The sequence below is a fragment of the Xiphophorus hellerii genome, chromosome 10, assembly GCF_003331165.1.
Source record: "Xiphophorus hellerii strain 12219 chromosome 10, Xiphophorus_hellerii-4.1, whole genome shotgun sequence".
NCBI classification, from domain to species: domain Eukaryota; kingdom Metazoa; phylum Chordata; class Actinopteri; order Cyprinodontiformes; family Poeciliidae; genus Xiphophorus; species Xiphophorus hellerii.
In genome coordinates, this window is record NC_045681.1 from 6,378,222 (window position 1) to 6,514,340 (window position 136,119).

General features: G+C 36.3%; 5 protein-coding genes and 1 long non-coding RNA gene across 9 annotated transcripts in view; 3 read left to right on the forward strand and 3 right to left on the reverse strand.

Annotated features, from left to right (window-relative positions):
- The first annotated feature begins 894 nt into the window (after positions 1–894).
- LOC116726722 (serine/threonine-protein kinase tousled-like 2) lies at positions 895–15,900 on the forward strand. Of its 2 annotated transcripts, XM_032573568.1 has the most exons (21): positions 895–1,478; positions 3,604–3,698; positions 5,667–5,738; positions 6,318–6,387; positions 7,253–7,290; positions 7,454–7,546; positions 8,272–8,373; positions 9,104–9,196; positions 9,346–9,456; positions 9,544–9,680; positions 10,743–10,892; positions 11,426–11,492; positions 11,585–11,682; positions 11,889–11,970; positions 12,155–12,246; positions 12,328–12,417; positions 12,585–12,754; positions 13,728–13,860; positions 13,959–14,070; positions 14,152–14,259; positions 14,991–15,900. In XM_032573568.1, the coding sequence occupies exons 2-21, from the start codon at positions 3,606–3,608 to the stop codon at positions 15,168–15,170; spliced, it is 2,091 nt and encodes a 696-aa protein (XP_032429459.1). In that variant the 5' UTR covers positions 895–1,478; positions 3,604–3,605; the 3' UTR covers positions 15,171–15,900. The 2 variants fall into 2 exon arrangements, with proteins under 2 accessions (XP_032429459.1, XP_032429460.1); XM_032573569.1 differs by lacking the exon at positions 7,454–7,546 and having other exon boundaries at positions 897–1,478.
- Positions 14,749–14,984, reverse strand: LOC116726740 (uncharacterized). The gene is made up of 2 exons (XR_004340654.1): positions 14,878–14,984; positions 14,749–14,841 (listed from the first exon to the last, which is right to left on the reverse strand). It is a non-coding gene; the product is annotated as an uncharacterized LOC116726740 (long non-coding RNA).
- A 1,045-nt stretch (positions 15,901–16,945) lies between the features above and the next one.
- On the reverse strand, positions 16,946–24,639 carry becn1 (beclin 1, autophagy related). Of its 2 annotated transcripts, none has more exons than XM_032573585.1 (12): positions 24,410–24,639; positions 24,191–24,324; positions 24,035–24,102; positions 22,669–22,724; positions 22,042–22,132; positions 21,416–21,552; positions 21,133–21,327; positions 19,522–19,668; positions 19,295–19,444; positions 19,160–19,220; positions 18,931–19,073; positions 16,946–17,562 (listed from the first exon to the last, which is right to left on the reverse strand). In XM_032573585.1, exons 2-12 carry the CDS (start codon positions 24,315–24,317, stop codon positions 17,394–17,396), a joined length of 1,344 nt encoding a protein of 447 aa, XP_032429476.1. In that variant the 5' UTR covers positions 24,318–24,324; positions 24,410–24,639; the 3' UTR covers positions 16,946–17,393. The 2 variants fall into 2 exon arrangements, with proteins under 2 accessions (XP_032429476.1, XP_032429475.1); XM_032573584.1 differs by having other exon boundaries at positions 22,669–22,727.
- On the forward strand, positions 24,279–70,095 carry LOC116726713 (breast cancer type 1 susceptibility protein homolog). Of its 2 annotated transcripts, XM_032573545.1 has the most exons (22): positions 24,279–24,388; positions 25,608–25,722; positions 27,417–27,505; positions 27,595–27,648; positions 27,732–27,812; positions 27,893–27,981; positions 28,057–28,093; positions 28,175–28,299; positions 28,823–31,219; positions 49,168–49,241; positions 49,905–50,028; positions 50,630–50,672; positions 53,798–53,871; positions 54,792–54,988; positions 55,072–55,159; positions 56,419–56,496; positions 57,318–57,358; positions 57,822–57,905; positions 62,639–62,696; positions 63,826–63,899; positions 65,149–65,212; positions 69,868–70,095. In XM_032573545.1, exons 2-22 carry the CDS (start codon positions 25,657–25,659, stop codon positions 69,960–69,962), a joined length of 4,032 nt encoding a protein of 1,343 aa, XP_032429436.1. In that variant the 5' UTR covers positions 24,279–24,388; positions 25,608–25,656; the 3' UTR covers positions 69,963–70,095. The 2 variants fall into 2 exon arrangements, with proteins under 2 accessions (XP_032429436.1, XP_032429435.1); XM_032573544.1 differs by lacking the exon at positions 69,868–70,095 and having other exon boundaries at positions 65,149–65,691.
- An 11,936-nt stretch (positions 70,096–82,031) lies between these two features.
- LOC116726737 (rho-related GTP-binding protein RhoN) lies at positions 82,032–116,718 on the reverse strand. Its single transcript, XM_032573591.1, has 5 exons — positions 116,418–116,718; positions 115,218–115,305; positions 91,996–92,105; positions 86,518–86,652; positions 82,032–82,973 (listed from the first exon to the last, which is right to left on the reverse strand). Exons 1-5 carry the CDS (start codon positions 116,520–116,522, stop codon positions 82,719–82,721), a joined length of 693 nt encoding a protein of 230 aa, XP_032429482.1. The 5' UTR covers positions 116,523–116,718; the 3' UTR covers positions 82,032–82,718.
- A 5,645-nt stretch (positions 116,719–122,363) lies between these two features.
- Positions 122,364–136,119, forward strand: part of LOC116726733 (synaptic vesicle membrane protein VAT-1 homolog) — an 18,212-nt gene continuing 4,456 nt past the window's right edge. The window contains exons 1-2 of the mRNA XM_032573586.1: positions 122,364–123,000; positions 133,609–133,816. Of these exons, the coding sequence (XP_032429477.1) occupies positions 122,581–123,000; positions 133,609–133,816 (628 nt within the window). The 5' untranslated portion in view covers positions 122,364–122,580. The remainder of the gene's footprint in view (positions 123,001–133,608; positions 133,817–136,119) is intronic.

A 136,119-nucleotide genomic window follows, 5' to 3' on the forward strand; every position in this document is an offset into this window, starting at 1 on the left:
CATACCAACACTGAAACATGGCAGTTGCAGCATCATGCTGAGGGGATTCTTTCCGTTAGTAAAGTAAACTGAAGACTGTGACTGTATGAAAAAATGTGGAAGAGTTCAAAATGTACAAATAATTTTGAAAGTATTGTAGATATATTGTAGATGATGATTTTTCAGACAGGGTTAGTCTTGTGTCTGAAAAAGACACAAGACTTTTTCTTGGACTTAAAGTTTATCACAATATTTTGTGGTATTATTGTGATAATGATAAATGACGATAAGAACTATTTATTACCTCCATTTTAGCTAAGCGATCAAAGCCCTGCAAACACAAATATTGCTCTAGAAAAATGTTCCCATTAGTAAAATGCTTCTTTATAACACTGGTTACGCACCAAAAAGTGTGATTTATATCACTAAACTGCACACAGTGACTGCATTTAATCATATTGTCAAATATTTATTGATATTTTCATTGAACAAACAGAGGAGAAAATAGTAAAACTAACAATCCCAATAATACGGACAGTTTTGAGAGCTCTTCAACATCAATAATTGGAATAAATCAGAATTATCATACCAGGAAATTTATCACAATAAATGATAAACGATACGATAAAAGACCATCACAGTCAGGTCTGTGCATCTAAAATCAGTTCACTGAATTCCACACAAAAAGAAAAATTACCTTAAACGTCTGAACTGAAAATATGCCATTTAATGTTTGCCATGTTAAATTAAAGAAATGCAAAACAAATGCATTTTCATTTTTAGCTGGGTCAGAAATAACTCTGCGCAAAAACAATGTGACCAGAGAGAGATAATGTCATTAAAGTGATTTGATGCATCCTAAATGATAAGGTTTGCTTGCACAAACCCCCTGGAGGTCTGGGTCCTTGTAAAGGTTTCTTATCCTCCCAGTTTCAGCCTTGATCACCGTGTGCATTGTAAATCGGGGTGGAGGTTACATCAAACCAGCACTCGGCTTGGGAAACATCAGTGTCAGTTTCCTCTGGAGCTCCTGTGCGGCCTTGGTGATACTGAAGGTTGTGATCTTTAGTCATTAGGAAAAAACGATGGATTTAAACACACCGACTCTTGCCGCTTTAGACGCTCGATGATGCCAAAAGATTAGATCAACCGAGGCAGAAATGTGACAACACTTGTTTAAGGGGATTCAGAGCACTGACAGCTCCCGGCCTGCCCACGCAGGGCCACCGACTCAGACGAGGAAAACCCGAGGATCACGGCCTTCCGTCCGGATGACACCGGCAGGAGCGAGCCGCACCGCTTTGTGTAGCTAGCATTAGCTAAGCTAACAAGTGTCTCCTCAAATTTGACTTAATTATAAATGGATATCCCAGTTCAAACAGAGTTATATCGGGTGCTTGGACCGGGGAGCTGTTGATGAGTTTGCTGTCTCTGAAATGGACGGACCACATCTTTTATAGGACCGTATCTGACTGTGAAAACTGCTAAAGGTTTTCCAGGTGAGACCTTCGTCCTAGCTAATATTAACCTTAGCTCGCTAGATAACTTCGCTATCCTTGCTAATCACTCTCATTTTGTGCTGCTATTGCTATTTGTTTCTGGTGTTTATTCCATTATGACAGCCCTTTTGGTGAGCTACAGTTTTGTTTTTGGTAAATAAACTGTAGGGTAAAATGTTCATTAGCACGGCCAACATTGGACGGGTTAGGTAATCTCAATCCGGTGGTTGGTCAGGGACGTCGACCGTTTTTAATCTGACTTCTTTTGAGTAGATTTCCGTGAAACTGGTTAAATATTTTAATAAGTATTTACGTTAAACACGGTTTAACGCCCCAAACTGTCATAAATCATATTGTTAAAAATTCTTTCTAAAAGTAAGAATTTATTTCAATGCAGTTTGAATCATTACAGGTATTTTCTTCCGTTTATTCAATAAACATATTGATTTAATGTAATATCTATTGGTATTTTTGCTAACATTTATTTTGCAATGTCCTGTCTGATAGTAGGTCTTTCGATGCTTTTTATAGAACATTTTATTAATTTTGGATTTTAATATTAACAATATAAAATACAAACACATTTTCAAGGATGTAAATGTAAAAAAAAAATCCTCTGTTGCTTTTTGTTATCCAGGTTAATCTAAATAAATTAGAAAATGACTGAAAAGTTTTATTTTAATAATTACAATTAAATTAAAATGTTTAATTTTATTTAAAAAGCAATTGCTAATTGGTGTAGGCTGTATTAATAAACTCATTAATTGTATGTGTTTTATTTATTCTATTGCTTACAACTACAATAATTAAAATGTAGAATTATGTTTTTCAGGAAACTAAAATATAACATAAGACCAATAATCATTAAAACAGAAATCTCTGCCTATAGAAAACTATCTCCATGTGTTATTTAGTGTATGCACTATAGATAGTCGGTTTGTTTGAACATGTTTTCATGAGAAAATTTACAAAATAAAGTCTATTCAATCAAATACATTCCAATTAAGTTCAGTTCATGATATAGTTACCTGAAGTTTTCTGTCAGCAGATTGCCTCGAGTCACTGACTTGCATTTTAGCAACGTTGCTTGCGTTGCTGACTTTGCAGCAATCCCTCATACCAAGAATGCAAGTAGCGACAGTAGAGAGGAAAAACTCCCCTTTAACCGGAACAAACCTCCATCAGAACCAGAACCAGGCTCAGAATGAGCACGACATACTGGGGTTTGAGAAGACAGAGCAGTACAACTGTCAAGTCAAAAGTCTTAATTATTTTTGGGAAGGACATTGCTTGGCCATTACTAACATTTCTACACTGAAAATCTTTTTTTGTTGTCTTCTTGTTGAGCTCTTATTTGGACTTGTCACAATAAGGAATACATTTTTAATTGCATGATAAATTAAAATGAGTTAAACAATTTTCTTTTGCATAATTAATTTTTTTCTTTTCAGTCTTTCTTTTTTTGCTTTTTTCTTTCTTCCTTTCTACCAAAAACAGTGTCAAAAGTCTTCAGTCTGGTGCTGAACTAACCCTATTTTTGAAGGACAATTTTATTTACAGAAATTTTATAATCCATTTTATTTATTTCTATTGTTTGTTTAAGTTGGTTATTTAAAATGTTTTCCAGTTCCACTGTTAAATATTCATGAGAATTTAAGGTTTATTTGTCTTTAAGAATGTATTCTTACATTATTATGTCATTACCATGATAGTACTTGAAAATGGTCTCAAAACAACCATATTATCATGTATCACAATAACTTCTGGGCTAATTTATCATCCAGCCAAACTCATAATTGTGACAGGTCTACTCTGATTACCTAACAAACTGAATTTTGGGCTTTAATTAGCTGTAATCCATAATTATCCGTGCCAAAAAACTCCACAGGAGTCGCCGATCTTCCAAGATGTTTTTTTTATTAGAAATTTTCCATGTAGTAATAAAACAATCATGCTTTAACTACCTGTGATATTTGCTAATCTAATTTAGCCCCAGGTGAACCATTTGACTGTAAGGAATTTTATCTTTTGTTGCTCGAGTGGGACAGAATGTCTTTGTTGGTTCTTGTGACACCAACCCAACCCGGCTAAGTTGTAATTTTTCCTCACTGGTTTTGTTCTCTAGGCATGATGGAAGGACTTCAGGGCCAGAGTCTCAGCCTCGACCCACGTCGGCAGGAACTTCTCGAGGCTCGATTCACCGGAGTTGGTGTTGCCAAGGTTGGTATACACTGTTGCCCCTTCAAGATTTTTGTCTCACTTAAATATTTCAGATCAATAAATTAATTTTAATGTCACATAAAGACAACCTAATCAATTTAAAATTATTTCTTTTATTAAGGGAACAAAACTTATCAAACCAACTGCTAGCCCTACCAACAGATTTTGGTTGGGGTTTTACTACCCTAAAATTAGATACCCCAAAAAATAGAACCTGTCTGACAATACAAAGTTGCCCTTTTCTGCCAGTTGTAACATCCGGCTGTTGATCATGTGACTCGTGCGATCTGAAAAAGTGTTTCCATTTGCAGTTTTGTGAAATACTCTAATTTTGAGACAGCTGAAAACCACCTTGTCCTAACTTTCCTTCTTTTTTCTTTTTAATTGGGGTATTTCCATTTAACAAACTTATTTTTGTAATTCCAGTTTGTGCAATTAAGTGGTCAATGGAAAAACAGCTACAGTCAGTTAACACAAATTGTTGATGAAAGTTGTTGTTGCCAAGGATGTCAAACTTGGTTAAAGGGTTTAGGGGCCAATTAGTTTTTTGTACAGGACCAGATTGGTTATAATAGATTTTACCCCATTAATAGATTAAATATTCATGTGAAAACTGAATCTTTATCCAACAAAACCAACCAACCTAACAAAACAAAACCCAAGCAGCCAACCAACCCGCCCAATAAAATCAAACAGCCGCAACAAAACCAATCCATCCAACCAACTCAACAAAACCAACCAACCAACTCAACCAAACCAACCAACCAACTCAACCAAACCCAACCAACTCAACCAAACCAAACCAACCAACTCAACCAAACCAACCAACCAACCAACTCAACAAAACCAAACCAAATCTACCAACTCAACAAAACCAAACCAACCAACCAACTCATCAAAACCAAACCAAATCTACCAACTCAATGAAACAAACCAACCAACTAGCCCAGAAAAACCAGACCAACCACCCAACCAACTCAACGAAACAAACTAACCCAACACAACCAAACCAACCAGGCTTCTAGAAAAGTTGAAGAAGTGTTACTCTTCATACTTGAGTACCATTTGTGGTTACTCTCCTCACCTCTTGTCCAAAACGGAAATTCTCTTTGGAAAGACGTCTTAACATTTGACTTAAATTCAAAATGAACTTGGAAATACAGCTGCTTTTTAAAAAATTTACAACGAAGGTAAATTTATTCATCAGTTTTTCACCCAGCATGTATGGCATAGTCTTGAAGTAGACAGTAATCCTAAAGTGTAACAGAATGATGTTTCTGTTCGAGTTTAGAAAGGTTTGAAAGTCCTCTCTGTTCTGCGTTCAGGGATTCCTCTTGAGCAGAACGGTCTGTTTTACTGGGCTAAAGGTAAAACAAGAAGAGCTTTGTGTTGGCTGACATGGACGCCGGCCAGCAGCTCTTTGTTTCTCTAGACACAAGTGACACTGAAATGGTACCACAGCTCAAGCCGGGTGCATGATATGATGCAAATGTTGGCTATTATGGCTCGAGACTACTTCTATTTCCACTCTTCGGGAAACAAAAAGCAACCATTATTTGATTCAGCTAATCCTGAGATGTATTTGTGGAAAAACTCAGGGTTTCAAGTTGAGAAATGAGTGAATGAATTTAGTCATACTTGTGCCTTGTGACAAGGCTAATTGGTTCAAGAATTTGCACTAGCTTCTCTACCTACACGAAAACAAAATTTTTGACTCCATGGCACTGAAATTTCACTGGAATTTCCTAAAACATTAGTTTTAGTTTCTGACTAAAACGTCCAAAAATGTTTTTTATTACTGTTTTGAGGAATGAATTGAATCTGAGTCAATTTTCCAAATAATCTTGTCAGGAAAAGGTCTCCAATCATCTCTAAGATGTATTTTAACCTCTCAGATTTCAATATTTAGATTTATTTATAGCATATGTCAAAGCAGGAGATCATGTCTTTTGTTTCTGTTTGTTGCAGACTTCTGCCAACAGCGAATCATCAAACCAGTCTCAGTGCAGCACTGGGTCTCTGAGTGACAAGGAACCAGAGGTTGGTTGGGAAAAAATTATTTAATGCTTTTTTTATTGTCTTTTTAAGTTGTAACTAGCTTTTTTTCTATAAGAATATATTTATTACAGTTATATGTTTGCATTAAGTCGGTGGTTTCCAAAGACTTTCTCCTGGGCCTCCCTATGGATCACAATAAAATCCCCCCCAAAAAAGAAAAAGAAATCAACTGGGCACACAGATCGTTCAACCAGACTTAAATCTATACACATATTTTGTTTTCAAGCTCCACTGAAGTTTATTTCACACTTCAGGTTGCAACAAAACACACTACAAACCATCTTTACAGTGAAACACTTTTGTGTAACTGTTTTTTTTTTTCATTCATCCATACCGCTTTCCTCACCCCCCTGTAATGGCACTGCGCCCCACTAGGTGGCGCGCCCCACACTTTGGGAACCACTGCATTAAGTGAAGAACATGTTTAACTTTTTGTTTAAGTAAGTCAATCTCACTTTAATTTTTTGTTTTTCAAAGTGTTCGGATAGTTAGTGCAGGTATAAATTGGCTATTTATTTCTTAAAACACTTAAGAATAGAAGCTGGTTTTTGCTTGTTTCAGTCTCTGGAGAGAAAGGCCAATGGGAGAAGCAAGAAAAGAAAAGGCGACATCTTCGACAGCAGCAGCCAAGGTACGCCCAACCTGCTTCCTAACAAAACATCAAAATAATTTGAGATATTTAACTGAAATGAATCACATGTTTGCGTAACTTTAGACTTTAAATATAAAGTCAAAAACATCTCAAACCTGAGCTTTTCACTGCAGCTGTTAGATTTAATTATGTCAGCGTCAAGAAGTTGTTAAGCTTTCAAGGCCAAAGTTTCAAATTTCCACCTGAATATTTTTTGCTTATTTTAATTGTATAAAGTTCTTTAAATGTCCTGAGTAAATATTTTTGCCCATTTCTCCATAACAGCTGGAGCTTTCAGTTTCTAGCAATTATTTACAAATTACCGTCTATTAAAAGTGTATTTCATCAGAGTTAACCAAAGAAAAAGATGCTCCCTGCAATGACGGGAGTGAAATTACCGTAATAACCCGTTGTTGGCTGGAAAGCGTAACATCTCCCCTTTCAGAAATTGTTGGAATTTTTCAGATAGCACAAAGTTTCGCAGAGTTGCGGTACCACGAAGTTGGCTTGTAAAAAGGTGTCGTCGGCGACACCTTTTCGGCCAATAAGGGTAAAATGTTGTAGTAAATAATGTATGTATTTATTTAGACTTAAATATATTGCAGTATATGTCTATACTGTGTAAAATTCTTACTATTAATTTGTGTAACTTTTATTTTACATCTGAAAACGTAGTACGAGTTTATGGGGTAGGAGTTACTTGTTCCTGCTCCTCTTCAAACATGTTAAGATTACTATAACTACAAAAAATGTCTCTTGTATTTCTTGTTTATGTCTGTTATTTTATACTGCCATCATGTTCTAAATAAAAAAAATAATAATCGAATTGTTTAATTTTCTTTGTGCATTTTCTGATTGATTGTAGGAAAGGGAAAAGGGCAAAAGCTAAATGATTATTTTGAGGTGAGTCCAGTTATATCATGTGTAACTTACTTCAACTCTCCTTCAAGCTTTCCTGTCTGAACTTCATGCTTGTGTAGGGAAATTCTTTATTTGTCTTTTACTGAATTACTATTCTTCCCTTTCTCTTGATTTGGTTCCCTTCTCCAAATTGCCCCTCACCCAGTTTGCTGGTAGCAGCGGCTCTGGCGCCAGTCCTGCGCGAAGCGTCCATTTGCTGCTGCGCTCCTCTTCACAGTGCTCTCTGTCTTATCCTCCGGTGAGAACTGGCGTCCATCTTAAGTCTGCTCTGCTCCTCATCATCTCTTTTTAGCTTCGTCTTTCTCTGATTTCCTTTTTTCTTTTTTTGATGTCCAAACTGTTTCACTGGAAGTTGAAAGCACTAAGGTGCAAGGATTTCTTTTTTTCTTTTAGCTAAAAATGCAAAATTATTTTATTGTGGATTTCTTTCTTTTTACCTGCCAAGCAACAAATTATCATAGACATATAGGAGTGGGCATTTATTGTATTTATTGTGATAAATCTGTTATCATGGTAAGAATTTATATTTCTATTTTGTCAAGATAAATTTAATTTATCTTTAAATTCCCCCCCAAAACTGCCCTTATTGTCAAGCTGGATATTTTACTATTTTCGCTACTCTTTGTTCAAAAAAATTACCAATAAATACAAATAAATTAGAAAAAAATCCAATTACGATTCGCAGTTTAGTGATAAAAATCACTCCTTTTTTTATTGTGTATTACAAATGGGAATGTTTTTGAAATGCGTTGTTTGTGTTTGTGGGGCAGTAATTGCTGTGACACAATTATTGTCAGGCTTGTTACGATAATATTGCTGGACGATAAATTGTCCCAGAAATTATCGCGATAGACAATAATATTGTTGTTTTGAGACCATTTTCAAGTAATATGATAACAGTATAATAATTTGATAGTTAATAGTTTTATTTGATGGCACCTTTAATTGCTTCTGTGCTTTCAGAATGGCAGCCCTTCGTCCATTGGCTCCGCCCACACCGACTCCTCTTCCTGCAGCTCCTTTAAGACGGCTCCTACAACTTCCTGTTCACACAAAGCAATCCAGGTAAATAATTTTATTCACTCCCAAACTCAAACATTTGTCGTTTTCTTCTGTATTTTTATTTAGTGAACTTGTTATGGCCATTTATTCTCAGATTTTGTAAATATTTATGCAAGTTAGAATATACTTAATTTAGTTTGGAACCAGATTAACTAATTTTTGTATTTGAAATTGTTTTGATTAATTTGATAACTTTTCTACCCTTCAATTAATTTTGAAAAAAAAAAAAAAAATTCGGTGTGATGACTAGAGTTTTATTAAAATTATTTCTTAACCATTTTTGAAACTTTTAAGATCAGATTAAGTGAACTTTTGTTCACATCTATGTTGTAAGAAATTTTTAGCTATTATTTTGTTTATATTTTTGCTAACAATTAAGTTGCAAGAGACAAATGCACGGCCTTTTTCTGGAAAAAGTTTGGTTTTGAAGCAGAATTTATAACAGCATGTATTTTTCCTTTTCTTTTTTACAAAACTGCAAACAATGCAGAAAATAAAAGTAACATTTTAGCACCATATTTTTTCATTTTTGAATATTTTGATTGACGGAGTCAAAACATTATGTTGTAGTTTATTTTAAAATGATCATAGTGACGTATTTAATTGTCAGAACAGAGAAACCTCATCACTGCTACTCACATTTAATGTAAACGACATCCAGTTTTGTACTTTTATGATTTAAAGTGTAGCCTTATTATTTAGGAAGGAGATTTTTATGTGCTTACTTTTTCAGTCAAATCTGACGCTGCTGAAACTGAAAGCAATAGAAAAGGTCAAGAACTCTGACCTGAAGAGGACCGAAGGGAGGATAGACGACCTGGTGAGGGTGAGATATTTAAATACTTCCTGCTCTAAATACAACTTTACAAGTTTGAAGGATTTCTAGATTTACAAGAGTTTTGTACCAGGTTTTTTATGATAAATGATGCATCTCTTCGTAAAAATATATATTTTTTGTCTGGTTTGTCTTTGCAGTCTAACTGTGACCTGAGGCGTCAGGTCGATGAGCAGCAGAAGATTCTTGAGCGCTACAAGGAGCGGCTGAACAAATGTGTGAAAATAAGCCAGCAGCTGCTAATTGAGCAGGTTAGCGTGTGCTGAATTTTTAAATTCTACTACAAACATTTAATTACATTTTTAAGTTCTTCATCCTTTTGTTTACTGTTCCTAAAGTCAAAGAGGGAGAAAATGGCTTGCAGGGACAAGAGCATGCAGGATCGCCTGCGTTTGGGTCACTTCACCACCGTTCGCCACGGAGCGTCCTTCACGGAGCAATGGACCGACGGATACGCCTTCCAGAAACTCATCAAGTCAGTAAACATTTTACTGGATGATAACTTGCTCCTGTAATTACTGCAATAACAATAATAAATAATAATATTAAATAATATAATAAATAATAAATAATGTTGTTTTAGAACCATTTTCAACCATATTAATGCAAGTTTTATCTCTTAAGACGGATAAACACAACGCTGGGACTGGGACATATTTTAAATATTCAAAATTAAAGCAGAAATAAAACCCACACACAACTGAAGCTATAAATAAATTGGATTATGATGTCGCTCTAAATAAAATTGCGCTTCAAAAAATTTTAATTATTAGAATGGACATTATTTAACTCACTTTATCTTAACATTTATTTGATTATTTACAGGATTATGATGGTTTGGGGTTTTTCATTATAGTTTAGTTTTATTTCATTGTGACTTTTTGTTTGTCAGTTTTTATTAGTTAAATATTTGGTTTCTGTTTAGTTTTTATTAGTTAAATATTTGGTTTCTGTTTAGTTTTTATTAGTTAAATATTTGGTTTCTGTTTAGTTTTTATTAGTTACGGTAGCAGTTAAATTTTTTTACATACTTCGGTGAATTTTTAGATGCAGAATTCAAAAAGGTTTGATTATCAATTATCGTACACCAAAGGCACAATTCTCAAAAAATATAACCAGTTATTCTTCAACAACAATAATTGAATAATTTCTCCCAAATTTTGCTGCCGCTTTTCTGCTGTAATTTGCTGACAGCTGACACAAATTGGTTGAGTGGGGGGAAAAAAATCTAATTGAAAGGCTAAAAAATATATAAATAAACATGAAAACTAATATTATATCTATAATTTCAGTATGTTTTAGTTTGTTTGAATAACGCACAATATAGTTCCAGTTTGTTGTAATTTTCCCGTATTAAATTGCTGTTTTTATTTATGTCAGTTCACATAAATGTTTTCTCATTTTCAGTTTTTGTCATTTTGTTAGTCTTGGTTAACTGTAACAACCTAGATTATTTGCTTACAGACACGTAGCGTTTACCCTGCAGACAGAAGAGTAAAGGTGTTGACAGCATTTTGTTATTTTTTCTGTGTTTTAGGCAGCAGGAGCAAATCAACTCGCAGCGGGAGGACATCGAGAGGCAGAGGAAGCTGCTGGGAAAGAGGAAGCCTCCAGTGGTCCAGATGCCTCCACCAAACATGGAGCAGAACAAGCGGAAGAGCAGAAACAACGGCCAGGAGAATGAAACGTACGCACAAAAAACGACATTTCTCATTTCTTAAACAATTCTCAAATGAGTTCATGCGCCTTGCAGGGTTCATACTGGTGCTTGAAATCCTTGAAAATGCTTGAAAATTTTCCACATGTCATGACGGTAAAATCATAAACTACAATGTGTTTTATTCGGATTTTATGCGATTGACCGACATAAAATATATCTGAAAAGTGTGGCTTGCATTTGAATGAAGCAATAACTTGTCAAATCACATTTTTGTCAAGTGTTTAGAAGTTTTTATCTACCCGTTTTGTACATCTGGACACTCACGAGTTTGACTCTTTTCTGGAAAATGGTTCATGTTAGATGGAAAGCATCTAACTATAAACCTTTATAGTTGTGACATGTCAAAATGCAAAAATATAAGGGTGTAAATATGTCAACATGCTCCTTGTTTATTCAGTTTGTAATAAAATACAATATTAGTGCAACAAACTGTAACACAAAGCCTGAGGTTTTTATTTTTAATCCCTCTAATCTGAGTTTTCCGATCCTGTCTCATCCAGGTTGTCGCTGGCTGCGTATCGGGAACAAGAGGAGATTTTCAAACTTCGAATAGGCCGTTTAAAAAAGGTGCTTTTCTCTCACCTTCCTCCAGTTCGGTGTCAGAGCTGCAGGTTTCATTTGAGAAAAAGAGGAGAGATGTCTCTGTGATTGATTTGTAGGAAGAAGCAGAGATCCAAACAGAGCTGGAACAGCTGGAGAGGGTTAGAAATTTGCACATTCGGGAGCTCAAGAGAATCCACAATGAGGATAACTCGCAGTATGTATTATCCCAGTTTAATGATATTTAAATTATATTGTTTGTTTTTTTAAAAAAGCTGTGTCCGAAGTCTGTCTTAAAGAGCAAATCCATGCATTTTATTGCAAATTTAATGTAAATATTTCTAAAGAAGCACCAGAAAATTTTTGATTTTTATTGCAAAAAATCATAAAATGAATTGTGAAATTAATTTTTTCTCTCTGCAGATTTAGAGACCATCCCACACTGAATGATCGATACCTGCTTTTACGTTTATTAGGAAGAGGAGGTTTCAGTGAAGTTTTTAAAGTAAGCAGAAGCTCTTTGTGTTATTTCTCCATTTGCTCTGTGTCTCCATTTATATTATTGAGTAAGCTGGAGGAAAATCTAGAGGTCAGCTTAATGTTGGGCTAAAATGTAATCATTTAAACAGCTGTTGAATAATAATACGATCCTCTAATGTTGGTAAATAAGTAAAAGTTTTCGTTTTCAGGCGTTTGATTTAACAGAACAGAGATATGTAGCCATCAAAATCCATCAGCTCAACAAGAACTGGAGAGAGGAGAAGAAGCAAAACTACCACAGGTGAGTTTAAATCCATAAAAACATTTTTGATTCCAACTCAATGAAAATATTTCATTTTTAATAACCTTTATCTGTTTGCAGACACGCCTGTAGAGAATACAGGATCCACAAAGAACTCGACCATCCTAGAATAGTCAAACTCTATGACTATTTCTCAATCGACAGAGATTCGTAAGTTCCTAAAGAAATATTCTGCTGATAAACTTATTAAATGCTTCAGTTTTAAAAGATTTGCATAGCTACAACTAACAATGATTAACAGTTCTTCGTCCTTCTGCTAGTTTTGTCTGGAAATCATTAATTAGAACGAAAGTGCTTGTTGTTTTGAATGTTGCCAGGTTCTGCACGGTGCTGGAGTACTGCGGCGGCAACGATCTGGATTTCTACTTGAAGCAGAATAAGTCGATGACGGAGAAGGAGGGACGCTCCATCATCATGCAGCTCGTCAACGCCCTCAAGTATCTCAACCAGATTCGGCCTCCCATCATCCACTACGACCTCAAGCCTGGTATGTTTTCATTAAGCTCTGTTTGTTTTTAACCTTTATTTAACCAGGTTTGTCACATTGAGATTTAAAAATTAGAAACTTGGGCAAAAACGGCAACAGCAAATCATAAAACTACCGACATCAAAATGCAGTTATAATACAGCATGGATAATATGGTGCACACACACCCATAAAAAAAAGACTAAAACGAAACTTGATATCAGTCAAAGCATTTCCAACGAAGTTCCTTATTTACAAACTGATTAATAAAGGTCTTAAAAAACGTTCACAACATTTAAAAAAGGATATTGTTGCAACTTCGATTAGTTGACTTACTTGACTTCAGCAATTAGATTAAACTAAAAATGATTAAGAGAAATTTTACAAGTTGCCATAAACTACTTAAGATTTTTTTTACAAGTTGACCTAACATAGTTTTACATTTTTATAATTTTTTAAAACTCATTTCTAAGTTAAGCCATCTTTGTAATGTTCATTTTTTACAGCTTTAAAATGTTCCTTCTTTATTATAGATTATGTTAGTGAGGCTAAAATGGGAAACACAAAGTTTCACGTTTATTTTATTCAAGTGCAAAAAAATTTAATTTTACAAATTTCCACCAAAAAACAAAAACAAAAAATAATCTCAAACTTTTGGAAATTAATTCCTTGAAATATGTTTTAACTTTTAAAAAGCCCTTTTTACTGTTTTGGCAGCACAAAATAAGACACTGTCATCAGCATAAAAATGAGACCTTTCACTTGTGCACACACTGACCAGCCAGACAAATGGTTTTAAACCCTTCAACTGATTTTCATTTTATCTAAACTGTTAGTGTGTATTATATAAAGAAAGGGACCAAGATCAGAGCCTTGTGGAACACCATTGGATACTTGAAGACCTTCCAGCTGCACATAGTTTTTAAACCCGTCAGCTTATTTTCATTAAATGCTCAGATTTGTTTGTAATGACTAATTATTTTTGCGTTTTCAGGGAACATCCTGTTGGTTAACGGCACGGCGTGCGGGGAGATAAAGATCACCGACTTCGGCCTGTCTAAGATTGTGGACGACGACAGCTCTGCTGATGGCATGGATCTGACTTCACAAGGAGCAGGGACCTACTGGTAAACACTCAAACCAAAATTTAACAACTTAAAGAGTTAATTACTGTTTTATCTCTGACCACATTGCAGACAGTTGAAGTTGTGACTGAACCTTGCAGGTATTTACCACCTGAGTGCTTTGTAATGGGGGAAGACCCTCCAAAAATATCCAACAAGGTCGACGTTTGGTCAGTAGGCGTCATCTTCTACCAGATCTTATACGGACGGAAGGTAACCGCTGATCAGCGTCACCTGATGGATTAGTGAGGTTTCATTTCACCTTCTAACCGGCTGCGTTTTGCCTTTTCACAGCCGTTTGGTCACAACCAGTCCCAGCAGGACATCCTCCAAGAAAACACCATTCTGAAAGCTACTGAAGTGCAATTCCCCCCAAAGCCCGTCGTCACCACAGAAGCAAAGGTTTGACACGCTTTGGTTGGAGTTCATGGGTCAAAGCTCCGTCCAAACTCCATCCATCCCTCCATCCTTCCATCCATCCATCCGTCCATCCTTCTGTCCTTCCCTTCCCCATCTTTTGCTCCCTCTTTTCCCTCCTTTCCTTCCTTCCTGTCTCTGTCTGTCTTCCTATTGTCTACAGTCTTTTATTTAGTGTTTTTCCTTCCTCTTTTTCTTTTTTTCTACCCTTTCCATCTTTTCTGTCTTCTTTCTTTCCCTTTGTTTTCCATCTTTCTTTTTTGTTTCTTTTGTTTTTTTCTCCTTTCTTTGTTTCTCTTTTTTCTTTCTCTTCTTTCCTTTTCTTTCTTTTCCATCTACTTCATTTTTCTTCCTCTTTCTGTGTCTTTTTATTTGACTTTTTATTGATTTCTCTTTTTCTTTATTTTTCTGTCTCCTTTTTGGTTTCTTTCTTTTTCTATTCTTTCTTTATTCCCTTTTCTTTATCTTTTTTAACCTCTTTCAGTTTTTGCAAACTAATGCAATTTTTTTGCATTAGTCTAGTCTTTTTGCAATATTCTAGCTTTTTAGTGAAAAGCTAGAATATTTCTAGCTTTAGTGAAATAAAGCTGAGCTTTATTTCACTAAAGTCTAGCTTTCTGACAAAATGTGTAAAAATGTTGGCGTCTCTGTGGTACTGAAGCCACCAGATGAATGTTGGTGATCCTTGTATTTCCTCTCTATTGGCTCGTTTCTAGGCTTTTATTCGCCGTTGCTTGGCGTACCACAAGGAGGACCGCGTGGACGTGCTGCAGTTGGCCAGCGACCCCTTCCTGATGCCCAACATTCGTAAAGCCCTGGGCAGCAACACGACGTCGCTGCTGCCCAGTCCCTCCACCTCCAGCTGCTACAGCAGCAGTGCCTCCAACTCAAGTTAGCATGAAGAACGAAGCGGGAAACCCAGAGGACTACGGAGACGTTACACAGTCGTGTTTATGTGGAGCAGAGGAAAGAGGGGACCCCAAAACTATGAATGGAGCGGGACTGGAGGATGGGACCTCCAACTGGTCCAAACGTGCAGGACCCAAGCCTCCAGCTGTGGGCTCGGTAGAACCCAAAGATTTGCAGATATGCATGCACTAACATAAACCCTGTCTTACACAAAGGGACTTTGTTCATGCTAAAATAAAGAGCATTTGGAAAGTTTTGCACAATTGACTCACTTCGATGTATGACATGTGGGAAGTCACATGGTCATACTCAGGATAGTTTACAGAAGTTAATAATTTATAATGTCTTACCCCATACTGCTTGAAATCTATCAAACTGTCAATCATATCTTTAATGGTCAGTTTCAAATATACCTGTAAGGATGACTACTGAGAATTAAAGCAGTCTTGTTGACTTGAAATCGCTGAAGATTAATTCATGACTTGAAACAGAAGAGAGCTAATTCTGGAGAGAGTGATTAGTTTTGACCTATTTTCTGTAACTGTACTTGAAGTCAGCTTTTTATTTTAATGAAGTCCATATTTTTCCATTAGATTCCCCCTCCTAATGTTGCTAACCTTAAACTGGAGGGGCAGGTTGACTCTGGGTGAGTGTTGTGAGTTGCGACTCAACTGAAATAATTAATGAGATCATTAAAAAGTATTTGGTTATCATGTGGTTATGGTGTCTTATTTCACTCACCAAAAATGTTGACAGGAGTCAAATTCACCTAGCTGAAAGTGTTTGTTCCACAAAAACATGATTTAAAAAGATATTTAACACTAAACTAGATGCGATATTTTAGTCAAACATATAAAATAGGGATGAAAAACACTATTTACAATTGACTGTCGATTAGCGGTTTATTAGATTAATATTCCAATCGATTAAGTAACGTCCTAAACCTTATTTTAGTGTTGTAGTTTGGCCGCCATCCAGTAGAGGGCGCCGCTGCTCGTTCTTAAGCGGAGCTATTGAAAGAGAAACAAAGATGGCGGCGGGGTCATTCCAGAACGGGAAAGATGAGCGGTCCAAACAGAGCTCAATGAACTTTATGCGGTTCTGTTTCGATATATAAACACTCGACAAGCTCCTAAAGTTTCCCCTTAATCAAGCTGTATGACGTAGCAGCGACAACTTATTTTAAAAAATACTGATGTGCTACGAAAGATTGACAAAAAGGCGCAGGGGATGACAGAAGATTTGCAACCTGATAAGGTTCCCGCTTTGTTATATTTTATTAATGTCTATTTTCGGCATATTTGGTCAGTTTTTAGTACAATTTGTTTGTAATTCATATAAAAAATTAGCCCTCTAATGTTATAGAAATACGGTCGGTCCTCTTGATACAAGAGAAAACTCAAGTTTCGCTTATTAATAATTAAATTGATAAGATCAACTTTAGATTTAACTTATTAATATATATCTGGCATCCATAGTATTTTTAGGGCAAGAAATCTGTGAAAAGTTTAACCAACAAAATGTGGTTAATCACATTTAATTAATGATTTAACAACTGTGTTTTTCACTTTAAGCCGGGTTGGTCTGGATTACATTTCTCCCTTAATGAATGAAATACTTATTTTAATTCTTTGAGATTAATATTGGTTTGATATTAAATGTGTGTTACAAAGCACAAGAGGGCAAATACGTCCTCCAAAGCACTGTAATTTGTGTTTAGCTCTAACATAAATGCCATGAAAACGTTTGAAGAAAGCAGAAATTTGATTTCCAGAGGTTACGGATTTTATTAACCAATTCTCATAATGGAAAACTCAAACAGCAAATAATATACTAACATATTGTGATGAAATATAAGAACATTTAAAGCGATAATTCTTGAAATACCTCCTACTGATCTGAAAGTGGGATTGCAGTGGGTGGATTGTTGTTTATTCGTCTTGCTTCTTAGCGCAGTCTTATAAAGAAGCGAAACGTTTCTTCTGATGCAAAACGATCTTCTCAGAGAATGCCAAACATTTACTGGTGAAGGAAATATAACAAAAAACACACAAAATGGCATTTCTACAGATGTGCAAAGCTTAAATTACTCCACAGTGGACCAACAAGTTTGAACCAGAAATCCATGAAATTCTCAACTCAGGCTTTAACTGGTTAGAAATCCATCCCATTGGTAGCCTGTGGTTTGTGCAGAGTCAGTGTGAATTAGTTTATCTGTTGTAGAACTGCGATGTGACCCAGGCCAGGCCCCACTTCAGGTTGGTGAGCATAAACTTCAGCGCCTTGGTCCACTGCTCCTCAGAGTTAAACTGGGTTTTGATGGAGTAGGAGCCTCCGCTGCCGCCCGTGTCTTCAATCTTTCCCTTCTCCACATCCATCCTAAAAAAAAAAAAAAAAAAAAAACTAAATTTAGGCAAACATCTAGGACTCAAAACCACAAAACCGTTCCTAAATCAAACATTTGTGAGCAGAAATATAGAAGTTAGTTCCTGAAAAAAGACACTGGGCTTCAAAAATAGATTTGCGATTAGAAATTATAAATACTAATTTGTCAAAGGCTTTATATTCTCTGTAATTTAACAGTCAGGTCTCATTGGAAACCATTGAAAATTATAAAACACATATTTCAAACATATTCACATTCACAATTCAAATACTGTCCCAGTAATTATTGCAATAAATGATAATAATAATAATAATATTGTTGTTTTGAGACCGTTTTCAAGTAACATTGACAAAGGTATACTAATATTAATAGTTCTTTCAAAGACCAGTAACTTTTAATTTTGTAAGGAACACTACACTCTGGAAGTGGAAAATATTTTAAATATACAGAACAAAAATGCAATAACAAAAAAATGAAACAGAAGCATACATAAATAAAAATGTATTATGTCATCTCTAAACAAAATTGCCTTTCAAAAAATATTAATGTAAGTTATTGAGTTCATTTTATTTTATTATGCGATTATTAATTTATTAATTGTTCATTATGGAAGTCTTATAAGGCATTTCAATACAAATCTAAATTATCTTGTTGGCCTAAATACCATGAATCCATCAGATTTGGATTCTGGCTGCATATTGCATCAAAACAATAATAAATCAATTTATTCTGAAAGCTGCCTCCTTCTAAATATATACATAAAAATGGTTTAAATCAGAATTTAAACTTGAAGTACTTGCAGTTTTACTACAAATACACTCCATATTCAGAGATGGGCAGATTACCCAAAAATTGTAGTCAAGAAAAAGTAGCACTACTTAAATTTTTATTTTACTCACATAAAAGTAAAAAGTAGCCGTTCAAAAATAGTAAAAATCTATTTAGTAAAAGTTCTACACGAGTACTGAGTAACTGTATCATCAGATGGAGGAAAATATAAAGTTCAGTGGAAATTTTGGTATTTTAAAGACAAAAATAACAATAATTCATGTAAGTAATAAAAATGATCAAAATCAGGCATAATAAAATATTTCCAAATAAGTTTCTTTTAATAAAAAACTTATGAAACTTTAACAAAAACTGCAGGTGTGTCTGCATCTGGCGAATTTGGGGTTAAAACATGTTTGTTTTTCATCCAGTGGGTAGAAAACCCAGAAATTTTACTCAAGGGTAGAAATGCTTCATAATAAAGTTACTCAATAGTGCAGCATAATAAAAATACACCTAGAAGTAATTTTTTTTTTTAAAGTGACTCAAGTAAATGTAATTGAGTAAATGTAACTAGTTACTACCCGTCTGACCTGTACGGGAGGCAGAAGCCGGTGTCTCCCTTCTCCACCTCCTCTTTGAACTGCTGGACGCAGTCCAGGAAGGCCACCATGGCGTGATCAAACTTATTGTCCCAGAAGAACCTCAGGCCACCCGAGCAGTACAACGGGAGCTCCTGGACGCAAAACAACAGAAACCAATCAACAATTCAGATTAATTATTACAAATCAGCTTTATGAAGAGGACATCTTTACGCCTTACCTTTGACTTGTCAGTCAGTGACTCCAAGTACGAATGGTTTCCATACGGGACGAGTCGATATCTGGGGGATTATTTCATCTAAATTCAGCCAAACTTTAAAGCATATTTGAATTGAAGAGATCAAACTATGTTTACCTCTGGAATCTCAGCCCCATTTTGTTGGCCAGAGCGTGCAGCAGCAGCACCGTCTGCCCCCAGGCCGCGTTGATCTCGTTCCACTCCACAGGAACGCTGGGAAGCCGGCCCAGTCGGAAGTTGTTGATGGTGCCAAACTGGCCGCTGTGCCTGGGAACAATCAGGGCAGGTCTGTTATTTTCAGCCGGCACAGAAATATTTCTGGGTACAAACTGATCTGTGTGTACCAGATATGAAACGTTGCGTTGAAAACGTTTGTCTTCTTGAGTCGATCCAGCTGAATCTGGCAGTAACGCATCTGGTTGTCGACGCTCTTCAGCTCGTCGTCCAGCTCCAGCTGCTGCCGTTTGAACTCGCTGTACTCCTTTTGGTACCTGGTAGCATGGAGCACAGAGGGCTGTTAGACACTGAACTTCAGTGGATTTCATTGGGAGGTTCTGCCCCCTTTCACTCTGATACCCCTAAATCTGAGCAAAAGCCATTGAAATCTGTGGTTTAAATGTTGTGAAATGTGTAGAGCTGAAAGTATTGATTGGATTAATCATAATTAATTGATTATTTATATTATTGTTCACCAATTTAGTAAACCGATTAATCGTTAACTAACTGATTAATTGTTAAATAACTGATTAATCATTAACTAATTGTTACGTATGTAAATTCAAAAAATGGCAATTTGCTGAAAGAACAGTCAGATCAGTAATTAAATCATAACTGCACACACAAAAAAAGTATTTTAGAATTAAAAAAAAACTTCTTTATATGTCAATAGAGCTCTGAAAAAAACGAAGAACCCACTGCACTGAACTCCATTGAAAACCTGATTATTTCTCCAAATATTGATTTCTGAACTCTTCCTGAATTAAAACATTAATATTGGTGTTTCTACATAAACATGAACTTGTTTTCTCTGCATTATTTGAGCTCTGAAAGCTCTGCATCTTTCTTGTTATTTTGACCATTTCTCATTTTCTGCAAATAAATACTAAACTTTTGCTTGGAATTTCAGAGACATGTTGTCAGTAGTTCATAGAATAATAGAACAATGTTCATTTTAGTCTTAACAATTGTTAATTGCATCCCTAGAAACATGGACTATTTTTATTAAGTAATTAAAAGTGTTCTTGAAAAAGCAACAAAAAAGAGCTGAAACTAGTGCATTGTAATTTCTTATGCACTATTTCAGGGGTGTCAAACCCATTAAATAGTTAAAATACCAATACATAGTTGTTTCAGTATTCAGTGTTTCTTAAAATTAAATAATATTGAACATATTTTCCCACTGAACAGTCCAACCAGGATGTTGTGATTATTTTTTGTGTTTTTTGCAATCAAAATGATAGATTGCGATGATCAGTGATCATGATTTGCGGTCCTAATTTAAAAATATTTGTGAGGAATTTTTAGGATATTTGTGCTAATGTATGATGTTAAACATGACTTTTTTAATTAAATCGCCATATCGATCACACGCTATTACTTGACATCAAGGAAGGCTCAGGCAGCAGTCACTTAAACCCAAAGTTTGGGAGAAAAAATGTGTGAATTTGTAGATTAGTAGTTTTTTCAGATTTGTTGAAAACCTGGAGGGAGTTATTGGCGTAATTTGGAATCTGGAGGGCCACATAAAAAACTACAGCGGGCCACATTTGGCCCCCGGGCCTTGACACATATACTATTAAATCATAAAGTTAAATATTATAATATAAAGTTAAATATACTAATAGGTGTACACTTAGTCTGTGTGTAATAATTTATAATTTGCTTGATTGGCTCTGATAAAAATATTGGGAACAAAACTCATTCCTGCTATAAAAGCCCCGTCTGGGTCTCCTTACTGGAGCTCCTCGGTGTCCAGCTGCTGAGCCTGAATCCTGCTCTGCGCCAGATCTTTGGCCACAGCAGCCCGCTGCTCCTCCACGGCCTCTAGCTCCTGCACCAGCGTCTCCTCCTCGTTTTTCAGCTGCTGCAGCTCTGCCAGCAGGGTCTCCTCTTCCTCCACCTGCAGGTTGGACAGAAGCTCCAGACACTGCCTGGAGACGGATCGGCACTTTGTTAACGGGTCAAACCTCCCCCTCCGTACATCCTCTGAAAATGTCCTGCTGGCTTAAACCGGCTCACTTGTAGTTCTGGCACTCGTTCTCTGTGATGTTGAGCTGCGTGTCCAGGTGATCCAGCAGAGTGTCGGTGCATTCCTCACACAGGGGGTGATCCACATCCGTTTGGCCGGACATAATGTCGAACAGGTCGCTGGTCACCTGAGCAGGTCAGAAGCAAAAAGATGCCTTGATTTTTCTTTTTCAAATAGAATAAATAATATCAATAGAAATCAAATAACCAAACAAGGAGAACAAACTAACAAACAAACATGTAGGTATGCATTAAAAAGGGTACATTCAAAACAAAACAGAACATAGTCAATTGGTGTCTCAACAAAAATGTAGCTGATTAATATGTGAATTAGGATATGCTTTTTTCTTTTAATCTCAGCAGTTATTTTCTAATTTGAATTATTTTTCTATTCTCTAATTAATCTAGCGTCACAGATATTTTGGAAAAAAGCAGAGAGGGAGGGAAGAAAAAAAAAAGGAGGTAAGCAAACAAAGAATAAATAAATAAAAGTAGATGCCAGAATAAATGATAAATAAAGGATAAGAATGAAACACTATAAGTCATATTATTCCTTGATTTACACACAAACAGCATCTTTCTTGTCCCAGGAGAAGTAACCAAACTAAAAATATCACCTTCAATCTCCGACTGAGATTTTCCATGGTTCCACCGTCCGAAGCGTCCCCGATCAGCGTGAAACTGTTGGCGCTCTCCGTTGACATCATCCTGGAGAGGAGAAACTTCACTGATTTGTCGCCTTTCAGGACACCAGAGTGAGTACAGAAAGTATTCACACACCCTTTAAATCAGTGGTGCCCAAAGTCGGTCCTGGAGGGCCGGCATCCTGCACGTTTTAGTTCTCTCCCTGGTGGTACCAACAACCTTTAGGTCTTCTAACGAGCCATCATTTGAGGCAGGTACGTTAAACCAGGGAGAGAACTAAAACATGCAGGATGCCGGCCCTCCAGGACCGACTTTGGACACCCCTGCTTTAAATCTTTCACTCTTCGTTTCACTGCTGCCATTTGCTGAAATCAAAAAAGTTCATATTTCTCATGAATGTTCACTCAGCGTCCCATGTTGACAGAAAAAGACAGAAATGTAGAAATTTTTCCAAATGTATTAAAAAAGAAAAAGTGAAATATAAAATGCTGAGGGTACATTCATGAGAATTAATATAAACGTTTTTTGATTTTAGCGAAATTTAAAGGGGTCTGAATATTTTCCGTACTTTAAGCAGAGCTGGTTAAAAATCAACTCACCGTGCAGGAGGGATGTACTTTCTCGACACGCCATCTTGTTTGTTTTCCACAAACGTCTCCTTGAAGAAAACAACTCCAAATTAAACCAATTTAAAACAAAATCATGGCAGAATAGTTTAGTGATGGGTTATATTTTTGTTGTGTTATTAATCCATCTAAACAGAGAGACCCAGACATGCAAATAAAAATTCAGTGTTATAAATTCAGCATCTAAAAAAGAAAGTTTGATTCTAATAAGATTAGATTTCTTCTACAGAAATCCAAGCTTTTTATCCTCATGTAGAGCTGCAACCAAATATTATTTCAGTATTTAATTATTCTGATGATTAATCAATTAATCTGATAAAAAGGCACATTCTGCAGATTTTTCATTAAACCACTTCAGCATTTAATGCATTAAAAGGTGCAAATAAATAACTAATTCAATCACATTTTTAAATAAGAAACTTTTCATTTTATTGCTTGTGAATGCAATAACAGCATTTCTTTAGTGAAAAAATTACTTACAATATCGATGTGTGAAAAGCTCTTTCTGTAGTATACAGTGTAGGGCTGCTCTGTTGACTATGTTTTGGATTAACCAATTAATAATTGGACACCAAAAGGTATATAATAGAAAATTATTTTCTTTTACAGAATTTGAATGAGATGAAGTTCAAACCATCACTTGAGGAATTATGGGTAAATGTTTAGACAGGGGTTGTAATTTTTTTTTATCTTAAATTTAAAATGTATGTATATTTTTGTACAATTTAACTTAATCACTGCTCTGACTGTTGTTTTTTCAGCAATTGACCTTTTTCTGGATCTGTACACTCCTGTTAACGATTTATTAACTGCTAAATAAGTTGATAATTATTGAAATAAATCAGTTCATCATGATTCATCCAATTAATAATTTCAGCCTAGTGTGCTTTTTACCATTACCTTTCTTTTTTTATAATCTGCAGAAGGACCAGGTTTGAGGAATGCACTAATAATTGCCCACTCAGCAGATTCTCCCACCTGAGCAGTTGCACTACACAGCTCCCTCAGAGCTAATTAATACTCTCCCTGCACGGCCTGTCAATTTTGATGGCTGTAGGCCTGCAGTTGTGCAGTACTGTTCCCATTTTCAGCTGGTGGATTAAACAGAACTCCATGAAATGTTGAACATTTGGGATTTTGATTCATAATAAAATAAGATGTAGACGATGGGTGGATCGATAAATTACACACAAATGGGTTATATTTATTAATTATGCCGACTTCTGAAGGCAGTTTGATTGCACTGGGCTTTATTTTAATGTGCATTCAAAAGTTGCGGGCATCAGAGTAAAGGGGGATAAAATCAAACCCACACTTCCTTTTCCGAGCTGTAACCCACCTCAGGTGCCGCTTCCCCTCCGCCGCTGTCCGCCTGTTTGCTGCTGGGAGTCACCGTGACCACCGGAGCTGCGGGAGGAGAAATAGCTCCCACTGTGACTCCATCATAACCGAGCTGAATTACCTCGGATTAACAGTAAACTGCGCAGAATAATACCGATGAGCTCCTGGATGGTGACTCGGTCCAGCACGTTGAAGGAGGTGTCCAGCTTGAGCGGCTGGCTGCACCGCTGACACACGAAGCTCACCTGCATGGTGGTGCTGGAAGACTTGGAGGCCTCCATCACTGATCTAAAAGAGACGAGAAAATAAGAAGATGAGGAGGGGAAAAGCAGGACCCGTACCGAACCTAAACGTAAACATCAGAGATTGCTACCTGGGTTAGCTTTCCCGTTAGCTTCGACTCAGCAGGCAAGAAGGAGATATAATCACTATCAACTATGGAAAGTAGCAGCTGTTATCTTAATACTAATTCATCCTGTAAAGTATATATTGTAAAAGAAAACATAAAATCCCTGAAACATCAACTCTATATTAAGCACTTCCTTATTGTTGTTTACGGTGAATAAGATCTCTTCCTCTGTTTTCACAAGTTGGTTGTTCAGCGAAGTGCTGCCATCTACTGGTCACAATGTGGCATTACAGATTCCAATAACGTGTCACAATCCATTCAATATTTATTTTCTTTTTAATTTAATTGTCTTGCTGACGGAAGTGAGTAGAGTAGTCAAAATTTGTACTCAACTTTTAAACGTAGCAGGACTTAAATTTTTTTTATTCAAGTAAAAATAAAAAGTATTTGATGAAAAGATCACTCACCTGCTGAGTGACTAATCATAAAATCTGACTACATATTAAAATGTATGTACTCACAGTTAAAAATATATAACTATCTGCAAATTCAGCTATTTTTAAGACAAAAACAAAAAATAAATAATTTATCGACAAGAAACATGCTTCCAACATACAGTGAAACCAATAGAGTAGGTAATTACATGTGCTAGAATAGGGTATTGTGTTTCCTTTGACAATATCTACTTCAAAATATCTATTTATTCTTCTTAACCTTGAAATGGTTAACTTGAGTCAGCTGGTAGAAAATAACATTACGGATTGAAACTGGTGTAAAAACAAGAAGTCTCACTTAACCAGAAATTACAGGTGTGTCTGTGTAGCAGTATAATTTATATAATTTTTAAGATCAGTATATTTTTTTATCTTAAAAAAAGAACTTACAAAAAAAAAAATTGTCCAACTTTGCTCCCAGAATTTAGGCACGCTTGTCATTCACTTAATTTCTGAAAGAAGAATCAGAATTAGGATTTTAAATTAATTCTTTGTGTTGAAGACAAAAGAAACTGCTTAAATTTTACAATTAGATTTGAGGGTATTTGTCATATTATATAATAACAAAAGTAACACAGAACCCTGTATTTATTTTGTTTATTTCACTAGTTTTTTTATTTCAACAATAATTTCTCTTGACCTCTGGTGTTTAATCATTTTCCTGCTAATTGTGTTTTTTAAAATCCCGTTGCGTTGCTTCTTCTGTTTGTGTGTTGCTTTACCACCAGGGATCAGCAGGGGGCGCTGTGTTGCTGCAGTAAAACGCAGTAGAAGAAGATGAGTTGCGGGAAAACTGAAGCGGATGAGCTTTATGTTGACGCCTACAAACTGTCAGAAAACAAGGTAATTTTACCTATAAACACTATACTATATTTTACAGAATAACACAATCTGCTTCTTTCGTTAATTTCCCGCGACGCCGAAGCGTTTGCGTTGACAATGTAGCGTTTTAACGTCGATGTGTTTGAAAAATGCTAGTTGTGTAACTAAATCCCGTTAAAAACATCCACATTAGCGAGTAGCTAGTTTCATGGTTAGCTTTAATATGAGTACCTGTTACCTCACCTGTTCGCTCTTTGCTATGCTATGATGCTATCTTAGCAACTGATAAGTTATCTGATGTAATAATCTTCTAAACTTTATGTTTCTCTTTGGCAGCTGTGTTTTTCTTTCAGATTTAGTTACAAATTAGTTTACAAATTAGCATTTTCTTGTAAACAAAAGGCACAAAAGCAGTTTCATTATTAGCTAAGCTAACAAACAAGACCACTGGTTAAGCAATAGAAAGATACTAACCTTTGTTTTTTAAATAATAACACCACGCAATCACAACTACGGTATTGTTCCAGTCCTCAAGGGCCGGTGTCCTGCAACTTTTAGATGTGCCTCTGCTGCACCACACCTGAATAGAATAACTAGGTCATTAGCAAAGCTCTGGAGAACTGATCTACACAAGGAGGAGGTAATTAAACCATTTCTTTCCAGTGTTTTGTACCTGTGGCACATCTAAAACCTGCAGGACAGTGGCCCTCGAGGACTGGAGTTTGACACCTGTGCAGGTAGTACATCAAGAATTATATGCAATTAAAAATATAGATAATCTAACAAAATAGGATGAGATTTTATTTTTTAAATATTGAATTTACTTACGGTATTGTCCATGTATGGGTAAGTATACAGAAAAAAAGAAACAACGTTAGAAAATATATATTTTTCAGCTTTATTACTTGCTTCATTGTCTAAATATTGCATTCAATCATTCATTAAACCATCTTCTTCAAGTCATAGGTTCAATAGTTCAATTAAATCCAGAAATACTTAAATGACCTGAAAGGGGAAATTAAATATTGGTATTACTATCAAAGGTTCTTCAAATAGTTGTAGGCTCTCCTGTAGTAGTTTGCATTGCAGCGGCTTTGAACAAACCTCTGACTGAAGACATTCGGTCTTTGTAAAGCAGTTTCATGGAGAGGATGCTCAGGGTTCTTCATAATTTTCTGGAAACAAAGTGAAATTTGTTCTTTTAGTTTTAGTTGATGCTTTAAATTTTGCATCTAGTACCTCCTTTAAGTCACTGTGCTAAACCTAATAATCTGCAGTTAAGATTTTTAATACATACTCTAAACTAACTCATCACTTTACATATCTGCTGGGGAACAATAGACATCCACAGTGAGCAAAGTTCACAAAAGTTGCATAACTTTACTGCCCACTAGGTGTTTTTCAAAGGCACGGTGTGGGACTGTCACCGTGCCTTTGAAAAGAAAAGATTGAGCTGTTATCAGTTTGGAGAATTTATTTGTATTATCTACATAAAACCGTTCACATAAAACTAGATTATGACTGTGCAGCAGTTTATGGAAGTAATTTGTAGAATACTTTCCTCAGTGTAACATAAAGGAGATATTAGCCAATCATTTATTTAATATTTTCAAAGCTGAAAAATCTCAAGCTGTATTTGTTAAGAGTTTACCGTCTTGCTTTAGAAGGGAGGTTTGCCTTATTGGTAGCAGGATCTTTTTTGTGATTTGTTGCAGCCTTTTAAAATCACTATGACGACCCCAAAAGCCACCGATGTCAAAAAGGGAATCTCAGTCCTCTGGGAAACTCTTCAATGTCCCATTTGGTGAGTATTTCTCAGAGCAGCAATAATTGTTTCTGATTTAAAAAGATTCCTCCAAATGCCATTTAGTTAGTGTCATTTTTTGCCTTCAGCCTGGATTTAATGTCTGCACCGGTTTCTACTAAATGTGATCACCAGTTTTGCAAGTATGAAACCTTTAATATGCTTTTCTTTGTTTAAAAATTCATAATTTCGTTTATTTATGGTCTTAAACTTTCTTCTTTGGCAGATTTTGTATTACTAAGCTTTTGGACAACTCCAAACAAAACAGAGCCAACTGCCCAGTGTGTAAATTCAAGATAACAAAAAGGTCAATAAGCTGAAAAACTCAAAATTCACCACAGTCACTAAAAGTCTGTTGTTATTATAACTTGCCATGTTATTCATTAGGAGCCTGCAGGAGAGCCCTGGGTTTCAGAGGCTTGTTGCAGGACTTCAGGAGATGATACAAGCATATGAACATGACACCTGCACAAACTGTGAGATCACAATTAACTGGAAGATTTGTTTGAATGAATTTACATTACAGTGTAATTTTTAAAATATATTTTCAGACTTTACTGGACTGCCACAGCAAAGAAAGAACACTAAGTAGGATCAACAGAAATTAAACAATAAGGTTTATATTGAGACGTTCAGCTAACATCTGTTTTTCTTTCTTTTTGGTGTCAGAAATACAGAAACAAGTAAAGATGCATGGGATTTATCATTTGGAGACCCATCTGGAATTGAACAGAACAATAAGGGAACTGAACACCGAAATGATTCTCCACAGTCCTGCTCCTCAACTGTAGCAGGTAAAAACTTCTCATGCATTTATTCAACTTAACTGCATCAAATCTGCCACATTAGTTTAAAGATATAATATATTTTATAATAAATATCAGGGTTTTTTTCTCATTTGGGATCAAAAGTTTACATAATAAATGGATAAATAAACCTTTTTTCTCTCTGTCTGAAGTTAAATCAGACTAAACTTCTTTTGTTTTAGGTCACAATTAGAATAATTTTTCCTATTTGCTAAATTCCACAACTTGTATTAATATTATTAACAATAATAATAATATACATATAATAATAATAATAGTAATATATTGCATAATAATAATATATTAATAGTTATATTAAAAATGGTCTCAAAACAATAATATAACTTCTGGGGCAATTTATTGTTCAGCAAAGTTTGTTATCAATATCGGCCCAAACTTTAACATCGGTTCATTCCTACTTAAAACCTTAGTTTGTCACTGGTCTAGGAATGAATTTCTGTTGTAGATTGAACACTGAATACTGAGTAAGTGTCTGCCTTGCCTTTTACAGCTCAGAATGGGTTTGCTCAGCTTATGGGACTTGAAGACTCTGCATCTGTAACAGCAGAAAACGAAGGCCTGGATAGCGGCCTGGGTGACATCCCACCAACATCTGACAAGAAAATGTCAGATAACTTGGAGCCAGAAACTGCAAATGTTGGAAAAAACGCAACGGATGCGTCTAAAAACAAAAGGCTGAAGCGCAAACCGGAGAAGGCCTCTAACTGTTTAGATTCAACTCAAGAGGAACCTGGTCAACAGAATGTCCGAAAGTCCTCTAGAAAGAAACAGAAAAATGATTTGGAGCACAACAAGATTCTTGAGCAGAAAAAGAAGAAAAGTTTGGAGAAAGTCGCTGAGTGGCTCCTCAAAGTTCCAGCCGAAGAAGAGCTGGAACTAGAGAAACCCCTCCACAGCGAAGACGATTCGGATAGCAGTTCGTCTTCGTCGATCCGGGACGTTGAGCCGCAAAACGTTGAATTGAATCCTAAGAGAAAACATCGTGGCAAAGCCATTGAAGAGCAGGTTTTTGGCGTCATCTACAAGCGAAGAGGAAGCAAAGTTACCGAGCCGCTAACGGCTAAAGAAATAGAAACTTGTAAAAGATTTTCAAAACTGAAGAAGAAAAACAATGTCCGCCTTTGTGAAGAGCGACAAACAGTAGAAAATGACACTGGCAGTGACTTTTTTAAAGAATTGGAACAGATGGCGGTCGAGGAAAAGGTTGAGGAAACTGTGGAGAAGTTGAACCAGAAAGTAAGCGACAAATATAAGGGGGAACACGAGGTTCCTGTTGCTGATTTCATACAACCGGAAACTACAGCACCAACGAGAAGGACTTGCAAAAGTCTGCATCAACCTGAGGGTGATTTACAAGAGCAGACTCAGTTGAAACCAAAAGGTACCGACAAGAAAAGTGATTGTCGGAAAGAAAAAAATTCAAAGTTAAGCAGAAAGAAACCAACTAAGGTGGCAAAACCTCTTGTGTTAGTCGAAGTTCAGGACAGGGAAACGAGTCCTAAACCCAGTGAAAGAGTTAAAGAAGTCGAAGTTCAAATAGAGACTTATCCCAGCAGCGAGGAACAGACAACTCCAGTCATGAAGAGCGCCAGAAAAAGCAGAAGGCTTCAGCTTTTTGTTGACGAGGTTCATGGAAGTCACAAGAAAACAACCAATAAAGTTACTGCAACTAAAACAGACGAAGTCGCTAAAAAGCAATCTGATGAAACAATGGATGCAACTCCATCTAAAAGTAGAAACCTTATGAAGGAAGCTAAAAGAAACAGATGTGTTACTGAGGAGGATATCGGAGTGATAGAAAATGTAGAAAAGAGAGAAAGAATGTCTTTGTCACAAGCTGAAGCAGAGGTACCCGAAGCACAAACGCTAGCTAAACCTGAATGTACTGTCTCTGTGGTCCCGAACTCCACAAGTCCAACCGATCCATCCATCGTAGGTCCGACGCTTGAAAGTGAGAAGCAGGAGAATAATCGCCCACCTGGCTCTCAGCAGGAGACATTTGCTAACGTTGAAGAGTACGAGGATGGCAAGAACGACAGTGAACTGGACACAGAGCAACTTCTCCAAAGCTTCAAAGCTTCCAAACGGAAATCTTTCCTTCTTGGAGACCCCAGCGCGAAGAGAAGTCGCAGTTTGGATGTGGAAAACGCTGAAGGGAGCCAACATAACTGTTCAAGCGCTGAACTATCAGAAAATATAAACCAGGTTTCAAAATCGACTTGTAGTGACGTGATTTCCCCTTCCAACTCGCCCAGTAAGATTAGAAAACCAGATCAAGCTCTACTGGACGCTTCCAATCCTGATGGGAACTGTCCATCCAGGAGCAACGTCGGCAGCGGTCTCAGTCCAAACAAAGTGGCAAAGTGTGACAGAGACAGTCCTCTGTCTGTCGTCCCTCAGGTCGTGGACTCTGGCCTCCGCTTCATAGCTGTTGAACAGGAAGCAGCAAACGCTTCCCAGGGCAACTACCTGACGGAGATCCCAGACAGCATTTCAAAATGTCCTTCGGATAACAAAACCGAGACAATTTTTGTTGGAGAGTCTTCTTTAACCCTGGACCAAGAGGTCAAGGAAGCCAACGGCAGCGGAGAAGTCAGCACTCAATCCTCCATCCAGACCAACCAGAAGAAGAAGAGGAAGACTCAGAGGCTGGAGTCTTCATCCGAGTCCAGCAGCTCATCTAAAGAGGAGTTACCGACTTTGGCGCAGATCTTTGGAACATCAGACCATCCTCAAGCTGAGATTAAACATCAGGGAGAAATCGGCGAAGCTAACAGATTGGAGGGAGTTGCTGAAGAACCACTGGGTCGTCCAGCTGGAAGTCTGACCCCAGATCAGCTCGACTCCAGCCAGGCATCCGTCGACTTGTTCGGCACACCGGAGGAAGGTGAGTAGCGGTTGTTAACTTTATTTATTGACAACAACAAATAAAGTCAACAACTTTATTTATTTATAGTTTTCCTTCAAATATAAGTATCAAAACTGGAGAATAGAATAGAATAGAATAGATAGCATTTATTGTCATTGAACAGAATTCAACGAAATTTCCATTGCAGCTCCCGTGCAAAAGGTCAAATATATACAGTATAAATAAGCAAACACACAATAATAATAATAACAATATATACAACTAAATTAACTAAAGGCACTCAACCATCCAAAGAAGTAGCAGCAGGTCCAATTATGGCAAAGTACAGATGATGTGACAGTGCAAAGTGCAGAACAATATGGCTGTGTGGGGGTGGGGGATATGTATGTGTGATTGCGAGGTTATGATATGTGTGGGAGGGGGGGGCGGCAGGGAGTAATGGCTCTGACGGCTGTGGGGAAGAAGTTGAAACTGAGTCAAACCACTCTGAACTACGACAGTGCTACGGCCATGCTAATTAAATAATAGTAATAGTGCGAGAATAAATTCGTACACGAATGAAGTCATAATTTTATGAGAATAGTCGTTATACAAGAAGGTCATAAAATTATGACTTTATTCTATTATTTCGACTTTATTTTTGCAATACTATGATTTTATTGTCGTGTTACTGAAACTTTATTCTCGTATTTCAAGTTTATTCGTCCAAGGTTTCATCCCGGTGGTTGGATGCTAGGACAGTCATTCATCCAGCATGATAAGTCTGGTGACCCGCCAGGCTTATCATACACTGGGGGAATCCCTGTTCTCATAATACTGATTTTATTCTTGTAGTAATACGATTTGATCATCAAATTATTTCAACTCTATTCTTGTAGTACTACAACTTTAATCTCGTAATTTTATGACTTGTTCTCATAACTTTCCAATTTTGATTATAATGGCAACTGTAAGTCAACATATTATAAATTTTTACAATACGAAATTTAACAACATGGCACATTATGTTAAATTAAGGCTTTTCTCTCTCAAGTAACAAATATGACAACTATTATTTATTTGAACTTCAACTAGTAAACTAGAAAAACAAAATTTCTGAAGAAATTTAGCCGGGGCCTGCCAAGGCGCGCCCGTCGGGCTTGGGCCCGGCGTCGTCACGCCACAAATTGGCGTCGACGCTAAAGAACGCCGCAACGTAATCAGTGGCACGCGGAGAACCACAAGAACGTTAAGCGAGGCGGACGTGCACCATTCAGTACGATTTAAAATGTTGTCAAGGCTTTTATTTTGGAAGTTTTGTTAAACTTCATTTCAAAGGGCCAAACTAATCCCATGCGTAATAGTCCTTGGGTTAAAATAGTTATATAATGCTCAAAACACAAGTAGCTGATGTAAAAATATTCAAGGCTTTTATTTTGAAATTTTCAGTATGCTCCATTTTAAAGTTCCGAACTAATCCCATGTGTAACAGTGCTTTGGATGAAAAAGTCATATACGGCCAAAAAAAGCAATTACGTCATGTAAAATATTCAAGGCTTTTATTTTGAAATTTTCAGTATGCTTAATTTTAAAGTTCCAAACTAATCCCATGTGTAACAGTGCTTTGGATGAAAAAGTCACATAAAGCCAAAAACAGCAATTACCTGATGTAAAAATATTCAAGGCTTTTATTTTGAAATTATTATTATGCTCCATTTTAAAGTTCCGAACTAATCCCATGTGTAACATTGCTTTGGATGAAAAAGTCATATACGGCCAAAAAGAGCAATTACGTCATGTAAAATATTCAAGGCTTTTATTTTGAAATTTTCAGTATGCTTAATTTTAAAGTTCCAAAATAATCCCATGTGTAACAGTTACTGAGTTAAATCAGTTATATACAGCCCATAGCAGCGGGTAGTTCTAAAGGCCAGTTCTCAGTCCTGATCTGTTTCAACTGAGGATAGATAGAACTACAGCGATGCGTATTTGTAGTTCAAATCAGCAGCCAATAGCCTCTTGAGTTCCGTTGCCATGGTAAATAATGGTCTCAGCAGGTGTGAGCTGTGAGTCATACATGCTCAAACACACAATTGTGTGTTTGAGCCAACACGGTTTACTGAAAAAAAGCATTGGAAACAAATCCTTCTTGTTCGGGAACCGTAATACATATTCGAAAAGCGTTTCGAGCGTATGAGAGGCCTATGTGTCTTCTGCGATAGTCCCGAGATTCATATCTGTACCTCACTCAGAGCATTTACAGTGATGAGAGAAAGAAATGTTGTGCCCAGATCTGAAATTCTATTCAAATACATGGGAGAGAGCCTCAGACAGCCTCAGAAAATCCTGTCGCATGACTTTGCTCTGAAGCACCGTGACAGAAAACCGTACGGTCTAGATAAATTTCGAAAACATTTTACCGGAGCAGACAGGCGTATCAATGTCAGGACCGATTGTGATACTAATCGTGCGATATTTGTGGGCGTGATGGCGATTTCAAAAATGATTTGGGCTGAAAAAGTTGTCTTCATCTCTCACTCTAAGCAGCCAGAGACGCACTCTAACTTTAGGAAAAATGAGAAACTTTGGGTCGCTTAGAGGCAAATTGTGGACAAACCGTAACTGGTATCGACGAGCCGTCTTCACTTTCGAAGAGATCACAGACGTATCTACAAAATGAAATTTGAATGGCATTTGTAGGTGAATTTGCGACGACACAGAAAATCCTCAAAAATAGGGTATTTCTAGGATTTTTCCCATTGACTTATAATGGGGTTTTTTTCGTAGTTTTTTGCGAATTATGTCGCCACGTTAAGCCCAAATCCCACCAGAAGTAATAGCTGGAATGGCGTGAATTTTCTGCAGGTTTTGATACCTCATTTGTAGGTGTGCACCAAGCGGTATGAGCCGCATTAACGGTTACGGAAGAAAAATAAAGAAGAACTAGAAAATTTCGGAAGAAATTTAGCCGGGGCCTGCCAAGGCGCGCCCGTCGGGCTTGGGCCCGGCGTCGTCACGCCACAAATCGGCGTCGACGCTAAAGAACGCCGCGACGTAATCAGTGGCACGCGGAGAACCGCAAGAACGTTAAGCGAGGCGGACGTGCACCATTCAGTACGATTTAAAATGTTGTCAAGGCTTTTATTTTGGAAGTTTTGTTAAACTTCATTTCAAAGGGCCAAACTAATCCCATGCGTAACAGTCATTGGGTTAAAATAGTTATATAATGCTCAAAACACAAGTAGCTGATGTAAAAATATTCAAGGCTTTTATTTTGAAATGTTTGTTAAGCTTCATTTCAAAGCGCCAAACTAATCCTATGTTTATCAGTGCTTTGGATGAAAACGTCAAATAAAGCCAAAAAGAGCAGTTACGTCATGTAAAAATATTCAAGGCTTTTATTTTGAAATTTTCAGTATGCTTCATTTCAAAGGGCCAAACTAATACCATGTGTAACAGTGCTTTGGATGAAAAAGTCAAATAAAGCCAAAAAGAGCAATTACGTCATGTAAAAATATTCAAGGCTTTTATTTTGAAATTTTCAGTATGCTTCATTTCAAAGGGCCAAACTAATACCATGTGTAACAGTGCTTTGGATGAAAAAGTCAAATAAAGCCAAAAAGAGCAATTACGTCATGTAAAAATATTCAAGGCTTTTATTTTGAAATTTTCAGTATGCTTCATTTCAAAGGGCCAAACTAATACCATGTGTAACAGTGCTTTGGATGAAAAAGTCAAATAAAGCCAAAAAGAGCAATTACGTCATGTAAAAATATTCAAGGCTTTTATTTTGAAATTTTCAGTATGCTTCATTTCAAAGGGCCAAACTAATACCATGTGTAACAGTGCTTTGGATGAAAAAGTCAAATAAAGCCAAAAAGAGCAATGACCTGATGTAAAAATATTCAAGGCTTTTATTTTGAAATTTTCATCAAGCTTAATTTTAAATTGCCACACTAATCCCATGTGTAACAATTGCTGGGTTAAATCAGTTATATACAGCTCAAAAGAGCAATTTTCTGATGTAAAAATATTCAAGGCTTTTATTTTGAAATTTTTGTTAAGCTTCATTTCAAAGGGCCAAACTAATCCCATGTGTAACAGTTACTGAGTTAAATCAGTTATATACAGCCCATAGCAGCAAGTAGTTATAAAGGCCAGTGAAGTCCTGATCTGTTTCAACTGAGGATAGATAGAACTACAATGATGCGTATTTGTAGTCCAAATCAGCAGCCAATAGCCTCTTGAGATCCGTTGCTATGTTAAATAAGTTTCACACCAAGGTGTGAAGTGTCAGTGAGACAGCCTGAGAGCCTCAGAAAATCCTGTCGCATGACTTTGCTCTGAAGCACCGTGACAGAAAACCGTACGGTCTAGATAAATTTCGAAAACATTTTACCGGAGCAGACAGGCGTATCAATGTCAGGACCGATTTTGATACTAATCGTGCGATATTTGTGGCCGTGATGGCGATTTCAAAAATGATTTGGGTTGAAAAAGTTGTCTTGATCTCTCACTCTAATCAGCGAGAGAAGCCCTCTAACTTTAGGAAAAATGAGAAACTTTGGGTCGCTTAGAGGCAAATTGTGGACAAACCGTAACTGGTATCGACGAGCCGTCTTCACTTTCGAAGAGATCACAGACGTATCTACAAAATGAAATTTGAATGGCATTTCTAGGTGAATTTGTGACGACACAGCAAATCCTCAAAAATAGGGTATTTCTAGGATTTTTCCCATTGAGTTATAATGGGGTTTTTTTCGTAGTTTTTTGCGAATTATGTCGCCACGTTAAGCCCAAATCCCACCAGAAGTAATAGCTCCAATGGCGTGAATTTTCTGCACGTTTTGATACCTCATTTGTAGGTGTGCACCCAGCGGTATGAGCCGCATTAACGGTTACGGAAGAAAAATAAAGAATTATAATAATATTAAAGAGACACTTTGTTGGGTGTAGAGTAATAGGTTCCTGCCATTGCTTTGCATGGCAGGCCCCAACTAGAAAATTTCGGAAGAAATTTAGCCGGGGCCTGCCAAGGCGCGGCCATGGGGTTCGGGCCCGGCGTCGTCACGCCACAAATCGGCGTCGACGCCAAAGAACGCCGCTACGTAATCAGTGGCACGCGGAGAACCGCAAGAACGTTGAGCGAGGCGGACGTGCACCATTCGGTACGATTTAAAATGTTGTCAAGGCTTTTATTTTGGAAGTTTTGTTAAACTTCATTTCAAAGGGCCAAACTAATCCCATGCGTAATAGTCCTTGGGTTAAAAAAGTTATATAATGCTCAAAACACAAGTGGCTGATGTAAAAATATTCAAGGCTTTTATTTTGAAATTTTCAGTATGCTTCATTTCAGAGGGCCAAACTAATCCCATGTGTAACAGTGCTTTGGATGAAAAAGTCATACAAAGCCAAAAACAGCAATTACATGATTTAAAAATATTCAAGGCTTTTATTTTGAAATTTTCATTACGCTTCATTTTAAAGTTCTGAACTAATACCATGTGTAACAGTGCTTTGGATGAAAAAGTCAAATAAAGCCAAAAAGAGCAATTACATGATGTAAAAATATTCAAGGCTTTTATTTTGAAATTATTATTATGCTCCATTTTCAAAGTTCCAAACTAATCCCATGTGTAACAGTGCTTTGGATGAAAAAGTCACATAGAGCCAAAAACAGCAATTGCCTGATGTAAAAATATTCAAGGCTTTTATTTTGAAATTATTATTATGCTCCATTTTAAAGTTCCGAACTAATCCCATGTGTAACATTGCTTTGGATGAAAAAGTCATATACGGCCAAAAAGAGCAATTACGTCATGTAAAATATTCAAGGCTTTTATTTTGAAATTTTCAGTATGCTTAATTTTAAAGTTCCAAACTAATCCCATGTGTAACATTGCTTTGGATGAAAAAGTCATATACGGCCAAAAAGAGCAATTACGTCATGTAAAATATTCAAGGCTTTTATTTTGAAATTTTCAGTATGCTTAATTTTAAAGTTCCAAACTAATCCCATGTGTAACAGTTACTGAGTTAAATCAGTTATATACAGCCCATAGCAGCAGGTAGTTCTAAAGGCCAGTTCTCAGTCCTGATCTGTTTCAACTGAGGATAGATAGAACTACAGCGATGCGTATTTGTAGTACAAATCAGCAGCCAATAGCCACTTGAGTTCCGTTGCTATGGCAAATAATGGTCTCAGCAGGTGTGAGCTCTGAGCTCTGAGCTGTCAAACACACAATTGTGTGTTTGAGCAAACACATTTTACTGAAAAGAAGCATTGGAAACAAATCCTTCCTGTTCGGGAACCGTAATACATATTCGAAAAGCGTTTGTAGCGTATGACAGTTCAATGTGTCTTCTGCGATAGTCCCGAGATTCATATCTGTACCTCACTCAGAGCATTTACAGTGATGAGAGAAAGAAATGTTGTGCCCAGATCTGAACCGAGATGGGCTGTCACTCTAATTTGAAGAAAAATGAGAAACTTTGGGTCGCTTAGAGGCAAATTGTGGACAAACCGTAACTGGTATCGACGAGCCGTCTTCACTTTCGAAGAGATCACAGACGTATCTACAAAATGAAATTTGAATGGCATTTCTAGGTGAATTTGTGACGACACAGCAAATCCTCAAAAATAGGGTATTTCTAGGATTTTTCCCATTGACTTATAATGGGGTTTTTTTCGTAGTTTTTTGCGAATTATGTCGCCACGTTAAGCCCAAATCCCACCACAAGTAATAGCTCCAATGGCGTGAATTTTCTGCACGTTTTGATACCTCATTTGTAGGTGTGCACGCAGCGGTATGAGCCGCATTAACGGTTACGGAAGAATAAAGAATATTAAAGAGACGCTTCTCTCCGACAATAGTAATAGGTTCCTGCCATTGCTTTGCATGGCAGGCCCCAACTAGAAAATTTCGGAAGAAATTTAGCCGGGGCCTGCCAAGGCGCGCCCGTTGGGCTTGGGCCCGGCGTCGTCACGCCACAAATTGGCGTCGACGCTAAAGAACGCCGCAACGTAATCAGTGGCACGTGGAGAACCGCAAGAACGTTAAGCGAGGCGGACGTGCACCATTCAGTATGATTTAAAATGTTGTCAAGGCTTTTATTTTGGAAGTTTTGTTAAACTTCATTTCAAAGGGCCAAACTAATCCCATGCGTAACAGTCATTGGGTTAAAATAGTTATATAATGCTCAAAACACAAGTAGCTGATGTAAAAATATTCAAGGCTTTTATTTTGAAATGTTTGTTAAGCTTCATTTCAAAGCGCCAAACTAATCCCATGTGTAACAGTGCTTTGGATGAAAAAGTCAAATAAAGCCAAAAAGAGCAATTACATGATGTAAAAATATTCAAGGCTTTTATTTTGAAATTTTCAGTATGCTTCATTTCAAAGGGACAAACTAATACCATGTGTAACAGTGCTTTGGATGAAAAAGTCAAATAAAGCCAAAAAGAGCAATTACGTCATGTAAAAATATTCAAGGCTTTTATTTTGAAATTATTATTATGCTCCATTTTAAAGTTCCGAACTAATCCCATGTGTAACAGTGCTTTGGATGAAAAAGTCATATAAAGCCAAAAACAGCAATTACCTGATGTAAAAATATTCAAGGCTTTTATTTTGAAATTATTATTATGCTCCATTTTAAAGTTCCGAACTAATCCTATGTTTATCAGTGCTTTGGATGAAAAAGTCATATAAAGCCAAAAAGAGCAATTACATGATGTAAAAATATTCAAGGCTTTTATTTTGAAATTTTCAGTATGCTTCATTTCAGAGGGCCAAACTATTCCATTGTGTAACAGTGCTTTGGATAAAAAAGTCACATAAAGCCAAAAAGCGCAATTACCTGATGTAAAAATATTCAAGGCTTTTATTTTGAAATTATTATTATGCTCCATTTTAAAGTTCCGAACTAATCCCATGTGTAACATTGCTTTGGATGAAAAAGTCATATACGGCCAAAAAGAGCAATTACGTCATGTAAAATATTCAAGGCTTTTATTTTGAAATTTTCAGTATGCTCCATTTTAAAGTTCCAAACTAATCCCATGTGTAACAGTGCTTTGGATGGAAAAGTCAAATAAAGCCAAAAAGAGCAATTACGTCATGTAAAAATATTCAGGGCTTTTATTTTGAAATTTTCAATATGCTTAATTTTAAAGTTCCAAACTAATCCCATGTGTAACAGTTACTGAGTTAAATCAGTTATATACAGCCCATAGCAGCAATTAGTTCTAAAGGCCAGTTCAGTCCTGATCTGTTTCAACTGAGCGGTCCACTATAGATAGAACTACAACGATGCGTATTTGTAGTCCAAACCAGCAGCCAATAGCCTCTTGAGATCCGTTGCTATGGCAAATAATGGTCTCAGCAGGGTGTGAGCTCTGAGCTCTGAGCTGTCAAACACACAATTGTGTGTTTGAGCAAACACATTTTACTGACAAAAAGCATTGGAAACAAATCCTTCCTGTTCGGGAACCGTAATACATATTCGAAAAGCGTTTGGAGCGTATGACAGGTCAATGTGTCTTCTGCGATAGTCCCGAGATTCATATCTGTACCTCACTCAGAACATTTACAGCGATGAGAGAAAGAAATGTTGTGCCCAGATCTGAACCGAGATCGGCTCTCACTCTAATTTGAGCAAAAATGAGAAACTTTGGGTCGCTTAGAGGCAAATTGTGGACAAACCGTAACTGGTATCGACGAGCCGTCTTCACTTTCGAAGAGATCACAGACGTATCTACAAAATGAAATTTGAATGGCATTTCTAGGTGAATTTGTGACGACACAGAAAATCCTCAAAAATAGGGTATTTCTAGGATTTTTCCCATTGACTTATAATGGGGTTTTTTTCGTAGTTTTTTGCGAATTATGTCGCCACGTTAAGCCCAAATCCCACCAAAAATAATAGCTCCAATGGCGTGAATTTTCTGCACGTTTTGATACCTCATTTGTAGGTGTGCACCCAGCGGTATGAGCCGCATTAACGGTTACGGAAGAAAAATAAAGAATACTAGAAAATTTCGGAAGAAATTTAGCCGGGGCCTGCCAAGGCGCGCCCGTCGGTCTGGGCCCGGCGTTGTCACGCTACAAATCGGCGTCGACGCTAAAGAACGCCGCGACGTAATCAGTGGCACGCGGAGAATCGCAAGAACGTTAAGCGAGGCGGACGTGCACCATTCAGTATTATAAAGTAAGTATATCAGCTAAAATCAGCAGAAACGCTAATGTTAGCGTCATTGCTTTCATCAGTATGTGGGAAATCACTAGGATATTTTCTGTAATTGATTTACTCCATTCAGTATACTAAACATTGCTAAAAAGTAAAATAAATAGCTAGCTTATTGAAGCTAAAATGCTAACGCTAATGAACCTTGTTACTAAACAGTTCAATGCTCATAAACTGCAGGAAGGCAGTTCATTAGCATTTACCTAATGATTGTCACAAATATAAATTTTCAATAACGCACACACAACATATTACAGTTTAAAAATATATATTGACCTTATGTTAAAGATTTCTACAAACTTTTTACAGGTAAAGTTTACAATGAACCAAAATTACAACATTTAAAGAATACCATAAATTTAAGAATCTAATGTCTCTGCAATAAAAAGAAATTGCTATCTTTTTTATTTTTAAACAACACCTCATATTGTTAAATAACTGATTTTATGTATTCAAGTTTTAAATATTACATTTGAGTTTGCATGGATGTAAAATTACTGCTCAGTTTAAAAATTACAGTATTTTTAAACTGAGCAGTTTAAAAATATGCTCAGTATTTTTAAACTGCTCAGCTAAACTTCGCTCTTTAGCTCGTTAGCTTGTCGATGTTTCAGTTTTATTCGCTGGGAAAATTATTCTTTGTCTGCTTTGAAGATAAGCAGACAAATAATAAAAAACAAGTTTTGATATTAACTCTCAACTTCATTCACAAAACTTTTTCGTTATTTATTACGCAACGAACATGCATTTCACATAAGAACAAAACAATGAGGTGACGTTGCCTGTCCTTGAACACAAAGCTGATCCCTCTTCACCCTGTCACCAACTCACACACATCCTCATTGTGTTGTGTTCTGTAAATAAACAAAACACAAGCAAAATCAATAAACTATATGCATATTCCAGTATACTGAGTTTTGGTTTTACATTCATTCTATTTAAATGTAGTTTGTTTGTGCTTACCAATGTTTTCTGGCCGGATGTCAGGCACCGTTTTCCCCTGGTCAGTTCGTCGATGTCTGGTTTTAGTTCTATTCTGTGGCAATCCGCAAAACGGCGTGTAGGTTTTCGTCAGTAATGCGCGATCTGTGCTTGGTCTTGTTTAAAGTCATTATTGAAAACATCTCTTCGCACAGATAGTTGCTTCCAAATGTGGACAAAACACGAGCTGCATGGAGTCGAAGCTGCGGCATCAAATCAGGGGGCAGGAGACGGTAAAAGTCCTCGATTGAAACATCACGGGACTTCGCTCTTTAGCTTCTTACCTTGTCGATGTTTCAGTTTTATTCGCTGGGAAAATTAATAATCAGCTTGAGGTGACTCTGCTGCACTCTAGTGGCGAGAAGCCGTAATGTTGGTTGGTAAGAATCGGAAGGCATTATGGGATATGTAGTTTGTAGTCAATTCGTGCTCAAAACCTATTTTAAGTCAATCAATGGGGCTGTAAAACGGTGGTAGGGGGGAGAGGGCCACATAAAATGACGTAGCCGGCCACATGTGGCCCGCGGGCCTTGAGTTTGACACATGTGCAATAGAGGATCTATCTGCTGCTCATGCAAAACAGTCTATTTTAATCCCATGTGTAATAGTCATTGGGTTAAATCAGTTATATAATGCTGAAAACGCAAGTAGTTGATGTAAAAATATTCAAGGCTTTTATTTTGAAATTTTCAGTATGCTTCATTTGAAAGGGCCAAACTAATACCATGTGTAACAGTGCTTTGGATGAAAAAGTCAAATAAAGCCAAAAAGAGCAATTACATGATGTAAAAATATTCAAGGCTTTTATTTTGAAATTTTCAGTATGCTTCATTTCAAAGGGCCAAACTAATACCATGTGTAACAGTGCTTTGGATGAAAAAGTCAAATAAAGCCAAAAAGAGCAATTTTCTGATGTAAAAATATTCAAGGCTTTTATTTTGAAATTTTTGTTAAGCTTCATTTCAAAGGGCCAAACTAATACCATGTGTAACAGTGCTTTGGATGAAAAAGTCAAATAAAGCCAAAAACAGCAATTACCTGATGTAAAAATATTCAAGGCTTTTATTTTGAAATTTTCATCAAGCTTAATTTTAAATTGCCACACTAATCCCATGTGTAACAATTGCTGGGTTAAATCAGTTATATAAAGCTCAAAAGAGCAATTTTCTGATGTAAAAATATTCAAGGCTTTTATTTTGAAATTTTTGTTAAGCTTCATTTCAAAGGGCCAAACTAATCCCATGTGTAACAGTTACTGAGTTAAATCAGTTATATACAGCCCATAGCAGCAATTAGTTCTAAAGGCCAGTTCAGTCCTGATCTGTTTCAACTGAGCGGTCCACTATAGATAGAACTACAGCGATGCGTATTTGTAGTCCAAACCAGCAGCCAATAGCCTCTTGAGATCCGTTGCTATGGTAAATAATGGTCTCAGCAGGGTGTGAGCTCTGAGCTGTCAAACACACAATTGTGTGTTTGAGCAAACACGTTTTACTGACAAAAAGCATTGGAAACAAATCCTTCCTGTTCGGGAACCGTAATACATATTCGAAAAGCGTTTGGAGCGTATGACAGTTCAATGTGTCTTCTGCGATAGTCCCGAGATTCATATCTGTACCTCACTCAGAGCATTTACAGCGATGAGAGAAAGAAATGTTGTGCCCAGATCTGAAATTCTATTCAAATACATGGGAGAGAGCCTCAGACAGCCTCAGAAAATCCTGTCGCATGACTTTGCTCTGAAGCACCGTGACAGAAAACCGTACGGTCTAGATAAATTTCGAAAACATTTTACCGGAGCAGACAGGCGTATCAATGTCAGGACCGATTTTGATACTAATCGTGCGATATTTGTGGGCGTGATGGCGATTTCAAAAATGATTTGGGTTGAAAAAGTTGTCTTGATCTCTCACTCTAATCAGCGAGAGAAGCACTCTAACTTTAGGAAAAATGAGAAACTTTGGGTCGCTTAGAGACAAATTGTGGACAAACCGTAACTGGTATCGACGAGCCGTCTTCACTTTCGAAGAGATCACAGACGTATCTACAAAATGAAATTTGAATGGCATTTCTAGGTGAATTTGTGACGACACAGAAAATCCTCAAAAATAGGGTATTTCTAGGATTTTTCCCATTGACTTATAATGGGTTTTTTTTTGTAGTTTTTTGGGAATTATGTCGCCACGTTAAGCCCAAATCCCACCAAAAATAATAGCTCCAATGGCGTGAATTTTCTGCACATTTTGATACCTCATTTGTAGGTGTGCACCCAGCGGTATGAGCCGCATTAACGGTGACGGAAGAAAAATAAAGAAGAAACTTAAAGAGACGCTTCTCTCCGACAATAGTAATAGGTTCCTGCCATTGCTTTGCATGGCAGGCCCCAACTAGAAAATTTCGGAAGAAATTTAGCCGGGGCCTGCCAAGGCGCGCCCGTTGGGCTTGGGCCCGGCGTCGTCACGCCACAAATTGGCGTCGACGCTAAAGAACGCCGCAACGTAATCAGTGGCACGCGGAGAACCGCAAGAACGTTAAGCGAGGCGGACGTGCACCATTCAGTATGATTTAAAATGTTGTCAAGGCTTTTATTTTGGAAGTTTTGTTAAACTTCATTTCAAAGGGCCAAACTAATCCCATGCGTAACAGTCATTGGGTTAAAATAGTTATATAATGCTCAAAACACAAGTAGCTGATGTAAAAATATTCAAGGCTTTTATTTTGAAATGTTTGTTAAGCTTCATTTCAAAGCGCCAAACTAATCCCATGTGTAACAGTGCTTTGGATGAAAAAGTCAAATAAAGCCAAAAAGAGCATTACATGATGTAAAAATATTCAAGGCTTTTATTTTGAAATTTTCAGTATGCTTCATTTCAAAGGGACAAACTAATACCATGTGTAACAGTGCTTTGGATGAAAAAGTCAAATAAAGCCAAAAAGAGCAATTACATGATGTAAAAATATTCAAGGCTTTTATTTTGAAATTATTATTATGCTCCATTTTAAAGTTCCAAACTAATCCCATGTGTAACAGTGCTTTGGATGAAAAAGTCAAATAAAGCCAAAAAGAGCATTACATGATGTAAAAATATTCAAGGCTTTTATTTTGAAATTTTCAGTATGCTTCATTTCAAAGGGACAAACTAATACCATGTGTAACAGTGCTTTGGATGAAAAAGTCAAATAAAGCCAAAAAGAGCAATTACATGATGTAAAAATATTCAAGGCTTTTATTTTGAAATTATTATTATGCTCCATTTTAAAGTTCCGAACTAATCCCATGTGTAACAGTGCTTTGGATGAAAAAGTCATACAAAGCCAAAAACAGCAATTACATGATGTAAAAAATATTCAAGGCTTTTATTTTGAAATTATTATTATGCTCCATTTTAAAGTTCCAAACTAATCCCATGTGTAACAGTGCTTTGGATGAAAAAGTCATATACGGCCAAAAAAAGCAATTACATGATGTAAAAATATTCAAGGCTTTTATTTTGAAATTTTCAGTATGCTTCATTTCAGAGGGCCAAACTAATCCCATGTGTAACAGTGCTTTGGATGGAAAAGTCAAATAAAGCCAAAAAGAGCAATTACGTCATGTAAAAATATTCAGGGCTTTTATTTTGAAATTTTCAATATGCTTAATTTTAAAGTTCCAAACTAATCCCATGTGTAACAGTTACTGAGTTAAATCAGTTATATACAGCCCATAGCAGCAATTAGTTCTAAAGGCCAGTTCAGTCCTGATCTGTTTCAACTGAGGATAGATAGAACTACAGCGATGCGTATTTGTAGTCCAAACCAGCAGCCAATAGCCTCTTGAGATCCGTTGCTATGGCAAATAATGGTCTCAGCAGGGTGTGAGCTCTGAGCTGTCAAACACACAATTGTGTGTTTGAGCAAACACGTTTTACTGACAAAAAGCATTGGAAACAAATCCTTCCTGTTCGGGAACCGTAATACATATTCGAAAAGCGTTTGGAGCGTATGACAGGTCAATGTGTCTTCTGCGATAGTCCCGAGATTCATATCTGTACCTCACTCAGAACATTTACAGCGATGAGAGAAAGAAATGTTGTGCCCAGATCTGAACCGAGATCGGCTCTCACTCTAATTTGAGCAAAAATGAGAAACTTTGGGTCGCTTAGAGGCAAATTGTGGACAAACCGTAACTGGTATCGACGAGCCGTCTTCACTTTCGAAGAGATCACAGACGTATCTACAAAATGAAATTTGAATGGCATTTCTAGGTGAATTTGTGACGACACAGAAAATCCTCAAAAATAGGGTATTTCTAGGATTTTTCCCATTGACTTATAATGGGGTTTTTTTCGTAGTTTTTTGCGAATTATGTCGCCACGTTAAGCCCAAATCCCACCAAAAATAATAGCTCCAATGGCGTGAATTTTCTGCACGTTTTGATACCTCATTTGTAGGTGTGCACCCAGCGGTATGAGCCGCATTAACGGTTACGGAAGAAAAATAAAGAATACTAGAAAATTTCGGAAGAAATTTAGCCGGGGCCTGCCAAGGCGCGCCCGTCGGGCATGGGCCCGGCGTCGTCACGCCACAAATCGGCGTCGACGCTAAAGAACGCCGCAACGTAATCAGTGGCACGCGGAGAACCGCAAGAACGTTAAGCGAGGCGGACGTGCACCATTCAGTATTATAAAGTAAGTATATCAGCTAAAATCAGCAGAAACGCTAATGTTAGCAAAATCAATAAACTATATGCATATTCCAGTATACTGAGTTTTGGTTTTACATTCATTCTATTTAAATGTAGTTTGTTTGTGCTTACCAATGTTTTCTGGCCGGATGTCAGGCACCGTTTTCCCCTGGTCAGTTCGTCGATGTCTGGTTTTAGTTCTATTCTGTGGCAATCCGCAAAACGGCGTGTAGGTTTTCGTCAGTAATGCGCGATCTGTGCTTGGTCTTGTTTAAAGTCATTATTGAAAACATCTGTTCGCACAGATAGGTGCTTCCAAACGTGGACAAAACACGAGCTGCGTGGAGTCGAAGCTGTGGCATCAAATCAGGGGGCAGTAGACGGTAAAAGTCCTCGATTGAAACATCACGGGACTTCGCTCTTTAGCTTGTTAGCTTGTCGATGTTTCAGTTTTATTCGCTGGGAAAATTAATAATCAGCTTGAGGTGACTCTGCTGCACTCTAGTGGCGAGAAGCCGTAATGTTGGTTGGTAAGAATCGGAAGGCATTATGGGATATGTAGTTTGTAGTCAATTCGTCCTCAAAACCTATTTTAAGTCAATCAATGGGGCTGTAAAACGGTGGTAGGGGGGAGAGGGCCACATAAAATGACGTAGCGGGCAACATGTGGCCCGCGGGCCTTCAGTTTGACACATGTGCAATAGAGGATCTATCTGCTGCTCATGCAAAACAGTCTATTTTAATCCCATGTGTAATAGTCATTGGGTTAAATCAGTTATATAATGCTGAAAACGCAAGTAGTTGATGTAAAAATATTCAAGGCTTTTATTTTGAAATTTTTGTTAAGCTTCATTTCAAAGGGCCAAACTAATACCATGTGTAACAGTGCTTTGGATGAAAAAGTCAAATAAAGCCAAAAACAGCAATTACCTGATGTAATAATATTCAAGGCTTTTATTTTGAAATTTTCATCAAGCTTAATTTTAAATTGCCACACTAATCCCATGTGTAACAATTGCTGGGTTAAATCAGTTATATAAAGCCAAAAAGAGCAATTACGTCATGTAAAAATATTCAAGGCTTTTATTTTGAAATTTTCAGTATGCTTCATTTCAAAGGGCCAAACTAATACCATGTGTAACAGTGCTTTGGATGAAAAAGTCAAATAAAGCCAAAAAGAGCAATTACATGATGTAAAAATATTCAAGGCTTTTATTTTGAAATTTTCAGTATGCTTCATTTCAGAGGGCCAAACTAATCCCATGTGTAACAGTGCTTTGGATGAAAAAGTCATACAAAGCCAAAAACAGCAATTACATGATTTAAAAATATTCAAGGCTTTTATTTTGAAATTTTCATTACGCTTCATTTTAAAGTTCTGAACTAATACCATGTGTAACAGTGCTTTGGATGAAAAAGTCACATAAAGCCAAAAACAGCAATTGCCTGATGTAAAAATATTCAAGGCTTTTATTTTGAAATTATTATTATGCTCCATTTTAAAGTTCCGAACTAATCCCATGTGTAACAGTGCTGTGGATGAAAAAGTCATATACGGCCAAAAAGAGCAATTACGTCATGTAAAATATTCAAGGCTTTTATTTTGAAATTTTCAGTATGCTTAATTTTAAAGTTCCAAACTAATCCCATGTGTAACAGTCATATACGGCCAAAAAGAGCAATTACGTCATGTAAAATATTCAAGGCTTTTATTTTGAAATTTTCAGTATGCTTAATTTTAAAGTTCCAAACTAATCCCATGTGTAACAGTTACTGAGTTAAATCAGTTATATACAGCCCATAGCAGCAGGTAGTTCTAAAGGCCAGTTCTCAGTCCTGATCTGTTTCAACTGAGGATAGATAGAACTACAGCGATGCGTATTTGTAGTCCAAACCAGCAGCCAATAGCCTCTTGAGATCCGTTGCTATGGTAAATAATGGTCTCAGCAGGGTGTGAGCTCTGAGCTCTGAGCTGTCAAACACACAATTGTGTGTTTGAGCAAACACGTTTTACTGAAAAGAAGCATTGGAAACAAATCCTTCCTGTTCAGGAACCGTAATACATATTCAAAAAGCGTTTGTAGCGTATGACAGTTCAATGTGTCTTCTGCGATAGTCCCGAGATTCATATCTGTACCTCACTCAGAGCATTTACAGCGATGAGAGAAAGAAATGTTGTGCCCAGATCTGAACCGAGATGGGCTGTCACTCTAATTTGAAGAAAAATGAGAAACTTTGGGTCGCTTAGAGGCAAATTGTGGACAAACCGTAACTGGTATCGACGAGCCGTCTTCACTTTCGAAGAGATCACAGACGTATCTACAAAATGAAATTTGAATGGCATTTCTAGGTGAATTTGTGACGACACAGAAAATCCTCAAAAATAGGGTATTTCTAGGATTTTTCCCATTGACTTATAATGGGGTTTTTTTCGTAGTGTTTTGCGAATTATGTCGCCACGTTAAGCCCAAATCCCACCACAAGTAATAGCTCCAATGGCGTGAATTTTCTGCACGTTTTGATACCTCATTTGTAGGTGTGCACCAAGCGGTATGAGCCGCATTAACGGTTACGGAAGAATAAAGAATATTAAAGAGACGCTTCTCTCCGACAATAGTAATAGGTTCCTGCCATTGCTTTGCATGGCAGGCCCCAATTAAAGAGACGCTTCTCTCCGACAATAGTAATAGGTTCCTGCCATTGCTTTGCATGGCAGGCCCCAATAAAGAAACACTTTCTCCGACAATAGCAATAGGTTCCTGCCAGTGCTTTGCATGGCAGGCCCCAATAAAAATGTGGTGCGATATGGTGAAAGAAATCAAATAGGATTCATGATTTTAATGAGATGCTTTAATTAATTTTATGTGAATGTTATTTTTAGACTAAATCTATAGACTTTCTGCAATGAGACCCACAGATTTTTAATGGAGACATTTTATTTTACTACTAACTACGACATTTTATTTTACAACTAAAATGTTGATAATTATTGTTCTTATATTAGAAAAATCTGAGTTGGCTCTAATCAGTGTCATAACTTTGTAAAACATGATTAAGAACTGTCTATAAAAGATTGACTATTTCCTTTCTGCAGGTGACGCCCCTGAAAACTGCGTCGGCGTTTGCTTTGAATCGTCACAATTCTCAAGCGAAGTTCTTGTTACTCAGGTGAACGCAGTTTATTTTGTCTGTCTCTTTCTCATCAGTCAAAAGAAGAAAGATAAAAAAATCGATTGGCATGAACAGGTTTTAATTTTTTTCCCATTAATTCAAAAAACAGGATCTTTTTTTGCTTGTTCAGCATTTGTTGAGATGCACCTTCACCTCACGGCCCATAGGGGGCAGCCATTTCATTTTTTTGTCAGTTCCTGGGTGACAGACTGCCTTGCTCGGTGAAAAAATCCCTCCCTCGGCAGGTTTCTAAATTACATTTCATTTATGTTGGAGGAAATGTTGCAGAAAGGATGATTTTTTGTTGTTGTTTGGTTTTGTTTCATACCTCATCCATCTTCCAGCGCTCAGACTTTCATCTTATTCGAGATGATTTCTCAGTTTCTCAGATATGAAATTAGATTTCTCATTTCGTCTGCCCACATAATCAATAAATTTGCACCTTAAGCCCAAATAATACAAAGAATAGCAGCGGTATTCGGTCGTAGTATTAAACTCTGATGGTAATATTTCCAGTTCTGTGAATTGCAGGCAGTTTGAGTTGCCTGACTTTGCAGGAAGTGTTGCATTGCAGCTGTTTTCCACCCTCAGTCCCTGCTGAAATGTTATAAAATGCAATTTAGAGAAAAAGCTTTTCTTTTTTTCCTGCTCTTTGTGTAGCAAAAGATAGAAATGCAGAAGGAGCTGGTGAGGCTGGAGAAGCTGATGGCTCTCGTGTCAGAGGTGCTTCAGGGGAAAGAAGGCAGTCCTGCTGCAGAAACCAATCAGGGCTGTGAAAACAGGGGTGAGCTGGAAATGTGTGGAAATGTCTCAAACTTAAATTTTTTATGATAACACATAATTTAATTAAGTAAAAAACAAATATTTTGTCTCTTGTTGACCTTTAGTGGAGAAAACAGTCAGGAGGATAATTTTAATAAGTTATTAGTTGATACATACTGAATTAAAGGTTATGCCTTGACATTTAAATTCAGTCTAATATTTAAAGAAGTTTAAAAATTGTCTGCTTCGCTTCATCCCAAACTAGCTTTTAATTTTGTAATGGGCTTCAGGGTTTCCCCCAGTGATAAGCCTGGCGGGCCACCAGGCTTTACTTATGCCCCCATCAGGTTAAGCATGGCTTATTTATTCAATTTTAAAATGTTTGCATTTTTTAAGACATTATAATTAGTGTTCAGGTATTAATCTTCCATTATTTCAGTAACACATAATTATCCAGTGATATTTTCAAATTTCCTGTCTACTTTAAACATTTTTTAACTCAAAATCATAACGGGACGTTGGCTGAATGGCTGCCCCGCCACCCAAACACCGAGGATAGCAAGTTTTGTGGGGGAAGGAAGCTTTGGGACTATTGAATTTTATTGTGTCCAATGTCTTTCTAGGTCCAGAACTGGATGAGCAGGATCAAGTCCAGAGTTCAGACAGGTGAGAATTTTTATTGCTAGAAAATAAAGTTCACTAAACTTCCTTCTTATTGGGTTTCGCTAAAAAAAAAGCAGCAGATTTTCTGTTTATATTTGGATCTGGTGACGAATAAAAAGAAGGAAATTCTTCAAATATTAAAACTGAACATGAACTAAAGCCAATCTTAGTTATCGATTAATCTTTTGATTATTGTAACAACAAAATGGAGCATACAGTGACTAAACTAAGTGGCCACAGTGCTGGAGTTCCTTTTGGGTTGCTAGGCAATGGGCTGGGCTGGGCTGTGGTTGCTAGGTAACGCTGCAGGCTGACTCAATAATCGGGAACTATTGCGTAAGATTTTTTTCTTCTTTCTGCTTCCTGTTTAGCCGTGTAAGAAAATGAGTTTGTAAATTAATGATGAGATTTATTTAGTCCAGCGAATAAACTGATCGATCGATTGAAGCCAATGCCTCAGTTTAAACCGAATAACCTATAATTATTCGGTAATAATAACAGTATTTTGGGTTAGTTTCTAGTGTGTTTATCTTATTACACTTGAAACGAGACAAACTATCTTTAAAAGTAACTTTTCAGCAATGTGTAGGAGCTTATTTTAAGTAAATAATTCCTAAATATTGATGAAAAAGTACTAGTTCTATTGGCAGATGAATTTACTTATAACATGGGAAAATGTCTTGGTATAAGTGAAATAATCTCCGAACTAGTACTTTGGCCATCAATATTAAGGAATTATTTACTTAAAACAAGCCTTTATGTCTTGCTAAAAAGTTACTTTTAAGTTTTGTCTTTCAAGTTTACTAAAATATTTCCACTAGAGTCTAGACCAAAACACTTGGTAAGATTTTGGTTTTTTACAGTGTAGATATGAGTAACGCCTCAAGCCTCCAGATTTGCCTGTAATCTTAGCATTTTTCCGTTATTACTGAGCAAATTTATTTCAAAATGTCTACAAGAAGAATAATTATCATCATTTGTGAGAGAAATAATAACAAAAAGCCATTTTTTAGTTTTGTTAATTGACCTGCTAAGCAGACTCCTGCCTTCATGGAGGCAATAATCAACTTCCAGCTGTTGTCAAATGTAAGTAAATTAGATCAGTACTGTCGCATTTCTCTTCTCGGATCGTTATATTATTGTTAACAGATGTCAAACGTAGTTGCGTTACAGTGCAGTAATAATGAGCAGAACAATAACTGAGGCATGTGGCTTGTAATTGGTCTTGATGCCGCATCTCGATGAAGAAGTTAGTGCGTTTCCTTGTTCTCAGAGGGTGATGTATCTTGAAAGGACAGACTGATTATCTCCCTAATGAACCCTGAATCTGCTTATACTCTGAGAGTAAGAAAAAAGTCATTACTGACAGCCTCTTATGTCATCTGAAGCACTTAGACGGAAAGTTGTGTTGCCACAGTAATTTATCTCCACCGCCTGAGAGCATTCCTCCAGCTTCTCGCCTTGAAGCGTCTAAATGCAGGCAAGAGGGAGTTTGGAAAAATGGGAGGCTTTGGGTTTATTATGAGGCTTTGAAAATGAAGTTATATTGGAGGAGAGCTGTGAGGAAACTGGAAGAAGTTTTATTTTTATTCAGTTCATGTAAATGCAGGGTTGCTGCCAATTCTCATTTTTTTCCCACCAATTTTAATCAGAGAATAGCTAGTCATCAGCTGATTTCTAAGGACGCGTTATTACATTCAGTGTTAAGTCTCTGTTAAGGTCTGATTCAAAATTGCAATCGTAATTTACTTCTGATTTTAGAGAAATTGCTAATCAAGTTAAAAATTGTAAAGCAGTAAGAGTTACAATTTTCTACTTAGCCTGGTTTCTATTGGATGTTTCTGCATGTTATTCACTGAAGTTTTCATTCAGAGTGATTTATTCTTTTTACTATATTACAACTTCACAACTTTTTATTGTAATTTTTGTTAAAATTTCAGGAATTGAGAAAATATTTAAAGAGTACAGAGAACAAAAAGTGAAAACGCAGCAGATAGTCAAGGTTTAAAGTTTTAATGTTTTTCATCTATATTTGTACATAATATTATAAATTAATGTAATTCTAATCATATTTATCTGGCTTTTCATTTGATAGGAGGAAAAAAGTTTTTATTTAAGAAAAAAAATGCGATGCATGATTTTTTTGTTAATCTTTAAAGTAACAGATTGAGAAATGTGCAATTTAACATGAAAAACTGAGTAGAAAAGGCCAAAAATTAATAATAAATGACATTCCATGAAAACAGAAACACAGTAAGAAAATAAGCAGAAATTGTTACAATTGCATGAAGAATTTTAATTATTAAATGAATACGTTTTTATAAATATTGAGTTTATGTGTTACTGTGCCATGTACTAGTAAAAAAGAGAAGGGAAAAGAGCTAACATAGCGGCTAATTCAGTTAGCTTTGACATTGTGTTTACCATCTTTACAATAATATTGTGCATATGTAATATTGAATAACAGTAAATTATATCAAAGGAACATCTGTCAATGCAGCTTACCTATTACATTGAGTGATCGTCCTAGGAATGCTAGCCGTTAGCTTCCCCAATGCTAATAGCCGCAATAGTCTTAATTTTGGCGCATAATAAATTACAGTGAAATTTTTGGCCAAACTCTATGAATCAAATTCTTTTTTAATAAAAAAAAAGGCCTTTATTAGAATATAATCTGTAATCCATTATTAGTTTTTTGCAGCTGTTTTGAGTCCAAATAATACCAAGAATCGAACTCGGATTTTGAATTTTGTAGTGAGATATGCAGTTTTACTCTGTTCATTTGTCATTACGTTATGGCGGCTAAATTGTCACATTTGATTTTATAAAGTCTGCTGGCTGTTCATTACATTATATTCTGAATTTTCAGTTTTGTTTTCACTGTATTCATATTAAACCCCCACTGCTGCGTCGTCAGTCTGTGAACATAACGGTCCAACATGCAGGGGAGGAAAAATCCTTCCCTGGGTTGTTTTTTTTTTTTTTTAGCTGAGGCTCTACAAATGTATAAAGACAAGGTTTCAAAGACCCGAACTGACAGCAGAGGTTCTCATGCAGCTGATGTAAGCTGCATGTTTCTGTGGGATTGTTACTTATTGTTTTAAATAAACGAGTTTTCTCTTTTGCAGGACGGATATTTTAGATGCAGAAACCAAAGCACCTGATGATAAAGTGGCAGAGCGTGGTGGCTTTTCAGGAACCGGTATGGCTGTTTGTGTAACTTTGTAGAGTTTTATATGTATAGAGGAGTTTTTCCAATTACCTTAGATTCACCTCTATTTGCTAGAATTTGTTTGTGTCTGCCCTTTGGCTTTTGTCTAGTTCTTTAAATGTTAGGAATGAACTGGTTCAGCTGAACTGAAGTGGCTTTCTGTTATATTGATCGTTGCAGTTGGGTTTGCTAGAACAAACTAAGATTAATTTATGTGTTTTTAAAGATACATTTTGAAAATTATATTTAGGACAACAAATTAACAATTACTTTAGTAATCGATTAATCATATTCTGATAATTCATCGATTAATCAGATAAAAGAAAATTGGCATATTCTGCAGAGTTTTCATTTATCCACTCAAGACTTTTTATACAATTTTAGAAATAGAATGAAATGATGCAAACAACTCATTTTTTAAATAAATAAATTGACTAAAATACAGTAAAGGCATTTTTTAGTGAACACTTGATCATTTGTAGCAAAAGAAGCAGCTGCAGCTTCTTGATTTAACTTTAGTATAGTATAAGACTATATTAGTTGACCTGGTCGTTATTATTATTATTTTTTTAATAACTCCATAGCAAAAGATGCTGAATAGGAGATTTTCTTTTACAGAATTTGAACCAGGTGAAGGTAAAACTCTTCCAAAGTTGTGGGTAAAACATATTTGCAGACAAATGTTTTTTTATGTCTTAAATGTGTCTCCACACTCCAATTAGCGATTAATCAATCACTAAGTTAGTAATTGATTAATTGTTAACTAATGATTAATCGTTACTAAACGGTTATTTCAATAATCGATTAATCACAATCAATTGTTTCAGCCTTAAGCATATGATGTTTTTTCTACCAGTTAGTGATTATCTTCCTTTTCTTTTCTCTTAATTTATTTTCTTTTCTTTTCACAGCTGTTCAAGACTTGACTCATGCAGAATCGACTGTAAAAGACACAAAAACCCCTAATTCAATTTCTGCAACCAAAACGGCGAAAGCTTGTGATTCACCTCCAGATTGCCAAGAAGACAAAGAAAACAACAGCCCTCCAAAAGAAAAATCTAAAGCTAAACTTGTTCTGGTGTCGTCCGGATTGGGCCCGAATGAGCAGGTTGTTTACTCTTTCAGGTGTTTTGTTTTATATAGGACTTGGTACTGAACTCACAAACTGATGCAATATCTTGTTGATTATAGATAATGGTGAAAAAGTTTGCCAAGAGAGTCGGCGGTCGCATCGTTTCCCAGGTGACACCAGAGGTGACGCATATCGTAATGCGCACAGGTACGCACATTATAGCTCTGAAATACCTGAATTGATTAATTTCTGTAGAGTTTTCAATGTTCCTTAAATACACAGCAAAGAAATCCATGTTTTTCTTTGGTACTTTTACTTTTTTGTATTTCCATTCAGACATTTTAATTTTCAATAGTTAATTTCTGTCTCTGTTCTTTTATTGCCACATTTTGTTTTATTTTATTTTTTAAATAAGACTTAAGAAAAAGCTTTCTCTTTGGCCTACACACACTGCTGCCTTCATTTGCTTGTTGCTAATTGCCCTCTTTGATGGATTATTTTTAATTTCAAGGTTTTCCCTCTCCAAAGCACTAAGCCTTTTTTAATGGCAGCTATCACAAAACGAGGGAGTTTTAGGTTCGTTTATGATTATAGCTAAATGTCAGGAAGTAGCTGCAGGACTCCCACTGTAACAGAGGAGCTTTAAATAATTCAACTTGTGTTTTTTTTTATGGCGCCATCATCCACATGCTCTTAGCACTTGCTTGGAATATGAACCATCATACAAACAATCTTAGATTAATGTTTTGTCACCAGATATTTGATTAAACGTTTTGTTTGAATACATTCCTGGAAAAGTACTTTTTTGGATGCAACAGTTCTGCTCATATGTTCCATTTTTTAGGATTAATTAACTCTTTATCACAGCTAGGATTAGTTTTTTTAAATATAGCACTGGATACAGTATGGGAATAATGATTTGTTTTTACTACATGCTCAAATTAGATTAACATATATAATATAACATTTTTTGTCTTATCAGTTGGTGGAGAACAAGTCAAACTTCTATATTTAGCATTTTTCTTCATTGGCTCAGTTTGACAATATAAGCAAGCTAGAATGTGTACATATAGAAGAAAATCTGTACATTTTTATGAATTTTTCCATAAATAATTGTCGTTACAAGACGAGACCAGCGTGTGTGATAATAACTTCTAGCTACTTTGCCTCCACAGAAATATTTTAAGGAAAATGAATGAAAAATGTCCTGTATTAAATAAGCTTCTGGGCGAGAGAAAGGTTGATTAGATGTCGATTGTTTTTCTCTGAATTAGAGCACCGTCACTTTAAGAAACTAAATCTGATGTCGTTCGGAAGACGCCTACTTACCGAAATTATTTGTGTAAAAGCCCAAAATGAATAGTATAGATACTCCTCAGTTAAAACAGATTTAAAACATATCCATATGTGCTGTTTCTTACATCCTTTTAAACATAATTTATAGTTTGTATTTTTCTCTCTGACAGATGATCAGCTGGTCTGCGAACGCACACTGAAATACTTCCTTGGCATTGCGGGTCGGAAATGGGTCGTCAGCTTCCAGTGTAAGTGAGATTTACCTTTATTGTCCAGCAGGAACAAATACGAGTTCAGGACAATTACTGTAATGCAGGAGTGTTCAAAGTGTGGCACGGGGGCCATTTTCGGTCCTTGTAATGACTCTAGGAAGCCCTCAGTCGCAGTTCAAAAAGCTTAAATCTGGTTTTCCACCCAACTGATGCAAACATAATCACAATACAATGATTGAAAAATGAGTACTGCTGTGATAACTAATAAAAGCTAGAGCTAAACTGAACCATATTTAAACCTAAGTTTCAAATCTCCGCCTGGATATTTTTGCTTATTTTAATTCTACGCAGTTCTTAGGGTCCTGTGAGTAAATACATTTGTCCATTTATTCCATAACAACAGGAACTTTCAATATCTAACAGTTATTTTCACAATTTATGTAAATTTAGAGTTTTTCATCAGGTTAAACCAAAGAAAAACATCCTCCCTGCTACGACGCGGGTGAAATTGCCGTAATAACCCGACATTGACTGGAAAGCGCAACGTCTCCCCTTTCAGAAACCGTTGGAAATTTTCAAATAGCGCAAAGTGTGGCGGGATTACGGTACTGCAGATTTGGCTGCATCGTCGCCGCTACGTTTGGTCTAGATGGGTTAACTAATAGAAATTAGCAAACACTCTAGAAATTAATTAAAACTAACTCAGTTAGACAAAAAGTCACAATGAAATAAAAGCTATCTAGAGTCTACACGGCCACATGGAAAGCTATGACGGGCCCAATTTGCCCTCAGACCTCAAGTTTGATACATTAGAGAGTAACTGCATGTTGTTGTTTTTTTTTGCATATTTCCTGCAGGGATTTCTGAATGCTTCAAGGAAAAGAAACTGTTGAAAGAGGTAAGCTTCCCCACTCGGTTCTCAGTGACATCCATACAGATGTCTGAGTTGAATTAGAGCGCCGTGATGAATCTCTGCGTGCGCTCTGCAGTGATAGCCCATGAATTATTTAGCGTCCATTAATTTTAGAGATCACAGCAACTTGTTCTGTGTAATCTCTTTGCCAGGCTTTGTTCAGAATCACCATCAATTTGAAACTATTTTCATGCATCAAATGCTGTGTTTGGGGAAACAAACACTACGTTAAAAGACAAACTCTGCCAAAATGAAGAATGGGGAGAGAGTCTAAACAAGCATGGCTGACCACAGGGAAAGTAAAATAACAGAATAATTGATTTACTTTTTGTTTTGTGTTTGACAGAATAAATGATTTGGTTATTTATTATACCAATTTATAAAGATCTTTAAAATTATTTTAGACGTGGAGGTTTGTGTTCACAAGTTGTTGTTTTTTTTTCTGCAGAGTTCGTTTGAAGTGAGAGGCGATGTGGTGAACGGACCGAACCACCAGGGGCCGTTAAGAGCCCGCACCGCAGGAGACAGTAATGTGAGCAATTTTAGTATACTTTATGTTTATTTTCTTTCTATTATTATTTTTCGCCCGACCTCTTAGAATTTGGGGCCCTAAACGTTTTAAAAAACTCGACAAGCTTTGCCTAAAATTGTCGTGAAATTAAGTGTGAAATTAAGCGATTTTAATGGAAATGAAAGTGGGTGTGGCCAAACTGCTCTACAGCGCCCCCTAAGTTGAGTTAGGACAAACTGTATACTGTAGAGATCTGAAATTTGGTACGTAGATAGATCTCCCCCAAATCAACAAATAAAAGTCTCTTGGGGGTATGCCCTAAAATGTGCACAAAGGCGGCCATTTTAGGTCAAAGGGCAAATTTGGGCCATTTTTTATTGTTTACACACCTTCAACTTTAACAAACTCCTCCTAGGGATTTTGATGTATTTGCTTCATTTTTTGTTATTATGCAGTAAAGGGATGGGAGATTAAAAGTTATCAAAATCGTGAGTTTTTGATTGTGTTTAGGGGGCGTGGCCGATACAAGGGCCAAGTTGTACCAAACTTGGCATGAGTGATGCAGGTTGGACGCCTGACGATCCTATGTGGTCATATGCTGATGTCATCTAAGGCCCGCCCCCTCAAAAAGGAAGTGCCTTTTTTTCTTGGAAAGCTGCATCTCTGACCTCCTTGACCTGATCAAGATGATCTTGTGTCAGATAACACGTTGGTCTCACTTGCTTTAAAGAGTTTTCAGTGGAGGCCGTGGCGAAGGCAAAGGTCACGCCGTTGCCACGTTTGGCTCTAAATTCCACATAATTCAGCCGATCATTCAAATGGTGACATCACTTTAGCCCCGCCCCCTTTGAACAGGAAGTCCTGCTGGTTCTCTACTTTTTACTCGTTACCGGACTGACGGTGATTTGGGAGATTCGTCATTCGCGCCACCTAGTGGACGGGTGGCTGAGCTGCGACAGCTGCCAATGCTGCCTGTATTGTTCTTTTTTTCAGTATTTAGGATCTTCTTTTTTTGCAGAATTATCTGTTCAGTCTCGTCACTCGCAGTCCTTCTACATTAAACCAAACAGTCGACCTTCCTCTGCATTAAAGCATTTTCTTACAAAGATGACTTTTAAAATGTAATATTAAAACCTCCCCCTCAGCGGCGTTTCCATGACCTTTTGCTTTGTCGCTCCTACAATCTGCTACTTGTCATTTCTGTGATGCATAATTACATGTTTTAGCGTTTAGGGCATGTTGTAAATTGTATTTAGCTCAGAAAATATTACAGATTCGAGGCAAAACACTGATAGAAGGGCAGAGTGGATGAGAGAGACAAGCTACTATTAGCTCTTCTGTGCTCTTCTGTCTGAGGATTTTTGTCAATTTGCTAATAAGAGAGCTGGTGTACTCATAATTCCCTCTTAAATCTCTGACCGGCTGTATCCATTTTGGATTGCTGGACTCCAAAAGCTCTCCTATTAAGATGCTGCAAATGGTAGCAGCGCTGTCAGGCAAAAACAGAGAGGAGGAAGCTCCATCTCCCTATTTTGTTTACACCAGATATTAACTCTCATTACCCTCCATTTCTTGTCTGACATTATTTTCTGCCTCGGTTCGATGTTCTTTCATATCCCAGATTGTTAGATGAGGTAAGCAGGCTACAGCCACTCTTCATGTTATCGCCTCAAACACATCAAAAACAGTCATTAGGGGCTAAAGAGTTCAGGATTCGGGGGTCCTCGTCTTTTGACCGCAAAGAACGATCAAATGTCCCGATCACAGGCTGCACTTGTTTCATCCTGTTGCACCAACCGCTTTGCGCACACCCTGTTGTGAAAAGCTAATTGTGTTTTTTCCTCCGTGTGTAAAGTCGGCGGGGACGGCTCTGTTTCCACTGAGGGGGAAAATTAGAAATGGCTAGGATGTCACGTTGGTCGTATTCCTCCCTTAGAGGAATAAGACCTAAAGTCGAAATTAAAGAGTTTCGACTTTAATTTGCGGCCTGAAATTCAAATACCTTGTAATTTCAGGCTTATTATAAGTGGCTCAAATCAAACGCCGGCACTTTGATGGTGACATTATGCTTTTTATTTTCACCGTTTCTCACCCGGACCGGTGAGGCGGGGAGTCTGCAGCCAGAATGCAGATGGAGAGGCTTTCTAAAGTGTTCACAACAATGACACTGTTAGCATTTTGTCACAAGCTTCAATGTCTTTCACCTGGATTGGACTGGGCGATTTGGGCTTAAAGTTTTATCACGATATTATTCCATACCATTGTGGTTAACAATGGACCGATCAATGCAGATGCAGGTATCTGTGGTTTAGCATCAAATTTATTGGTATTTATTGATGCCTTTATTGAGCAGATGCTGAAGAAAATAGTGAAACTATCTAACCTGACAATACAGACAGTTTTGGGAGGTTTTTAAACATAATTAATTGGAATTTAATGTGATAACAAAAGTCATAATTTTTATCATAGGAAATTTATCACAATAAATGGTAAGCGATACGATAAATGTAATTTGGGGAAAAAATAAAACAGAATTTGGAAAATAATAAAACAGATTTCATAGAGCCCCATTAACATGCATTAAAGCTGCAATACTCAACTTTTATAAAATAAAATAAAAGGTTTTTTTATATATTTGATAAAATAGGTCGTAACAGTTTGGTATAAAACGGATAATCTGTGAAAAAAAATCAAGCTCCTCCATCTCTAGCCTTATGTAACCCACAATTAGTAAAGGACTTTTATTTTTGCGGGCCCACTTCCTGTTTTGCCCGAACGCTGCTAACTTATTTAAAGCCACGCCTCCAGTGCGCAGTAAAAGATCCTCACCTGTTCCACTGTGATTGTGGCTTGCTGTTGGCGTCTTCCTCAGGAATTCCTCAAAAAATCTTTGAACATATTGATTTGATTGCTGGGTGAGTTTATTTGTTAACAGTGTTATTTTTTCCTTGTGGTACTTCTGCTCGATTGCTCATTGGAGCGTTGTTTTATTAGAATCACTGGCATTGCTTACCTGGACCGTCACCAGGATTCTGTTAGTGCTGATTGTGGCTAAGTACGCCCCACTCTCTTCAAAAAGGTAACTTGTTGCTGAAGTTTGTGCGTATTCTGACACCTTTACATTGATGCCGAGGCACTGAAGTTTAAACTAAAATTGATCAGAACAGAATGTAGCTACACTTAAATTGATATTGCGCAGTATATTTATTTATTTATTTATTTATTTTCCTTCCCTCACTCTGCTTGAGTATTTGACAATTAATTTATTTTATTTTTCTTGATTGATATTTTGGAAGTGCACTTTAACTTTAGCACTTTAATTTTAAATTGATTAGTTGAAATATGATAGTTTTGTTTCATTTAAATTATGGTTAATTTAACCTGATTGAAATGTTTGTTTAATTATTAGGAATCTAATTATTGCATTTGCATTTAGTATGCATAAACTAGATGTTTAAATTTAATAATTATTTCCTTTGTATTATATTTGTTTCTGATAAAACACTTAATGGGTTTTCTGACCTTTTAGGTCGGGTTTTTTTTTCCACCTGTCGGATTAGATCCTCATCTGGATCGAAAGATGGCGAGCTAGAAATGGACTATGGACTTTATGATTTGGAAATCAATTTATTCTGAGTCAATTCTCATGTGTCTCATTGTGTTATTGTAATTGTATGTTTTTTTATTCAAATCACTTAATATATATATTCACCAAAACTAAAAGCACTGCCTCCTGTGTTATTTCACACCTCAGGCTCCTTAAAAGGCCACTCTTCCGATGCTGCTTATGTAGCCGCAGTTAGCTGCCTAGCCCATAACTGTTACACTTAGCATTCATAACAGGGAACTACACACAGTGTGATTGACAGCGCTAAGACCCGCCTCCTGGCTCTGATTGGTTGTTTCTGGCTCGCACCGGAAGAAGACAAACAAGCAAAATAAAATTTTACTGATTAGGAATTGTCTCATACCAAACTATGAGACAATTTTGTCACAACATAGTGACAGTTTCATCAATTATGAAAATTAAAAATATTAGATTATTAAGCTACAGTACATACTGCAGCTTTAAAGGTTATATGAAAACGTTTGTCGTCTACTAAACATTGAAGGAAACTTCTCACACTTTAGCTCCTCCTGAAGGACATGGGCTGTTGTCTAAATTAAAGATCAGTACCAGAAACAATTTTCTGTGTCACCAAACAGCTCCAGGTAACGATCGATACCGACACACAGACAGGTGTGAGACTTTCTCCTTTTATCTTTCCAACGCTTCCAACGTGAATGAGGCGTTAATGTGATTTAAGCCGCTTCAAAGAAAACACGCTTTCCTTCCCATTTCCCAGCAACCCCTGTGGAGCCAGAGTGCAATAAAACACAGCGCCCTGGTCTCAGGTTAGTGGTTTTTTCCCTCTCTGGGCGCTTTCAGCGTGATATTACCTCTGTGAAGGCGGCACTTTGACTCATCCCTAAATTTACAGCATTACTGTGTGAACAAGGTGCAGAGGGTTCATTTTAAACCTTGAGCGAAGTGTTTCAACTTTATTTCGCAGAATAAGCTTAGAAGTATTTTAGCTCTTCCGGTGTAACCCTTCAGAAACGCACTCTGTGATGTAATGGAGGTACTCTCACACGCCGCTGCTGAACGATGTCTGAAGGTCCAAGTTACTCACGTCCCCGACTGTAAGAACAGCTGCAGTTTTTACAGACATTTTTGTATTTATTTTCTGACTCCATTTTGTTTTTCTCTGCAGCTGCTCATGAAGGGATACAAGATCTGCCTCAAGGGGCCGTTTCCAGACATGTCAACAGGTAAACTCCAGAGGTTTAGGACGGCTGACGTCCAGCTGCACTTTGGTTTAGTTTCTGATTTCATGTCTTAATTATTTTATGAATGAAAATCTCTTTTTAAATAAAAGTTTGATTGACGGCATGTACTGAACTCATGAAGAAATGCCACTGAGTAGCATAGACGAGGAGTGTTTGATTTTGACCTTTCACCCCATGTTTATTTTTCAGTTCATCCATTCATTTATGTTTTTCCGTTTATTCATTTATTTATGTCCATCCATCCATTGGCCCTTTTTATTAATACATCCATCCATCCATCTTTTCCCTGCTGATTAAAATCATCCTTCTTCCTCCACATAAATTGTTCTGCATGCAGATCAGAAATGTCCAATTTTATCCTGGTGACACCAAACCATCCCCTTACAACATGGCGCCCCCTACAGGGCTGGTGGTGAACTGCAAACAGGACTTCTTGTGGCTTCCTTTCAGCAACGTTTCTTCTTGGTCTTCATCTCAGAAATGTTTTCTACAAACCTCTCAGGGTTTTACAGAACAGCTGGATGTGGACTGGATTTTTTCAGCGTCTTATCAGATTTATTTAGTCAAAAATATAGAAACTCTTTGTCTCTTCTTTCCCTCTACTTCACAGGAATTAACTTTGTGTTGCTCTTTCATATAAACTTAATCTTCTTGATATGTCAGAGGTTGAACCTCAGAGGGACTTGAGCCCCATGTCGTTTTTTAAATTTTTTAATTATTATTTCTGTTTCCTTCCTGCTGCGCTGTTAAAAAGCTCCAGCAGCGCCTTCCCGCTGCTTTCTGGATCGATGAAGCTCCGCTAATGGGGTGACATCTGCCAGCTTGCCTGAGTAGCTTAAAGACTTTCTTAAACACAAGGGTGGAATCTGCTTTATTCAACCAAACTGGATTTCATGCAACATTTAACTCTGAACTGTATAAATCAGCAGATCCATGATGCTGTTTTCTGTGATATTTACATTTTTCTAAGCCACGTTGTACAGGTGTTGACCTAAAGTCTTACGTGTTTTGTTTTTTTTGTTCCCACAGGGTTGAAAAGATGAAAACAGAATTAAATGCAGAAGCACAGCTTGATTTTAGAAGAAATGTTGTTGTTTGTGTGTTTTCTAAGATGAGATGGAGTGGATGGTGGAGCTGTGTGGCGCTACTGTAGTTAAAGACCCACTTGTCCTTGACGGCGAACAGGTAAGAGTCTCCCTCTCCCACTTGATAAAATAGTTTTTAAAATTATATCTGGTTCTTTATCTTTATCTTACCTAATTTATATCTTAATTTGCTGCTTTCTGAATCAGATTTTTTTTTTAAATTATAAAAATGTAAACTGGTTTGCAAGTTCGCTTCAAAACATGCGTTAATTTTTCCCATTAATTTAATAAATTAGAATTTCACTAATACACCTGAGGCTATGTGGCCTAAAAAATACATTCAGTAATCAAAACTGCTTGAGTTGAATAAATAAAAAGAAAAAATTCTCCTTTTTTCGTTTTTCTGGACAGTAACCTGCAATCCCTTTTTCCTTTTGTACTGGATTATAAGATATTTTAAAATTATTTCTTACATCTGCAATTTTATATCTAGATATCTTGTAATTAATTTTTACTAGTAATAATGTAGCAATGTGCTTTAATTTAATTTATATGTTTCTCTCTAAAATGGGAATTTAAAATGGCTGCATATTTTCTGTTTCTTTACAATAAGTTTTTTTTAAAACAAACTTCAACTAAATTTAACATATTTCCTTTAGTCATCCACCATCTGTTTAAAAAATGTTTTTAAAAATATATTTTTTAATATCTTTATGTTTCAGCTGATTTTGGATTTTTCATTGTATTTAACTGAAGTAAAATTTAATCTGTGATTTTTATGAACATTTTTAGAATAGAAATAAAATAGAAACACCCTTTATTGTCCTGAAAAAGTTCTATAAATATATATTAAAAAAATTAAGATTAACGATAACGTTGCACATTGGCAAGGAGTTGGTAATTATTCTGATTCTGTATGTCTGGTTATTTTAAATTATCATTATTGTTACTGTTATTATTGTCTTATTATGAGAGTTAGTTTGTAAGCATTTTGTTTAAGTAATATAATTTATTTGTTGGCTCTTTAGCCAAGTATATTGAACAGGCACATGCATATTATAACATGGTTTTAATTACTAATCTTGTGTAATTATTGAGCTAGTCAGTAATATATTTCATTAAATTTAGATAAGAAGTAGGATTAAAAAAGTGTTGACTTGTTTCTACTTCTTTTCTAACAATAGTAGTAAATTAGTAGCTAATTATGTTGTTCTTGGTTATGTTTTCTCTGTCCTACTGTTTGTTTAAAAAACAAGTTAGAAATAAAGAAAAAAATAATAATAATGTGTTTATTTATTGTTAAATTTCTACTTCAGAATATTTCATTTATTTCCATTTTCTCCTGACAGAAGTCCCACCAGATCGTTATTGTTCAGCCCAGATCCGACTCATCGTCGTCGTCCTGCTACAGCGGTGAGTATTTCCTGAAAACTAAACCTCGTCTTCACCTCCACGTCGACTCGGCCCGGATCGTCACACCTTCCTGCGTAACTCCGACACATTTCCAGCATTTAACGACTCGACAGGAGCGTCGGCAGTGGTTGCATAATTCAAGGTTCAATCCGAGGTTATCCAGAAACAAATGTAAAAGACTTTATTTTAAAACGTGATGGCATGTTTTAGATGTTTTATTGCATTAGTTTGTTTAATAAATTATATTTGTACATGTCTTACCTGGTTAAAAGCTAATTTAGTTTTGATTATAATGATTTTCTTCTTTATGTTTTAATAATCTCAGGTTAACCCTTTATAGTTCATATTTTCAGTTTTGGCTGTAGCGGATTTTAAATGAGTAAATTCTCACCTTAACTCATTTAGATTTTCTAGAAATATATTTATGTATATATATATATACAGTATATATACTGTATATATACAGTACAGACCAAAAGTTTGGACACACTTTCTCATTGAATTCAACGAGAAAGTGAGTCCAAACTTTTAGATTTTTAGTTTGTCAATGTAAAAATCTATATATTTCCAGATTCAAAACTCAACTTAATGTTTGTTTATGACCAGAGTTTTAAAACCCGAGACGACAGCATATTGGAGCAGTTCTGTTAGTTCCGATTTGTTCTTTTTGTTGGTAGTTTTTTTTGCATTATTTAATTATTAGACATTATTTTATGCTTTTGGACATTTATGGTGCGTAGCCGTGGCAACAAGGTATTGTTTTTACAACTGGAAGCAGCCGATTAGCATCTCAACAATACCCAAAGAACAACCCCAAATCACACCACATCCCCTACTCCAACATCTTTCGAACCAGTTTTTTTAACCATACAGCCAGAGAGACTTAAAAAGGAACGGCAAAAGCAAATGAGGTGGATAAGCAGAGCTTATCTGGTGTCATCCAGGACATGTTGCTGTGAAATATCGACTCTACTGACTGGATATTGAGCTGTTAGCTTGTCATGACAGTCTTCAATCAGAGGCTTCTTCAGATCTGTTGCAACACTGACTGCTACTGGAGATTCTTTCTGCCAACACCATCATCATCCATAGCGATATTTTTGGATGATATGAGTAGGCTTTTTGCAATAAATACATTAATCGCATCGTTTTTCTCCTTTTTTTCTCTTTTTGAAAAAAAAACCTGGATGATTAAAATTTTCAGTCTGCTGTTTTGCTCTCAGCCCCTGTTTTGAAGGACAATTTTGTTCACAGTGATTTCATAATTAATATCATTTGTTGATAGTATTGTTTTGTTAATTTATTTAGGATATTCTAAATATCCAAATAAATGTTCATTACAATTAAAAGTTTATTGATCTTTAAGATCAATAATATGTTTCTTGAAAATCATCTCAAAACAACATTTTTATCGTTTATCGCCATAATTTCTGGGACAGTTTATCGTCCAGCTGACTCGTAAGTTTGCTCTGAGACAAAGTATTTTTGAATTTAAACCAGAAGTTACATCATCAGTTGATTTGTCATTGAATCCTTCTGACTCGTAATGTGTTTATGTTTTAACCTGTAAGAGAAAACGCTGCATAAACAAACCACATCTAGTCCTAATGAACAGCTGGGAACAGTCTGCCCTCCATCCTGTGGCTCTCCGTAATGAACCGGTCTCGGCTCTAATGACTGTGGAGGATTTTTTAGATGACACGTTTGACCTCTTGTCATAAAGACACAGAATTAGGAAACTTTAGTTACAGAAGGCTGTCCGTTCTGCCAGCAGAGATCATGCACACGTGTAATTTCTGACAAGCAGCGCTGTTAAAGTTCTGCATCGGGGTTTGGTTTAGACTTCTGACATTTGTCAATGAGCTAACGATCTAAAATATACCGTCTGTTTTTGGCTGCTGTCATGAGTTAAAAATGTTTTCAGCTTAGCCACACGTCCGTCTCACCCAGATCCACTGCGTTAAACAGGGATTTCCTACAAGCACGGCCAGCGGTAGAGCGTGCCGCTCCACCTTTTTGCCCATTAGAGAGCGGATTTGTGCAGAAATGAGGCCCGGTCCGGAAAATGAGTGAGGAGAGCGACCCGCGAGGAAAGCGATTGTGAAGGAAGTCAGGGAGCAGAGATACGGCCAAGAGAAAAATGTCAGGTTGTAGCGAGGGGAATGTCAAAACAAGTTGGCCACTTAAGAGAGAGGCTGCCACAGCTCAGAGAAAACTGGCAGCTTGAAATGGAGAAGAGAGCGGCTCCAAACCCCCTCCGTCCCTCCCAGCATCCTAATTTACACTCCTACATATTTAATGCCGTGCGCCCTCCTCTGTGTCCTCTGGCACTTATATTCCAGGTAATTGAACAGTCTCTCGAATCTCCCCTTCCTGCACACTAATTGAAATCACAAAGTTTTCCTCCCTGCCAGTCTGTCGCATTATTTAGATTTGGAAAATTATTGTGAAAACATCGGTTAAGACTGAATATAAACCAAAACCAATATATAAATCTTAATAGACACATGATCAATATCAATATATATTACAAAGATTCTCTAAAATTTTATATAATTTTACTGAGCTGCAAAGCACTCTGGGGGATTCAGGCAGGGGAAAGGCTTTAACCCTGGAGTACTTAATACCTTGACAATTAAGCAGATCGGATAACTTTTTGATAAAAATAGACGTCAGCCAATCATCCTTCTTCCCATGTTGTTTTATATCTGGAAATTTCATGTCTACGCACAACGTGGAGGGCAAAACGGCGATTCTTTTTCTTGTAATCTATAGCCGAGCTGCCGCGGTGGAACAGTTACGCTAACAAAATTAAGCCTGGAAATGTATGAATTATTAATTTAGCGCAGTGCGCCACAGCAAATGGAAAAAATGACGCAGAAAAATCATTGAACAACGCAAAAGCACTCGTATTCTTATTTTTTTCTCGCTTTCTGTGTCGGCTATGCTACACACAGACTTGTTGCCATAGCAACTGACTACTACGCCACAAATGTATCAGGATTCAACACCAGAAAAACACTCAAACATTTCCCACTCAAAGAACAGAACATTCAGACTGTTATAGTTTTATGTTTTCAGTCTTGATGTTTATTTTGCGATTATTAAGTGATCACTGTGGTAGATTAGCTACCTCTGCTATAAGCTAATCTAACACAGCGGTGACTGATTAGCTAACTTAAACACCTGCTCTATTGATGATCTGTCAGAGTTGGTGTGAGGGTCGCTGGTCTTTTTTTATTTTTCTTATTTTTAACCGTACCAACTCACACCAAATTCCACATCATTATCTACATGATAAGGTTGTCAAAGTCAAGCTAGCATAGCTGACATACTTCCCTCTCCCTCGCAAATTATCAAAAAACATTTTTTAATCTTTTTCCTGTCCTTATGTAGTTATTGTAGAAGCAAATCACCACTTCCCTTTTTCTTTTATATATGTCATATATCATTTAAAATTTAGTGAGTTATGTTAACAACTTGACATCTAAAACCAGTGGTAGTCATCGTCGACTAGCAGTTTTTTGCCCTCCACCAGGAAGGCGGGGGATGGGATCTTGTTCGTCAAGCTACAATAAATTTAGTCCAACATTCTTACCAGTTGGCGGCGGTAATATTTTCTTTAGTTGCTTGCCAACCGCCATTAATACAAAGAAGAAGAAGGAAGAAGAAAGGCCTTGTTCTGACACTTTATGACAACGGCACTAAAAGCAGCAAAACTAGCTTCATAGCAAGTTGGCTCCAAATTTTAACTCTCAGTTTTTCTCTTAAACTTAAGAAAGGGTATAAAAAAAGTTGGGGAGCTGGACTAAGCAAGAAGAAGAAAAAAAACCTTATCACTTTCATATGAAATAAAACGTATAAAGAATCCTCAATATGTCTATAAATATGGTTTGTATTTTGTAGTAGGTAGATTATTTTGATTTGGCCATTTTATAAGTAGCTGGCAAGTTGAAAAAGTGTGAGCCCCCCTGCTTTAGCTGCTCCACCTCTCACTGCCAGGTTAGTAAGGGAGGTGAGAGCAGCTAGCTCACTCACTCTTTGGTTACCTAGCAACTCACTCATTCTTTGGTTACCTAGCAACGACCTGTGGAATAACTTAAGCAGCAGCAGTTTAAGGTTTTGTCTTTGCTTATGGAATATTTATTATTCCTAATGGCTCAATACTTATTAATCATCTTATGTTTTATACATTAGTTTGTTAAATTAGTGTTTTATTCTCAGACTCGTCTGGTGCATCAGGTGTGTATATGAGAGACATTTCAAAACAAAAAAGGTTTATATTTTAATTTATCTTGTCCCTGCTGTAAAATGTAAAATACTATCACCAAAAAAATATTAATAACAGTACTAAATTGATAAATAATAAATAAGTAATAGTGAATTTAAGGTGTATTTTGTAGTTTATTTGTATTGTTTTTATCTCCAAAGTGTGAAAACTTGCCTTAAAAATGCTTGAAAGGTTCTTGAATTTTACTGTGGGAAACATAAACAAACCCTGCCTTCAACCCCTCTGGGTTTTGGGGGTCATAGTTCAGATATTATTAGAGCTTTTCAGATGCTAATCAGCTGCTCCCAGTTGGGAAAACAATGTCTTGTTGCTACCTGAACCTACCTGCGGTTCTTTTATTCACCTACCTGCTTTGTGCTCACAGGTCTGTCCAGGAACGCCGCAGTCGTGACCCGCGGTTGGCTGCTGGATTCAGTCGCTACGTACACGCTGCAGAACTACAGCGGCTACACCGTGTGAGGACACACAGACCCAAAGTGGTTCTGTTGTGTAATTCTATTTTTAACGTCCATTTCTGTAACTTAAGCACATCGACACTCTGTTCTGTGTAAAATATATCTAAAATATGTATATAAAGTGATATCAAAAGCAATTGATTTGAGTTTTATTTTTGGTTTATTGCTGGTTTGAAGTTTCCAGCGCATGTCAAAACATGTTTAGTTGAAATAATCATCTTTAATTGTAGTTTAGTTTAAAAGGAGTATAAAATAAGACCAAATAAAATCACAGGAAGGACAAAACCTCAATTTGTTTATTTATATATAATTATATTCCGCAGGTTCTATAGTTAGCAGAAAGTTTTAAGTTTAAAAATATTCCGCTATTATACTGCTTCATGCAGAAGTCCTGATATCATGAAGATATTTTTGGCTTAATATTTAATTATTAATGTATAAATCTACAAACAGTAGATTTATAGATCTACCAGTTAAATAAACATTTGAATGGTTAAATGTTTATTTAACCATTTTAAATAAACAACCAAAGACAACAAATAAAACTGATGCTGAAAAAGGTGCTAGCTGAGGCCATGGCACCAACCTGAAGCTTTCTGTGATCAGTATTTAGTAGAAAAACAGAAAAACAATCATTCAAATGGATATTATTGAGCTCATTTTAATTTATTATGTAATAAATGTATTTATTGTTGATTTCTACAGACATATCTGTAAATATGTTTTACCCGAAACTCTTCAAGTATCATAGTTTTAGCTTCACCCAGATCAAATTCACTAAAGAGAAGTTTGACATTTTAGGCAATAAATTGCTTATTTTCTTATTTAAAAATGAATTATTTCCATTCTTAAATATATTATTAATATTGTATTAAATGCTTGAGTGGTTAAATGAAAAATCTGCCGGTTTTGGATTTTATCCTGATGAAATTATTTTAACATTTTACCAGCTGCAGTCTTTGATACAACTTATCTATTAAAATGGAAACTTTTCTCGTCTTAGGAGATAAACAAACCCTGCAGCACATTTACCTTCACTACAGTCAGTATTTCTACAGTAAATTAAACATGCAGAAGTTTTTCTTTCATTGTCAGAAATCCATATTTTAAATTCAAGCAATTTCAAAACTACAATTGAATTTTTCTTCATCAGCCACTAGGCTAATAACAATAATTAGTCAGAAATGCAGTAAAACTGATGTGCCATCTGCATCACTATTGTAGAAAGCAACTCTTATTCTTTCGATGCCACTGTGGATTGAACAAGTTCATGTTATAGAAAATCCATATCTGCACACTCAGTGAGTCTGAAGGACAGAGAAGTAGCAGAAAAACACTGAGCTCCTGCAGCTACACTCAACTTTTCAAGCAGAATGAGCTTTTTCCTCAAGGACTCAAATCTACTTGAATGACTGCGCACCACACCAAGCCTCACACAGTTTCTATTTAAAGGTCAAAGTGATGTTTGTTAATACGACCGGCCTTTTTTTCCCCAGTCAGAAATGGTAAATCACATCTGCTGAAAGTTTACACAGCCCACGTTATTCTTCATACTTCAACCCAAGTTGGATTTTCTTAATCAAATCCCAGTGAAAGAGCCTGAAAGAAAAGATTTTATTCAAACCGTTCTGCCATTTGAGTCGCTGACATTTGGTTGCAGGATAAATACAAACGCTGCTTTTAGTCTCATTCATTGCTTTGACAAAAGATCCCTGAAAACCAGGTGGCTGAAAGAGCCCACTCGAAACAATAATGTCAGCCTGTTCGCTCTGAGGCTTTTTAAATGCCAGATGTACGGAGCCAGATGCCAGTGTACCAGGACCCTGCCAGTTTATTTTGTTTCTGTTTTTTTTACAGTGCTGAGCTCCAACCAGCCATACGTTCAGCTCGGTAAATGTGCGCAAATCTTTGTCTATATTCGCAATTGCAGTGTTTCCTTTTAAATAAGAAACTAAAATCAAACGATAAGTCAGTAAAAATCATGGCATGTAAACCGGATGTAAACAGTCATATGAAATGCATTCATAATCCAGGAATCAGAGGAGACATTGGCGTCTTGTTCAGTCGTTGGAGTGACGAGCCTCTTATAGTGCGTTCACACCGAATGTCAGAATCGGTGTAGGCGGGCGTTGAGAGGAGTCTCCTTAGCATATGTGTCCTTCAACTCTTCCACCGTCTCCTGCGTATTTCGTCTAAATTAATACAATGTTTATTTAACGTGACTCAATGTTTTTGCTGGACGGATTTGGATAGCTCAAATGCGGGTAAATATTTTCAAATAGTAAAAGTCATAATTTACTCGACATTTCAACTTCCTCGCTGATCCTCTTCCAAGCGGGATCCTTTCTGTTCCTGTCTCTGTAGTCATAATTGATTGGTCGTAGATCATAGGATGAGAGCAAACATGAACAACTACTTTATCCTCCATATTTCTTTCTGTGATCATGTCTGAAAATGCGCCACTATGTTCTGATTGATGCTTCGCATCGGGCGGCGAAAGTTCAGATTTTTCAACTCCAGCGTCAGACGCGTTGAAGGCTCGTCAAACGCTCGAAAAGCTTCAAATTGTGCCCTTGATGCGCCGCGACTCGCCCTCAACGCGCCTCCTCATAGACTTTGAATATAAACCAGACGCGCCTGACCCTCAAAACGCGTTTGGTGTGAACGCAGCATTATACTTGGGCTACAAATGTAGCGTTTTGGCAAAATTGTAGTTGACTATTTTACAGACAAGCTATGGATTCAACACAAATGACTCAACTTTTTATGAACTCTGTGATGCTGCAAGTCCGAAAAAACAAAAACAAACCATCGTCCTCCTACCACTTCCTGTCGTCTTCTTCTTTGTGGTTTGCGCCAGTAGTAACTTCCTATGATGTGATAAAAAAAGTCCTTCCATTGCAGTTTTGCATAATACATCCTTTTTCATACAGCTGAAAAATCGCCTCATCCTATTGCAAAATCTTTTTACCAAAAAACAGGTTTTTTGTTTGTTTGGGGTTTTTTTTTTTCAAAATTGGTGTTTCCATTAAGCGAATATATTCTCTTAATTTCAATTTGCACAATTTTATATTCAATGGAAACGCAGCAAATAGGTAATTGCACAAATTGACCATATTTGACAATATAAATGCGCAAATTGAACTTGTAATTGAGCAAATTAAAATTACCCAGATAAATTTGCAAATTGATCACACCTGGGCAAATTAAAATGATGAAAAACAAATGTGCTTAATAGAAATATGCCAGTTTTGAAAAAACTCGCTTTTTGACAAGTTTTTACACAAGAATGAGGTGGTTTTTATGCAGTAGCAATATACTGTAGATGTATTTTGCAAAACTGCAATGGAAACACAGGAGTCACATGAGCAACAACCAGAAGTTACTACTGGCAAAAACCACAAATAAGACAATGACAGGAAGTAATTGGAGGTTCATGATGCAGCAGGTTTTTAAATAAGAAACTTATTCACATGTGATTTTAATCGCAATTGTGGTATTTAATGAACATACCACAATTGCAAAATAGTTTTTTCTACATTAACTTAGTTTTATGCACATTAGCCATGGAAACACAGCTAGTGTAACATTAGCATTTATTTTGGGGCTTTGTTTACATGTTTACTAGATGGGTGCTCTATTTATTTATTGATTTCTGATTATCTAATAGCACAGCCTGATTGTTTTGAACTCAAACTGAGCAAAACAGCTGCTGGTTAAATCAGTTTGATTAAATTCAATCTTTTGCTCTGTTGGAAACATGGCTACATCCCTACAGGTTCAGTTGAAACACAGATGTGTGCGTTTTCCTATTTTAAAACTGTGCAAATTAAATTTGAGCTTGATGCCTGCACAGGGTAAGCAATTCGAATGATTACAGTGGCTGAAAACGTGTTTGAAGCTGAGTGTCCCACTGCTTAAATTAAGTCAGGCCATGAGGAAACCACCTGATGTGTGTTAACCAGCTTCACTATAAAAAGCTGAGACATCCCTTTGGTTCAATAAAAAAACAAACTGATGTGAAACATGGTGGGGTTTAATAAAAAAAAACTGATCAGGATTCATCCTCTGTCTAGATCATGATCGGAGGAAAGGAAATTGATCTCACCTTCCAGTTTGTTGATGGTCAGTGGGATGGAAAATAACATTTGGTCTCCTGTTGAACAAACTCAATGTTAGAACAAGTCATCTTCTTGAACCCGACATTTGGGTTTTATGCATCAACCTGTTGGTCGGTTCTAAGCTATTTAATTCACAACCAATTCAAAGATAATTAAATGGTCATAAAATGTTGTCTCCCCTCTTAGAAAGAGATCTGTGTTCGAGCTGAATGTCTGTGTCAAACTATTCTCAGTTCCTGAGTTGTCAGACGGTGTGGACCGACACGTCCCATATGGACCACATCTCTGTTCCACATGGGAAATTACAGAGCCCATCTGGACCATTTCACTCTGCTTGTTTGTTTTTTGACGCGACACATCTGTGTGCAAACATGTACAAAGCAGACCGGTGATTTGTTTCCAGCTCCCCAGGGTGTTCATTTATTCCCCTGCTAAATGCAAAGGATGATGGATCTTTGTTGGGGGGGAAAAATGAGGCATGAAGCTTCATAATAAAGCTGTAAAGTTTTGGTTTTTTTAAAGCTACCATCTGATATATCATGATTTTTAGAGATGCACGTTGTTTGGTTGATTTTTAGTTTGACTGGTGGTGATGCAAAACATAATCTTTTCCTATCAGTTAGGGTGTGGAAGTTGCTACAAAGGGAAGCAGACTTATATTTAGCTATTTTCAGTGAGTCAGAAGAAATACAGAGATGTTAAACGCTTCCAATGATATTCAGGCTGCAGGAGAGTGAGAGAGAGCAAGACTTGAAGCAGATAACAGAAATGCTGACTGTATTAAGGGTATAGTGCTCTACTTTTGATGTTTAATCTTGCTACCTCTGTCGTAAAACAAGCTAGATATGGAAATCGCTTTGTGAATACCCAAGGAGATGGCAGTTTTTGTTTTTACACAAATAAAAACAAAACATTACCATTTACAGGTGATTAAACACACAAAAAAACGGATTCTAGCCCATTTCTAAAACTTTCTATAACCAATACACATTTAATCACATTCCATGTCCGGTTAAAAAGATTTATTTTATTTTGTAAAGAAAGTATACATAAAATATTTAATCAAATACACCTTTTTTAGTCCATTTCCATTCAGTTACATTTGGTGACTTCACTTTCTTTCAATCAACAGTTATAATTTTCTTAGCAATCAGCAATAAAATATGTAGAATATATATTTGGCCAGCATTGAAAAGTTCAGCTGGCATAACTGAGCAATTAAAACATTTGAAGGGACTTCCTTTTTACCAATTTTCTCAATTTTTTACTTAATATTTTTCCAGTATCAGAATGATTGGACAATCCCATAGAATTTATTAGCAGATTTTTTTATGAAGCATAACTGCAAATTATTCTAAAAAAAAAAAAAGAAAAGAAAAAATCTGCCTTTTTAGCAGATTATGCTTTTTTATTCTAAAAAGCATAATCTAAAATATTTACAACGCAGTTTTGGCTAAAATTCTTCGGTAAAATGTTACTTGACACGCTATTGGCTGGTGTTTGCTTACCAGCCAATCCTGGACCGTCATTCATTTGCCAAGCGCTGATTGGCTGCAACCCCCAAACACCGACGTTGAAGAAAACCGTTGATATTACCTGTAGCGTAGTGCAAAGACAGTTTCATTTGTATGCGTATTAAGATACATTTGGGGTTTGAACTATTACAATAAGCGATTTTAAAGGGGGAGTCTTAAGTATTCACGGATTTTAGCGAACCATATGCAGTTAACCGCATTCTTACAGCAGATTTCTGCTCTCTTAAAGCAGCAGTTTTGTAGCAACTACTGTCAGCTAAGCTAAGCTAAGCGTTAGCTTATTGGCATAAGCAGGTCAAAGGCGTACAGAAATGGAAAATGAGTACATTTCAAATTATTTTATATTTATTCAAAATTGTAGAAAACTCTCTCAGTTAGATGATATTACAAGAGGAGGAAAAACTAACCACAGGAGTTGGGGTGAAAAAGAAACTTGACTCATAATATTCTAATAAGATCTCACACTAAAATGAACCGTTTACACTGAAATTCTTCCCCATGTAGAAAAAAACCCAGAAGTCTAATGAGAACTTAATCTCAACTGTCGTTCCTCTGTGTCGGTCAGTGTTTTGAATTCATGTGCTCCAGATATTTTCAGATGTTGGCTCTCTGGAGTCATGCTGCTGTAAATAATGTGTGCACATGTCCATGACGACCTCCACGGCTCTAGCTCAATTGGCTGCTGTGATCCTTGTCACATCCTGGTGTGTTTTTATTTTAGTACTACATCTTTTGAAACGGATTCGGAAAATCAAGCATCCTGGTTTTTCTTGCAAACAAATCCACAACAACTTTAAGAAAAATCTCCAATTCCATTTTTTATGCAGGGTTTTAAATCATATTATTGCCATAACTCTTCATGCATTCTCTGACATTTTAGGCATGACTGCATTCTAGCTTGTATTTACATTTTAACATCCTTTCTGCCTTCTTTGTTACATAGAGAAAGTCAGACGGTACATATATTTTTAATCAGCTCAATTTTACACACAGTATAAATGGCTACTGCATTTTTAATAGCTCACTCTTCCTCTCCTGGACATGGCGACCGTTTGGCTGGTATTACTATTGCGTTGTTTCTGCGTTTCCTGGCCCCATGTCGCTCTTCTCCGCCCTCCTGATGTTAAATTTGAGCAAAAACTGAACCGATGAGCGAGCATCTGGGTGCGTTTTTATGGTCACTGTTGAAGCAAGAAACGCATTAAAGTTGTATAAGGGTTGAGCCTCGGTGGTCAGTGATCAGTGCGACTTTACAGCGGAGTTAAAATGAAATATCAACCCCAGTCTAGTTGGCTTTGAAAAAGATAATGGTGCATATAATAATGTGAGGGAAAGGCAATATATTCAGCCTGATTCTGTTTAAACGAGAACAATAACAAAAATCAATATGATTATTTATAGATTAATCCAAAAACCAGTTCTGATCCTTGTAGGCAAACGTGAAAGAAGATGCTCTGATCAGATAAGACCAAAATGCAGAAATATAATATACATAATCCAAAACATAATCATGTGCTGGAATGGCCTAGTCAAAGTCCAAGTTTAACACAAATGAGAATCTGTGTGTAGCCGTTAGCCTTAAAGGGAACCTATTATTCAAAATTCACATGTTGCACAATTTTATATTTCTATTTGGATCTCAACTCCTTCTATAAACAGCCCAAATGCTAAAAAAACACACAGACGTTTTTTGGCAAACACACAGCCGTAAGTTGATGTTCTCTGGAAAACGAGCTGTTTCAAAAATCTCCTCTGCACCGTTACCTAGCAACACCAACCAAGGTCCAGAATGTCTGGTCAGCTGTACAATGGCTACTGGAACAGACAAGAGTTTTGTTCTTGTCTTACCATCCAAAAACCACTTGCTGCATTTTTGTTCATTGTGCAGGAGACCCCACTTATGCTTTTCAAAGATGTACAGTACAGACCAAAAGTGTGAACACACCTTTTAATTCAATGAGTTTCCTTTATTTTCATGACTATTGACATTGTAGATTCACACTGAAGGCATCAAAACTATGAATAACACATGTGGAAATATGCACTAAACAAAAAAGTGTAAAACAACTGAAAATACCCCTTATATTCTAGTTTCTTCAAAGTAGCAACCTTTTGCTGTGATTACTGCTTTGCACACACTCTGCATTTTCTTGATGAGCTTCAAGAGGTAGTCACCTGAAATGGTTTTCACTTCATAGGTGTGCCCTGTCAGGTTAATAAGTGGGATTTCTTGCCTTATAAATAGTCATGAAAATAAAGAAAACCCATTGAATTAGAAGGTGTGTCCAAACTTTTGGTCTGTACTGTATGGTTATATAATTGCGCAGCTGTCTGAAGCTGTTTTCACGTGCGAGGGTAAACAATGTGAGGGCGTGGATTTAAAGTGACAAGACGCCCTAAAACGGCTCAAAATAGGCGGAACTGAGCAGACTAAAATCTCATTATCTAAGAATGATTTTGTGCAAAAAAAGTGTAATGAACAGGCTATCGAAGTTATTATTTTTTCTCTCTCTTTGTGAACGCCTGTTAATTAAGCGGTTAGACTGACTGAACAATAACATGCCTGAGTTTTGAGGAACAGGACCAGGAAGCACATGTTTTAGCTCATTCTGTCTAAGCGCAGTAATTCAATCCGGCTGTGCTTCTGTGCAGCAGAACTGGCTCATCCGCCCCCTTGTTATCTGTCTTAATCCAGGGCTAAAACACAATCCCCCCTGTGAGCAAGAAGAGAAGTCATCTAGGTGCATTTCTTCATTTTAAAAATGATTCAGCAGATTTTCTTTTACATGACTTTTCAAGGGATTTGCTGTTTATAAAAACTGTCTTGCTTTCCTAGTTGTCTTTAAATTTCAGATTTCTCAAAGAGAGTCTCATTTTTCATCTCATGACTTCACTTCTTTAGTTTTAAACAACAAGCAAACATTCAGCAATATTTACTTGCAAAAGTACTCATATTCCTTGATTTGTTTTCACATATTTTGTCTTATTGCAACTATAAACTGCATTTTATCTGGGTTTTCATTGATGAGGGATTAGCAGTCTTTACAGTCCAAAGAGTCACTTTCATCTCAGTGCAGATAAATAAAATTAACTTAGAGCTGCAAATGTTAAATGACACAATTTATCAATATATAGTGTATAAAATGTAATCGTTTACATATTTTTAGGTGGGACAATACATATTGATGAACATTTACATGTCAATACATAAGACTATAGTAGAAAAATTGTGAAAAACATCTAAGTGACGGTTTACTCCCACCTGCAGGTGGCAGTATTTCTTCTACTAAACAGCTGCTTCAGAATTACTTGATGTCAAGTTATAATCCATAATCATATGACGTGTCATAAAAAGCACAAATATTTCTAAATTAGTACCACAAACACTTTGTTTTTTATATTTTGCAATAAAAATCAATTGTGAAATTCTGGAGGGGCTGAATATTATTTAATTTTAAGAATTGATTTATATTTTAACAGTTTTGTTTGCGGGTTTTATTATTTTCTGGTACCACCGGCCCTATAAGAACATTCATGATTTTGATTCGGCCCAAAATGAAAATGCATTGGACACCCCTGCTTTAGAGTCTGGAGGGCCACATAAAAAGCTATTGGGGGCCAGATTTGGCCCCCGGGCCATGAGTTTGACACACGTGTGTTAGAGGATGTAAAAGAAGGAGATTCACATTCAGCTCTTTTGTTGTCTCTGACCAGTATGCATGTGTTAAAATGGCCCAGTCAAAACAAAACTCTTGTGGTCTCTATCCAATGTGACTGAGTTTGAGCTACTTTACAAAGAAAAATGTGCAAAAACTTCAGCCTGAAATCTGGTAGACACACCCTTAAAAGATTTGTAGCCATAAGCTTTTTATTGAACTTTACAAATATTACTCTTATGTGAACCTGATTTAATTTTCCTAATTTAACGAATCCTTTTAGGTTATTTCATATTTTAAAATTGTGCTTATTTGCTGAGTCAGAACCGCATTTATCTCAGGAAAAAGGCTTCCAAATGTTTTTTTTTTTTCATCTTCCTCCTCCATTTGCGTCATGTGAATTTGCTTTTCTTTTATCCTTTATTTTCTTTTTTCTTCAGTTTTTCTCTTATGCAAACCGAGTCCCTTGACATCACAAGGTTTTCAAGGTTTACTTTCATGCCTGAAGCTGCATTGTATTCTAATTACCAGCAGTACCCCAGCCTACACTTGAAGCTAAATAATAATAAAAAAAAACACACACATGGCCACTATTAATTTGTATAAATATGGCTGATTTGTAGTTATAATGCCACAAATAGGAGCCCTAATGAGTGCATAGGAAGAATAAAAGTAAAGCCTGAGGTTTCTGACACAGCTGCATCCGTGTAGCAGCTCAGATAATTATTTTCTCTCTTTCTGCTCTTAGATCTCCACCCTTCTCCACCACTTCAAGCTCATTTTTCAAAAGCCACCTTATCTTTGGCTGCCTTTCACACTCAGATCCCTTTTTAGTTAATGGGAAGCACCTGAAAAATGGAGGCCATTAGCCGGATTATGCTCCGCAGCGGTGGCTGAATTTGAGTCGTTGAGGCCAGGTAAGGTTGCTGGTGGAAGAAGGATGACTGTTTGCAAAATATGCGACATCTTTTAGAATCGCCTGCGTTATCTTTGGCAACAACAAACAACAGGCTGAGTGGACTCGGTGCCTGAGGCTAGGTCATTTTTAGCATTCAAGTTTTTCCTCTAATGTAATTTGACTTTTCCCTGAAAGGGGCTGCAGCTGGTTTACTGTGTGTGGATGTTTTAAACTCGGATCTAATTATGTCCGTGCTAGGGACACAAGCTATCGACTAATGTTGATTTAACTAACGATTAATTAATAAGGGGCCAGATTTTCTTTAGAGTCAACCTCTTTCCGTAACATAAACGGCTACATTTTTCATAATATCCCGGATTTTAAGAAGTAAACTAAAATATTTTAACCATATCCGGAGTTGGTAGTATAAATGTGATGACTGAAAAGATCTTTTCGAGTGATTATATTGCAAAACAGAGCCGCTCGAGTTCATTATACATCCCACTCCAGAATCTGTTAGGACCGTCTCTCCGTTCTCTCCGCCATTTTTGTTACTGTAACAACGGAAGATGACGAGCAGCGCCCTCGTCATCCTCCCTAAGCGGACAAACTACAACACTAAAATAACATCTAAACAGACGTTAAGTAAATCTATTAATCGTATCCGCGCAGATAGCCAAAAAGTCCTAACATTTATGTTGTAAATAGCGTTACTGGGTAAGAATATATGCTAGTCACACACGCTCCTCCATGTTTGTGGACGTCTTTTCCCACCTAGAGCAGGTTTTGTCTCGGTTTTCCCTCCGGCGTGTGGCGTGACCTCACGCTCCCTGCATGGGAATATGGCAGCGATGCTGTGAAATGTCACTTTGCTGCTGCTCACAGAGGCAGCGTGTTGCTGTGGGGTCTCATCCATTGTGGTGGGAAACAAACTGGAACAAAAGTCACATTTAAAGGTCAGACCGCAAAGCTCATGAATACAGACCAGAGTGGCTGCATTCACTTAAAATATCAGAGCATTACATTTGGATTGCTGTATATATTGTAGATTGAAAGCGCTATATTTACTGCTTTATGGCATCTGAGAAAAAAACTTTTTGTGAAATTTGCTTTTAAAAATCCTGTTTCTCTTGACCACATTATTTTCACACAGCCATGTTACAGCAGGTTCATATAATTATAATTAAACCGCAAGTTATTATATATTTACCTATCATTTTGTTGCTTGTCAGTAAGGGTGGGAAATATAGTCTTAAAGGTTTGTTGCAATATTTTCTGATAATAAATGTGTTGATTAAAAACTTTTTATAACCTCTTGTTTACATACTTAATTATAATTATAGTTCCACAAACACAAATACTACTCCTGAAAAATACAATTTGTGTCACTAGATTGCACATAGTCGCTGCATTTAAAATGTTTTCAAATTTATTGATGCTCTCATTGAATAAACGGCGGAGAAAGTAGTAAAAATAACAACCCCAGTAATAGTTTTAGGGAGACAATAAATCAAAAATCATAGTGTTAAGAAATGTATCATGATAAATAAACAATACAATAAATGCCCATCACTACTTCCAAGATGTGGTAACACCCAATTGAGTCTAATAAACCCATTAAATACGCCACTAAGGTTCTCAATAAGCTGTATGTTAAAATGTGACGTTTTGTAGTTTTTGTATTTTTACATTGTAAGAATTAATTTAACTCTATTCCACCTTTTATTTTGCTTTAACTCGGGTGAAAATAACTGCAATAATTTTGATTGACGTAATATGTGGAAAGCATCTTCTGTAAATTTAATTAGGATAATTAATTACCTGAAATTCATCTGAACATGATTGAATAAATAAGAGAAAATATTTTCAAACACTAAGCAGATCCAGTTTTTTTTTTTTATTTCAAAGCTGCATGAACAACATAATATGCATCCTCATAAATCCTTTCTAGACTTCCCCACCCATAATTAGAACAAAAGTAAGTACACAACATCTCAGGTTACATAATGAGCTATTTTTTTCCGTATTAAAGCACTTGTGGTTTAAGAAAATTAGTGTTTTATTAGCCCATGAGGTTGTTTTTAAGGTTTGTTTTATTTCAGTTTAAAAGAAAACGTCATTCTTCAGTATTTACAGATTTCTCTGAGCTCTTTTGTGCTTCATTTCCTGGAACATGAAGGCAAAAACAGCATTTAAAATACGAAACTATTTATTCTTCAGTTCTTCCCCACTCACTTTGCTGCGATTTGTTTTTAAACCAAACAGTTCCTGTCCTTTTTTTATTATTATTTCTTGTAAAAGCTTTAAAAAAAAAAAGCTTCAGCCACATTACCGGCCTCCCCGGGATGATAGCACAGCCAAAAAGAGAAATAACAAGCAGAGCTTTGCAGAAAATTGACCACAAAAAAAAAAAAATCACTCAGAGCTCCATTCATTTTCTTTTTTGCCATATTGTTCTTGTTACAGTGCAAAAAATGTGACAGGAATTCACAAATAAATTATAAAAGTCTATGTGCAGTGACGCTCGTGTCCATCAGTCGACACGGATCGCTACATGAGCACGCAGCTTTTCGCCCGGTCCTTCCTGATGGCGGGCGGATGTTCGTGAATCTCAGTCCGAGGAGGCTGCTGCGAGATCCGCTTGTGGGTGCGACGCGTTGTCGCGCGTTTGACCTGCGGCCGATGAATGTTGAACACGGAGGCCAGCGTGGTGGCGTGGAAGACGTCGCGGACGCTGTTCTCAGAGAACTTCGAGGTGCACTCGGTGTAGGCCACAGCGCCGATCTGCCGCGCCAGATTGGTCCCCTAAAGACAGAACATGAGTCTGTTACAAAACGAGTAAATTATTACTTCATCTGCTAACAAAGACAGTGCTGGGAATTACATCGAACCCTCTCGTTAATTTTAAAGCTAAACTTTTCTAGACATGATTTTTCAGATTTCTCGGTCGTTTCTAAATATCTTCAAAATGTAAAATACCAAAGTTCACTAAAAACTTTGGCAGATGTTTCTAAAGTGGTGAAGCTTTAAATATGAAAATAGGAAAAACTGGGAGGAAGGAAGGATAGAAGGACACAAGAAAGATAGAAAGACAAGATTGGAAGGAAGGATGGAAAGAACCTAAAGAAGAATGGAAAGAAAATGCAAGGAAGGATGGAGGACATAAGAAGGATAGACAAGATTGGAAAGAAGGACAGAAAAGACACAAAGAAGGATGAAAAGAAAAACACAAGGAAGGATAGAATGAATTACAAAAGGTTGTAAAGACACAAGGAAGGATGGAAAGACAAGATTGGAAGGAAGAATAGAAAGGACACAAAGAAGGACAGAAAGAAAAATCCAAGGAAGGATGGAGGACATAAGAAGGATAGACAAGATTGGAAAGAAGGATGAAAAGAAAAACACAAGGAAGGATAGAATGAAGGAAGGACAGAAAGTTGGAAGGACATAAGGAGAGGAAGAAAGACAAGGTTGGAATGAAAGACAGAAAGAAGGACACAAGGGAGGATAGGACACAAGGAAGGATAGAAAGGACAATATTGAAAGGAATGATGGGACACAAGGAAAGCACAGGAGGTTGGAAGGTAGGACAGAAAGGCCACAAGTAATGGAGAAAGGGAGGAAACTACATAAAGAAAATAAAAGAAAAACTCAAAACTGGTAGAAAGGAGGATACAAGGAAGGAAAGGGAGACATGGAGGGACTAAAGTCTGGATATGATGGACAAAGAAAATATTCAACTAAGATAAAAATTAGGACAGGAAAACAGGAAGGAAGGAAACCAGACTCAAAATAGGAACAATAAGAAGAGAGGAAGAAGGAAGGACAGGATGGAGCAAAATATGGAAGAAATGTCAAGGAAGAAAAAAAAGAAAGGATAAAACAAAGTGAGGAGGAAACTAGAAACTACACAAATAAAGGCAAGAAGAAGAAAAGACAACGAAAGGAAGCAAGGAAGGATGAAAAAACATCCATATCTTTCTAACTTTTTCATAAAAGGAGGAACCCTGTAGCTCCCAAGGTGAACAAACGGGCCTAAGATGAGTTATTGTGTCGATTTATTTCACACCAGATCATCCATTCAGTGCTGTAGTGGATGTAAGACCGTTGTGTTTGGTCAGGGACAAAACCAAATCACAATTACGGTAATAAAACCCTGATAGCTTGTTGGGGCAAAGGGAAAAAACTCCCAACAGCAATAAAATATTTAAGGGCTGTCTTTACAGCCGTAAAACACAAACATAAAGGTTCTGTTTATTCCTGCTGATGTCCAACACCATCCTACAGTCAATTACAGGAGTTTTTATTATTAATAATACTTAAACTTTTTCATCATTTGTCCCGCTACACAAACTTCAATGTGTTTTATTGGGGTTTTACGTGGCAGGGCAAACCCAGAGCAAAGCATAATTATGAAGTGGAAGGAAAGTGATCCATGGTTTTCCAATGAGTTTAGAAGGGAGTTCGATTTTATTTAGGGGTGTATGAGGAAAGGGGTGCGGGGGGTGTATCTATATGCATGTCACGCATTTCAGATTAGTCCTTTTAGTTTTGCTTTGGTGTGTCTCTTAAAATCCCAATAAAACAAACTGAAGTTCCTCATGGTAATGTTAAAAAGTTAAATACTTTAGCAAAGTTGTGTAAATTTGGATAAAGTAAGACGATACGAAGTAAGCAACTACATATCTTTAAATTTCATAAACATTAATTCTTTGCTTTATTATCATGTTCACAAAAAATGTGCCTTTAGTTAGCATTTATTGTACTTTGATGCCTTAAAATCCCTTAAGTATAGTCACTAAATGGTTCATTGTGTTAAAACATTTTATTGTACTTTACAGCATCAGCTTCAAAGTATCAAAGTAAGAATTGGTTTAAATTTATTTTTCATAGTAGAGGATTAGGACCATTGACAAAAAAGAAAAAAAACCCTTAGAATTCAGATTTTTTTTCTCAGAATTTATTTTTCTTAGAATTCCGACTTAAATATCAAAATTCTTTTTTTCTCAGAATTCTGACAATTTTTCAGAATTCTTTTTTTCTCAGAATTCCGACTTAAATATCAGAATTCTGAGAAAAAACTTAGATTTGTTTATTTTAGTGTCTTTAATCTGTAATTTTTCTCACATTTCAGTCTCTATATGACGACTTCTTTTTTTTTTTTTTTTTTGCTGATTGGACAAATAAGTCGATTCTTTGTGGCTTAAAAACAGTTTAGCATGCTTTGATTCTGGTAATCAGTTCTGGATTTTTGTCTCATTTAATTGTACTCAAGTATGAGTAACTATTTCAACATATTTTTACTCAAGTTTAAGTAAAAAGTATCCATCCCAAAAATTGCTAAAGCGTAAAAATGCATTTAGTAAAAAGAACCGAGTAACCAATAATTTAATATTTAAAAATTACACCATAAAACAAACCAAAATATAAAGAGATTTTTGGTAATTTAAAGATCCAAATAGAAATAATTCATCTCAATAAAATGATTACAAAATAACAAAATCAGAAAAAGTATTTTCTTTCTAAATCAATTTCTTTCAATATAAATGCATGAAACTAAGAAGAAAAACCATCTGTGTCTGGTGAAATTTTGGTTAATACAAGCTTGTTATTTGTGCATTGAAGGTAGAGTAAGCAGAACTTTTACTTAACCAGGAGTAGTGATATTGCATAATAAAATTAATCAAGTAATAGTAATAAGTAGTGTCGTAAAAATACTCCTAAAAGTAAAGTTTTTAAGCTGTTCAAATAAATATACCTGAATAAATGTAAGTAGTTGCAACTCTGCATTTATCCAAAGCTCACTCTATCTTTGCATCAGCTGAATTCATGAATACTATGGATATTGATTTCTGCAAGCTCATCAATCCCACAGAGATTCGCCAAACTGACAGCCAACAAAGATCCTTTCTTTTTTGTTTAGCAAAAAATAATATTTATTTGTTGACAAAAGGTTGCCCAGAAGTGTGATTTCACATTTACATGGAAATAGGCAATTAAAATTCATGCATGCCGCTGCTCATTGCTCCGAGACACACAAACAAAACAATTGCTTTATCACACAACCGCTGTTTGTCTCCGTCTTTGTTCCGGTTCCAGCTCCTTTCTTACACTCGCCGTGTTTCCGTATTTGTAAAAGTTATGATGTGGAGCAAATATCATTCTCCAAATTCATTTTCAGAAGTTTTGTTTGCGTGCACAAGGGAGGAAAGTAATCACTCCTATTTGTGACTTTCCCACTGAGTTTGCAAGTAACATCAACAAAAGACTGTGGATTAAATATTGTGTGTCATCCAGAAAGCTAAGTAAGCTTTAGCTTCAAACAAACGAGTTAAGGTGTAGCTCTCACCTGTTCGTGGGTAACAGGAATCAGTCTGTGTTTGGAAAGCTCTCTCATGACGCTGACGTCCGTCCTCATGTCCAGCTTGCAGCCGACCAGGACCACTTTGGCATTCGGGCAGAACTCCTGCTTCTCGCCTTGCCACTGTGTGTCAGATAGATTAACATTAATCACTGCACTCATCTCTCAAAGTTCATTCTTCTTCCACTTTGTTTGGTTGAGTCCCTAAAAAAGATGCATTTCTAATTTGCTTCGCCTCTTTTTAAAGAAACCACCCACAGGTGTATGACGTTTCAACAGCAAATGGTACCATACTAACAAAAGACAATTGGGTAATACATTCTGGATTTCCGCCACAAGATTTCACAAACATAAGACAAAAAAAACATTCAACTTCTATTTGGAGAATATCTGTTAATGATGACATCACAAGAGGTAGCCGGACAGCTAACTTCCGGATGATCAGCTGCTTTTAGTAAACTTGTTGCAGAGCAGGTGAGCTTGACTTTTGTGAAACAGATGCATCAACAACTTGCTTTGAAATGACTTCTGCAGATAAGAGATTACAATATAAGGTTGTTATAGAAAATATGTGAGATTTTTTTCATGTCTTGTAGCTTTATCCAAGGACATCCTGCTCAATGTGTGGTGGCAAAATACATGTAAGTTTTGATGCAGGTTTTATTTATTAAAAAAAAGGCAAGTTTGCAGTAGTTATTTACATGTAGCTATTTCCTTACATATCTTTCCTATTTTGAAGAGCAGCTTAGAGACAAATGGGCATCTGTGTGGCATCATATTTATATCTCGATAAAAAAATTAAATCACATTGATCAACTTAACTTAAAAAAACGTTTCAGTTGTATTTATGATAAGAAATGACACAAAAAAAATCCCATTTTGTTCTATTTGGGTTTCGGCTGCTTCTAAACGCAGGCAGATTTTTGGTGTCTGGAAAATGAGCCGTTTCAAAAACCTTTGGAACGTAACAAATCCAAAGGTGTAACAACTATCAACCCCAGCAAAACCCAGCCCATTGCCTAGCAACCGAAATGGAACTCCAGAACATTTGTCAGTTGGTTTTACCGCTGTATGCGCCGTACAATGGCTGATGGAAAGGACAAGTGTTTTGTTGTTAACATACTATTCAGAAACCACTTGCTGCATTCTTGTTGGTTCTAGAAGGCTCTAGTTGCATTTTTCCAATTTTTTTCAGTGAGAGATTATACTGATGTAATAAAAGGCACAATTTTAAGGCCTTTTAAGCACCTTTATTAGGGCAATGATTGCTGGATGATATGGCTGAAAAACGTATCACCATACAAGCGTTTTATATCAGTTTATATCAATAATTGTTAATTAGTTTTTTTGGTTTCAGAAATAGTATCTCAAACACTGCCCAACTGAGTTTATTTCTAAGCAGTCATGAGGTGTAGTGGTGAAACCTGAAACTTCTGCTATGCAAGTTACTCCACAGGTCGTTGCTAGGTAACCAAAGAATGAGCGAGTTGCTAGGTAACCAAAGAGTGAGCAAGTTAGTTGATTCCACCAACCTTCCATAGCTGGAGAGGTTGAGTGGCTAAAGTCTTTCCTCTGCCTACATCCCCCAGAATGCTGTGTGGTTCAGTGAATATTCTATCGATCTTATCTATTGATATTGATCACGTGTCAATTTAGATATATATTGTTATTGCTTCGTTGTCCAGCCCTAATGGACGGAAACTGTTTTGCTTCAAAATGCTGCTCTTCGTCACCAGATTTGAAGGCAAAGATGGACAACGCTCATTACAGACCACAGACATGACTCACGCCACTAAATGCTTTTCCTCCATCTTTTTCCCTGAGACTCCTTTCAGTATCTTCCCACAACGAAACAGAGGCTGATCACTGTTGCTCCATTTGTTCTGCCTCACAAAGACATCTTGTGTTTCTCCAGTTTGCCTGGCCGCTGATCCTGGTATGTTCTCCAGCGTCGCTGCTGTTGCCTTTTCAACAGCCTTTCTCGCCGTGACTGTGTGCGCAACTGGTGAAACGCAGTCGTTCACATGAGTCACAAAGGGCCCATGGGAAGAGCAGCTTATTGTCTGCGTTACTGTTAAGAACTGGTGCATAAAAGAGCATCAGAATGAGAACTGCTGGAGCAGAGTCTGGTTCATGAAAGGGACAAAATGAAGCTTTGTTTTGCTTTTCGCTTTTTCCTCTACTGGCAGTTCTGTCTAAAAATACAAGCGTGACCCAGGATGGTGCAAAATAAACATGCAAAAACCAGTTATGCAAAGGTGGAGCTAAAAGGAAGATACAGAAGATTGAATTTCATGGGTTCAGTCGGCTGCAGTCACCATTAGTAGTTGTAGGGATTAGGAAGAAGATTGTGCCACCGGAAACGTAAAAAAACTCATTTTCAAACATTTTAATCGTATAAGTTTAGTTTTATCTTTGTTCTAAAACCACAAATGTAAGTAAAACTATTGTAGTTCTTTATTTTAAAAATATAAAATTTGAAATGCCAACTTTTTTGCAAGTAAATTGTGCAACTCTAAGCACATTTTATTGAGTAGAAGAGAAGACAAAATGTAAAAGTTAGAGACCTAAACAATTAGAATATTTTTTAGTCTAACCTTTATTTTACCAGGTAAATTGGTTGAGAGCAAATTCTCATTTTTAACAACAACCTGGCCTGGAAATGCCATATAGCAGAACACAATACAGCACAAACAGCAAACAGTACAGCAATGCTCATACTAGAAAAAAATCATAAAGAATTTGTAAATCATAAAGTTTATAAAAAAAAGTGGCTGCCTTTCATAATTCTGTCATTTCTTTATAAAATTCATTTTCAGACCATTAAGAACATAATATAAATGCCTACAGATTTTACTAAAATTGAACGCAAATTTACTTTTTTATTTCTAGCAGGAATAATTTAAAATTGAACTACATCTGTCATTTTTTGTTTCTTTTCAAACAGATTAGATAAGATTAGATAAATTTTATTGTCCCCAAAGGGCAATTTGCTTTGCAGACAGCAGATAAATAAATGTTTTAAAAAATACAGAAATTACAGTATTTTTGTAATACTGGTAACAAATTTTTTATTATTGATCATTTAGTTATTTATAAACAATAAAGCATAACAATTAAATCTTGGAGCAGAAGGTTAAAAACAAAGCAGTGAAAAACAAAAGTTGGTTGAAGAGTCAAAAAGGTTTTAGGTTGGCGGAGATATTTACGGACATGAGAGATGGAGACTGATGAATAGACTGAGAATGGAGGAAAACAAGGACAACAAAAGGAAGTGATAAGCAGTCAAAGGGTATTTTTGTAGCTGAGCAATGCAGAAAGAAAGAATGCGAGGCCTAAAAGGAAAATTGGAGAGTGCAAACATTGATTATTGGAAAGGCTGTCAGAGATGGTTGGACACAAAGATATTTGAGGATGAAAGCTTTCACATGGAAAGCAAGACCAAAGCGACAGAAAAAAAAACACGAGATGTCACAGCACACCTAAAATTACAAACTTAGGAGGTCACAAAAGGATAAATTACTTCTAAATAAAAGTGACCACTCAACATGCCACTTTGGCATTCTGTGCATGCATTTCAAATACGTTTATTCACCACCATTTACTGAGGTCATTTAGAAAGGTCACGGAAAGCGCTAAAGTGGACCCCTGCAGATGTGGGAATGTGCCTACCATGAAAAATAACTGTTTTGTTTTGCTTTGGCAGTTTCACTGATGAATGATGGCAGGAATGTCTCTGAACCGAAAACACGTCAATCACCGCATGCTAACTCGTTCAATCGTCAACTTCTAAAAACAGTCGGCGGTGAGAAAACACCAACGTTTTGAATTTACCATCAGTACATCTGAATCATTTTTGTCTTTAATTTTTATCTAAACAGCCATAAAAATGCACATATTTGTGTAAAACTGTACAAACATATTATTTTATATTACAATTATTTAAAATATTGAATATGACTTGACATTTTAATAGAGAGTAGTGTGTAAAAGCATGAATTACCACTTTTTTGTATCAGTTGGTCACAAGGCAAGGCATTTATTAACATTTGTTTGACAGGAGTGTTTGGTTTGGAAATTTGTTGACAGTCCCTAAGTGAACCTCCGAGCAGGAAGGAGCTTGAGAAAGCTAGGCCGAAATTAGCGTTCATAAATCGAATCAACCTTGAGCTAAACGCCGCTTGCTCGGCAGATATTGGAATATCTAACTCGAAACTAACTTCACTGCGGTAACACAATAAAAACTCCGGGATAAAGTTTGTTTTGGTCTGTGGCACCGAGCAACTGCATGAGACGTAAACGCCCCACAACGTCTTACGCAGTGGCGTTGGTTCCAAAGCTCTATTGGCCAATAGTAGGAGCTGGACATAGAAGGCAGCTCTCCTCATTAACATAAAGATGCACACGGAGAAGCAGACAAAGGACAAGCAGAAAAAGGAGAGGAGGCAATGACAAAAGAAGGAGGGCTTGTGTAAGGAAAAGACAAAACAAAATATCTACTTTTCTTGACAAAAATGCATGTTTGGGGGAAATGAAAAAGAAAATATATACATTTCTCAACGGAAACTTATGTGTAAGGACAAGGAAAAACTAAATATATATTGATGCTTTTATTTCTTATTATGTCAGTTTTGGTCCTCCATAAAACAGAACCTCCAAAGATCTTAAAATTACTGAATTGGAGCAAATCAGATGTGCAAACTTGCTTTGCTTTGAGAACAGAAAGCACAATAAAGTACATTATGAGTACGTGTTTTATCTAGTGTCGGCTACAGCACTGTTTGGGCTCTTAAGTATCAATCACTCATGTTTTTTTATTTTTCCATAGAGCATATAGGCTATAAGAGAAAGAAAAAGCATCTTCGGCAGATGGAATACCTTGGCACAAGGCAAGGCTTTTCCAAATAGCCGAAAGGAGATGAGGAAGATTTTGCAGGTTAGCTTCTGCTATAATGCCAGCTCAATCTCCACTGTGCGTATTAACGCATATTAAGATATATTCTGTGTTAGAAATAATCAATTTGTAGTTATTTAAAAGCGTTTTTAGACGGAGTCTCAAATATTCAAGGATTTCAGCTATTGGTGGGCGGTTGTGGTTCCTCATCCCTGGAAAACTGTGTAATTATTTCTGTAAAAACTGACCATGATAAGGTTTTGTTTGAGCCTTTGGTGAACAGAATAAAATCTTAATGGATTATTTGCAATTATTTTTCGTAAATTGAAAATCAGACGACATGAGGTCCGTTTACTTTCATGGTCGTTTATCTCATTAAAATTATTTTTGTCCGTTTGAGTCGAGCAGAAAGGATTTCAGACGCAGTCAGCTCCTCAAACTGTATACAGATTGTGGCCCTCGCACTAAGAAAAACTTTAAATTCTCCTCAATTTTTTATTTTCCTAATAAGTTTTAGCGTTAGTAGGGTAAAAGATGACTCATTTACGCTTCTGTGAATGTGATGCACTGACCTTTTTCACCACGCTGTCCAGGGTTTCCGGACGGCTGATGTCAAAGCAGATGAGCACAGCGTCCGAGTCGGGATACGCCAACGGCCGAACGTTGTCATAGTAGGCCGAACCTACGGGTCCAAAAACACACAGATATTTCCTCACATGAGTTTTGGTTTGATTTGTTACTCCGGCAAAGACTCTAACAGAGGAACACATTCAGAAGTAACAGATACGATCAGTTGAACTCGGTCCCTTGTTTACATCCGGAAATTTCGCGCATGCGCACAACACCGGAGGGCTGCTACCACGCTCTCATTGTCGCGGTAGAAGAATCCCGTTATCCCGTTAGGCACTAAATGAGGTATTATTAATTTAGTGCCATGCTCCTCAGCAAAGGGAAAAATAACGCGGGAAAACTGTTGAAAAATAACTCAAACCCATTTTCCCCCTCGCTCTCCGTGTCCGCTACGCTACAAACACACCCGTTGTCATAGCAACTGGCAACAACGCCACTACATGCATCAGGATTTAACGCCAAAAGAAACTACTCAAACTTTTCTCTCACAAAGAACAGAACATTCAGTCTTTTACAGTATTATGTTTTTAGGCATGATGTTACTTTTGTGATTAATAATAAGTGATCGCTGTGGTAGATTAGCTAGCCGCTGCTATTAGCTAATCTAGCACAGCTGTGGTTGATTAGCTAGCTGCTGCTATTAGCTAATCTAGCACAGCTGTGGTTGATTAGCTGATGTAAACACCTGCTCCACTGATGATCCGAGTTGGTGCTTTTTAACTGAACACCATATTCCGCATCATCTCTACATGTTACGGTTGTCAAGGTGAAGCCATAACATGTAGATGTGATGCTATTTTTATCTTTATTAAAACTTTTTTCTGACCTTGTTATCTTGCAGTGTTGACTATTAGTATCAAAGCATACGTCCCCTTTTCCTTTGTATATCAGGTTTATATTTAAGATTTAGCAAGTTATATTGATAAGGTAACAGCTAAAACCAACGGTAGTCATCGTCATCCATCAGCTTTTTGCCCAACATCAGGGAAATGGGGGCGGGATCCTGTGATGGGACTATAAGTGGATGTGATTTGTTGCTTTTGAAGCAGACATGTGACAGGGACATAATGAGCAGCTTGAACAATGTGTCACCTGGTATTTCAGAGTGGCACTTTTTTTTGGCGCTGGCCCAAACTGAATTGGGTATTGTGACCAGGGCAGGGGACACATTCCGATCCGGAGACAACAACGTTCCCTTTGCATTTTTCCCCAATTGTCCGCACTAAGTGCCTTTGTTACCAAACACAGAGCTTTATAAAGTTAACAAAAACCTGTTCAGCAGTATATTCCATTGGAACCCAACTGGAAAAAAAAACTCCTACACAAAAATGTGAGTTTCAATGTTCTCTTAAAGCGACAGATTGATTTATGGTAACAGACATTTCAATATTTGGGTTTGGTTTCATATGTTGACCAATAAACTAATTGGTGCAAGTTATACATTTGTGCTTCTGGACTTTTCTACAAGGGGGTAATTTGGGAAAAGAAGGAAAAAGTTACTTTCAGAAACTTTAATTTTATTATTATTCAGTTGTTTGTGACTAAATTAGACATTTGCTCTACATTTAAATCTTGTTTTTGAAACGACTCATTTCCCAGACACCAATAAACATTAATTTATTGCCACAAAAAAAAACCCGTCTGGGTGTTTTTGTGTTTTTTTGTTACACAATTGAGACACAAATGAAAGAAAAAAAACATGCAAATTATGAATTTTGTATAATTGATCCCCTATAAACTGAAGGATATAGTGTTATTATATTCTTTCTTGTCTCTGACTAAGCAAACAGCCATTTTTCAGCCATGTTTTAGTGTCTGATAGATGCAGGAAGTGGAAGTGTTTGTGACAGTGTCATAAAATGCAAAGGTCTCCTCAGAGTCCCTTAAACACACACACACACCCCCCACACACACACACACACACTCCGACAGCTGTAGCTCAGCATCAACTTTAATCAGAGGCATATAAAGTTTCACTCCTCGTCCTTTGAGCTTTTAAACTTTCTCTCTAAATATTCCTGAGTGTTTTCTAGGCCTTTTTCATCTGCAGCAATTTGCCAGTGCCACACTTGTGGGTCAAACAGAAAATAAAAATAGTCTGCAATAAAACAAGAGATCCAACCGGTGCAATCTTCAATTTATTATGGGATACACTCATCTGGGCAGAAGCCTTGGACACAGTAAAAGAAGTCATCTGCAGAGCTGCTGAGTTAGTACTTTTCCAAGAAGTCCACATCTATGTAGGCTACGGCTGAGAAGAGTAATGTTTTCTATTCTCACCTTAACGGCTTGAGCAGAATATAGCAACACATGATCGGCCCGCTTTAGTCCTCACAGGTAGATTATGACACAGACAGAGATCTAACTTACATCTGATTCATCACAGGAGAGTCAGTTCAACGGTTCAGGGTGGATATTTTATAATGTGTGAGTTTACAGTCCTTACATGAAGAAGAGAATAAATAAAATAAGAATTATGTCAAATGAATGAGCTGCAGCATGCGTTACCTTATTTCAGAGGATTTAATGTCACTCGAGGTTGATTAACCAGAAATGTTCAGAACCACAGCTCTGGAAAAAAATTAAGAGACCACTTAAAATGATCAGTATCTCTGATTGTACTCTTTATAGCTTTATGTTATGTCTTTTATTCTATAACTAAAATCCCAAGCAAAAATTTAGTATTGAGAAATGGTCAAAAGATCAAAAAATATTCTGTGCTTTCAGAACTCAAATAAAGTTCTTATTTATGTATGAATATGAACTAATAATGTTAGTTCACATAATGATTTAACTCAGGAAGAGTTCAGAAATTAATATTTGGTGGAATAACCAGGAGGTTTTCAATGGGGGTTCAGTGCAGTGGGCTCTTAATTTTTTCTAAAGCTGCATAATTTCCGCCTCTGAGGCGCAGCTCCTCCTCTGAGCTGCAGTTTCCCACTCAGTTCCTTCAAACTAGCCAGCAGCAATTAGCAAACACCTGGTGGAGCTGTGCATCAGCCAAGCTCATTACAGGACCTACTTCTCAGTGAAATGCCGGTAAAAACGTTGCAGAGTGAGTTTCGGAAAGAGTAGGAATTTTTTAAAGAGACAGACGGACAATTTCAAGACGCTAAATATTGAAGTCACATTTCTTTTTAGTCATATTCATTATATATCACATTTTTATACCAAGTGAATGTAACATTATTGTGCTATAAAATGGCACTTTGTGCCTTGGAAACACATAATACAACTCCTTTAAACAAGGTAGAGCAAATCACATGTGCAAACTTGCTTTCCTTTGAGGACAGATCCTGAAAGCACAACAGTAAGGCGAAGTGTTTTGTCTCGCCTGTCAGCTGCAGGATTGTCTGGCCTCTCCAGTATCAATCGCTGACAGGAATATTCCAGCTGGTTCACACGCCACACCTCGTCGCTTTTTCACCAGAAATGTAAAAAGTTGTAAACAGGGATAGGTTTAGAAATATTCCACAAGGTGCAGAAAGTTTAAGGATTGTCTGAAAAACGTAAGTTTTTCCAGAATTACCAGCGAGCGGGGGCGGAAAGAAACGACTTACATTTACTCTCATTGCTGTAATTAGGTAGGATTTTTGTAAAGCCTCGACATTTACTTTATTGTGTACATATAATACCTCACGAATATCCACAATGTCATGTGTTGCATTTTATCTAAAATTAGAAACAATTTGAGACCAATATTTCCTCTTTCACTATGTAAAATCCACGAGTGAAACTTTTTTCTGCTCACAAAAAGAAACTTTCTTAAAGTAAGATTTTAATGAGGACAGAGAGAATAGTTTTTAGAGTAACTAATTTACCAAAGAGGCGTATATTTGGACTGCAACATGAAAAAAGCCAAGCTGCGAATCAAAAATGCTTTTTCAATTCTGTAAAACTAATGGAATAATAAAAACAGAATTGAGAAATACTTTTGTTAACTGAAATATATGAAAACGGTAATTAAATGGGGGAAATTCTTAGAAACACATTATCTGTTTCTAAAGTTAACTAAAACATACTGAAATTATAGGTATAATATAATTTGTTTTTGTATTTCTGAATTTATTTATCCACCTTCTGAGCTAATGTCAAAGATTTTTTTTTTGTTCACACTGTCAGTAAATTACGTCACTTCTTTGGTTGTTCAAAAACATTTGAGTATATTTTTTATTCATAATCACAATATCATACTTTGACCTTTGTGAATTCTGCACCTAAAAATAAACCAAAGGATGGAAAATCTAAAACTCAAAACAATATTGAACTAATAAAATTTAGAAAATACACTCTAAAAATTAACTGAATTACTTAAAAGTCACAATGAAAGAGAAACTATTATAACCCTGCAAAGCACAGCCAATTAGGAAAGTGAATTTAATTTTCTTGACATTAAATCTGGGGAAAAAAATGTCATATTAATGTATGAATATATTTTAATAAATAGTCCTATCCCACAAATTAGTTGCAGGAGACAAAGTAAATAATGACATTGTAAGAGTTTATAACTGATTGAATATAAGCTCTGATGATGAATGAATGAATTCATGCCGACACACAAACGGAGCCGGACTGAGTGCCTCGCGGTTCCATGATGTCTGCTAATCCTCGTCATCGTTAATGTGTATCGATCGGGAATCCTTTCTGAAATCCTGCAGCCTCTCCAGGGACGATTCCTGCTGCTGCAGCAGGACCGGCCCATCTGTCTGCGTCCAAAACGCTCTGATCCGATTCATAAAAACACCCGAGAGCTGGGGGCCGGGTTTGTCTCAGGGGTCAAAATGTGTCGATAAACGAGCATCTACTTGTGTTTCCTGAAGTCACAAATTGGTTTGTAAATCAGAGAAATACAAGTGGAGAACATAAAAATGTCTGATTCCTTTACAATACGTGTAAAGTTTGGTCTTCTGATCCACAAACACGTCAGACTGAAGTATTCATAGGTCAGGAAAATACTTGGATGTTTTTCCTGTTAAACAACAAATTAGCTTTTCTATTGTAATTTGAATTATTTGCATCAATTATTTTCTGTGTTTGGATCAAAAACACATTGGAACATTGGAAAATGTTTCATTTTTTCTTGAAAAACGCTTTCTGTTTTAAACTAAATTTAAAAAATAGTTTTTTTTTTAAATAGGTAACTCTGCTTTTGAGTAAAAGTTGCTTAAAAACCAATACTTTAAGTATTTTACGTTTATATAAAACTACATTTTGTCTGTAAAAATTTTGCTCAAAAGAATTAAAGGGTCAGTTTGTATCAGCTGCCTGTGCTGAAAAGTTAGATTTTGTGATTTTGCAGTGATACCAATTACATTTTTGTCTGGTTTCTAGTGCAAATATCTTAGTACATTTGAAATAAAACAAAACTTATGTACAAGTAACTTTTAAGCAAGATATAGGAGCTTATTTTAAGTCAATAATTCCTTGTTATTTATTTTTTTAAACTACTACTTCCACTTATAACACGGGAAAATGTCTTGTGGACAAATCTGACACTGAAACTTGTACTTTTTTAAAATAAATATTCAGAAATAATTGACTTTATAAAAGCTACTATATCTTGCTGAACAGTTACTTATAAGTTAGTTTTGCCTTATTTCAAGAGAACAAAGATATTTGCACAAAAAAGTGGACAAAACACTTGGTAAGGTGTTTTTTATTAGATCCTTGTAGAGGGTGAAATAATTTTTGAGTTTAGTCTCATATTTCATGCTGGTGAAACCAGATTCATTTGTGCAGAAGCTGCAGGTTTTTGCGAGTGCTTAAAAGTAAGAGACAACAAAAAACGGCGGATTTCCTGATCCAGGAAGAAGATGAGTGGATGAAACTACCACTTATCATATCATCTCATATAATTAACTCTGAAGAGCTAAAAGCAACAGGGGTTTATTCTGCTTTTTCTGAATGCAAATAGCTGGGAGTAAAAACCGAGAGCGAGTTCTGTAAGGAAAATTGTTTAAAAGCTTGAAGTGTTAGGGATATTAGTGGATAAAATGAGAGCCACGACAGAAATCTGAGAACAAGAATGCTTTTTGTGAAAAAGCCTCAGCAACTGAGCCATGAGCAAAATGACAGTCAGCTGGAAAAAAAACCAGCTTGATGAATGTTTGTTTGTTTCTTCCTTTTTGGAGGAAGCAGGAAACAAATTAAAGGTTCTGATGGGGAAGTTTGAGGACAGTTTGCTGCTTTTAGACCGATCTGTAAGAGATACAGAAAGACTTTACGTCTTTTCCAGGAGGGTCGTATTTCCCTCTGTACGCTTTGCTTTAGAGAGAAATAAAACATTATTATTTCACAAAACTGCTCCTTTACTAGAGGAATCCTTCACGTAATCCTGGTTTTATATTCAAGTCACATTTTGTACAGACTTTTACATAACTTCTCACAGTTACACTATTAGCAAAATATATATTTATTTTTTTAAATAAGAGACTGGTTTTATAGCAGCTTTAATATGTAAAAAAAATTAATTGAATCAAAAATTGTAAAACAGCTTGATTTAATTTGTATTAGCAACTTTTTTTTAATGTTGTGAGACCATTTTTTATAGCAGCTTTAATACGGCAAGCATTTTTTTTTAAATTTAATTAATCAAAAATAGTAAAACACTGATTTATTTTTTATTAGCAATTTTTTTTGTAACTTATGTGAATTTTGTTTTTTCATAAAATGTAATCTAAACACAAGGATCGATAATCTAAGAGTGATTGTACAGAATAGATTTACTAAAGTAATTTATAAAAATACATAAATTACATAATTAAATTGTTGCCATATAATAAACATATTTTTAGGTAATTTTTTAAAATTTACAGATAGAATATAATTTAACTAAAAGTTAGATTTAAGGGGGAATCTGAATAAATACCGTTTTTTTTTTCTCTGTGCTACTTTTGTTTTTCAAAACAAATTCTAAATCTGAAAGTTTATTCTTCTTTTTGAGAAGATTTTTAGATTTTCAAGTGAGAAATAGTTAAATGATGCTCTCGTAACTTTTAAGTTTAAAACATATCAGTACAGTGCCCTCAACAATTATTACCAAAACTGGTAAAAGATCCATAAAAGCCTTAAAATTAGCCATAAAATCCAGTTTAACTTCCCAGTTCCTCTGAATGTTAAAAACTAAAATGTTCTGTAAATAATCTTCTGATGATCAGTTCAGCTCAGTACCGGTTATTTTGCTAAAAATCAATCCAATTCAAATGATTTTCTTCAGTTCTTTAATTTTTCTTGCTATTGTGAAAGAAAAAACTATTAATTTGTGTTGAATTATTTCTTACCAAAGGATCCAGACACTCCCTGCTGAAGCATCTGGATGTCTTTCCTCATGAAACAAAGTTTCGCTCAGTAAAACTGTCATAACAACAAAACAAATTCTTTCTTTCTGTCTCATGTCCCGTCAACGACCTCAGATGACATCATCATCTGGATTATCTCAAAGTGGGCGGGGCCAGAGAGTCATTTAACAGGAATCACAAGCTCTTGAACCAAGACGGCCATGACAGCTGAGCTTCCAGGTAAAAACAGCCGTCGTGGGAACTGTAGGATTAACGCCGTCGAGAGAGAATTACAGGTAGAGGCAGAAAATATTTGCCTCCACCCAACGATTAGCTTAAAAATGATCCAGAACAAACCTTAAGCTTTTAATCCTTGTAGTCATAACAGGATCAACATAGTTTTGCTGTAAGATCATTTGGATATTCTAAACTCGATTAGCAGCACAATTAGAAACTTGTACAATAAATCCGTTTTAACAGTGTAAACTAGTTTAGATCAGTTTTTAGAGCCATTTAATTAAAATTTATTTAACTTGAGTAACTAATTATTAATAATTTAGCTAATTAATATGCAACTTATCACTTACCCCACTGAAAATGAGGGTTTTTTTTGGTGAAATAGACAATAGTAGCTGTTTGTAATAAAACCCAGCTCCAATCTGCATGGGTTGCTAGGTGACAGACAGAATTCCACGGGAGTTGCTAGGTAACGGGCTGGGATTTGCTGGGGTTGCTAGGTGAGGGGCAGTGCCTCCTGATTTGTAACGTTATTTTCCAAAGGTTTTTGAAACGAGTCATTTTCCAGACACCAAAAAACGTTAACTTATTGCCAATAAGTGGTCGGCTGTTTTTTAAAATTTTTTAATTCTTGTTTTGTTTTTAGAATTAGAGACCCAAATGGAAATACAAAAACATGAAAAACTTAAATTTTGTGTAATAGATCACTTTAAATATTAGTCTTATTTTTTATTGTTTTGAGCCGTTCTTGTGTAACAATTTTCCCAATAAACCTAATTTGCTGTGTGGATTGAATGATTTTTACGCATGACTTTAGCAAAACAAGAATTTAGATTTTATTTCCTATAATAAATGGCAAGAGTTTCCAAGGGAAGTGAGTGTTTGGACCTCTGTGATTTTGTTACAGTCCAGTAAATCCTAAAATCACCAGTACATTTTTCTTTTATAAATTAATAAATAAAATAAAAATGGGCTGAAAAGACCCACAGTTAAAAACAACTTAAGTAATTTCAGATTTATTATGGGAAATATGCAGGTCTGAAATTGAAAGAGTCATTTAAGAAAAGAATGAGATCACAAAGTGAAATCTTCAACCCGACTAATATCAGATTTTTTTTTCATTTTGCTACAAACCATCTGGATTTGGCAGAAAATCTCTTTGTGATGCTACATTTCTTGCTCAGTAGGCGCAGAAGGAGAACGCCTACTGAGCTTCGCTTAGCCTGAAATCAGCAGGAATCCCTAAAACTAATAACCGAGGGAACAGACTGCATCTGGGCATCTCCTCTTCACATTAAACCTGCTGGCTCCTCTCTCCAGCTCCAACGCTGCCTCATGTTCTCCTCATACATGGAAATCAGACTGCTTATGAATGTCTGCATAAGCAGAAAAACGGGCTGCCGCATCAGAAAAACAGACGTTGAAGGCTGAACTGATTGTTCACAGGCTTGGATTATAAATAAGGACATGATTGAGTCCTAAGTGGTGGGAAAAACCCTTAGGTTCTCTGTGTATTAATCAAAACAATGTGCACTGTCTCGTTCTCTACGCTAGTAATGAACCAACTGTCTGCTTGGAAACATTGTACGATAAAATTAGTAATAAACTGTTATTTCTCTCATCAGTTTATACATTTTATACCATCAGAACTTTAAAATACCAAAGTTAAAAGGCACATCTACATATTTAAAGTGTAAGTAATCCCCAAATCTACTTATTTTTCGCTGGCAAGCTGTTTTAATAGATTATTTAGGGCTCTCTATCTTTACGTTTCTGTGCAAATTTGCATTTGTTTAGTTCCGTATTATTTTGTGTAAAAATGTCTAAATTTGTCAATTGTTGGTTTTTTGATAAAAAGTAGCTAGAGGGGTTTGAAAAGTCGCCAACTATAGCAACAAAGTTTATAAGTAAGCCACAGTGCTTCTCTTAGCCCCTCCAATCATCCCAAAAGTTGGCCACGCCCACTTTCCCTGAAATTTTCCAAAATTTGTCTGGGCAGGGATTATACTTTCATATTAGGGATATTTATACTTTAAGTCATTTTAGGTTTCAAAAATATATTATGTAGAAAAGATCACTTTCTGTAAGTTTATGGGTCTACCCTCCATACAGTGGAGCTCTTGCCTATTTGTAGTTTAGTATTCATACTTTTTTCTGCAAAAATTAACATTTTTCACGTTTTTGTACTTCCATTTGGAAGTACTTCCATTTCTACAAACAGCCCAAGCGCTCAAAATAACCCCACTAAGTTGATTTTTGGCAGTAGATTAATGTTTTTGGTATCTGGAAAATGAGGCGTTTCAAAAACCTCCGGAACGTAAAGTAAACATCAGAAGGCATTGCCCGTTACCTAGCAACCCCAGCAAAGTCCAGCCTGTTACCTAGCAACCCCAGCTGAGCTCCAGTACTTTTGGTTAGCTGGTTTAACTGCTGTATGAATTTGAAATGCTTTGTTGTTGGCTTAACATTTAAAACCACTTGCTGCTTTCTTGTTGAATGTGCAGGAGTCTCTACTTCTGCTTTTCGAAGATGTATGATTGTATAATTGTGCATCTGTTTGCAGCCATTTTCACACGCGAGTGTAAACGTTGAGTTGGAGTTGTGGCCAGCAGCAGCTTGTTTGGATTTAAAGTAACAAGAGGAACTGACCGGACTAAAATCCTATTATCTAAAAATGATTTTGTTCAAAACATGTAATGAAAATGTTTTAAATGGACGTATCCTAACCTGTTCATGGAAACATAATAGGTCACCTTTAAGTACTGACTGCCACTGGAACATTTTACACATTTAGGTTTATGCTATTTTGAGTTATCAAATTCTAAAAAAAAAAAAAAAAAAAAGAACAAATATAGAGAAAAAGTTAATAGCATTTTTGTTTGTGAAGCTATTTTAGGAGAAAATTTTAAACTCTTGTGATATGTTTGAGTTTAAAAGCAAAGAACAATGTTAGTTACAATATGTTGGTAATGATGAGGTTTACCAACATAAACCCGACTCCACTCGGGTTCCTCTGGGGAACCCGACTCGAGTCGCATCTGGACCATTGATTTCCAATGTACTCTTGTTCTTCTAATGGGCTGCCTGAGCAGAAGACGATCCGACCCCGGCTCAGAGTCGCACCATGAAATCCCCCCCGATCCTTATTCATCCTCTTTCACTCCTGATTACTCCAAAACTTCATCCGTTTCGCCACAAATAAATTCACAACAGCAGCCTCTTGGTAAAGGTTGAGCACGACGGCTGCTTTCTGTCACGTCTGGGCTGCGTTTTCAAGGAGCCGGCACGTAAGTGGGGTCATGAAAGCTGCTCATGAATGAGTGATGGGTTCTGGAGGCAGCCTGTGCTGTAGACGCTGCTGACCTGCATGGATAAACACGTCCAACTGGTACTTGAAAGGGCAGGCGGTGCCAGAGATGTTTGCACAGCGTGAGCAAACATCCATGTTCGCCTAAATCCTCGATTTTTCAGACTCGACTGGTTGGTCAAGCTCTTTTCTCAACTCACTTTTCAGATAAATGTATATTTTTTGTAGCTGGTTACTTATTTCAATGTAGGATTTGTGCATAAAGAACAAGATGGATTAAAATTATTCATTGCAGTTACAGCTCATTTTGCAAACATCTGCTTGTTTGGACTCATGTTTCTGGATTTCGGTCAAATTTCCTCTCTTGATTCAGCTGTGGAGACGTATTTAGCTCTTAAGATGCTAATTTCTCCTCCCGTATTTACCAACATGCCACTAATTGAGTCTTTTAAATAAGTGGACGAGGCGTTTGAGAGACATTTTGTCCTGAAAACAGCTGCCTAAAGCGAATGAAATCAAAACATTGAGCTAAAAAACAGTTTAAATCTCTGAGGGAATAAACTAAGCCGAGTGAAATTATCTCCTCTTATAAACTAAACGACGCTGATTATAGCAATTACACAGTGCTGTGGAAAACTACTTGCCCCTCTATAGTTTATTTTTTCTGTCTCATTTAATTTTTTACATGCTCAGGATTTTCTTCATGTCAGAAATGATTAAGTGCAAAAATCGGACCCTACTAATGATTTTAAATATAAATAAAATTACATTTTTTATCTGTTTTTTTTCCAGATCTTGAATCTCAATTCCAATTTTTTCCTGTAGTCCTTTTTTGTTGTTGTTTTTTTGTGTGTGGTCGTTCCTTTTTTAGATCTACTTCTCTTGGCATTAAGTTCAAACTATGTTCCTTTTTATTGCATAATTTTCTGCCAGAATCAAGATTCTTCAGAAAAACACATGCATCCTTCCTCTTTTGTTTTTTTTTATTAAACAAAATGGTGGTTCTTTAAATATTACAACACATTTCTTATAGCAGATATTTATCAAATATTATCAGTTGTCGTTTTTCTCCAAAAGGTCATGAAATATTGTCAGCTCTAAAGTTTATATTTATCTGTAAAAGTTTCAGAGTCCGATTATTAAAACAGTTATTAAAATCTTTTGAGCAAGATTTATATGGACGCAAGGTTTTTCAAACAAGAAGTAAAGTTTAGGAATAAACTTTTCTAAAAGCAGAAACAAAAGAGTTTGACAAAAGGAGACAATTATCTCTAAAACTGCAGCTTTTGGTGCAGAAAACAACTGCAAAATGTAAAGATTTACTTATAAAGTTATTAAATTAACCAGGTAAAAGTGTAATTGGAATGCTGTTATATGATTATTTATAATTAGATTCTGGAAAGCGTTGTCATAATTAGCACCAGGCGATGTAAAGGTCACCTGTTATAATCTAATATGTGACCTTTTTCAAACCTCACATTGGAAAATTGGCTGATTTGTGACTACAGCAGTGGAATTATGTCAATAGCGAGACTCAGTGTAGACCTTAAACATTCACTTTGTTATAAACAAAACATCAAATCAACGCAGCAGAAGATTTTCTGTAGGTTTTTCTAAAATGTAGCCGAGTCTGTAGGTAATTCATAGAAGAAAACATATTTATGGATTTGTTTACACAGGATTTCTACACATTCTGTAATTTAAAGAGTAAAAAACACAATTTTCAGTGTTTCTCAAACTTTCTCAGGCTGAGATCCACTTAATACGTTTAACACTCACAGACCATCTAACATGAAATTTCTCTCGCAATAACACAACATCTTAATACAAACCATCTAGAATGAAAATATTTATTAACTCACTTTGTGTTGTTTTCTTTGTTCATCCTGTTTAGAAAAGTGGTGGTGCTTTGTAAATGTGACTGGTCACGACGGAAATCAAAACCAAAGTTGTTTGTTACAACAACAACAAAAATAATAATATTAAAACTTCACGGCTATTTGTAATTTAAAAGAAAAACAGACTTGAGTTGCGTTGGCAGAAACAAACATTTTCTTTCAGCCTGAAGAAAGCCCGATGTAAACAATAATTTTATTTTCAGCGTTACAGATGCAGTTAGTCAGCAGGGGGCGCAGCGCTGCTCAACGCTCTGCGATCAGGCTAGTTGCAGAACTTTTGTTTTTAGATCACTATTGCGATCGCAAATCTAAAAACAAAACATCTGCAACTCACCTTGAGAAACTGAAAAATAAATTCCTCCAATCAGATAAGTTACATGCGTCAAACTCAAGGTTCGGGGGCCAAATGTGGCCCGCCGTAGCTTTTTATGTGGCCCTCTAGACTCCAAATTACATGAATAAGTCCCACAAGTTTTGCAACAAATCTGCCAAACTCAAAGTTCATATAAGATTCACACAAAATCTACAAATTCCCACAATTCTTCTGACTTTTACTGCAAATCTTTCTCAGAAACATTGAGTTTAAGTGACTCCCTCCTCAGCCTTACTTAGTGCCAAGTTATGGTCAGTGATCGATAACAAAAAGTCACCTTTTACGTCACACATTAGGCCAAATATTATAAAAATTCCTTTCAAATATTTCTAAAATAGAAATCAGTAATTTTGATTGCAATAAAAACATTTAAAAATCACAAAATCCTGGTTGGACTGATCAGTGTGAAAAGATGCTCAGTATTGTTAAATTTTAAGAAACTCTTACTGAATGCTGAAACAAACAGCTGTTTATTGATATTTTAACAGTTTAATGGTTTTATCAATACATTCTGACACAACTGGCCCTTTAAGAACATTCAGAGTTTTGATTTGGCCCAAAATGAAACTGAGTTCGGCACCCCTGATATAAGTAGTAGTTGTTTTCTTTCCACCAGTATCTTCAGGTTTTGTTTTAAGTGAACCAGTCTCAAGAAATTTATCCATTATGTGAAAGCTGCTTTATTTTTAAATAAATTGTATCGTAACTCACAGTTTGTTTCTTTAGTCTCAAATCGCTTTTGTAAACCCATTGGTAGGAGTTTGTACATAGTCAATGCTATTCTAAATCATAACATTTCTAAGTGTTTAATTTCTCCACAGATCCAGCGAAGTTAAAATACTGCTGGAGCAATCAATTTCAGGAAAGCAGAAACTTTTTCCTTCTTATCGCAGCTCAGAAAGTCCGATTGCAGCCTCAGAACTGCAGGAGTTTTGGGATTACCAGAGAAAATGAGGTGAAAAAAGAAAGAGAGAGCGAGAGAGAGACGTGAAGATAGATACAAAGAAAGAGCAAGCTAAGCTAATCGGGTGGCAGAGTGCTGAGGGGACGCGGCCCGTCACCGCGGGTCTCCTGACCTTGACTCGTTGGAAACACAGAAACGGAAAGGAGCTGCAGAGAGGCTGACAGCAGGAGAATATTAGAAGGAATGGATCAAATTAAACAGGAAACTGCAGAGAGAAGCAGATCCAGACACATAAACCGCGTTATGGCTCTCAGGTCAGCTCAGATTTTAAAGTGTCGTTTCCTTTTATGTATATTTGAAGAGTAGCAGCTCTTACGGGAAAAACTGCTGCGTCATCGCAAGTCCTCCAGGTTTAACGGCACAACAAACTGACCTCTGCTGATTTGAGTTGCTTTGAATTAATAAGAAAAACAAAAGCAAAGATTCAGTAAAAATATGAAAACAAATTTAATCCCATTCAGGTTAAGAATCACTGTGCTGCTGTAGACTGACTCTGACGTCACTTAAAAACATATTCGTAGCAAATTTTTACATTTTAAGGCATTAATATGGCAAACATCTATGCATTTTATTGGGATTTTTCATCACAAGCACAAAAAATGCTTAATACTCAAGTAAATGGAACAAAATGAATGTTTTATATTTTTTTAACAAACAAAAATCTGAAGATTGTGTTCAGTGCTTTTTAGTAAATAGTTTAATTTCCTTTATTTATTTAGATATTTTGTTCTCAAAGCAACTCAAACTCAGTCAGAGAGTCTGTATCATCTATTTTAAGGTTTCTCAATTGAATTTAGATCTGGGCTTTGACTAGGCCGTTCTGATACATGAACCATATGATTAATTGCAGCTGAGGCTGTATATTCCTGACGCCTGCATGCATGTTTCTCTTTTATTAAACATATTTCTTGTTTTATTTAAAATTTGTGGTAAAAAGAAACAAATCCAGACACAGGAAGCGGTGATCCATGTTCCACTGTGGCTGCAAATCGTTGACAAAAACGGCTGAACAACAAAAACGTGTCAATGTGTCTTAATAATACAGTTTTACGAGAATCCTTTTAGGTTTTGCATCAGAAATAATTCACATATTTAAATAAAACTACTTTGTTCATTTAAAATTTTGCATGTTTACTGCATTGTTGAGCAGATAAAAATAAAAAACAGTCAGAAGAAATTTATTGTTCCAATTTATTTCTTAAGAATGAATTTTTGTAGCGTCGCTTTTCTATTGTGTAGTTTTATTCCCCGGATCTTGTTAGACAAATCCTTTTCTGTCCTACCATAACAAATGTAATTTGAATATTAAGGTAGTGCAGAAACAAACAATAAGGAATAAATGTCAAATTTAGTGAGATTATGGCAATTTTTTTTATTTGATTTTAACAATAAAACTGAATAAAGTGTGTGAGCTTCGCCTTCAAACGGCTGAATAACAACCATAGAACGATTTTTACCTACGTTCACAGCGGCTTCAAAAACCCACTTTCTGCTAAACTCATCACAAACATCTTAAACCTTGATGTTTTTAAATTTAAAAATGTTTAAAAACTGGTTATTTCTGAGGGTTTTCTGCATGATTTTGATCCAAATCACATGATAAAATATTCATAAATGTTTGAAAATACTGAGTTTTATACTGAAAAAGTGGAGCAGTACAAACTATCAACAGTTATTTAAGATTAAAGGATTTTATTCCTCAGATAATTTTTTTACAGTGTCAGGTTGTGCTTTTGCAGTAATAGATTAATTTATTTTAAGTATAAAGGGTTCCAGGTAGAAAATGTGAGTAAATTTACATCATTCAGATCAATTATTTTACAACAATCTTTGTGTTTTTTCATGTAAAGCAAATTTTTCTTGCACCAACGTTACCTTGCAGGTAAACTGCCTTTTAGATGAAACTCTCCTTGTACTGAACAATAACAGAAACATTACAAATCCAGCATCTCGCTTTTCTTACGTTACATAAAGGGAACAACAGATGTAGTAAAATGTAATAAAGACTCAAGTTAAGACATTTTTTTTCTGAATATTATCTCAAAGAACAGTACTGAGGTCTAACTACAGTCCTGCTTAAAGCAACACTTTTTGTTTTTATTAAAGAAATAAGTCATAATGCGGAAGAGCTTCAATGCAGAACTCGGTTTCATTTGCTGTCCATGAAATTGGAAGAAATAAATGGTGAATGTTGCAGCTGTTTTGTTTCTTTTGACCTTTTCCAGCATCTTCAGAGCAAATTGACCTTTTGGGTCGGAGGAAAACCTCTGCGCTTTTTGGAGTGCTGAACTTTCTTCTCTGGTCTCTTTGCTTGTTATTCTAACTGAAGGAATTGAGTAAAATCAGAAATGCATGGAAATTTAAATGTTAAAGGTGACCTATTGTGCTTCCCTGATCAAGAAAACATAAAGTATTTTCAGAATGGGCCGTTTTAAGGCGTCTTGTCACTTTAAATCCAAATGAGCTGCTGCTGGCCCCCTAACTCAAAGCAAGTCAAGTTTATTTGTGTCGCACATTTCAGCAGCAAAGCGGTTCAAGGTGCTTTATGTAATAAAAACAGAAAATTACAAAGTTACAAAGAAAACACTATAGAGTAAATAAATGAACAGACATTATATTTTGATGGGTGCCAACGTCAAAGTGGCTGCAAACAAATGCGTAATTTTAAAAATCGTACATGTTTGAAAAGCAGAAGTGGAGCCTCCTGCACAACCAACAAGAATACAGCAAGTGCTCTCGGGCTGATAATTCAACAACAAAACATTTGTCTTTTCCAGCAGCCGTTGTACAGCTCTAACAGCCTTCTAAAATCCCTTCTAGAACAAACGTATCTCCGACGATCCAACCAAATTTGCAGTACCGTAATTCCTCAACACTTGGTGCTATCTGAAAAATTCCAATGGTTTCTGAAAGGGGACACATTGAGCGTTCCAGTCAATATCGGGTTATTACGGTAATTTCACTCCCGCCGTAGCAAGGAGTGAAATTAATCTGAGGGACGCTCTTTTAATAGACGGTAAATTGCAAAAATAACTTGCTAGATATTGAAAGTTCCAGTTGTTATGGATAAATGGGCAAAAATATTGACTCACAAGACATTTAAAGAACTTTGTACAATTAAAATAAGCAAAAATATCCAGGCAGACATTGAAGGTTGTGTGAGATCTAGCAGAGGACATCCGTTTTGTCTGGAAGCTGGAAAAATGGAGTTTGGTTTAATGGGAGCAAGTTTGAACCCACTCGTGGTCGCATGTAATGGAGGACGGCGTGAGACGGAGCAGGCAGCGGGCGGTGAAAGGAGATGAAGAATGGAGGCGACAGGGGGCCAAGCGTTTGGTCACACAGGCAGCGGCTGATTAATTAAATCCTGGGTTTGTGTGTGCAGCTCAGCGGCTCGTCTGGCACTTCGCCTAACGCCGTCTCATTTCTCTGAGACACAACGCAGCCTTCCTCGTTCGCTGTTTCAATAATAATGTGTCTTCCTCTGACCTCCACAGCCTCACACCGACATCTTAATATGGTAACGAATCCTTCGCTACTTTGACATAACATCCAGTACTTGAATCCAGTTTTCAGATTTTACCAACTCATCTCAATAATTTGGAATATTGTATTATTTGCTTATTCAAGTGTTAATTTGAATAAGAATAAAAACTGACACCAGTTCAGTAAAGTTACCAAACAAGTTTTCCCCACTGTTGGAAGAAATAGTTACTTTCTGGAAGCAGATTTTTGCAGATTATTTGGAAAATACTTTATATTTAACTGGAAACAGCTTATGTTTTGGTTCATACAACCAACTGCTGTAAATATTGAAACTAAATATTTGTTTGGAAAATGCAAGAAAAGCAATTAAACTTGAAGTGCAGATGAAACCTGAGTGAAGCTGCCTCCCCCAGTTTTGTTTGATCCTTAAAATCAGACAAAATTGATGTCAAACATTTGTGCAGCAACATTTCTGTTTGTGCCGCTATAATTTTAAAGATATTAAGAAATGTTTCCAGAGGTCATGAAAGGTCAACCAGCACCCACAACCTTCTTTAAATCAGATGAAATTGGTGTCAATCAACTCGACTACGTTTGCTGCTGGTTTGTGCAGCAAATGTTTTTTTTGTTTGTGCTGCATCAACTTTTAAGATATTAATGACATTTTAATTTGATTTTGTAAAAGTGGGGGGGCCTGGTTGACCTTTAAACTTTCATTAATATCTTCAAAACCAAAGCAGCACAAACATAGTCGAGTTGATTGACACCAATTTTGCCTGATTTGAAGAAGGCAGAGGTCCGGTTGACCTTTCCTGACCTCTGGAAGGTGGGAGGGCCTCGTCGTCACTCGATTAAAGATGAGACCATAGAAATCCAAAGTGCTGCATCTGGAAGATATGAAAAATTTCCCTTTGACAACCTTCTTTTGTTTAGGTTTTCTTTTCTCTTTCTGTGAGAATTAAAAATAAAAAATATTCAGCAGAGAGATTGAAAACGGAAGGAATTTCAGTTTAGATCCAAACAACTTTGTTAACAAACATAATTTGTTCCACTTTGTTTGATGCTAATGACTCCTGACTTTAATGGACTTTAATTTCATTTCATTTATCTGGAAGGGACAAGGCACATCAGTTAACATTTTTGTAATTGTGCCACAATTAGACAAAATGCTATTTTTTCTCTGGACAATGAGTAATTTCTCTTGCTAAAGTAAAAAAAAATTATACAAATAAGGTTAATATGACTTAACACATTTAGTAAATACAAATGTAAAATACAAAAGAAGGAAACTACAACACAATTATTATAAAAGTTATAAGAGGTAATTCAAACTAAATTAGTTTTGTATGTTGTTCTTTATACTTTTGTTGAACTTTTTTGTTGTTGTTTCAATAATATTAAGAAAAATTGCAAGAAAAAAACACAAACTAATTGAGATTCTCAGATCTGTAATACAGGTAGGTAATGTAAAAGTTGCAGAAAGTTGAGTGGAAGGAAAAACGGTGGCAGAAAATAGTGCACAATGAAAGGAGATAAACACAGAGGATAACTAATAAAAACTAAGCTGAAACAAACAATAATTAGCTAATACAAACTAGCAAGCGCACTCTTAAAACTAATTAAAACTAACTGAACGAAAGAAGAAGAATCTTCTGAAAAATTTGCAAAAATCAATGCTTCTGAATATCTGAAGTAAATTAACTTTTCAATTGTATTTTAATTTACAGATATGCCCCTAAATGTGTTTCAAATTTCATCTTCAAACAGCAGATCTTGTTTGAAATGCTGGATTAGTTTCTGACTTTCATCCGCAGAGAGACGGACAATGAACGCCGAACCTACGCCGCCATCCTGAAAGCTTCACTACGTCAGCCACGTTTAACGCATGCCTGCACACTCCCGTACACGCACATCAGCAAAACTGGCTCCAAATGCCTGAAACTCAGCAGTAAACTGCCTGAAAAGTGACAAAACAGGAGCAGAACAGTCAAGTTTCAAAGATCTGTTAGCAGTACTGTATTTCTTCAGCCTTTAAAACAAGAATTTAAGAATTTACAAGGGATATTTACGCAAATCAGGTTCATTTTGGTGAATCTCGTCATCTTCAGGTGTAAACTGAGTCAAATCAGACCCAGATTTGCCGAACCAAAGCTGTGCTCCAGCTACGCCGCCAACAGGAAGGAGAAAATAAATAATGAATGATGTACTTGAAACAGAAACCCTCGACAGCAAACAGATAGCTGTTTTTGAAGGGATGGCGCAGCCCATTGTGTAAACACAAACCCAGCGATTGGAGCCAAAGCAGCGACCGCAGACTCTCTGATAGCAACCTTGTTAAATATATAATTAGCTGCCTCTTATTTCCCACAGGTCTGGTTACCATTGGCCAGGTGAGTCGTTGGTATTGGCAGAAATACAGACTCCAGAAAGGCTTAAACCGCTTCCTTTAGTCGCAAGAAGCCACAGTTTAATATAGCTTTAGAGATTCATGACGGTCAGTGGCCAAAACTGATGAGTTGTAAGTAATCAGGAGTCGGTTTTCAATTAAAAACACTGTTTTAATTGTTAGCTCCTTTCATTTTAGCCGCTCAGCAATACATTAAACATGTGGTATTTCAATAAAACCAATATATGGTAGGTCTGAAAAAGGTTCTCAGATGTTTGCCTTAACAAAAAGCAAAATACTGCAGTTTATTAACTCTATATTTGAATATTTTTCTATTTTATTGCTCTCAAAAAAAGTTGTTTTTTTTAAAACTCTCTCTGTATGAATGTGAGTCCGTTTAACACTTTAAATCCAAACAAGCAGCCATTTTACAGCACATAAAACCAGCTGACCAAACATGCTGGAACTCAGTTCGGGTTGCTAGGTGACGGGCGGAATTCCGCTGGGGTTGCTAGGTAACGGGCTGGGCTTGCATTCAGGAGGGGTTTTGAGTTTGAGTTTGACTTTATTGACCGTAGTGTAATAAAATAAAATAAATTTAGAACAAAAGCAAAGATTTATTCCAAACACCTAAAACCTTATTACCAAAATAAGCAGGTGGGTGTTTGTTTTTGGAAGCAGTTGAGACCCAAATGGAAGCACTAAAACCTGCAAAATGTGAATTTTGTGTAATAAATCCCCTTTAAGTGTCCAAGCTGTCAACGGTTTCGGGCCTCCCTGGATATGAGGAAGTTTGTTTTGTTTTTTGCCATACAGATTTAGACACAGACATATATTTAGATCGAGCGGAGGCTGACGGGAGCATTTAAAATGCAGAAGAAGAGCATTCCTTGTGATATTAAACCCGACCCAAGAGGCTGTTCATCAGGTTTGATCACATTCCCAGCACTATGGTACGGTGCCACATGCTGAAAGAGGAGCTTCATTCTTAACTAAAGAGGAGAAAATTACTGTTTAAGCGTCCCGCTGGAGTAATTGTTATTCACAAAACAACTCGGTGAGGAAAGAGGTGTGTTTGAACGAGGCAGCAGTTTCAGAAGGCGTTTTGTATGAAACATGGTGGCCTCACCCACAGCAGCTGCAGCTCTTAATCTCCAGCTTGTTTAGCTGGTCTGATGGGCGGCGGTTGCTGCACCGATGTGCATTAAAGCTCCTCTCGGCGCTGCATGTGAAGTTTTGTTCGAGTGTTGCCACATAAACGTGAAGGAAAGTGAAAGAGGTTTAAAAGTGCAAGAGAGAAAAAAAACTCGTTTGTATCTACAGAGGAAAAATATCCAAGTCTGAAAGTCTGACTCATGTTGCCGTTGAAAAACATTTATAACCCTTGACGTTATAAACATCAAAGCATTTTATTTAGATATTATGTGACTCAATATCTGCAGGCAAAAAAATATATTTTTAATCTTTCTGTTGCATGAGTTTCTTTCTCTTTCATCAAATCAATTGTTAGTGATTTTGATTTTGAACTCTGTTAAGTGAACATAAACTCAAAATAGATGAATGAGAGTTTTATATCATAAAAACGAGGATTTTACAGCATTTCGACAAATTGAGGCAGGAGTTTTGTTGAAGTGTGGTGGATATTCTTATTGTAAAAGTTGAATTTAATTGATCTAAAACCCCAATATTGAAATACAACTCTGGTTCTTTAGTTTATACAGTAATTATATTTTAACCTTGGTAAGTATTTGAACGGTTTGAGAGAAATATATTAGAAACAAGGCCAACATTTCTTCTGGTTGTAAAGTGGAAGGAAAAAGAAACATTGTTATCAAATAAGTTTGTATATAAAACTCTTAAAAGTGTGGTGTGTGTTTGTTTAACTGTATGTACTTTGATAAATACAACTAAATACCTTAAAAAGTAAACTATACTCTCACTTGAGTCCATCTGTTTTTAATTTAATCATAGCATCTGCAACTGTTCTGTGGCAGCATTAGAGATTATTAAACATCAGTATGAAAAAATAAATAAATGAAAATGTAAAACAATGACTTTTTAAAAGAAATTAAAAATAAAAATTATCATTAAAAAATTAAGATAATAAATTAATTTTTAAAAAGTCAAAGTTACCCTGAAAAGACACATGATGCAAGTCGCATCAATGACTTAGAACAGAGGTGTCCAAAGTGTGGCACGAGGGCCGTTTGTGGCCCTTGAAATTATCTTATTCGGCCCCTGAGCATAAGTCAAGAATGGTAAAAATTTGCCCAACCAAATAGAAAACAATAGATAATCCCCCCCAAACCCTAAAATGTTTTAATTTCCTGTTTTTCTTTTAATAAGGAAACAATCAAAAGTCGTTTTTATGTTTTAGATCTTTAATGATTTATGGATTTCATTAAAAAAGTTTATTATTGTATGACAGAGTATTAAGGCCACGCTAAGAAAATAAAATAATGAAATTACGAGAATAAAGTCATAAAATTACAAGAGTGAAGCTGTGCAATAATAAAATCAGAATAATACAAAAATAAAGTTAATATTACGACTTTATATAAAGAGTTTATTCTTGAAATATTACAACTTTATTCTCTTACAAGTTTATTCTCTTAATGTTATTATTTTATTCTTGTAATTTCATTTTTATTAAATTTTTTTCTCCTTAGTACTCTGTCAAAATGTTGAACAGGTAAAAATAAAACATAAAAAAGACAGAAAAATCACTTAAATTTTTTATTCAATTTGTTTACCGATGCTTAGACCTAAAAGTAATTGAGCCTTGCAAGTGCAGGCCACACTTTTCAGATTTTTATTTGTAAAAAATTTGAAAACATTTTTTCCATTATTTTTCTTCCACTTCACAATTTTGTGCTACTTTGTCCTGAATCACATAAAATCCCAGTAAAGCACGTTGAAGTTCGTACCTGATGAAATGAAGCTCACTGGATGCGAACATTTTCCAGCTCAGTGTGATTGAAAGCATAAAATAAACGTCAGTTTATTCATGTTGAGTAAAAGCTCAACATGAAGACATCGACACTTTGCATGTCAGTAGAACGAGCCTGTGAAACTGGCTCTGTCACGTGCTGATGACAGTTCATAATTAATGACACATAAAGACGTGACGACAGTGTGAAAACGGTACATGAATAAATGAATAAATGCTCGGCAGAAAGCCGTGAAACGCTCAGGAAATGTCTGTTTGAGGCGGCAGCTTTTGTCGTGAATCCTACCTGAAGTGTCCCACATGTTCAGCTCAATCCTCTGCTTGTCGATTTCGAAACTGGCTGTGTAGTTCTCAAACACGGTGGGAACGTAGTTCTGCAACGAGACGGCATGAGGTCAGAGAAATTTGGGCAGGTTTTTCCTTCCGTAGAGCAGTCAGATTTATATTTTTAACATAAATTGCAGTGTTGGAGAGAAAAACCAGCACTGAATGTCAAGAGGAATTAGATGGAAAATAAAGCATTTCGCAGCTTTGACGGTTTATGTCCATTAGCTTTGATTATGTAAATAAAGATACAAACTTATAGTAAATAAATCAGTTTCTAGCTTCTAAATTGATACCAATTTATTTAGAGATTCCATTTAGTTGTGATTTTAAAAAAACACACACAATTGGGTAATTATAATATCGATTTTCTTTCTTTAAATTGAATTTTTTTAAAGGTACGGTAAGAGGGAAATCCCCGCCAATCGTGCTTTTGAGTGTGTTTGGGTTGATGACGTCACAAGAGGCACATGCCAATGAAGGTGAATAAGAAATTTTGGACAAATTTTGAAATAGATTTCAGCCACATTTGAATAAAGATAAATTCAACTTTATATATATTTTAGGCAGAGGTTGACTTATTTATTAATTTATTACGTATTTTATCGATTTTACATGGATTGCTATGCTTAATTATTTGGACGGTATTTACATCCAAGCAATAAATTCTTATATTTTAAACTATGTTAAAAGTAAAATCATTACTTGAATTGTTTGTTTAGCAATTTTATTACAATCTTAATCAACATAAAAGCCTTTAAAGTTGTGTTGAGTAGGAAGACCCGATGAAGTGACATTAACTGTCACCAGGAGACTGATTCATTTATTGATTTTTCTTCTTTTTTAAAAAAAGAAAAAGTATAAAATGTAAAATGTTCACAAAAGTTTGTTTAAATATTATCTTTTATGGGTATTTGAACTAAACTAGAGACTGCATCTTAAAAATGTCCGTTCCAATCACATGCAGGTTTAAATAAACATATATCAAAATCAATTTTTATTACGTCATAACTTGAACACTGGCAGCTAATAAACAAAAGCTGACTTTTCAAGTTTTATGCCACAACAGTAAATAAATTAAACCGTCTCAGCGCCGTTTTATGAGGCTTTGAAATATCCACGGATGCGTTTTGTTTTCTGAAAATAATAAATGTGTTTTTACCTCTGAATACGAGTCTTTGGCAAAAACGTGGAGGAGAGCCGTCTTCCCACACTGAGAGTCCCCGACCACCACGATCTTACAGCGAAGTAAAGCCTTGCTCTCCATCACTGGATGGTTCTGCTTGTCATTTAGATCCCTGTCTGCGGGTCGCGGAGCAGAGGTTCTGGTGGTTCCGGAGGATTCCTCCTGAGAAATGAAGCGGCGGGGGAACAGTTCAGTCCCACACGGTCCCGGTCTGGTTCGGCGGCACCATACTCCGCGCTGCGCTGCGCTGCTCTGCTCCAACAGGCGAGGAGTTCTGGGATCGTACCTGGACGTAAAGGTGACGCACATAAAGATCTGCTTCCGTTTCAGCTCTATCGCAATAAAAGCGCAAAACGTTTCTGCAATAGTTTGAAATTACCTTCAAAGATTAAATGTATCCATCTGCAAATTAAATGTAAGTATTTTTTAATCGAATTGAATCTAAGTTAAACACAAAAATAATTAGGTTTTGACATTTTGACTACACTGTAAAAAAAACATTTTATAACTCAACTTGACTCAATCTAGTTTCCTTGTTTTGACTCAGTTAAGTCCTATCAACGTAAATTAAGTTCAAAACACTTGATTGCTGCAACTTTAATTAAGTTGACTTAACTGTCTTTAGCAATTAGCTAAAAACTATTTGATTTTTTTTAAGTTGACCCAACTTATTTAAGTTTTTACATTATTACATCGAGTTCACTTAACTTAACATTTTATGGGTTTTTTCTTTTACTTTTTAACTAATTTCTATGTTAAGTTAGCTTTGTATGGTTTATTTTTTTAACTCTATTAATTTTTATTTTATATATATATATAAATTATGTTAAAAGAGAAACACAACGTTTTACAGACAATATTTTTATTCAAGAACATTTTAAAAATTCATACATAAAAATTTTGCTAATTTTCACCAAAAAACCAAACAAAACAGAAACAAAATTAATTAAAAAAGAAAAAACCTTAAAGGACAGCTTATACATTTCAAGCTAAAAAATTCTGTTTCTTTTTCTTTGAAAAGAGTGAATATTAGTTTATTGTACATCTGAGAGATTCTTTCATAAATAAGGAAAGAAAAAGCAAATAGAAACAGAAGCTCAGTGGCTGGTCCTGTTTATACACAAATTAGTGTGAGCAGTGCAGCACAGCTAGCTGTGAGGAGAAGGTAGAAAAACATTTAGGTTTAACAAAAGTCTGCAAAGCAGTACGAAGTGCATGAAAAAACATAAAGCATAACATTGTTATTATATTTGATTGTTCTTTCTGTTTTTCTCCCTTTTATATATGTCTAATTTTAAACAGATTGTTAAATTTCTTTGCAATTAAAAGAAATTGTAAAAAGAAAAAAAACTAGATGAGACAACAAAAATGTAATTTAATTTGAAGGCTGAGTTTCAGCACTTCCTCTTCTCCTCTGGCTAATTATAGTTCACTTGATGCGTTTCCACGCTTTCCATCAGTTTACACAACTATTCTGTTTGCAAGTTTAAGTGAATAAATGGGAAAAAATAAATGGAATAAATAAAGAAGTTAAAAACTAAATATTCTCGCACATATAATTGAAAATAAGAATGGGGCGTTAAAGCGATACTTTTAATCTGGTGAATCTGGTTGATTAAATGGCACAAAATGCAGATTGTTGACGTTTTTGTGTAATGACAGGATGTAATTTAGCTGCTCTGTGAAATACTGTGAGCTTTTTGTCACTGATAATGTCAGATTTTTTTTTTACTCAGGAAATCTCTTGTGTTGATTAGTTTTTAGCGCCATCTTCTGGCCAAAAAAGGAAAAAAGTACAAATCAGCAGCAACTGATTTTTAAGTGACATATAAAGACACACCATTTTGTTCATAGTTTTAAATCTTGGTATTATGGAAAAAATGCACCTGGAGAGTCATTTTTTTCTATTTATAGTTGGAGTTTTGTTGCTAATTGCACCACATAAGTTAATAATATGATTAAAAACCTAAATATCAGGTCAGTGTTAAAAAAAATTTAATTTAAAATTTTTTTAAATTGACTTTTTAAAAAATGTTTTACATCATGTTATAATGTAATCCCCTCATCAAAACCAAACCTGGAGTGTTGCCGTAACTCTTCATGCATGTTTGAGAAATCCTTTCATCTCCATGGCAACCATGCAGATGTGCAAACTGGTCCTAGACCCGCCTTCGAGACGCAGCTCCTCCTTGTAGCTGCAGTTTCCAAGCCTCTGAGCTTCCACACTCTCACCCACTCAGCTCCTTCAGACTAGCCAGCAGAAATTAGCAAAAACTTGGTGGAACTGATCTGCTGAGCTCATTATGCAAACTACTTCTTAGCTCAGCGCTGGTAAAAACGATGTTAAAGGGTTAATAAAGGAGCCGTGTTGTGATGACTTCCTGAAAGAGCAGGAGTTTCTTAAAGAGACAGAGGGCCAAATTCAAGGCCTTAAATTACAACGTCAAATTTCTTTTAAATCATATTTGATATGTGCAGCATTTTTTACAACAACTGAAGGTAACATATTACTTTATTGTGCCTGGAAAAAACATACTACTGTCTCTTTAATACTGTTGTCAAACTCAAGGTCCGGGGGCCAAATGTGGCCCGTTGTAGCTTTTTATGTTCTATACTTTTAGACTCCAAATTACATGCATAACTCCCTTCAGTTTTACAACAAATCTGCAAAACTCACTCAAAGTTCACACAAAACCAACAAATCCCCAATTTTTTTCAGATTTTTACTGCAAATTTTTCTCAAAATTGGCGAAAAACGTTTTGGGTTTAATTGACTGCTGCTTCAACCTTACTTGATGTCAAGTTATAGTCCGTGATCGATACGGCGATTAATGAAAAGTTACATTTAACATCATACATTAGCACAAATCTAAAAAGAATTTGTACAAATATTTCTAAATTAGCTCCACAAAATCTGTGATTTTAATTGCAAAAATAAAACAAAAAACACAAAAACAATCACAAAATCCTGGTGAAAAGATGATCAATATTATTTAATTTTAAGAAACAAATAGCTTTTTATTGACATTTTAACAGTTTAATTGGTTTCTCAATACATTCTGGCACAACCGGCCCTTTAAGAAAATTCAGATTTTTGATATGGCTTTAATAGATGTTCATGCCTCCCTATTACTCCTTTTCTGATACCGCCCTGGGCGACTGCCCATTTGTTTCACATCTAAAACTATCGTCTGAAAAAAGCAGACGATGAAGATGTATTTTTATTTTTCAGTACCACAGCGAGTCTTCAAAGCATCTAAATAAACAGAAGAGTGACTTCCTGAGAGGAAAGTTTAGTTAGTTTACAGCAACACAATTTAACAGGGGTGTGTAAACTTTTCAGAGCAAATTTAGAAGTCAGACCACTGGATCGGTAATACTTCTCTAACAACTCCATCTGAACTTTATTAAGGAATAAGAAATGGTGGTGTGAAAAATTCAGAGACTCAAACCCGCTAAAAAAAACAAAAAGAAAAAATCAGCTCTGTGTTTGTCACCACTTCCTGTCAGCCTCATTCAGTCAGCAGTAAGAAATGTAACAGCAGCAGCTCTGCATGCAGGATGCAAGCGTGTGTGTGTGTGTGTGTGTGGGGGTGTGTGTGTGTGTGTGTGCGTGTGCGTGTGTGGGTGTGGGTGTGTGGGTGGGTGTGTGTGTGTGTGTGTGTGTACAACAATCTGTGGGTTTGTTTTATAGTTCAGCTAGTCAGAGCAAGAAGTCTAAGTTCACTGTTTAACAGCTGTTCCAAAGAGACAACAATATAATGCAAAAATGCACTAATAACATCTTTATCCATCCATCCATCCATTTTCTGTTCACCCTTTGTCCCTAATGGGGTCGGGAGGGTTGCTGGTGCCTATCTCCAACTAGAAAACACATTTAGTCCAATCTGCTTTATTTCTCAAAGAATGTAAGTGAGAAATTATATTTCTTTCAGCTGTAAACTGGAGAAAATCCAGTCTTTCCTCAACGGGTTTCCAGTGTCCGGGTTTTCTGTCTCTCCGCCTCACATCGCTGAAGTTTTTTATGCCAACATAACAGATCTGCCAGTTTTTCAAACCTCCGTCAAGTTAGTCAGAGACAGGAAGAACAACACCGGAAGTCAAGTACACCTATCACAATAAAATATTTCTTTATTTTTTTCCTACCGTGATAATTTATCCATATTTGAAACTTGACATTTCAAATCTGACACTGAACAAGTAAATCACGCTAATAAAAGGAAACCTGCTTTCATATTTCGTACTGATTTATGCATTTATGTTTTTGAATTTTGTTTAAAAATATGTATATGAAGGGCAGTGGTTTAAATATGTTTTTAAACAACTTGTCAGCTTCACTGATATTCACTTATATGACAACATTTAGCATTAAATAGTAACATTAAATAATAAGCATTTGGAGAGAATTTAAATTCAATTAATTAAATAATACAAAATAGATATGAAAGATTTTTTTTCCCAATGCAATTTTATTTTTAAAAAGACATAACTTGATCTAGATGCTAATTACTTAATCTAAAATTAAACCCACATTCATCTTAACCAGACTTCAAAGGGCTTCAAAGGCAGTAGCCCAGGTCTCAAATTTTTCAGGGGCACCCAGAAATATTAAAAAAAAAAAAAAAAAAAAAAATATATATATATATATATATATATATATATATATATATATATATATATATATATATATATATATATATATATTCCAGCAGGGTATCTGATTACCCTGCACATAACAGCAGGGTGCAAGATACTGGCAGGGAAAGCGTACATGGAACGACATAACCAAGTTGCAGGCATAGTGTACAGAAACATCTGTGCAGAATATGGACTGGAAACCCCGAGATCAAAGTGGGAAACACCCCCAAAGGTGGCGGAGAACGCCAGAGCTAAGATCCTGTGGGACTTCCAGATCCAGACAGACAAAATGGTAATGGCGAACCAACCAGACATTGTCGTAGTGGATAAACAACAGAGGAAAGCCGTTGTGATAGATGTAGCAATACCAAGCGACTGCAACATCAGGAAAAAGGAGCACGAGAAACTAGAGAAATACCAGGGCCTCAGGGAGGAACTGGAGAGGGCCTGGAAGGTGAAGACCACAGTGGTGCCTGTGGTCATCGGGGCCCTCGGGGCAGTCACCCCCAAACTGGACCAATGGCTACAACAGATCCCAGGAACAACATCAGACATCTCAGTCCAGAAATGTGCAGTCCTTGGCACAGCCAAGATACTGCGCAGAACCCTCAAGCTCCCAGGCCTCTGGTAGAGGACCCGAGCTCAGAGGATAAGAACCACCCGCGGTGGGTGAGAAGGGAATTTTTTATATATATATATATATATATATATATATATATATATATATATATATATATATATATATATATATATATATATATATATATATATATATAGGTGGTTCGGGTCAAGGCGTGCGGGCTATATATATATATATATATATACATATACATATATATATATTTATATATTGTGTTTTGCAGACACTATTGTTTATATAAGAGTCAATACCATGTGAGTTGTAATAATATTTTGGTATTTTTAAAAATATAAACGGTACTCGAGAACTTGAAAAATACAAATTAAAGTAATTTATTTTGGGGACAACAAGGAGTTACTGGCCAAAGGACTTATTAATCCTACCATCATCAGTTCATACCTAACTATGTGTAAAACTACCTATTAATGTACTTTAATTTACAAAAGCAACATATTTTTTTCTAGTAAATCCGACCCTGATTATTATTATTATTATTATAAATGTATTTATATATTGTTAACAACAGTCTTTAAAATGTGTTTTTTGTTGTGCTGCTTACCTAAACGATCCAGCTGCCCTTTATGAGTTTTATTGTGAAATTACCCACCGGAAATCCTGTGGTTACTGTGTCACGCCTCATTTTAACCACTTGTTGAGTGGAGCGCACACGGGCAACCGGAGAGAGGCAATCTGGTTTGCAAACAACGCGGGTGTCTTTATAAGGAGCCTCTTATTTATGACAGCCGTTTGAATCGGAAACATCTTTCTTTAATTTTCCCCGTTTCCGCTTCTTGAGCCTCCGGACTCCAGCAAACGGACACGAACTGAAAATCTTGCGAAAGCTTCCTAAAAGTGGTGAAGATGATGTCTGGCGAAGAAGAGGCTCCAACTCCGCAGCAAGAACCGGAGCAGGTGAAGGAGACCGACGAACCTCCACCGGCCGCCGCCGCCGAAGAAGAAGAAAAAGAAAAACTAGCCAAGCTGGCGTCAGGCAGCGGCAGCCCCGCAGCCGCCGAGGAGGAGACGCCCATCACCTACCGGGCTCTGGTGCTGACGGGATACGGAGGCTGCGATAAGATCAAGCTGCAGGTGAAGAGCATGAAGAAGGCGTCGCTGAAGGCCGGGGAGGTTCTGGTTCGGGTCAAGGCGTGCGGGCTGAACTTCGCCGAGCTGCTGGGGAAGCAGGGGCTGTACGAGCTGCTGCCGGCCCCGCCCGTCACGCTGGGCATGGAGGGCTCCGGGGTCATCGAGGCGGTGGCGGAGGACGTGACGGACAGAAAAGTGAGTAACTGAACGCGTTCACGCGCACGGCCGGTCAGAGGAGTTATGGGGCCCAGGGCAGGGTTCAGGTTGGGGGCCCAACATCCTCTATATCAGCGCTGAAATTCCTGTTATTGATCATTTTTAATCACGTTTGGGTTTTAAAACTGCAGTATGTAACTTTTACTTTTTTTTTTAAATATATGTGTTGTTTTGTTGTTGTTTTTTTTTTGTTTTTTTAACATATTTGTTAAAACCATCACCATGTTGTGACAGATTAAGACACAGATAATCTGTGAAAAGATGCATCTCCTTCCTGAGCTACTACTGCCATATGAAAAAAGAAGCACCAGTCCTGTCCCAATAAGCAATAAATTAATTAATCACAGGATATACTGAAATGAGCTCATTGATTTCCATTAGCATGATTGATCATTTTTCTCTTTTCTCTCTACCCAAAACTGGATGACAAAAGTCTTTAGTCTTAGTTTGTGAGGATCAACTTTATTCAAAGAGTCTAATTCTAATAATTCATTTAATTTGTTGTTTCTGTTGTTTTGCTTATTTATTTTGTATATTTAAAATGTCTTCCGGTTCCATTGTTAAATGTTCATTAGAATGTGAAGTTTATTAATCTTTGAGAATGTGTTCTAGCATTATTGTACCATTACCATAATATTATTTGAAAATTGTCTTAAGCCAACAATAGTGTCGTTTATCGTGATAAATTATGGGACAATTTATCGTCCAGCAAAATTTATTATCACTCCCAACATAAAATAACCAATCAGAGCCAGGAGATGGAATTTAGCACAGTCAATCAAGCTCATGCAGTAGCTGCTAAATGTGCCCACTACGGAGAAACAACTTACTGTCATTGGTGGCTAACTAGCTTGATCGAAATCAATCAGTAAATAGATCAAGATTATTTATATAACACATTTCAGCAACAAGGCAGTTCAAATCATAAAAAATACAAAGTCACAAAAGACACCACAGTAAACCAGTAAACATTATATTTCATCAAGTGCTGTCATTACACATCAAAATGTTTCATTCAAACATTGAATGAAACATTCAAACAGGTGGGTTTTAAGTCTGACAAAACCTTTAAAATATGCTTTTTGGGTTATAAAAAAGAGTTGATGGTTTGCTTTTTGAATAATTGTGAGCCGTTCATGTAATGCAGGGCTTTTTCTTCTGAAAGCTGTGTGGGATGAAGCTCTTTTCCTGCATTATGTTCCACTCTGGTCTTATGAAAGCTGCCACTGTCTGCTTTACAGCGTGGCCTTGAGGCCTTTTCTTTCCCTCACTCACAGCAGGAGTGCCTCATTTCCCACCTTTCTTCATAAGAACTTTCCTCATATTCATCTAAATTACTGTCAGGGCTGACATGTAAACAAATAAATCAGTTATTAACAAGCAGATCGATTATGGCTGCTCTATGTTCCTCTAATAGAAGCTTTTGAACAGATCAGAGAGTATTAAAAGTGTTGGGACATATTATTTGTTATTTGAGGCACCTTCTCTTGAAGTGTTCATTTATACTGATCCACAGGTCAGTGGGTTGTCGGCTTCCACGTGCATGCTGGGTTTTTTATTTTTATTTTATGGCATCTTATTGAAGATAAAAGCAGAACGAGTCATGGCAGCAAACCTTGCAGCTTTTGCTAAAAGTTCAGCTACTTTCTCTGCTGGCTCAGACTATAAGGAGCAAATCAAACCTCCTTACAATGCATCTCTCTAATTATATGAAAAATATATATACTTTATTGATCCCAAATGGAAATTTAAATGTTTATTTAGATCATGTTATTCAGGTTTCTTCAAAGAGTTGTAGATGCTTATAGAGCACATGTCAAACTCGAGGGCCGGGGGCCAAATCTGGCCCGCCATAGATTTTTATGTGGCCCTTTAGACTCCAGATAACATCAATAAGTCCCTCCAGTTTTTCACAAATCTTAAAAATTCACACAAAATCAACAAATCCCCACATTCTTTCTGATTTTTACTGCAAATTTCTTTCCAAAAAAACATTGGATTTAAGTGACTGCTGCCTCAGCCTCACTGGATGTCAAGTTATATCTGTGATCGATACGGCTATTAATAAAAAGCCACCTTTAATGTCATACATTAGCTCAAATATCGTCAAAATTTCTTACAAATATTTCCAAATTACCACCACAATATCTATGATTTAGATTTTTTTTAAAAACACAAAAACAATCACAAAATCCTGGATGGACTGAGCAGTTCAATATTTCATTTTAAGAAACACTTATTAAATGCAAATGGCTGTTTACTGATATTTTAACAGTTTTATGGATTTTATCAATGCATTCTGGCACGACCGGCCCTTTAAGAGCATTAAGATTTTTGATTTGCCCCAAAATAAAAATGAGTGAAAATGATGTCAGAGGTTTTATTTTTAGCATGGCTAATGTTACAACAGCAAGATAAATGCGGGTAACTATGGCAACCGGTGACAGTTTGAAGGCGGATCGGCTCTTTCCGCAGTCCAGTTGCTCGCCCATCCGCTGTGTTTACAAACAAATAATTCATCACTAGCTGTGGTAAGGAAGCATTTCCTGTAGCTGTCTGTGTCGCAGTGAATCTGAAGAAGCCTCTGATAGAAGACGCAAAACTTTGTTGATTTTCCGCGAGAGTTGGAGAAACACAATTTCGCAATTGCTGTGTTTCCATTAAATAAGAGAAAAATTTTTTAAATCACATCTGAATAAGTTTATTCAGAAACATCATCCTCCAACTACTTCCTGTCAGGTTGTTTTGGTCTTTTTCGCCATCCGGTTGTTGATCACATGACTCGTGAGATGCAAAAAAAGTGTTTCCATTGCCGTTTTGCAAAATGCACAGCCAACAAAAACCCCGACATCTTCCTATCGGAAAAACCTTTTAATGGAAAACTTGAATTATTTTGAAATTGCTGTTTTCCCATAAAGCAAATTTATTTTTGTAATTACATTTTGCTCAATTTTTGTTAGGATTGTCCATAAAATTAGCTTAACTTATCTTAGCAAAGCTAATTTTAAGCACATAGAAAACACAAAATGTTCACATTTGAATGAGTGAAACGTTTATTATTTTATTTTTCTCCTTTTTATAAAAAGTTTTAAGAGTAGGCGCCTTAAAATGAGACGTCTAGGAGTATCCTGCTTTCTTTCTATCTATTCTTTGAGGTTTTCTGGATGTTTCTGTTTTGCATTTACAGGGGACAGAATTTGTTGCAGCTATTAAATACATTCCTGACCTGTTTTCATGCTACAACCACAAGCTTCGGTGAACTTTATAAGGTTTTTATGTGATAAAGCAACAAAGAGTGGCACGCAATTGTGCAATGGAAGAAAAATAACACTTTTTCTACACATAAAAATAAAAAAATTGTCTTGCATTTTCATTAAGCTTCCCTGAGTCTGTACCTTTTGCTGCCATTAGACTGCAACTGTAAAATAAAAATTCTATTTAAATCCATCAAACTGTTGACACTTAATTGTAAATGTCAGCCTTTTGCAGAAATGCAGAGTTGATGCACTTTGTAATGTGTCAATACATGAAATGCGTCTCAGAGCGAGATTTCACTTCTTGTTTTGAGGCCAAATTTATATTTATTCTTGCTGAGAAACTCTGAAACATTTTTTTAGCCTCATCTGAAGATCAGCAGTAGCAATTTTAGTGATGTCTTTAAAACAGTTTCAAGAACCTAGACTTTTTGATGAAATCCATTATAGAGATGGCATGCCGGAAACTTCCACTGTCTTAACAGACAAATAAAATACTAAAAGTTAAAAGTTCAAGGTGTTGGTTTTATTAAGTCTCTTCCTTCTTTTCCAAAGTTGCAAGAATCTATATAAACTGTTATAGGCCTCTGTAGAAAAAACTACAGAAACCCAAAGTCAGACTTTGGCAGGAACTAGTTATAATTACTCAATTAAATTGATACATATGTAGTAAAAATACTTTTTACAGTATTTGAACTACATTGCACATTTTTACTTTTATTTGAGTAATTTTATTATGAAGTATTTTTACTCTTAAACGAGTAAAATTTCTGGGTTTTCTACCCACTAGAAGAAAGACAAACACAGACACACACCTGCAGTTTTTGATCAAATTTAGTAAGTTTTTTATTGAAAGAAACTGATTTGCAAAAGATTATTTCTCAGCATGATTTTTAATGACGTATCACGTGAACAAACGCATTCATGTGTGATTTTAATCGCATTTCTTAAATAACGGAAACACCGCAATTGCAAAATGTTATTTTTTCAACATTAACAGAGTATTGACAAAGTTTTGCATGCATTTGTAATGGAAGCAGTAACTTAAACTATGTCTCTGAGCTGTTATGTAATCTATATTTACGTCTGCAGTTATTGCACAGAAAAGTTGCAGCTGCATGTCTGTGCCACACTTACTCCCTGCCTGCAGCAGGCTCTGCACGGTAATACTAAAACTGGAATTCAAATGCAGCTCGTCATAATCACTGCATTGAAATGAATAGAATGGTTTGTTCTGGTAGGTTTAAAACGAAGGGAGAGGCGTACATTATCAACAACGAGTCCGACTGGCAGAAACAACTTCGCTTAATCCTCCTTCAGAACAACCAACCTGACCCTATTGATTGTTTTCAAATCATTGTTATGCTTTAAAAATAATAACATATCTTTGCTCTTTACAAAAAAGCAATATCGTTTGTCTTTTTGGAGATTCCCACCTTTTTGTAGCGATTTGTCAGTGTAGAAATAAGTTTGAAATGTTCTGTACTGGGTTTGGTTGTGCTATCATACATGGTTGACATGTTTGTTATCTAAGTTTTACCAAAGCTGCTCATTATCCCTCGCTGCCTGTAAAGAATTTCCCTCCCCCTCCTCTTTCTACACTCCCTCTCATTCCTGTTGCCATGTTTCCCCTCCGCTTTCTTAGATCAGGATTCCTATAAACACTGCAGTGCGATTTAGGGCAAAAACCTCAAAAAGGAAGTACAGGAAGCAGTCGGAAATCCCAGCAGAGTTTGGGGCTAAAAATCTGAAACGTATTCACCCTGAAGATGTGAAGATTTGAAGAAAAATGGAGTCCGCCGCCGCGGGTTGTTTGGCTTTGTTTTGTGTAAGAATTTGGGTGGGCCTTGCAGTGTGAGAGCAAAGAGCTGCAGACAATAACATAAAAGGATGCCAAAGTGTTTTTGGAGTGAGGCGGACCAGGTCAGTGTCTCCAGATAAGGACTGGAGGGTGTGGCTGTTTCATAAAACATTTGGGAACAGGACAGACTGGAGTACTGATCCCTTTAAAACTCATTATCAATTATTATTCTGTTACAGTCAGGCTGGACAGTAAATCAGTAACGATACATGCATCACAACAGACGTGTGATCAGTATCCATACAGAGGTCTCATGTGACATCACACTTCAGTGAACTTTATAGCTGGCAGCCATCTTGGCAGGCAGATGCTGTGGAGTTGCTCTGACAACAATAAACAAGCCACAAGCTTAGAACTAGCTCTCGCCTCGTTCCTAACCTGTAAACAAGTACTTTACAACTACTTGATTACTCTACATAATACTCAGATAAATATCAGTGGTATTTACTGTAGCATTCACTACCGAACTAACAAAATTAGTTTAGATCAGGCTGCCCAAAGTCGGTCGAGGGCCGGCATCCTGCCTGTTTTAGTTCTCTACCTGGTGGTAATAACAACCTTTTCAGCATGTCAATGTTCTTCTTAGGCCTCTAATGAGCCATCATTTGATCCAGGTGCGTTTAAACCAGGGAGAGAACTAGAACATGCAGGATGCCGGCCCTCGAGGACCGACTTTGGGCACCACTGGCTTTGATAATGTAGCTTTTATCTACTAGCTAAAATGGACATGTAGTCTAAGTGTTTGTTACCACATTTATTTACTCTGCCAGTTACCAGAAGCTTGTAGTTCACACAAAGAGTTTGTACAAATCCGTTTAAAGGTTTATTGTTGTATGCACTCTTCATGTTCACTAGAATGGAGGCAGCTTGTCCACAAAATATTTTCCTCCTCCATTTCATATGGATGGATCGATCGATCAGTAGCCATTTTGCTCATGTGTCTTTCTCTCGCGCATTGGTCAAGGGTGTCCACATGTCTTCTTTTTGTTGGTCTCGAAGCCATTTGTCCGCTATGCATTGCTCATGCGCTCGCCTACTAAGATGGCGCGGATCACTTATAAAATATTCACTGAACTCACAATCCAGAACCGCACAGCATTCTGGGAGATATAGGCAGAGTAAAGGCTTTAGTCACTCAATCTCTCACGGCCAACTAAGCAAGTTTGATGGCGTCAACTAACTCACTCACTCTGGTTGCCTAGCAACCCACTCATTCTTTTGGTTACCTAGCAACGGCCTGTTGAGTAACTTGCGCAGCAGCAGTTTCAGGCTTGGATGTTTTACAGTTTTCATCAGAACAGACCCAGCATTCTTCATCAGATTGCCAGGCCGTTTTTAAGTGCCTGGTTCTGGTGCTGCTTTCCCAACCAATGGTATCAGAAGAGATTACATTCTCAACAAACAAACTCTGACCCTGTTTCTGTTAAAAACTAAAATTATCTCCTCTGTTTTGTTCATATTCATAATAAGCGTTTCGACACCATGAAACAAACTTGATGGCTTCAGGTTCATCCAAGTATCGCAGATGTCAGGACTTTGACTTGTGCTGAGTCTCTAGGTCACTAAATGTTAATAAAGTAGTGACTTATTAAAAATGCAGAACATTTAGTAACTGTTGTGAAATATAGCAAGTATATTCAAGTGACAAATCCTGTTGTTTACAAAAATATGTAGACCATAACAGTGTAAGACAATCAATTTTTAATTTTCACATTTTTGGTGTTGTATGAATTTCTTTTTTTTTTTAATGTTTTTCAAATCTATGATGATTTATAAAACTTTTTAATGCAAAAATCAGCTGAGTTTTTTTTCTTTTTAGTTCATTGTGGAGAAGGTAAGATTAAGCATTTTACAGTAAAATTTACTTTGCCTTTACTTTTTAATACAAACTTAAATAGAATGGGGGAAAAAAAGTTGAATAATCTCTTTTCCATCAAAACACAAATTTATCTGGAGGCAGCGGACTTGTGACTTGACTTGGAGAAAAATTACTTATGGACATCTTTGTTGCCTACTTAATCCACCTCAGAGCAACTTAAACCGCTTATTCCATGTGAAAATATAAATGTAGATGACGTCCAACTTTCAGTGGTTTTTGGCTCTGAATTCGGACCTTTTTTAATTCCGACTTTGACTTTTTCTTGAATTTCTTTTTTCCAAAAATGATTATTTTTTTCTCTGAATTAAAACTTTTTCAACTTTTTGTCTTGTAATTCTGACCTTTTTGTGTCATAATTACAACTGACTCTTTTTCTTGGATTTATTTTTTCAGAATTTTTTTATTTTTCCATTATTCTGACTTTCAATCAGAATAATGGGAAAAAAGACAGATTTTTTCTTCTTCAGTTGTCCTAATCCTTTTCCATAAGTTTTCTTCTTTCTGCCATCGCTCTGTTGTTACCACATAACACAAACAGCATGATGGATCATTAAAATCATCTGGTTCTCCAAAGAAAGATTTTATCAAATAGTAAAAAAAAAATTATTAATCAAGGATGAATAACAATTTTTTAATCGGATGGGTTTTTTTTGTTTATTTGATTGTTGTTTTTTTTTTGTGAAAAGGGGACAGTACCCCAGGGCAGCGTTTTTCAGGGGAGCCCCAAAGACTTTTTAAAATAATTTTTAGATTTTTAACAATTGCGTGTTTGGCACATTGTACTTTTGCCCAAATTAAGTGAGTTGTACTTTTATTTTTGGATTTTTATGACTGTAAATAATATTCAAGTATCTGGAAATTATGAAGCTATAGTGAAGTTTTTCTGGGAATAACATGGCGTTGTTAACTACAGGATGTATTAAACCTACCATGCATCAGTTTGTACTCACTGTTATGACTACATTAATAGGATCACCTATTAATGTTGTGTAATTTGCATTAGTATTAAGTAATTTTTCCGTAATAAATGGGGCACCAAACTGGCTCCAGCCCATGGCCTCACATCCTTACATGCAGGCTTGGCCAAATCAAACCAAATCAAATAAAATTTTATTTGTATAGCACAGCAACAAAGCATTTCAGAGTTCTTTACATCATAAAAACACAAAATGGAAAGTCATAGAAACACAGTCGGCAATTGAAACATTACATTTTGCCGCCATTACATATCAGACTGTTGATTAATGTTTCGTTTGTTATGTTTCAAAAGCAACTCCAAGCAGGTGGGTTTTTAGTCTAGATTTAAATGCACTCTGTGTTTCAGCTATTTTGCAGTTTTCTGGAAGTTGGTTCCAGATTTGTGGTTCATAGAAGCTGAATGCCACTTCTCCATGTTTGGTTCTGGATGCAGAGCAGAACCAGAAGACCTGAGAGGTCTGGAAGGTTGCTATGACAACAGCAGATCTTTAATGTATTGTGGTGCAAAAGGCGTTCAGTAATTTATAAACTAACAACAATTTTTTAAAGTCTATCCTCAGAGCCAGTGTAGGGACTTTAGAACTGGGGTGATGTGCTCTGACTTCCTGGTTTTAGTCAGAATGCCAGCAGCAGCGTTCTGGATCAGCTTTAGCTGGAGGGTTGATTTTTTTTTTTTTTTAGGCAGACCTGTGAAGACGCTGTTGCAGTAATCGATGCAACTAAAGATAAACGCATGGATGAGTTTCTTTAGATCCTGCCGAGACATCAGTAATGTTCTTCAGGGGTTAGAAGGCCGACTTTGTAACCGTCTTTATGTGGCTCTGAATGTTAATGTCAGAGTTCATCACTGTCATGGTAATATTATTAATCTAACTGCAACACTACCCAGATAAAGCTGTCTTTCTCCCCATACTGTCCAGTTCTACTGTTTGTATAAGACATCTAACCACTTCTTTCATTGAGTACGTCGAGGCTTGACCTCTTCCTCCGTTATTTAGAAGAAGTTTGTCCGGTTTGTTGGGGCGATTGTTAAATGTCTGGGCACGCCTAGCCGTGTAAAAGACTCTGTCAAAACATGTTTTTACAGCCCTGACTCCAGCGTCGCCTGCAGTCACTTAAGTTCAAGCCATCTTTTCAGGAACTGATCTTTCCCCTTTCTTAAAGTGACGACCATGCAGTTTGGGGATCAACCGCCAGGCGAAAATCTGTCACAAATTTCAGTGTCTAGATTCTGGATCAGATCAAAAACAGGGGAGTCTTCTGAGGTGAAAGTGAAAAAAACATTTGCGGTTACTAAAGAAGAGTTTCCACATATGAAAGCTCTGTTTATGTCTGTGGAAGAGATTTCTAATGTCATGAGTTGTTCTCTGCAGGAAGTGGGTGTGTCACTCGGCTACTAAAACTGTTGGGGAGGAAGCATAGTAGCGTTCGCAATCAGATCACAGTTTTCCTGTGTCCTTTGCTGTTTTGGCCCCTTTTCTTAACCATAATGATGCTTTTTTTTCCATTTTGAAAAAATGCAGAGCATGAACATTTTCCAGAAGCAAGAAAAGGATCCAACAAATGTTTTCTCAAAGCACTGTTTCAATTTATGTCCAACTGTGCAGAATTTGGTTAAAAGTTAAATATTTGTTACTGAACTTGCAGTTAAATTTTCCAACCGACTTTCTGATTATCCTAAAGACTTTTAGGAAAATATTGCATTAACTGACAAGTCAAAAAGTGAAAATTAATTTCATCAAGCTGAGTGAAATAGCTCAAAATTAAAATCTGATTGTTTTTAAGACCAGATCCAATTTCTGATTTTAATCAGATTTTTTTCTGCTAAAAAAATAATTTACAAATGACAGAAAATATTTTAAACAATGTTTTAAAAATATAATTGTACATATTTTAAAAATACCTTAAAATATATTTTTTTATATTTTAACAATATATTTTTTGAAAAATGTTTTAAAATATATGTGTTATTTTCAATCACTCCTTTTTGTGAGTTGTAAAAAAGAGTATTAGGACAAGATTACAATAATTATTTAATTACAAGAAGGTAGTCATAATATTAGCATTAAAAACACAATTTTACCTTAAGAATGTCTTAAAATTATGAGAAAATTTTTTTTGTGTGTTGAAATTCTCATAAAATGACAACTTAATTCTCCTAATATTATGACTTTATTCAAATTATTTTGACTTTATTCTCATTATTTTGACTTTGTTGTCATAAAGCTATATTCCTGTATGTTTACGACTATATCCTTGTAGTATTATAACTTTATTCTTGTATTTAAAAAACAAAAAAGTCTTTGCTTGACCTTCCCTGGGGTCAATAGGTGATTGGCAGTGAAAGCTGATTTGTGACTTTCCATTGCTGAGTTTTTTGGAACTGAACCAAAATCATGAACTTATTGCCAAAAAACTGAGTTGAGTATTTTTGTCATCATTTACGTTGTTTCTAGAAGCAGTAAAAATGCAAATGGAAGAACAAAAACATGTAAAAATGTGAATGTTGCACAATATGTCCCCTACAAAACCTTGTGAAATATAAGCCTGACAGCCACAAATTACCAGAAGTTACCATTTTCCTTTTTCTCTTGTCTTTCGCTCTGTTTCCTCAGGTAGGAGATCGCGTCATGGCCATGAACCGCCATGGCATGTGGCAGGAACTGGCGGTCGTTCCCGCTAACCGCACCTTCCCCATTCCAGACGGGATGAGCTTTGAGGAAGCCGCTGCTCTGCCCATCAACTACATGACGGCCTACATGATGCTGTTCGAGATGGCCAACCTCAGGCCAGGGAAAAGCGTCCTCATTCACATGGCTGCCGGTAAGAAAATGTGTTTTATGCAGTTTAAATATTCCAGTTATTGACCTTATTTTATATTTTCTAAAGCTTTATTTTCCTGTGTGGTATGCAGAGGTGAGGGAGTATCCAAAAAGTGTATTAAAGTAAGAGTAGCACTACTTCAAGATACTTTTACTTGAGTAAAAGTGAAAGGTGGCCATCAAAAAAATTACTCTATTAATTTCACATTTTTTGTCAACATTGTTTTTCTCTGTCATCCGAAGAATTGGCTTACAAATCATGATTTTATTTTTGATAAAATCCCAAATGATTTGTCGCTTAGCTGGCAAAATATTTTAACTTTTGCCCTAGTTGAAGTTCTTCATTATATAAAAATAAATAATATTCTAGATGAACATTTCCTCCAATCTCCAAGGCAAAATAATTTGAGTCACAAATCACTCAAAAAAACTACTTTGAATTTCATTACTGCAGTGAAAAGTCATCAGTCGTGGTCAGAACTGAGGCTGTAGTGTGTGTGTGTGTGTGTGTGGGTGTGTGCGTGTGAGCGTGGGTGTGTGGGTGTGTGTGTTATTCATAAAAGGGCAGCCTGGATTGTTATCAGACTTGGTTCCTTTGGCAGCATGTGACATTTAAAGCAACCAGATATTAATATTCTCATCGGTCCAAATGTGTGCAGAATATGTTAAACTGATGCCTGTGATAGATCACAGTATGTTGTATAAAAATAATGATGAAATATATCTTCCGCATTTTTTATATACTATCTTAACAAGTAATTTAATTGTCCTTTCATCAGATAGATATTTTTAAAAACAAAACTCAGTTTCTGGAGGATTTTACTGAAGTAGTATTCTCCATTAGATCTTAGCAGATCTTAGCTTAATTTATGTGTTTTTGCTATAATAACTGACCGTTAGCTTAATTTGCGCAACTTGTCTGTTGCTTAGCTCCCCTAGCTTAGCTTTAGTTTAGCTTCTTTAACTTATATTTAAATTAGCCTTAGCTTGTTTTGTCTAATGAGGCTTAATCTTTGGGTTACTGTTTAACTTACCCTCCTGTGCTACATCTTAGCATGTTGCTCAACTTTGTTTTAGACTTCCATGAATAACTTTATCTAATGAGTCAGGACAGAAGATAATACAGAATAATTATTCACCAAATTGTTTATTTAATGCGAGTGATTTATTCTTGGAATAGTTTAGGACCTTTTCAAGAAGTACAAACCTTTTCAGAAATACAATTCTCGGATGTAGCTTTTTGATTTATGAAGCTCAGCATTTACCATAATATCAAAGTGCCAGTAAACCCCATCGGAGACTAAGTATGGGTCAGTTTTGCTCGTCTCTCTGCCTTCATGTCACCTGACCTTCAACATCTTCGCTCTCGAAGGCCGCCTGCCGGTGCTGAGCAACTAGATGTTTGGTAACTGACCTGTACAAATTCATCTGCAAAAGGCCAAGAGGGACAACAGGTGAACCTGGACACCCAGGTGACCTGTTGAAGGCTACGTTACCATGGAAACCGAATAAACTGATGCTGAAACCGAAGAGCACACACTTCGGGTTCAGCATCAGTTTATTCATTATCCAAGCTTTTAGCAGATGGAAAAATCACACATCCAACCCAAATAGAGCTGGATGTTATTTAAATAAAATTTTAATTGAGCTTTATATGCATTATATTAATCTATAACCAGATGCTTTTTGTTAATTTGTTTATAAAGCTATTTCCCATTTTCCATAGGTGTTAGAGAATCTCTTGAGTTTTAAGTTTTAGTTTTAAACTTGTAAACTGGAGATATGACAATTTAGAAGGTGTATTATTCAGAAAACCTTTCCAAAAATAATATATAAGCAACAAATGTGCTATTACTTTCTCCAGCTGAACAGAAACGGAAATAGGAACAACCTAGAGTTAGCGTATGGCTTTACTTATTACAGCTAATCTGCAAAAATACAAAATCTTACCAAGTAATTTTGGTCTACTTTCTGGTGTAAATATCTTAGTTCACTTGAAATAAGACAAAACTAACTTACAAGCAACTTTTCAGCAAGATATAGGAGCTTATTTAAGTCAGTAATTCCTTAATATTGATGAAAAGGTGCTAGCTCCATTGGTAGAATACTTCATTTATAAACACGTTTTCCATGTTATAAGTGAAATAATCTGAACTAATATTCTCAGACTTGAACCCTCAGAGTCACATAAAGACAGTTACAAAGTCGGCCTTCTACCACCTGAGGAACACTTCGAGGATTAGGATTATTGTCTCGGCAGAATCTAGAGAACTTCATCCATGTGTTTATCTTTCGTTCTGGTCC

Bases quoted from the DNA above. Each gene is read 5' to 3' on its own strand.
- becn1 (XM_032573584.1), bottom strand. From the start codon at position 24,317: ATGGAGGCCTCCAAGTCTTCCAGCACCACCATGCAGGTGAGCTTCGTG. The intron at 22,728-24,034 runs GTGGGTTACAGC...GTTTTCTTCAAG, and splicing joins GAGGGGAAGCGGCACCTGAG to GAGACGTTTGTGGAAAACAA. The intron at 19,074-19,159 runs GTAAGGCGTAAA...TTTTGCGTCCAG, and splicing joins CACTGACTGACAAGTCAAAG to GAGCTCCCGTTGTACTGCTC.
- LOC116726737 (XM_032573591.1), bottom strand. From the start codon at position 116,522: ATGGAGAGCAAGGCTTTACTTCGCTGTAAGATCGTGGTGGTCGGGGAC. The intron at 92,106-115,217 runs GTAGGATTCACG...TTGGACCCGTAG, and splicing joins GAACATGTGGGACACTTCAG to GTTCGGCCTACTATGACAAC. The intron at 86,653-91,995 runs GTCAGTGCATCA...TCTGACACACAG, and splicing joins TGGACAGCGTGGTGAAAAAG to TGGCAAGGCGAGAAGCAGGA.
- LOC116726713 (XM_032573544.1), top strand. From the start codon at position 25,657: ATGAGTTGCGGGAAAACTGAAGCGGATGAGCTTTATGTTGACGCCTAC. The intron at 27,506-27,594 runs GTGAGTATTTCT...TTTTGCCTTCAG, and splicing joins ACTCTTCAATGTCCCATTTG to CCTGGATTTAATGTCTGCAC. The intron at 63,900-65,148 runs GTAAGAGTCTCC...TTCTCCTGACAG, and splicing joins TTGTCCTTGACGGCGAACAG to AAGTCCCACCAGATCGTTAT.
- LOC116726722 (XM_032573568.1), top strand. From the start codon at position 3,606: ATGATGGAAGGACTTCAGGGCCAGAGTCTCAGCCTCGACCCACGTCGG. The intron at 6,388-7,252 runs GTACGCCCAACC...GATTGATTGTAG, and splicing joins CTTCGACAGCAGCAGCCAAG to GAAAGGGAAAAGGGCAAAAG. The intron at 11,971-12,154 runs GTAAGCAGAAGC...TTTCGTTTTCAG, and splicing joins GTTTCAGTGAAGTTTTTAAA to GCGTTTGATTTAACAGAACA.